The 144,179-nt window shown below is 41.4% G+C and overlaps 2 protein-coding genes across 10 annotated transcripts in view; both read left to right on the top strand.

The window, feature by feature from the left end:
- The window catches only part of LOC5569656 (semaphorin-5A), a 613,002-nt gene extending 549,284 nt beyond the window's left edge, over positions 1-63,718 (top strand). For all 4 annotated transcript variants that reach the window (XM_021852111.1, XM_021852110.1, XM_021852109.1 and 1 more), the window contains exons 6-11: positions 50,478-51,191; positions 51,250-52,850; positions 52,914-53,081; positions 53,143-53,298; positions 53,367-53,572; positions 62,229-63,718. In XM_021852111.1, coding sequence (XP_021707803.1) covers positions 50,478-51,191; positions 51,250-52,850; positions 52,914-53,081; positions 53,143-53,298; positions 53,367-53,572; positions 62,229-62,486 — 3,103 coding nt within the window. In that variant the 3' untranslated portion in view covers positions 62,487-63,718. The remainder of the gene's footprint in view (positions 1-50,477; positions 51,192-51,249; positions 52,851-52,913; positions 53,082-53,142; positions 53,299-53,366; positions 53,573-62,228) is intronic.
- Positions 63,719-78,828: 15,110 nt separating this feature from the next.
- On the top strand, positions 78,829-138,742 carry LOC5569655 (ataxin-2 homolog). Of its 6 annotated transcripts, none has more exons than XM_021854316.1 (7): positions 78,829-79,169; positions 81,537-82,239; positions 120,316-120,472; positions 122,321-123,287; positions 127,347-128,460; positions 128,840-129,057; positions 136,151-138,742. In XM_021854316.1, the coding sequence occupies exons 2-7, from the start codon at positions 82,202-82,204 to the stop codon at positions 136,612-136,614; spliced, it is 2,958 nt and encodes a 985-aa protein (XP_021710008.1). In that variant the 5' UTR covers positions 78,829-79,169; positions 81,537-82,201; the 3' UTR covers positions 136,615-138,742. The 6 variants fall into 6 exon arrangements, with proteins under 6 accessions (XP_021710008.1, XP_021710010.1, XP_021710009.1 ...); XM_021854318.1 differs by having other exon boundaries at positions 78,829-79,184; positions 128,855-129,057; XM_021854317.1 differs by having other exon boundaries at positions 78,829-79,184; positions 128,840-129,054.
- The last annotated feature ends 5,437 nt before the right edge of the window (positions 138,743-144,179 follow it).

The following is a 144,179-nucleotide window of genomic DNA, read 5'->3' as shown; positions in this document are numbered from 1 at the left end:
TTCCTCGTGTAGAGATTTTACTGGAGGGATTTTTTAGGAAATTTTCCTAATGCAATCCCTAGAGAAATTGTTGGGATAATTTCAGATGAAATTCCTGTAGGAATTTCTGGGAGAATCTCTGGAAGAGTTCTTGGAGGAATCCCTGGATGATTTTTTGGAGGCCCAGAATGAATCCCTCGAGAAATCCTTGGAGAATCACTGTCTGAAGAATCCATGGAGAATCCCTGTCTGGAGAATCCTGGAAAATCTGGAGAGATCCTTTTAGTAATTCATGTAGCGATTTTCCAGGTGGTAACTCAGGGCGAATTCTTGGATGAAATTCTTGAGAAATTCATTACTTGTAAAACCCTGGAGGAATTCCTGGTAAAATCACTGGAGCGAGTCAAGGAAGAACCCCGGAAAAAATCTTCAAAATAATTCCTAGAGAATCTCGAGATAACTACTTGAAGATATCTTTGTATGTATCCGTGGAGGAATCCTTGGATGAAATCCAGGAGAAATCACTAGAGAAATATCTTGAGTCATCCTTGAGGAGATTGATCTAGTGGAACTCCTGGAACAATTCCTGTAGAATGCCTTGGAGATATCTCTGCAAGAATCTTTGTAGAAATCATTGGAGAAATCTCTACAACATTCTCTATAGGAATATCTGAAGGAATACCAGGAGGAATTGCTTGGAAAATCCTTAGATAAATCTCCGTTAAAATTCCGGAGTGTTCCTAGAAAAAATCCCCGAAACAAATCCTGGAGGAATCTTTAAAGAAATTAGTGGAACAATCCTAGAAGAGATTTTACTGGAGGATTCTATGAAGGAATCACTGGAGACATTCCTGCAGGAACTCTATGCGAAATCTCTGAACAGAAGAATCCCTGCAGAAATATCCCTGTAAAAAATCCTGGAATAATCCTTGGAGGAATTGCACAAGTATTCCTGGAACCCTATCAGAACCGATCTAAATTGTCTCACGGCAAACAAAAGTTCTTTAGGGAGAAATCACTATAGAGATTACGGAAGAGAATATCTTGGAGAATTTTCTGGCAAATCCCTGGAGCAATCCCCGAATGAAGTTCTGGAGAAATCTCTGGAATATTCTCTGTAGATATATCGAGAGGAAGTTTTTAAAGATTGAACTTTTACGTTTAACAAATTTGATACGTTCCAACAAATCTGAAGGCTATTCTACTGGTTCTGCTCTTTTAGACATAGATAAAGCATTCGATAGTGTTTTACATGAAGGCTTGATTGTAAAGTTAAAAAAACTTTAATTTTCCAACATAAATTGTTTGAATAATCCAAAGTTATCTGTCCAATCGTACACGTTAGGTTAATTATCAGAACTCCAAGTCTGAAAAACTTCCTGTAAGAGCTGGTGTCCCTCAAGGCAGCATATTGAGACCAATGTTTTACAATATTTTCTCATCTGACTTACCTGGGTTACCTCTGTGATGTCAAAAATCTTTGTTTGTGGATGACATAGGCCTCTCCACCAAAGGACGAAGTCTGCATGCCATCTGTAGTAAATTGCAAAAAAGTTTGGATGTTTTTTCTTCATACTTGCAAAAAGAAAATATTTGTCCTAAATACAATAAGTGAATGTAATGTTTGAAATGAGTTCTAGAAACTTAGCTTCATCTGACCAATTTATTGGAACCCCTATCAACCTAAAATGATAAACTACTTCATGGAAGTGAGCAATTCTCGCTAAAACCAGGCCGCCATCGGCACCCATCGTTAGATTTTCAATTTTATGTCACTGATCGCTAGTTTTCGATAAAACTTAAGGGTGGTCCTTTCTGTTTTCTCAAATTGGTGGACCCCTCGTACGCCAGCTAGCTGAACAGTTTGCGAAAAAGCCCATTTTTTGATAAATCTTGGGTATTTCTTCACGGGATATGTCCCATATTTCGCTTGGAACATATAACAAACTTAGTGGCATCGTATAGAGAAAGGATATAGCTTTCATTTAAACTTGAAAAAAAATTGACGGCCATTTTGAATTTGGCCGCCATCTTGAATTTTGTTAGAAAAATCGATTTTTCACCATTAGCGCACCGCTAGTTTTGAATTCTGAGATCACCATCAGAAAGCTGAGGAAAAATTGCGTAAGATAGGCTACAAAAACTAGGTGAGCAAAGGTATTTACCCTATGATATGAAAGAATTTCTAAATCATGTTCTACTATTTTGACGTATATGGCGAGTGCAATCAATGCAAACATAATTTTTTGTACAACAAAGAAACAAGTTTTCAATCGTTGGTGTATTATTTGTGACAGATGAAGAATAGGAGTATTAATTTGAGTGAAAAAATCTGGCGGCCATCTTGGATTTTGACGCCATCTTGGTTTTAAGTAGTAGAATGAGTTTTCACCTTGTTAGCACTCAACATGTTGAATTTCAATGCTACCGTTTCACTTATTCTTCTTCTTGTTCTTCTTTTTCCTCACGTTACGTCACTACTGGAACAGAGCCAGCCCTTCAGCTTAACTAGTTTTAAAAACAAATTATCAAATAGGATTTTTTAACTCTTATTTGCTACCTGAATGATTCTTCTGCATATCTTCGAGTTGTAAAATGCATTATTTCTTTCATTTATTTGGTCTAAAACCATTGTTACAAATGAACAATCAGTTGAACAGCTGATATAGGATAAGAAAGATAGAATCTGAATGTTTTTTTTAACGGAGGTCTTATAATTCAACATGATGAGCACTGAGATGGTAAAAAATCATGCAACTGCTAAAAACCAAGATGGCGTCGAAAGCCAAGATGGCCGCCAGTTTTTCTTACCTCGAAATTATACACCTGCCTTTCGGCATTACGTTCACATTAGAACAAAACCTGCTTCTCATCATTCAATTTCGCTAATTTTTAACATGCATGTTGGGTGGTACTAAAAACGATACTTTATGACTTAGAAAATCAAGGATGTTGTTTGCTTCAAAATTTAAGACTTTCATTATAAATAAATACACTAATGTCAATGTTTTACGTTAGAACTACAGATATTACCACAAGGCTTACTAATGTCCCGACACGCAATCTATAAACTTCATGCAATGAACAACAATGCATAGGGTAAAAAAATGTTTGTTTATACAATCAATGTTTTTTGACGGTTTTCATTTATTGAATTTATTTATTCATTATTACTGAATTCAAAGATATGTCGAAAAATTATTCTGTTGTCAGAAATCGCATTAAAAAAGAAAACTCCTGTTTAATAACCTGGATTTATAACTAATAAAGCTGAGTATCAGGCTCGGTTCCAGTAGGGACGTAACGTCAGTAAAATGAAGAATAATAAGAAGAAGAGTATACGTAACCTTTTTTTTATTGGTAGCCTCTAAATTCGACATGCTGAGCGCTATCAAGGTGTAAAATTAATTCTACTACCTAAAATCAAGATGGCGTCAAAATCCAAGATGGCCGGCAGATTTTTTCACTAAAAATAATATTCTTATTCTTTACTCGACTCGAATAAAACACCAAAGGTTGAAAACTTGATTCTTTGTTGTACAAAAAATGATGTTTGTATTGATTGCACTCGCCATATACGTCAAAATCGTATAACATGATTTAGAAAATCGTTCATTTGATAGGGTAAATACCATAGGCCTATTCACATGACGTCTCAAATCAGCTGATCGGGATGCACTTTGACAGTTCTTCTGTGAAAATGACAGGCTCGTGTTAGCACCGGTCCTCCACCGATGTAAACAAATGCATAGACGGATCTGTCACATGAAAAGGCCTATTGCTCACCTAGTTTCTGTAGCCTATCTTACGCAATTTTTCCTCAGCTTACTGATGATGCTCTCAGAATTCAAAACTAGCGGTGCGCTAATGGTGAAAAATCGATTTTTCTCACAAAATTCAAAATGGCGGCCAAATTCAAAATGGCCACAAACATTTTTTCAAGTTTAAATGGAAGCAATATCCTTTCTCTATACGATGCCACTAAGTTTGCTATGTGTTCCAAGCGAAATATGAGACATATCCCGTGAAGAAATACCCAAGATTTATCTAAAAATGGGCTTTTTCGCAAACTGTTCAGCTAGCTGGCGTACGAGGGGTCCACCAATTTGAGAAAACAGAAAGGACCACCCTTAAGTTTTATCGAAAACTAGCGATCAGTGACATAAAATTGGAATTCTAACGATGGGTGCCGATGGCGGCCTGGTTTCAGCGAGAATTGCTCAGTGTAGAAAATTCCTTGATCGCCATAATTTTTCACACTTTTTCCTAATCAGCCCCCTAACATTGTCAAACACGTTCTCTTAATTAAAATCTTGAATAACTTTTAGTAATGACGACATATTTCAAGCCCACTTAAGCAAAACACACCCCTCATCAGCGGCTTCGAAACCTTGGTTCTCAGCAGAACGACCATAAAGATAGCCAAAGCTATGAAAACACATCGGAGATTTGCTTATCTGCACCCAATCAACCCACGGAGATGACGAGTAGGAAATCTGCCCCTAGCTCAGGTCAGCTAAAACCCACCACCCAACTATAACGAATCCTCTCGAATAAATCTTCCGTTTGTGACCCCGATGTTATGAAGTTGTACGGGAACACCACTCGCATTAAAAACTATTGGAGAGGGGGGGTCATGATCGAGGCACAAGAACACTTTATTAACGTCCATTGTCCAGCTGTTGAACCGTAAATAAGCGACTTTTTTATGTATCTCTTAATTCGAAAACAACTCGTTTGCTTACTCAAGAAGAATGGTGGTCTAGTTTGCTCGTAGGTGGGCTAATTGAACGAAGCACACACTTCTGGTGGACCATGTCGCCGTGGTCGTCGTCTTGGAGGCGCAGTGAATGCCGTTTTGTTTCAAATTCCGGAGAGACTCATATTCCGAACACTCGATTTTTTTTTTTTTTTTTTTTTTTTTTTAATTTCTTTATTAGTATCATTCCAAACATTACATTCATTTCTTATATCTAGGTGTTCTGTGTTATTTGACAACACTATCATCCTAATTTGGTAAAACAAATTTAAGATTTATTTAACATTTTGTTAACAACATATTACATTTCATTTGCCGTAGCAGTTCAGTTTTTTTTACAGGTGAGTTGATTTCACCTGCTTATAAGAGAAAAAAAAACGTTTTTAATATACTTAACCTAACTTAACCTAAACATATAACGCATTAATCGTGGCAATAGAAGATTGTAACGATTTTTGCCTGAAATTATTAATGATTGTATTTGACATTTGTTCCAATGTTTCAACATTGGATATTCTATGTAACTCATTGGTACTATGCCAGGGAGGAAGCCTCAGAATCATTTTCAAAATTTTATTTTGAATTCTCTGCAGAGCTTTCTTCCTGGTATTACAACAGCTAGTCCATATTGGTACAGCATACAACATGGCTGGCCTGAAAATTTGTTTGAAGCTTGTTCTTAAGACAAAGTTTTGATTTTCTATTAATAAGGGGATAGAGACATTTTACATATTTATTACATTTGGCTTGAATGCCCTCAATGTGATTTTTGAAAGTTAAATTCTTATCTAGCATGAGCCCTAGATACTTAACTTCATCTGACCAATTTATTGGAACCCCTCTCATCGTGACAACATGTCTACTTGAAGGTTTCAAATAAAGAGCTTTTGGTTTATGTGGGAATATTATTAGTTGAGTTTTGGAAGCATTAGGAGAAATCTTCCATTTTTGCAAGTATGAAGAAAAAATATCCCAACTTTTTTGCAATCGACTACAGATGACACGTAGGGTTCGTCCTTTGGCGGAGAGGCCTGTGTCATCCGCAAACAAAGATTTTTGACATCCCTGAGGTAGCTCAGGTAAGTCAGATGTGAAAATATTGTATAATATTGGTCCCAAAATGCTGCCTTGAGGCACACCAGCTCTTACAGGAAGTCTTTCAGATCTGGAGTTCTGATAATTAACCTGAAGTGTACGATTTGACAGATAACTTTGAATTATTCTAACAATGTATGTTGGAAAATTAAAGTTTTTTAATTTTACAATCAAACCTTCATGCCAAACACTGTCGAATGCTTTTTCTATGTCTAGAAGAGCAAGACCAGTAGAATAGCCTTCAGATTTGTTGGAACGGATCAAATTTGTTACACGTAAAAGTTGATGAGTGGTCGAATGTCCATGGCGGAATCCGAACTGTTCATTGGCAAAAATTGAATTTTCGTTTATGTGGGCCATCATTCTGTTCAAAATAACCTTTTCAAAAAGTTTACTGATGGAGGAAAGCAAACTGATTGGACGATAGCTAGAAGCTTCTGCAGGATTTTTGTCTGGTTTTAAAATTGGAACAACCTTAGCATTTTTCCATTTGTCAGGAAAATATGCTAATTGAAAACATTTGTTAAATATATCAACTAAAAATGATAAGCTACTTTCTGGAAGTTTCTTGATGAGGATGTAGAAAATTCCATCATCGCCAGGAGCTTTCACGTTTTTGAATTTTTTAATTATAGTTCTCACTTCTTCCAAATCAGTCTCCCAGGCATTTTCGAAAACGTTCTCTTGATTGAGAATATTTTCGAACTCCTGAGTAACTTCATTTTCAATTGGACTAGTAAGTCCTAAATTAAAATTGTGCGCACTTTCAAACTGCATAGCAAGTTTTTGAGCTTTTTCGCAATTAGTTAGTAATAATTTGTTTTCCTCTTTCAATGCCGGTATTGGCTTCTGAGGTTTTTTCAAGATTTTCGATAATTTCCAAAAGGGCTTAGAGCCAGGGTCCAATTGAGAAATTTTATTTTCAAAATGTTTGTTTCTTAATTGAGCAAAACGTTTCTTGATTTCTTTCTGCAAATCCTGCCATATAATGTTCATAGCAGGATCGCGAGTGCGTTGAAATTGCCTTCTCCTCACGTTTTTAAGACGGATCAAGAGTTTAAGATCATCGTCTATAATCACGGATTCACATTTTGGAATTGCAATGTTCCTGGCTTCAACAATGGAATTTGTTAAAGTTTCAAGAGCATTGTCAATATCAAGTTTAGTTTCTAAAGAAATGTTAACATCAAGATTGGAGTCAACATACGTTTTATATATATTCCAGTCGGCTCGTAAATAATTGAAAGTGTAGCTGATAGGATTGAGAATCGCTTCTTGGGATATTTGTAATGTAACAGGGACATGATCAGAATCAAAATCAGCATGAGTAACTAATTGGCTACAAAGATGACTAGAGTCGGTTAAGACCAAGTCAATCGTAGATGGATTTCTAGAAGAGGAAAAACACGTAGGGCTATCAGGGTATTGAATTGAGAAATATCCTGAAGAGCACTCATCAAATAAAATTCTGCCGTTGGAATTACTTTGAGAATTATTCCATGACCGATGTTTGGCATTAAAGTCACCAATGACAAAAAATTTTGACTTATTGCGAGTCAATTTACGCAAGTCAGTTTGGAGCAAATTAACTTGCTGCCCAGAGCATTGAAAAGGCAAATAGGCAGCTATGAAAGCATATTTACCAAACTGTGTTTCAACAGAAACACCTAAAGTTTCAAAAACTTTAGTTTCAAATGATGAAAACAGTCGATGTTTTATACGCCTATGAATGATGATTGCAACTCCCCCACATGCCCCATCAAGTCGATCATTACGATAAACAAAAAAGTTAGGATCTCTTTTGAGTTTAGATCCAGGTTTTAAATACGTTTCGGTAATAACTGCTATATGCACGTTATTAACCGTAAGAAAATTAAACAGCTCGTCCTCTTTACCATTCAGAGAACGAGCATTCCAATTTAAAATATTTAAATGATTATTTGGATCCATTAGAAAAACGTAATCCAATAACAATTTGATTTGTAAATTTTACACCTACTTGGACTGCTTCAGTCATAGTGGTGGCTTTGAACATTGCATCAATCATTAGATTCAATTGTTCAGTTAGAAAATTAAAATCAGAGGCAGACATGTCATGTGATTTCCCATTGGAATTTCCGGTAGACGAAGAAGCGGAGTTACCTGTGGCGGTAGGGTTTTTTCCATTTGATTTGAAACAAGTAGAATGGGTATCCATGGATCGAACAGGGGAGGAGTTCGAATTTCCTGCTACGATATCGGCAAAGGATTTACCGTGGGTAGATACATTCGAAATAGAAAGATTCGAACGGCTACCCGACGGATTAAAATTAGTTTGTGAATGAGCATGATTATGATCTTCCTGATGGGTATGATTCATGATCAAGCGATCGTTAACTGAAAAATGAGCATTGTTCGATACTCTACCAGGCAAATTCCGGAAACGACCGTTATCGTAACGGATATTATCTTTCATCTGCCTGGCACGAGCCTCAATGACCTTTTTGCGTGAAGGACAATTCCAAAAATTGGACTTATGATTAGCCCCGCAATTACAACATATGAATTTGGTGGTATCTTCCTTCACTGGACAGACGTCTTTGGCGTGAGAAGAACTTCCGCAAATCATGCATTTAGCATCCATGCGACAATTTTTTGTACCATGACCCCACTTTTGGCACCGACGGCACTGAGTGGGGTTCTGGTAATTTCCTCCAGGTTTCTGGAAATGTTCCCATGTCACACGGACATCAAACAAAAGTTTTGCTTTTTCTAAAGCTTTAATATTATTTAGTTCTTTTTTGTTAAAGTGAACTAAATAAAATTCTTGAGAAAGCCCTTTCCGAACAATGCCAGATTGGGTTCTCTTTTTCATAACGATTACTTGGACTGGGGAAAATCCAAGTAAATCATTTATTCCATTTTTGATCTCTTCAGGTGATTTATAGTCACTTGAGAGACCTTTCAAGACAACTTTGAACAAACGTTCAGTTTTGTCGTCATAAGTAAAAAATTTGTGCTTCTTCTCTTCAAGATGTTTGAGAAGAAGCTCACGATCTTTAAGAGTTTCCGGCAAAACGCAACAGTCTCCTTTCTTTGCGATTTGGAAGGAAACCTTGATTCCCCTAATGGAGTTCAAGATCTCCTGCCTAAATCCCCCAAATTCGGAACAACTGACCACGATAGGCGGCACTCTTTGCTTCCTCACTTGAATCAAAGAGCCTGGGCTAGAGGCTGCTTCGATTTGGTGTTCGGAAAATTTGTCTAGAGCATCGAACTGATTGCTCATTTCGATACAATTATTCATTTCATCCTTGGAAGAAAGTTCGCATTCCGGGGAAGCGTCCTTTCTTCCATTCTTGCCACGTGTAGTGACAGTTTTAAAACCCACTTTTTTGGAAGGAAGTAGTGAATTCAGAGATTCACCCTTCCTTTTGTTTGTTGTTGATACCATGTTTAATTAATAAACGAAAGAAGACGTGACCTTCGAAAGGTTTTTTCCCAAGACGGTGTCCAAGAAGGATTACCACCGCTAGCTTTTGCCAACGGGTCCAACGAAAAATCGAGGGCACGGGTCCAAACAAGGATCGTAAAGGGATCAATAGTAGAAAAAATAGTACTGAAAAGTACTGTTTTTGTAGCACTGAAAAGTACTGTTTTATTGCTTTAGGTAGTTTTTAAGAAAACTTCCAAGAGCAGAGAGAATTCGTGTACGCACAGCACGAAGGTACGATGCGCACTGTGGCACTCTATTTCGTATTTCACTGAAATGTACCATCATATCTGTAGAATTTGATGGTCAAATGCAACTAAATTTGAATGTCTTCAAAGCTATTTTATACACTGGAAGTTATAGTTATTCTTTAGATCAAGTCTTTGTCTAAAAATGATAGTCAAAATTGGTATATCGTTGTATTTATCAGCACACTCAACAGCTATCAGTTTAATTTGGACAAGAAACAGGGTCCTAAATCCTTATCCCAATTTAAGTAACAAACGCTTAAATTTAGGCCAGTTGGTTTGGGTCCAAAAACATTTTTTACGGTTTCTGATATTTTGTTCCACCCTTTGGTTTAAACTCAAATTTTGGGTGTATTTTGTTTTCCGTGTCCCTTCCGATATGTCAGATAAGAAGAACCCCATTGTTAAAAAGTAAAACCCCTGTGGCGTTTTTGTCGACTAAGTGAACGTCAAACATAATCAAAAGTGTCATGGTTCAAAATTGTACCCTTTTTAAATTAAAATTTCTAAAAATTTATAAGTATTTGGTGTTATTTAAAAAAAACAAGATTTAATCAAAAACTTTAGGGATCTATTTTTTCACTAAACTCTGCTCATCGTTAAAAGGAGCGTTCGAATTCAATTAGAATATGAATCTAAACGGTATTAGGCCGTGGCTGCTAAGGTTGGATGATGGAATTCTGCGAGGTGGATCCCGGAGGCGATTTCAGGCTTTAACGTCGTCGTCGTCGTCGTCGACTTATTGTACACCTATCGGATTATTGGCACTGTTTGGGCGTTTGAAGCTTGTTTGGTCATAGCAAGGCGGATTAGTTGCCACAGGTTGCTATAAATTTGATGACTGCAAATAATGCAGCCAGAGGAGGGTCGCACCTTGCGTATGTTGGGTGCCTGGCAGGTTGTGGAACATTAAAGACTTGTGACTATGCGTTTGTGTGTCCCATTTATCATTTTCAAGTAGTGTAATAATGATTTTTTTTTACCAAGAAAGTATTAAAATAGATGAATTAAAGAACGAGTCGAAATGAAATATTAACAAAAATGATCTAAGCAAATATCATGTTTTATGTCCATTATTATAATTATTTTAGGCATCACATTCCCATAGAAAAATGCCTGCTTCTCAGCATAGAGGTCTAGAGAGCATATGAGCTCTTCCACATATTTTCAACTACGTTTTATGTACCATGATACTCTATGCCCATTGAAGTCAAGGAATATCCATTACGAAGAGATCCTAGATCGACCAGGAATCAAACCCAAACTCTTTTCTTTTTCTCTTTTTCTTGTTTCCCTTTCGTGACTCATCATCTTCCACGAAAGCTGAATAACATACGTGTTGTGTGAATGCAGGCGTATAAAAGGGATAAAATTATGGTTCGTGTGTGTGTGTGTTTTTTTTTTTTTTTTTTTATTATAGTGGGGTATCAAAAAAGTTTCAAAAACCTGGCCTGTTAATTATTGGCACTGTGTGGGATTCACTTGCGTGCCTATCCACTAAAACCTAGTCCTCACTTTCGGCGGTAGCCTGGATCCCCCCGGATTCCACTAGATGCGACTTCGTCGGGGGGGGGCTGTGCATCTGCACTTCTCTTACGTTCTTGACGTTTTCCCGCTCTGTGCTCTTGCACTCTGCGCAGTCTGCCAGTGGTTTGCTCTTGCATGTTGAGCAGACTGCCGTTCCACCTTCTTCCGCTTTTCTTTCTCCTTCCATCGTTCATCCCTTCTCGCTTCCTTCTCCTCCTGACTTCCCCCGGCGTCGGAGGTTGTCACCAGTACCGGTTGGGGAGACGTCCGCACTGATGGTGCCCCGACTACCGGCGGCTATCGCAGGGGAGATCTTCGCCTTCTTTCTTCGTCAGGCTGACTCGAGTGCCGAGGTCGGTCAAACGATTCCGGTTGGGGGTTGACTTCCGGTTCGTTAGCGCCCCGACGACCCGATGCCAGGTACTGCTCTCTGCCTCTCGCTTCGCTGCTCTTCCCGCCAGTTTCTCTGCAAGATAGATGTTATCTCCACCACCATTTTTTCCACCAGATTCCAAAGGTTAGCATCGCCTATCATTTTGCTTACAATCATGTCTGCATTGAAATCCTGTCCAAAAGCAGCCACCGCCGCGCTTCGTTCCATGTTGAACCTCGGGCAGTCGAAAACAACATGTTCCGGCGTTTCCTCTCTTTCACTACACACAGGACAGAACGGTGACGGCGCGTTGCCGAACCGATGTAAATACTGCTTGAAGCAACCATGACCTGACAGGAACTGTGTCAGGTGGAAGTTTACTTCGCCATGCTTCCTGTTTACCCAGGTCGACACATTCGGGATGAGTCTGTGGGTCCATCTACCTTTCTCAGAGGCGTCCCATTCTTGCTGCCACTTGCCCAGCGAGCCGATCCTCGCCAATTTCCTCACCTGACTAGTGCCTCTCCGCTGATAACACTCGATGTCTTCTCCCAGGGTGATGCAAATCGGAGTCATCCCGGTGATCACAAATACCGCCTCCGACGATATTGTTCTGTATGCGCTTGCTACTCTCATAGCCATGATCCGGAACGTGCTGTTGAGCTTATCCCGATTGCGCTTGGTTTGCAATGCTGCACCCCAGGCCGGAACTCCGTATCGCAGTATCGACGATAGTACGCTAGCCAGAAGACGCCTCCTACTGCTTCTCGGACCATGAGCGTTCGGCATGATCCTTGTGAGTGCGTTGGTCGCCCTTGCCGCCTTCTCACATGCATAGTCGACGTGGCTGTTGAAATTTAGCCGATCGTCTATCATCACGCCCAGGTGTCTGAGTGACCGCTGTGACGCTATGACATGTCCCCCGACGGTAATCTCAGCGTGTTGAACCGCTTTGCGATTGCTGACTAATAGCACCTCCGTTTTGTGGTGGGCTATTTTCAGCTTGACTGCATTCATCCAGTTCTCAACCGTACCCATTGCCTCCGTTGTTAGCACTTCCACTTCTTCCAGCGTTTCGCCTATTACAGTTAGGACGACGTCATCAGCGAAGCCGACGATCTCGACGCCCATGGGTAACTCCAATGATAGGACCCCGTCGTACATCCCATTCCACAGCGTCGGACCCAGTATGGACCCTTGAGGAACTCCCGCCGTTACTCTTAACTCCTTTCGGCCGGCGTCGGTTGCATACACCAACATCCGATTCTCGAAGTAACTCTGTAGAATTCGGCACAGATAGTCAGGAACCCGCATTCTATGCAGCGCTGTGGCGATGGCCTCCCAACTGGCACTATTGAACGCGTTCTTAACGTCTATCGTAACTACGGCGCAGTAACGATTCCCTCTTCGCTTTTGCTTCGATGCCTTCTCGGCCCTCTCCAGGACCGTCCGAATAGCGTCTACCGTCGATTTTCCCTTCCGGAATCCGAACTGCCTTTCTGATAGTCCGTTCGCGCTCTCCGTACATTTAGCCACCCTGTTTAGGATGACCCGTTCCAAGAGTTTGCCCAGTGTATCCAGCAAGCATATAGGCCTGTATGATGAAGGATCACCGGGTGGTTTTCCTGGCTTCGGTAGCAGCACCAGCTTCTGGATCTTCCATATATCTGGGAAAAGACCTTCGTCCAGGCATTTCTGCATCACTTTCCGGAACATATCCGGATACGCTGGAATCGCCGCTTTTAGTGCCACATTCGGTATTCCATCCGGTCCGGGGGCCTTTTTTACCTTCAATGCTTTCGCCGCTGCTACAAGCTCGTTAATGGAAACCTGACGATCTTCAGTGATTGCTTCTTCCTCGTCGACATACGGCGTGGGTGGCCACGGTGTCGGATCATGCGTTGGGAAGAGACCCTCAACAATAACCCTCAGCTTTTCAGCACACGTTTCAACCGGAATTGATGGACCCTTAACTTTTGCCATGACCACTCGATAAGCGTCCCCCCAGGGGTTGGCGTCAGCTTCTCGGCACAGCTGCTTGTAGCACTCAGACTTGCTCAGTGTTATCTCGCGTTTGAAAGCAGCTCTGGCTGCTTGGAAAACGACCTTTCGCTCCTCTTTGATTTCTACGTTCGTTGCTCTCTGGTAACGCCTCCTGGCTTTAAGGCAAGCAGCTCGGAGTTCGTTGAGTGTCTCGTTCCACCAGTACGCGGGACGTCGATCGTTGCGGGGCTCCCGTTTCCGTGGCATCGTTGTATCACATGCCCTTGCCATCGCTGTTGTCAGCCCTACCGCATCCAAGTTCAGGGCATCGCTGTCGGCGCGAAGTGCCTCAACAAAGAGATCTTTGTCGAAAGCCTTAGTCTTCCACTGCCGGTCGCCAATTGGGTTCCTCTGCACTGCCGCAGTGTTCCGCCGGCCAATACTGTAGCGTATCGCCAGGTGATCGCTATGGGTGTACTCTTCGCTTACCCTCCAGTTCATATTGCCCGCCAGTGATGGGCTACAAAATGTTAGGTCAATGATCGACTCCCGTCCGTCTTTCCGAAATGTGCTAACGGTGCCTTCGTTGCACAATACTACGTCTTGGTTTGCTAGAGCCTCCAGTAGGTTGTAACCTCTGGCATTGGTTACCCTGCTACCCCACTCAACGGCCCATGCATTGAAGTCACCTCCAATTAGCACTGGTTTTCGACCAACTAGCTCGTCGGTCAACTCCTCCAACATATGACCAAATTCTTCGAGCGTCCATCTTGGAGGCGCGTAGCAGCTGCAAAAGTAGATTCCGTTGATTTTGGCGATCACGAACCCCGCGTTTGAGCTGGCAACCACTTCCTGGATAGGAAACCTACCCGTCACTTGTATCGCCGCTGCGCCTGTACTATCCGCCACCCAATTGGCGTTATTGAGTGGTACTCGATACGGTTCAGCTATTATCGCAACGTCGCACTTAGTTTCTGTTGTCGACTGCCCAAACAGTTGCTGTGCGGTGTCGCAGTGATTCATGTTGATCTGCGTTACCTCCGTTACTGTTGGGCTGCGATCGCCTTTTGGTACGCGCGGCAATTGAAGCTACCCGTCGAATGGGTGTTTCCTTCCTCCGATGAGCAGAGCAAGCACCTTGGTCTATTCTTGCAGTCTTTCCCAAAGTGACCTCTATCTCCACATTTCCTGCACAGTTCGGTTCTGTCTGGGCCTTTACAGCTCGCCGCCGGGTGTCCGAAGTCCATGCACTTGAAGCAACGCATCGGTGGCCTATCTGCTCGCGTGACAAGTCTCAGTGGGCATATCGACCAGCCAATTCTTATCTTGCCTTTCTCCACCAGTTTGTTCGCCGTGTCGACTGGTAGCCGAATTGTCGCTGACAGTGTGCCGTCGTACGACTTCCTCAGACGGATTGCCATGGCCTCCTCACCAAGGTTGCATTGCTTACGCAGCTCCTCACTCACTTCGTCCACAGTTGTAATCTCGTCCAGGTATCTGCACTCAACAACTGCTTCCTGAGTAAGTGCTCTAACGTCCGCCTCGTTCGCCAAAGATTTCGCGACTAGCTCCTGATAGGCCGAGCTCTTGATCGCTGGGTCACTCTTCAGCTCAAACAGCATTTCCCCTTTCTGGGTGCGCCGCGTCCTAATCACGTTTTCTCCGAGGTCCTTCAAGTTCGGATCGTCCTTAACTTTCCGAAGGATATCTGCGTACGTTATTTGGTCGTTTGCCTTAACAAGTATGGCATCCCCTTTCGACCACTGCGGACGTCGCTTCGCTTTCTTCTTCCCGTCCTTTTTCTTCTCCACCTTCTCATTCTGTTTCCTTTTTTTATCTTTGGCGTTTACGACGGTTTGCCATCCTTCACCATTCTTGTCTTTTTTCGGCACATTTTTTCCTTGATCGTTGCGCTGCTTTTTTGGGTCTTCCTCTTCTCCTGGTGACTCTCTATCTCGCTTCTTCGTAGGCTTGTCACTACGTACCTTTGGGGTCCTAAGCTTGTCAGCCGCTGCTTGCTCCGTAACCTTCTTCAGTGATTTTTCGGCAAACTCTGCCCTCATGATCAGCGCTTCCTGCTCCTTCATGGCAGCGTTGACAGCGGATTTGATGCTCGTCAGCTTGCTCTTAATCACAGTATGCACATTGTGCCGGTCCTTAACGAACTGGATGAGTTCATCGACCTTATTCTTCACCTCAGTCAACCTCAAGTTTTCAGGTAGTTGGCCTTCTTGAGTGTTATTGCTCGATTTCGGTGTGAACACTGGACTTTGAATCCCTAATCCTCCTTGTGGTCCCTGTGTTTCACATTGCTTCGAGCTACTGCTAGCCGTCGGTATATTCTCCGTGGTGTGCACCGGCGATCGTGGCACCTTACCGCTTTTCTGGAACGCGCTAGCGTTCTCAACTCCTGCTGCATTAAACTCCATTGTTTCGGCATTGTTTTGGAAATTCTCCATTTTAGTGGGTCCCCCCTCTAAGCCGCTATCCTCGCCCGTCGTAAGTAGTCGCCTTCGTGATCCCATGGTGATGTTTGCCAGCAGTGACGCCATGCTAGGGTTGACCCGGCCCCTTATGGGGTGCCAAGTTCAGAGCCAGATCGGCGCAAGTCAGGAAAGGTTCAACTGAGCCTACTTCCACCAGCTAAGGTGGCGGGTTTGGAACGTACTTGGAGGCCTGCCAAGGTTTTAACGGGACGGGGGCAACCGTACCATTAACCCACTCGCCGTTTCAGGGAGGTGTCATCCATCCTTACTAAGGGTGTAGAATAGTACGACTGTCAGCTCTGTAGCGTAGTTCCTATGCGTGGTCCATAGTCGTGTCCATGTTCTTGTGCTGCCAGTCTTCCATAATCAGGATCTTGCTGGCCTGGATCCTAATGCGCCGGGTGGCGCTCCTGGTGATGGGCTAGAGTACTTTGAAAGCGGTACGGGTCGCTTGTACGGAGGTGTGATTGCGGACCTGTGGGTTTTTGTAGGAGTTCAACAGAGCCCTGCATTGAACCCCCGCCACGCCCTAGACAACCTCCCCTTGGGCTGACTGGAAACCGGTAAACCGGAACCAGGGCCCGGTCAAGCCAACTGGTGGTTTTTCATTGGCGCTAGGGAACAAGTCCCTAGCTCCCACCGCGGGTGTGTGTGTGTGTGTGTGTGTGTGTGTGTTTTTTTTTTTTTTTTTTTTTTTTTTTTTTTTTTTTTTTTTTTTTTTTTTTTTTTTTTTATAGTAGGGTTCAAAAAAGCTTCAAAAGCCTGGCCTGTTGTGTGTTGGCACGGTGTGGGACTCACGTTAGGCGTGCTTAACCACTAAAAAACTTTCCCTACTGCTCCTGTGCCTCGATCCCCCCCGGAACTACATCAGGCAACTACATCGGGGGAGGGCTGTGCTCATGCACTTCTGTGCTCATGCACTTCTTCAATCTCAGCCTCTAACTGTTCTGCTAGTTCGCTGTTGGAGCGTTTTGCCCAATTGGCGGTTGAACATCTCGCCGGGACTTTGGACAGCTTTCTGTGCGACGACGCATACTTCCCTTGGGCTGGCCTCGCAGCAGAGCTCTGTTGATCTTCTACTGGACGCTCATGTGCACTTCGTTGCTCTACGACGACTTGTTCTCCGCTGCTGCTGTTCGAGCTCTCCTAGTTGACCAGTTGGATGCCGAGGTCGGTCCAGCGATTCCGGTTGGAGGATGACTTCCGGTTCACTGGCGCCCAGACGACCCAAAACTGGTTTGTGACGATCGATGCTACTCGGCTTAGTCCCCGACGGTGGAGCTAGCCTACTCCGGCTACGCGCTTCTTCATGATTCGATACAGGCCGGTGGAGTGCCGAAGTCGGTCCAGCGATTCCGGTTGGAGGATGGCTTCCGGTTCGCTGGCGCTCCGACGACTCAAGCCGGTGATACGCTACGTACTACTCAGAGTAGTCCCCGGCGGTGGATCTATCCTACTCCGACGAAGATTTCCCCGGCGGCGGAAGATCTCCCGAACCGATGCTATCCGGGCAGATGCCGAGGTCGGTCCTGCGATTCCGGTGGAGGGAAACTTCCGGTTCACAGGCGCCCCGACGACCATTTGCCGGTGCTATTTCGCGAATTACTCAGCTGGACCCCGGCGGTGGACTCAGCCTACTCCGACTCGACGTTGGTCGGCCAAGTGCCAGGGTCGGTTCTGCAATTCCGGTAGGAGGATGGCTTCCGGTTTGCAGGCGCCCCGACGACTATTAACCGATACTACGCTACGCCCGCTCTACTCGGTCTAGTCCCCGACGGAGGATCTAGTCTACTCCGATCGCGACCCGGAGCTCTCTGGTCTTCACGCCATCTCCTTTGCAGCAACGACATAATCGCCGTTATTCCCCTGTTCACCGCATTCCAGGTGCTTTCATGCTGGCACATGTTCTGCACGATGTTGTCCGGATTTAGAACGCTTGCGGTTTCTGACATCATCTCGCTTCGTATATCCCTGAATCGAGGGCAGTCGAATATAACGTGCTCCGGTGTCTCCTCGATATTTGGACAGGCCGGACAATGTGGAGATTCTGCGTGTCCAAATCTGTGCAGATATTTCCGGAAGCATCCATGGCCTGACAGAAACTGGGTCAGGAAGAAGTTAACTTCTCCATGTTTTCTGGTCGTCCACACCGACACGTTAGGAATGAGCCTGTGGGTCCACCTTCCTTTCTCCGAGTTATCCCACTCCTGCTGCCACCTGGCCATTGTGTCCAACCTAATGGTATTCCTCACATTCCGTGTGTCCCTTTGCTGGTAACATGCGATGTCTTCAGCCAGAGTGATGCAGATGGGGATCATTCCGGCGATAACGCACACTGCCTCCGATGATATAGTGCGGTAGGCACTCGCAACCCGTATAGCCATGAGCCGGAACGTACCTGCCAGCTTATCTCGGTTACGTTTGGTTCCCAACGCTGCAGCCCAAGCCGGGACTCCATACCTCAGTATAGACGATGATACGGTCGCTAGAAGACGCCTCGTGCTGCTTCTTGGTCCTCCAATGTTGGGCATGATCCTGGCTACGGTGTTAGCAGCTTTCGCTGCCTTTTCGCAGGCATAGTCTACGTGGCTGTTGAAGTTTAGCCTGTCGTCGACCATTACTCCGAGATGCTTTAGAGAGCGCTTCGATGGGATTGCGTGCCCTCCGACGTTGATTTCCAACTGCTGTACCGCCTTGCAGTTGCTGACCAGCACCACCTCCGTTTTATGATGAGCCAACTGTAGCTTGACTCCAGTCATCCACGATTCGATGGTGTCCAGCGATTCCGCCGTCAGCATCTCCACCTCCTCCGCAGTCTCACCAGTTATCGCAAGAACGACGTCGTCTGCGAACCCGACGATCTCGACTCCATTCGGCAGTGACAAGGTTAGCACTCCATCGTACATCATGTTCCACAATGTTGGACCAAGTATGGATCCTTGTGGAACTCCCGCCGTGACTTCAATTGACATCCGTCCCTGGTTCGTGTCGTAGACCAGTACCCGGTTCTGGAAGTAACTTTGCAGAACTTTACACAGATATCCGGGAACCCGCATTCTGTGTAGGGCTGCGGCAATAGCCTCCCAACTGGCACTGTTGAACGCGTTCTTGACGTCTATTGTTACCACTGCGCAGTATCGATTGCCTCTCCTCTTCTGCTTGGCCGCTTTCTCCGCGCACGCGATGACTGCCCGAACAGCATCCACCGTCGAAGTCTTTTTACGGAATCCGAACTGCCTTTTCGACAATCCGTTCTCGCCTTCCGTGTAGATCGTCAGCCTGCCGAGGATGACCTTCTCCAAAAGTTTGCCAAGAGTATCCAGCAAGCATATTGGTCTATATGAAGCAGGATCTCCTGGCGGTTTTCCCGGTTTTGGCAGTAACACCAGCTTCTGCACCTTCCATCTGTCTGGGAAGCAGCCTTCCGCTAGACACTTCTGCAACGCTGTCCTGAATATGTCTGGGAACGCCAAGATTGCTGCCCTTAGCGCAACATTAGGGATACCATCTGGTCCGGGAGCTTTGTTCAGCTTCAATCCTTTCGCAACCGTTATCAGCTCGGCGTTAGACACTTGTATACCGGCATTTTCCTCATCTACGTCAGCGTACGGTGTGGGCGGCCACGCTGTTGGAGCATGCGTAGGAAAGAGACCGTTCACTATCGCTTTCAGTTTGTCGGGACACATTTCAGCTGGGGTAACTGGGCCCTTGATCTTCGCCATCACTACTCGATAGGCGTTGCCCCAGGGATTTGCGTCAGCTTCCCGGCACAACTCCTTGTAGCAGTTCGTTTTACTCGTCGATATTTCCCGTTTGAACGCGGCTCTGGCCAGTCGGTAGGTCACTTTACGCTCTTCCATGCTGGCTTCGGATCTAGCTCTCTGCACGCGTCTTCTGGCTCTTAAGCTGGCTGCGCGAAGGGTGCTGAGTCTGTCGTTCCACCAGTATGCAGGACGCCGTTGATTCCTTGGCTCCAGTTTTCTCGGCATAGTTGCGTCACACGCTCTCGCCAACGCTTCTGTCAGCTCTCCTGCATCCATGTTTGGAGCGTCGCTTACTGCTCGGAGTGCTTCGACGAAAAGATCCTTATCGAAATGCTTCGTCTTCCACCTTCGTTCTCCATTCCTCCTCTGCCATACTGCACAACTTCTCTGGCCAACGCAGTAGTGGATCGCTTGATGGTCACTGTGGGTGTATTCTTCGCTAACTCTCCAGTTCATATTGGTGACCAGTGACGGGCTGCAGAAGGTCACGTCGATGATGGACTCCCTACCGTCTTTGCGAAATGTGCTAGCGAGACCGTCGTTGCACAGCCTTACGTCGAGCTTCGCTAGAGCTTCCAGCAAACTGTATCCTCTCGCGTTGGTCAGTCTGCTACCCCACTCCACGGCCCAAGCATTGAAGTCTCCTGCTATTATTACCGGCGTTCGACCGATCAGCTTGTCGGTTAGCACATCCAACATCTGGGTGTACTGCTCCAGTGTCCATCTCGGGGGGGCGTAACAGCTACACACGAAGATTCCGTTAATTTTAACGATCACGAAGCCCTCGTATGAGCGTTCGACAACTTCTTGGATAGGGAATCGGCCCATTACTTGAATCGCCGTCGTCTCTGCTCTGTCTGCTACCCAATTGCCGTTATCGGGAGGAACCCGATACGGTTCTGCAATGATCGCAATGTCGCACTTTGTTTCTGTTGTCGACTGCCACAACAGTTGTTGTGCGGCGTCGCAATGATTGAGGTTCACCTGCGTTATCTCCATCATCATTACTGCCCTGCCTTCGCCTTCTGATATTTGGGGCACTTGAAGCCACCCGTCGTATGGGCGTTACCTTCCTCCACCTTACACAGCATGCACCTAGGTGACTTCAGGCAGTCCCTGCCAACGTGACCTTTTTCACCACATTTCCTGCAGTGTTCGGACCTGTCCGGGCCTTTGCAGTTTATTGCCCGGTGGCCGAAATCCATGCATTTGAAGCATCTCTCCACCGGATTTGTCTCCCGAGGGATCAGTTTCAGCGGGCAAACCGACCATCCCACCTTGATCTTACCAGCCTCGACGAGTTTTTTGGCTGCTGCGACTGGTAATCGGATCGTCGCTATTTGCATACCTCCGTAAGCTCTCCTCAGCCGGATGGACTGTGGTGCTTCTTCCAGGTTGCATTGAGATAGCAGTGCACCCCTCACGTCGTCTTCTGTTGTGATCTCGTCCAGTTCTCTACATTCGATCACTGCCTCCTGGGATAAGGCTCTCACGCTTGCCTCGTTGCCCAGCGACTTCGCGACGAGTTCTCGGCAGGCCGAACTCTTGATCGACGGATGTTTCTTAAGCTCAAAGAGCATGTCACCTTTCTGGGTGCGCCTGGTTCTCACCACGTTTTCACCCAGCTCCTTAAGCTCTGGGTCCTCCCTCACTCTCCTGAGAATCGCCGCGTAGCTTGTCTTATCGCTTGCCTCAATGACAAGAGCATCGCCCCTGAACCTCTCGCGAGGTGACCGTTGCTTTTCTTTCTTCTTCGGTTCCTTTTTTTGCCGCTTCCTCTCCTTACGAGCTGTATTCTTCTCCTTTTGACCTTTCACGGTGCGCCATCCACTGCCGTTCTGCTCACTGACGCACTCATTGCCGCTTCTCTGCTTTTTGGGATCTTCCTCCTCTCCTGGTGTATCCCTCGTTCTTTTTTCCGTGCGGGTGGTCGGATTGCTCCTAGGCGTCTCCTGTGCAACGGCTGTTGCATTCACCGAAGTTAATGCTTTTTCGGCTTTTTCCGCTCTACTCCACAATTCCTTCTGTCCGCGTTCTGCGGCTGTAACGGCAGACTTGATGCTCGTGACCAGCTGCTTGATTCTGAGGTGGACGTTGTTTTTCGTCTTGACGAACTCATAGAGTTCATTGACCTTCCTCTTTACTTCCGACAGCTCCGACTTATCATGCTGCCGGTCGTCTTGAGCGGTGCTACTCCCCGACTTTGGTGTGAGCACTTGACTCAGGAAGCCTGCATCCCGCTGGTTTCCCGGTAGCTCACTCGGTGTGCTGCATCTGCTAGTGCTGGCTGCTACCGTCTGTGGTATCACTGGCGATCTCTGCATCTTTCCGCTCCTTGCGAATACTATCGCGTCTTCGTTCCCTCCACTAGATTCTCCATCCAAATCGATTATTTGCTCCATTCGATTGGGTCCCCCCTTCGAGCCGCTATCTCTACTCGTTGTAAATAGTCGCCTCTCGTGATCCCATGGTTGTCTATGCAAGCAGGGAGGCCATGCTAGGGTTGACACAATCCTTCATGGGGGTTGTGTTCAGAGCCGGATCGGCGTAAGTCAGGAATGTTACATCTGAGCCTACTACTCACCGAGGCTGGTGACGAGTTTCGAACGTACACGAAGGCCTGCCAAGGTTTTATCAGGACGGAGGCAGTTTCCTCATAGTCCTATTCGCCGTTTCAAGTTGGTGTCACCCTTCCTTACTCAGGGAACAGTAGAGTACGCTGCCAGCCCACGACTGTTAGTCGACGTATCCAATCCGTAATCCGTGTCCTGTCCGTTGTTCTGCGTTGTGACCAGTATACCATAATCAGGATTTTACTGGCATCCATCCTGATGTGCCGGTTGGCACTCCAGAGGGCTAAGGTACTTTGAAAGCGGTACCAGGTCGCTTGTTCAGGGTTACTTGCAGATATGTGGTTTTTTGTAGAGATTCACCAGAGCCCACTGATGAAACCCCGCCACATCCTAGGTAGACCATGCTTGAGCCCCTGGTCAGATGGACCAGACGCTCGGTCACCTCCCGAAGGAAGTACTAAAGGTGGTATTCCATACGGCTGTATGTACGAGTTTCGCTTGGAAAGGGTAAAAATCCCAAGCTCCCACCTGGCACCTCCTCACTCTAGCTGATGTCAGAAGGACAACAGTGCCCAGGTTGCACTACCAGCAAAGTACGCAACCCTTTGCTGGCGGTCTTTGTCATCGTTAGACCCGTGGAAGCGTGAGGTAGGGGCTTGTGAGGACCAGAGCTATGTTGGACGTTCCTTCCTGGTTGTCGACTCACCATTTCCTTCCTGGTTGTCGACTCACTCATTTTTGTGTGTGTGTGTGTGTGTGTGTGTGTGTGTGTGTGTGTGTGTGTGTGTTTTTTTTTTTTTTTTTTTTTTTTTTTTTTTTTTTTTTTTTTTCATGCATCTCTAGGAGTTAAAAAAATCTTCTCAAGACTGGCCTGTATTTGTTCATGCTCATGCCACAGTGTATGGTTTGGCACTGTGTGGGATTCGCAATGGGGCGCCTACCCACTAAAAAACAGTCTCCTAGGTACACCGTCACCGTAAAGAATTCTTCTCCGGCACCACCTTGCGGTGTGTGTGTGTGTGTGTGTGTGTGTGTGTGTGTGTGTGTGTGTGTGTGTGTGTGTGTGTGTGTGTGTGTGTTTTTTTTTTTTTTTTTTTTTTTTTTTTTTTTTTTTTTTTTTTTTTTTTTTTTTTTTTTTTAGAAGGTGGTAAATTACATTTACGAACTAACCCAGCGTTTCACGTTCGATATGGAGGCTAGTCATATCGAATTCGTCCATCGTGCGCCAGAGTGTCGGACTCTTTTATACCGACTAAAGTCCACCTTCGCCCACGAGCCATTCCCCCCGGAACTGCCTCTTGGCATTACTTCATGGGGGAGGCTATTGTGCTAACCACTGCACTGCTCCTTGCTTCTTACGCTCCTGTACTTCCCTTGCTCTCTTCGTACTGCTGGCATCACGCCAGGGCCATGTTTCTACTGCCGCTTCTGTCATTGCTACGCTTCGTTGCTCTACTGCGACGTGTTTGGGGCTGGCATCTCGCCAGAGCCCTGCGCAACTTTTGCGCCTGCTGCTAATCCGCCGATTCTCGAACATGAGAGAAAAAATCTTAAGCCTGCAAGTTTCGATTTTCTATTAAAAAGTGGATACAGACATTTTATATATTAGTTATCTTTGGCTTAAATGTCCTCAATATGATTTGAAAGTTAAATTTCAATCTACCATGAGCCCTCCATACATAACATCATCTAACCAATTTATTTGAACCTCTCTCATCGTGACAACATGTCTACTTGAAGGTTTCAAATAAAGAGCTTTTGGTTCATGTGGAAACATTGTATGTTGAGTTTTGGAAGCATTAGGAGAAAGCTTCCATTTTTGCAAGTATGTATGAGAAAAAAATCCAAACATTTTGGCGCAGAGGCCTGTGTCATCCGCAAACATTTTTTTAACTCCCTGAGGTAAGTCAGAAGTGACAATTTTGTACAATATTTGTGCCATAATTCTGGCTTGAGGAACACCAGCTCTTACAGAAAGTATTTCAGACTTGGAGTTCTGGTAATTCTTAAAAAGTGTACGATTTGACAGATAACTTTGGAGTATTCTTACAATGTATGTCATGTATCATTAACCGTTTTAATCATCTGTGCAATCCTTGAAAACTTCCTTGATGATTTCTTTGAGAAATCTATGATGTTCATCTGAGACCCGCTTAGATTTCTCCCTGTTCATAGTGGAACCGGGGAACCGTAGCTCATTTACGTGATACTTGATACCTTTCTACATATTGCACCCATCACTTAAACCGCTCGTAACCTGAGTACCGCTGCAGTGCATTTCTACGCCGGGTTGACGTGATTTAATTAGACATTTATTATCACCGACCGGAGGCGACGACGCCTGGGACTGGAAAACGAGGCATGGGCCGCTAATACGAACAAACTACATACGCGCGCGCCTTCGCTAATGGATGCTGGAGGTCACCCAAGGTAGTTTAGCCGTACGTACATATAATGGAGAGTGAAACCTTAGCAGATTTTGCAACGATTAGCATAGCACTAGCACACCTACCCGTCAGCCATTAGGGCCTATAGGTCTTAGAGAATACTTGCCGTATTGTTCAATAGATCACCCGATTAATTGGTGACAGTTTTACGGCCAGTTAATCGAAGTGAAGGGGCCGATCTAATGGCGAATTCAATAGAGTTTTATTATCTACTAAACTGGTGCCATAATGAGGAACGCATAATTTAAATTTTTATCGATGGCTGCTAATTTTTATAAACTAGACACCGGGATCGTTTGTGTACTTAGCATGATTTGAGTCACTTGACGCCCCACAATATTAAGTGTGGACGTGCGTACAAAATGTTGGTGGGCGCATTGCTGATCTAGAGTCACGATTGGAGCAAAAGGTCAATCCCTGGATGGTCGGTGTTATTTTCTGTGCATTTTATGAAAATAAGCTGCTTTAATCAAATTAGATATGATGGCAGTAACCTATCTTTGATTCTACATCTGAACTCATTGACTTTTATTCAGTGTTAGTTCACTGAAATCTACCATGTGTCCTATTCTGTAACTCGAACCAAACAAATCCTGCATCAGATTGCCCTGTTTTAACCCTAACCAAAGTTCAACCGTAAAGCCTTTATCGCCACCACACAAGCTTTTGATCTCCAGAACCTCCGCGTGCAATAATGGCTCGTAGAACCATACCGTATCTCCCCTCCCAGGTTCAATTGGTGTCGTACACCGGGCCGAGACAAGCAAAACAACAAAATAACAAATTGATCGGATCGTACATCAAGATCGTATCGAAAATCTCCGACATCTTTATTAATTGCAACCAATAAAATTTACGTTTACTTTGCTTGTTTCTTGTTCCCTGGCTGGCGCTCGTTGAATCATTTGCACCCCACGTACTTACAATCGGTACAAACCTTCCTACTTGAGTTGAGCCTTTGGTTCTTTGGTTGGGAGCCACCCGCAAGGTAACAGTATTTAACAGATTCCATGGTCACTTCCACACCAACTGCTTGCTTCATCGATGGCAAAGTCTACGGTTTTTGTTTTGCGATACTAAAAGCTTTTTATCGCATCCCAGTTGAATCAACAGCATGTGGGCTTTTCTATATTTCTGCTTCCGAGAGGGAACGACAAAGGTTAAAATAAATCGATACCAATCCCAGAATTTTAAAAAGCTTGGCTGTGGTTTCGTTTTATATCCACCTTAAAAATATTTTCTACGAGACACTATTGAAGGGTTGATAGTATCTAATCTAACCTAGGTCTGTCGCTATTTTTGCCTTCCTTAGCCGATTGGTTAGAGTCCGCGGCTACAAAGCATAGCCATGCTGAAGGTGTATGGTTTCGATTCCCGGTCGGTTCAAGATTTTTTCGTAATGGAAATGTCCTTGACTTTCCTGGGCATAGAATATCATCGTACCTGCCACACGCTTTACGAATGCAAAAATGGCAACTTTGGCAACAAAAAAAACTAACTCTCAGTTAATAACTGTGGAAGTGCTCATTAAACACTAAGCTGAGAATCAGTCTCTGTCCCAGTGAGGACGTTATGGCAAGAAGAAGATCTTTCGCTATTTTACATTTACTCCGCACCGTATGTTGTACACAGTGTACATTAGAGTGATGCAAATTTTGAAATGTTGGCTCCCCTATGCTCAAACGATTTATATTATGGTAAATAGCATCCTCCCAAAGTTTGAAATGATTCGGAAGAAATTTGATTGTGCACAAGCCATTTGAAGTTTATATGGAGCTTAGTATGGCAAACGCCAACTTTTTGTGTTCAGGTCTCTATCTCTTCGACATAATATTTTATGGAGAAGTGAACAACCTTTGCTCATGTGAAATCTTTTCAGCTACAACTTTGCTGAAAACCACATTTTGATAGGACTTAAGGATAAATTGCTATTCTTAATCATAAACTGGGTTTGCATTTTTCATGCCAACTGCTCGGCAGGCAACATTGGTGCTCCTGGCGGGTAGAATAGATCAAAGTAATACAGGCTACTATGTTCTACAGCAAAACAGCAGTGTTGCTCTGAAAATAATTGAATGATCATCTCAGCATGGTTTAGACTTTGTTATCACTAATAACAAATTATCCTTACGTCCAATCAAAATATGGTCTTCGGCAAAATTGTAGCTGGTAAGATTTCACATGAGAAGACTCTTATGGGCAGGCAATCGTCACCGTCAAATGGAAAAAGTCGTCGACGAAACTAAAAAAAGAATCGTCATCGTCACTCAACCAGCGTTGGATGACGATTTGCTGCAGTGGTCCGCCACAAAGGTTCGGCGTCACACAGTGCTTCGAACGTATGGCACTTGGGGACAAAAGTCATAACAGGTTGTTTTATGCGGTTTTGCAGTACGCTGTTGAGGAGGAAGGCCTTATACACAAAAAACATCATTATTGGCATGACTGACACATGTTGCATAAGTAATAGCATAAGTGGCTTATACGTCAAGTTTTACATTTGACACCATAGAACAGTGCTCGCTTTAAAATAAATGTTCAAAATAAAAAAGCATGAAAAGTACTTAAGTTGTTTGCATAAATGATGCATGTGGCATACGTAACCATAAAAGTGTCTCAATAACCAACTTTTTGTATAAATATTGAAGTACTGATTATTCAAACGAATAAAATGAAACCCAATAAAAAAGATTACATAAAATTTATTTTTATTGGCAACACAATTCATTTACGAGCTATTAATCAACCGAGAACAGATCAATCGAATCATTATCTTCTTTATCTACAAATAAAGTTGAAATGTCGTGGATTTCTGTTTGATGATTTTTAGAAACATCTTTTCGGATATTGATGGGTCTGTGCAGAGGAGCATATAATTCATCAACTCCTTGTTACTGTTTATTCTTGATGATTTTCTGGTATGTTTCAACCGATTTTCCCTTAACAACTTATGGGTTGCTTCCAACTTTAATTTTCAGAACAGCTCCAGTATCTTCTTTGATAAACATAAACCTGTCTGGTCTGCAGCAAAAAGTCGATCCGGGTAGAGAAGTTGACCAGAGGGTTTGATTTCTTTTTGTTTCGATCATAATCAACGGAACCATCGCGACTGCTGACCATTGGTCAGCAAACTTTCATCCGGTTTTCCCGCTTCCGAAAATGTTTGCTTTACATGCTGTGTCCTGAACTTCCATCGTAGCCCCACTTGTTTCTGATGCAGAAATCGGTTTCGGATTTTTTTTTGTTTCTCTTGCCTCAGCGCATAAAGGCTAGGAAGCAAGTTCGGATGTAATTCGTTCAAAGTGTTGCTAAGCAAAGTGTACTTTCACTCCGACAGATCTAAATCAATGTACTAAGCTAACGCCTGTACTGCAGTCATGACCTGTACTTGATCCCCACTCGAAGAGTTTGATACATACAGTCGGAGTTTTGCTTCACGAAAATTTTGTATGATCTTCCATATTTAGCCCACTTTTGGTTTATATTGCAGCAATAAAATTTTCAAAACGTCTTTAGCTCGTTTTCAAATATCTCGGAGAAAGAAAGAATCAGTGCCATAACAACTGTACATGACATTCAGAACATGATTTTTTTTGATTGGATGGAACGGCAGTAAACCACAGCTCGAAACAAACTTTATTAATGATTGTGGCAGCATAATCTAAAAATCATAAGATGACATACAATCGGCAAACATATGCAGCTGGAATCACTTCCAGAATTTAAAAAATACTTCAAATTTTATTTGAAAGTGGATTTCAGAAAGGTACTTTGAGGTACTTTTTTGTATGGGCAAAAAGAAGATTTAGTGTTTTAATTTTCTTCTGTATTAAATAGCTTATAGCTCAGAAGCATCTTTTTCTACAACTGTTAGAATATATCCCACAAAATTAAATGGAATGACTCCTACTTACTTGTTTCAACACGGTCCTTAACGGTTTTCACTTTGAAAAAACAATCAGAATGGGAATAAAGCGAATTGAAGAGGGATTAGATTGACACGAAAACAATGAATAATATATAATGATGAAACAACATGTCAACACGTGATGTTTTGGTTTGTTTTGAAAAGCGCACGAACTTTCTAGTATCTGTACTACACGCTCAAAACATGTGTTAACATCATGGCCTACTTGATTCGGTCGAATATGAAAGTTGATTTTTTGACTTTTGTCCAAGGCACGAAGCACTGTGCGTCATGACGAACAAAGAAGCCTCCTTCGTTATGGTCGAATCTTCGTGCGGGAGCTCTGAGCCGACTAAAAATATGAACCGTGGCGTCGATAGATTATGAGCCTTTTTTGAAAAAATAAAACAAAAACAAAACGTGTTCGGAATTGAACAAACGAGCTCTGAATCGTCAACGTTACGCGCTTCCCAACAGAGCTAATGTTGAAGCTCGAGGAATATGGGTTAAATTGCCAATACAAGCAATTCTGGGATGGCATTCGCCGTTTTGTGCATAACAAGCGAATATACAATAAACGCTTCCTTCGTTTGAGAAAGCGGAGCGAACGGAATGAAGACAAAGTGGTTGGTTGACGATTTTGGATTGACGTTCGTCGTGCATTCTTTCATCGATGACGAGACGACGGCCTGCCAGAGTTATTATACTGGATGACGATGTCATTTTTTATTTCGTCATCGCACTGTGACGAATCATCAAAAGTTTTCAGAAATTCAATTTAAGGCGAAGTAGGCCGTCATTGAAATTTGTATGCGTCGTTGATGATTGTTGCTAATTCTTCTCACGATTTCGAATCAAAGAAAATCAGTTGGTTTTGCACTGACACAGCTGAAAAAGTATCAGCATACTTTATGCATGTAAGCACGTACAGTGATACTTTTTCAAGTCAATATAAACTATCAATACTGAGTTTTATCACTTTGAAATACAAGCTGAAAAGTCATCATTGTTGCCAAAACGAATGACGGGCTACTTAGCCTTAAGCTGAAATTATTTAACAAAATTCATAAGGAGTTCTTCCATTTTTTTATATGTTTTCTAGAAATTTGATATAATTTAGGTATGGGTGAAGTAAAGTTATTTTTTTTTAATGTGAAGTAAATTTTTTGAGAAGTTTAAGAATGATTTGCATAATCATTCAGTAAATCTGTTGAAAATTTTCTTTAAAAAATCCTCAGAAGAATCACTAAAGCTGCTTAAAGAAAAATATCACTGGAAAATATTTAGATGAATCTCTGGCCTTTTTCGGAAGGATCCAAGGATAACGTTCCAGGGGAAACAATAACATGATTCTCCGAAGCAATTCGTGAACAAATTGTTCGAGAAATATAAGAACATTTTCCTGGAAGAGTTTTCGAAAGTTGAACGTATTCCACTAGAAAATTTATAGAAATGTTAGAATTTTCCAAAATATTCTTAGATAATTATTTTGAAGGAATTCCAAAATATTATTTTATAGGAAATAATAGAGTTTTGATGGAACATCATTGTTTTTAGAGAAATCTAAAGAAACACTTAGATAACTTTCTACAGAGAAATTCTCTGAGAAATTGCTAAGAAAATTTTCCCAATTTAATCCTGTTCAACTTACAAAAATCTTGTAGAATGTTAGGAGGAATCTTCAGAGTACTTTAGAGTTTCTTAAAGATTTGAAGAGAAAACTCAAAAGCAATGTTGGAAAAACTGTTAATGGGCTGAATTCTGAAGAATTTGTAGAAAGAATCCTTGCTTGGTGGTGTTGAACATAATTTTGGAAAGACTACTAGAATTTCTTGTACTTTCTTGTACTAGAATTGTCTTGTAATAATTACGTTGAGAACCTTTCTGAAGAAATTTTCGAAAGAATTTCTAAAACATTCTTTGGCGGAATTCTTCAGAAGATTTTTTTAAGCAGTTTGATATAAATTTTCCGAAAAAAAATCTGGTAGAATCAAGAAGCCTAATAAACTGTAGGAAACTGTGGAAGCTTGTAAGGGATTCTTGGAGAAAGCTCTGAAAAAAACAGATGGAATTCTCAGAGGAGGTATCTCTTTTCAAAGCACATGGCTGAATTCCTGAAAAGTTCGTGGAAGAATCACAAAGGATATTTCACGTGAGTTGTTTAGAAGAATGCTTGTAGGATTTTTTAATAAATTAAACAAAGAATGAATATTTTCCGTAGTAATTCAAATTCACAATTATCTCAGACGTGAAGTGATATGGGATAAAATCACTTACAGATAACATCAATACAAATGTATGTCAACTATGAAGCTTGTGAAAATCGTGATTTTTGCGACCGACATTACTTGTGTAATACAAGAATTTGGTACCCGACCAGATGGAAGAAACAAGATTATAACAGAATGTGTTCCCCTGATATGATTTTTTATATCACTAGTTGTTATAAAACATTTACCGTTAGTAGTTAAAATAACAAAAATTATAACAAAATTTGCACCAAACAAAACTTAAGTAATACTATTCTTATTATAATTATGACAAAACTATTACAGAATGTGTTGCGAGGGTGTTACAAAATAACAAAATTATAGCAAATTATGTTATTGTTCTTGACTTGTCTTGGATGTCATTTGCAACAAATCTTTGAATGCGATGCTAAAAATATAACAAATGTTGTTATAAATGTGTAACCAGAAATATAACAAGTTGAGAACAAAGCCATCTTAAAAACAAAATTATATCAAAATATGTTATTTTTAACTGCTGCTGATAGGAATGTGTTATGAGCTTGTTATATGGTTCTGGTCGGATAGGCTCCCCCTAGATCCCCTCCAGAAAATAAAATCCTAGCTACGCCAATATCTATAGGCTCTCTTTATACTCATGCGTTTTGCAGCACTCTTTTTCAGGTGCTGCTCGAATCCATTGTGATAAGAAGCTACATGCTCTCATTTCACTTAGGCGGCATCCACAAATTACGTAACGCTCTAGGGGGAGGGGAGAGTAGGCTCAAGCGTTACGGCTCATACAAAAATTAGAAATTTTTCATACAAAAAGCGTTACGGAGGGGTGGGAGGGGGTCAAAAATTTCCAATTTTAGCGTTACGTAATAAATGGACGCTGCCTTATACGATTTTCCCTGTTCAAGAGACCTCACCCCAATTACAACCAGACTTTTCATTTCCTACCCCATCGGGAAGTGAACGTGTCACTAGAGCCGGCCTCCTGAAACATACCTGGAGGAATCATCAAAGGAACCTCTTGAGGAATTCTTGGAAGGATTCCTGTTGGGCATTCAACATGAATTCCTGGAGAAATTTTCTGGTGCGATAGTTGTTGAACTGAGTCCGTGAACAACAATTCGAAGAAAAACCAAATAAAGATTCCCTCCAGTCTTTTAGAAACTAAACATTAGGGAAAACTCATTAGAAAATCGTTAGAAAACACCCTAGGAATGATCCCAGCAGATGTTCCTAAAGGAACATCTAGAGAGATTTCTTAAGAAATTCTTAGTAAAATATAGGTAAGAGCTTCGTGGAATGATCCCAAGAAAAACTTTGAACATTCTCATAGACATTCTTAGTGAAGTTTCATACTTGCGCTATCCACACAATTATTAAACCATTTAATACTTTTAATGCTGCTGCGCATCATGTTCATGATTTCAAGCGATACAATAGGTCCATCGTAAAATGGATATAACATCTAAAAGATACTTCGTACGTTAATGTAAATGATGTGAGGAAAGCTAAATTCAATTCACGGCCACCCCAAAACGTCCGTTAAAGATGAATACCAACAATTTTTCCTACAAATAAAAACCCTCAGCAGACCATTACACAGCGCAACAAAAATGACATTTTTGCTTGTCTCAAGGATCAAATTATGTGTCTCTAGTAGATTTGGGGTTGCTGAATCTGATGTCGTTCTCAGAAATTTCCCAGCACGTCACAATTTTTAGCTATAGGTCGCCAAAGTTGTATAAAACATTGGTTTTATTTTTTTTTTTTTTTGTGTATTAACGACACTTTACACCAGGGTGCATTCGTGTCGAACTGAAGTGGTTTTAAATTTACAATTCATAAAACAGTTCTTGTTTCATTACAATTTTTTGTAAAGCCCTGTTTCATGTAGAAACTTTAATAAATTTTTCGTTGCTTCTTCTTCATTCGCTAGGGCGTCTCTCAAGCTTGTCGTGCTCACATTGGTCTGCTCCCTCTCCCTTTCATATTTTCTGCATTGCAGAATTAAATGTCGCACGTCCACCGTTGTTCCACAACATTCGCAGGTTGGTGGGGGTTCTCTTTTAAGCAAAAATGTATGGGTAAGCCGGGTATGACCGATCCTTAGCCGTGTAAGCACACGCTGGTCGGCTGCGCTTCCGAGTTCCGTCCAACGAAGCGTATCTTGCTTCACTTCCCGAAGCTTCGAATCACGAGTGTTGAACCACTGGGCATCCCATTTGCACCGTATTAGCTGCTTGACAGCTCTCAATGCGTCCTCTCCTGGTAGGGGGGTATCGATGACCGGTTGCCTCCTAGCCTCATTGGCTAGTCGGTCGGCTTCGCTGTTGCCGCTGATACCTGCATGTCCAGGGATCCAGCACAATCTGATCGACTTGGTCCTTGCTGTTCGCTCAATTTCCTGAATCCAGGGGTGCTTTGATTTACCCGCCTCCAGCGCTTGGAGGCAACTTGCCGAATCCGTAAGGATCACCAACTCTCTAGGTACGTTCGGAATTGAGATTGCCATTTTTAAGGCGTAGGCTTCTGCGGAAAAGACACTACACTGCTCCGGTAAACTGTACAAACCAGCCAGACATGTAGTATGCCAAGCAGCACCTACCGTGTTTTGGGACTTGGAACCATCGGTGTACACCACGGTCGATTGCTGGAAGCGCGTCGAAAGCAGATGTTGCACAACCGGGCGGACTTTTTCCGTTGGGTCACCGGCTCTAATGCTCCTCTTAACATCCCAAACTATCGTCGGTTTTCGCGCATGCCACTCGCGGGCGCTCTGTCGTACAAGGTGGCTGACATTAGGAAGCGCTGTTCCCGTAAGTTCAACCAAACGGTCTGATATACGGCGGATAAGAGGAAGATTGTTGTTATCAGAACTTTTTGCTGCGATTCGAATGGCCGTCCGCGCTGTAGACTGTGCCGCCAGAAGGTCGAACGGTAAAGTACCCACTTCAGCCATGACTGAGTTGATTGGACTGGTCACGAACGCTCCGGAAGCATACCGGACCATTTTGTTGTACGCCGGGGCGAGTATCTGTAGAGATGCTGGTCCTCCTCGACTTACCAGTCCGATCCCGTAGATCAGCTTAGAGGTGACCAGTGCCGATCCAACCTGCAGCAGGGAAGAACGATTTCCACGGGGCAATTTGGCACCGATCATTTGCAGTATACGTAATCGCGACTCGCACGCTTTCTTTACCGTTGTGCAGTGGGGCTTAAATGTAAGTGTCCGATCCAGGGTAATGCCTAAGATTCTCAGACGATTGGTCCTCGGAACAGCTGTTCGATCGATAGTTATCTCTTTTGCCGGTTCTCGACGCGCATTCGGACTGCAATAAAAGCAGTTCGACTTTGTCGCAGATATACCGAAACCTACGCTCTTTGCCCACTTGTCAACCGCTTTCACAGCGGCCTGTAGTTTTCGGTGCAATCCTTCGGTTTTCGCTCCGCGTACAACGAGGAGAATGTCGTCAGCATACAAAAGAACTTCTATACCCGCCGGTATGATTCGGAAGATGGGTTGCATCGCGACGAGGAACAGTGTTACGGATAACACGGAACCCTGTGGTACCCCATTCTCAAGCTGGTGTTGGGGGCACAAATGTCCTCCTACAGACACCTGAAACGTCCGCTCAGAGAGAAAACTTTTAAGGATGTTTATCATTCGACCACGTATTCGCCATGACTTTAAAGTGCGAACAATCCCGTGCCGCCAGGTCGTATCATACGCCTTCGATAGATCTAAGGAGGCTATGAGGCAGTGTTCGTCGATATTTGGAAGCGATCTCTCCAGCTCGGCAAAGTAGGTGTCGGTGCCACGTCCTGTACGAAAGGCGTGCTGGCGCTTGTCAAGTCGACCGCTCGACTCTAATTCTGTAATTAAACGACGATTGATTATACGCTCGAAAAGCTTCGCCATGCAGCTGGTGAGCGATATTGGCCGGAAGGCAGCCGGTCCGGAATCCTGGCAGTTAGGTTTCGGGATGGGAACGACGATAGCATTCCGCCAGCTGGCAGGGAACTCGCCACTTCGCCAGATTCCATTGAAGACCTCAAGAAGCGTCATCTTCACAGACAGAGGGAGACGTTGAAGAAGAGGGTACCCTATAGAATCATCCCCTGTTGAGGAGCCTCGCCCTTTGTCGAGAGCCCACAGAAGTTCGGCTAGGGTGATGTCGATGTTATACACATCGCCGGTGTTGGGCGAAAAATCCATGGACTCCCGTTCAGCTGCCGATTTCGCCATCTGGAACGATGGAGGATAGCTTGAAGTCGCCGATCTCTCGCTGTAATACTTCGCCAGTTCTTCCGCTGCTTCTTCAGGATTGTCTGTAAATCCGTTCGACTTCTTAAGTACCACCGGTCGCTGTCGTCGGTTGCCACGCAATGTATTAACTGTATTCCACAGTTCGCTCGTCGTGCTGCTGGGTGATATTTTTGCCACGAAATCTTCCCACGATTGCTGCTTTGCTTGGGTGACCGCTTTTTTCGCCTCTGCTTTAGCTTCCTGGAATCTCGCCAATGCTTCGGGTTGATTTGGATCGCGCTGTTGAAGGCGTCGAAGGGATCGCAAACATTTTCTCCGCTGGCGAATTGCCGCTTTTACCTCAGGGCACCACCAAGGTATCGCTTTCGGTCCAACACGGCCACTGGAACGAGGGATAGACTTTTTCGCTGCTGCAATTATCTTCTCAGTGAAGCTTTCTACGTCCCACTCGACATCTGGGCGAATGGTTTCCGCTATGAGGCGTTCGTATAACGGCCAATCAGCTTGGTCGTACAGCCACTTCTGTCGTGTTGTTCGACGATTGGACCATCCGGGGATGCACACCGTTATCGGAAAGTGGTCGCTGTTGTGTGTGTCGGACAATGTCCGCCACGTGAACTTTCGCGCCAGACTCTCAGAACAGATGGACACGTCAATTGCTGAGGTTTTACCCGTTGCCGGGTCGATACGAGTGGAGGAGCCGTCATTCAGGATCACCAGTTGTTTGTCCAACGTTGTTTCGGCAACGAATCGGCCAAGCGCGTTTGACTGGTGAGAGCCCCACGCGAGATGGTGCGCGTTGAAATCCCCGAGAAGAACCGGACCCTCTAGATACTCCAACAGATCTCCCAATGCGGTCTGACAATGGACTGCACTCGGTGGGATGTACACCGAGACCACGGTCATTTGGATAGGTGCGAAGATGCGTGCAGCGACGAGGTGCAAGGTGGTGTCGATTTGTAAACGCTCGAAAGGTATGCCTTCCCGGATAGCAAGGCCTACACCATGTTGCCAGTAGTTAGCGTTCCTCGACTGTAGCAGCAACGTATAGTTGCTACCGACGAAGTCTGGCGGAACAACAGTCTGGTTCACCTTGGTCTCCTGCAAAGCTACAACACACGGTTCGAGGTCGGAGATGAGAAGCTTTAGCTCGCTGATGTTGGCGCGTAGACCACGGATATTCCACTGGAGGGCGAAGCAGTACCCGGAACGGCTATCCGTGGTTGATCGTGTGGTGGATGACGAGGTTGATGTTCTTCGGATCGGTGGGACTGTTGTGGGAGAAAGAGGGAGTGCGGTAACCTCTGACGACGAAAGAACCAAACTGTCACTTGCCTGTGGGACGCTTTGTCCCACAGTACCAGCTGCTGTCGAAACCATTACACTAGTTCTGCCAATACCGACAACAGCCGGCACTGGGGAAGCGCTTTGTGTAATGTTTCTGCGATGAACACTCGAAGGGCCTTCTCCGAGAGATGGTGGTGATGCGGTGTACCCTGAAAGATAGTCAGGCGCAGCAGCAACCGTTTGCGATGGGAATTTAGATAGACTGACCTGTGGGACGTCTTGTCCCACAGTGCCAGCCATTGCCGAAACTACTACACGATTGCTTCCAGAAACACCGGCAACAGCCGGCACTGGGGAAAGACTTTGTGTAGTATCGTCGGAGAGGTGGTTGTTGAAAACGAGGTGGTAGGTTGATGCTGGTTGGTATCGATTGGGATTTGCAGCGGTTGATGTGGTTTGGTGGGTGTCTGAAAAGATTGCAGGCGCGGCAGTACCTGTTTGTGGTTGAGAATTTATAAGACTGACCTGTGGGACGTCTTGCCCCACAGTGCCAGCCATTGCCGAAACTACTACACGACTGCTTCCAGAAACACCGGCAATAGCCGGCACTGGGGAAAGACTTTGTGTAGTATCGTCGGTGTTCTCGTTGTTGGTTTCGATGCTGTTGCTTGATGTTGGTACAGAGTGAATGGTACCTCGGTGGTTCTGCAATATCGTGGTGTCGTGTGGGATTCCATCGGCTACGGAGGTGAACTCATCATCAACGGGTTGGGGTAAGACGTCCCGGATGACTCCTTCAGCCTGCCGTACTTGCGTCGGAAGAGGTACTACACTTTCCCTACTTCCGAACCGAAAAGTCTCGTTGTCCGTTATTGTGCGAGGGTCGTCGTTGTATTCCGAGCGTTGTTCGAAAGTGGGGTTATCGAAGACGCTGGTTAGGGGGTGTCTCCGATACCTCAGATTCTTCGCCGGAATACTCCATCTGAGTTAGGTCATGAGTAGTGGGTGCGGTCTTCTTCGGAGGCGGGCTGGTGTCTGGCGAGGTGGCTGATTTGGGGTAGACGAATTTTGAAGGTCTTCCGCGCTTTGTCTCCTGAACGGCCGGGGAGTTGTTTCTTGACCGTGTCATTGGACCAGCCGTCGACTGGACCACTCGTTGCTCTCGGCTGTGGCGGGGCTTCTCAACGACGACGGTTTCACTCACGTGGTGGGTTCTCTCTTGGCTCGATTGTTGTTTGACTTGCTTGATGAAAGCCATCATCTGCTCGATCCTTTCATCCTTCCGTTTACCTTCCTCGTGCAGCTTCGCTATCTCCTTATCCTTCGCCAACATAGCCACTTCCAACTCCTTCAGCTTTTTTTCAAAGACGTTCTGTTGTGCAGCTACCTGGGCGTAACTACCTCCTTGCTGTTCCACGCGTTTTCTGGCCTCCGGGAAACTCAAGTTTTCGCTCACTTTTAGTTTGATCACTTCCACTTCTTTCTTATACACCGAACATTGACGACTTGTTGAACGATGGTCACCTTTGCAGTTTCGGCACGACGGAGCTTCACTGCATTCTTCCCCATGGAAGTTTTGCGAGCAATTTGCACAGCGTTGTAGGCCAGGACAACGAACGCGAGTGTGACCGTAGCTGAAGCAGCCGTAGCACAACATTGGGTTAGGAAAATAGGGACGGGTGGGAACGCGTAGTAAGCCGACTTTCAGATATTCCGGATACGTTGTCTTACAGAAAGTAAGGATCAACGCCGGAGTATTCACCCTTCTGCCTCCTTCGTTACGGGTGATCCGTTGCACACGGATGACCTTCTCGCTAATCATTTCCTGTAGGATGTCCTTTTCCTCCATTTGGATCAAATCGATGCAGGAGATGACACACCTACTGACATTTAAATTCGGATGAGGGATAACTTCCACCTCGGTTCCGTCAATTAGCTTTGTTAGCTTAAGCAGCTTGGCGACTTGAGCTGGGTCTCGAACTCGCAGAGTGTATTTCGAACCCTGCGCTTCGGACTTCGCGCTCTCAATTGAACCACCTGCGCATGCCTCTACCGATTTTCCGGTAATGAACGGGTTCGGAAGTGGAATTCCGTTCTTTCCGGACAGCTGGAGGAACGTCAACTCGCCAAATTGGTTCGTTGGGTCCATATATTCCGGAAGTCTGCGTTTAACGGACCCACCTGGGTCGCCGCTACTAGCGGCCGCCATGTTTCCTCACGTCGGAACTTACTCCCACTGGCAACGGTCACCCGTTACCTACCCCAAATGAGCAAAAAAGATAAAAAGAGGAGAGATCCTACCTTCTTTACTCCTTCAACGTGGGAAAATAATCGGGCGTTCAAATAATTATGTGCCGCACTGTAAGCACACTCACACGATACGCACTGTAATTCGCTCAAGCTACCAATTATCCACTTTCAATAATTTCAAAAAACCCCCAAAACTTTTCCGCACTTTTTTTTTATTTTTCGAAACGACTGCCTTCTGGCGCACCGTGTTCCACGTCCCACACTACTAAGACGTTGAATGAAATCAGCCGGGGAGCCGGCTGACGGCGATTTGTTTTGCCGTTCGAGGCACGTGGATTGCACTTGTTTTCGCCGTTTTCGGCCGTTTCACCACCGATTTCCACCAAACCTTCACTGCACAATTTGTCTTTATCACCGGAACAACCGATTCACACACGTTTTGTTCGCGGAAACCGCGGAAAACTTGGAAAATTCACCGAGTTAACTAGAGAGCGCACACGAAGAGATGCGGTCAACACGGTGTGTCCACGAACCTGATTGGTTTTATTGATTTTTACTTAAATTTTGAAGTATATTTTATCAAACTTTTTTGTGATCTTATCCACCAAGCATGCAAAGGAGGACTTAAACTTTTGTTTTAGACATATTTTGGTTGAATTTACACGATTAAATTTAGATTAAACCGATTTTTTCCACATGCTTGCAGTCTCCATACAAAATTCTACGTTTCTATTATATGGCAAAATACAATACTTTTCTAAACCATCAAAAAATAACTTTTTCGCATCAAAAGTATTATAAACTTTGATGATAAGTATTGTTATAGATGTAAAGTTTGAATTCTGTGGCAAATTGAGCAAATTAATTGCCTTACAAGCTGACAAACTTGCATGCAAGTTGGCTGAAATAGTCAATTTTTGCATTTTCAACAATCAATATCTCAAAAACTAGACGTGCTACGATATTTCTGTAAATGGCAATGGATTCAGCAACCCTTAATTGAGTAAATAGAGGTATTTTGATGCTAGAGACAAAACGTGTTCCGCAGTGTTATCAAACATACACTAAAGCTTTCTCTTAAAAGATTTTCCCACCAATCCAATGCCAATAACTCATTTATTGCCCATGGCGAAATTTCATCTACCTGGTAATGAGCGAATGGAGTTAGCTTTTAAAATCTAATAAAAAGGCGATTCACTTTTTTCACATCTGAACTGTCCGATCCGAACGGAGTCTAAAATGAAGTCGAACAGCAGTATCGTTTCCGATAAATGGCGCGCAAAATGTGAGCAGCAAAGTTCGATCTTCCCTGCAAGCTAATGATGTGGTGAAGCCGGGAAGACCGTCGCCCGCCGTCGCGACCAACCATGCCGAAAAGCTGGTGACCAGATTCTCATTAATGCACACATTAGATTCACTTTCCGGTCTATCACACGTCCTACGTGCTCTTTTCCGTGAAAAAAATATGTGCCGTCTAAGTCGCCAAAGTCGCACCGTTTCTGCCGTCGAAGAGATTCTGCGCCACTCTGCCTGCCACGAATTTTAAACGCTAGAGTTCGCCGTAGCAGCGCAGTTATGCTGGGAGGAAAGCACACATAAATCACCGTCAGCTGCTGGGGCCCCACACTTCGAAGCGGGATGGGATTTATAATGCAATATGGCTCGGTCGGCAGCATTAGACGGGTGGTAGGTCGGCGGTATATGTTTGTGTGTTTTGCGATCCTCCAAGCAGACAACCAACCTCCTTTGCCCAGCGGGGAGCTTTCAAAAGTTCTCACCATATGCGGAGTTTGGTTTTACTGGTCTGGTACCGAAATGGTAAGTGCTTTACCAGAAATGAAAACCAATTGAGACTCTCGAGATTACTCATCCAAGAATTTCATCAGCACTTCATCCAGAAGTGAATACTGTACGAATATTTGAGGAACTTTCGAACTTTTGTTAACGAGATTATTTTCTCCGGCAATGAGAAGCGTTATCTTCATAAAAATTCTGATAAGAAAAACCCAATAACACCAAAAGTGGTTTAATCTAAATTTTTCATGGCGACGTTGTAATTCTAATCGAATTGCTAGTCCCTCACCGCTAGCAATAGCTCAAAATCTCATAATTCCTGACAGATTATTGACATAACAAAATCGTTTAACTTATAGCTGATACTTAGCTGCAGCATTACGCCATACGGCTAGCCGAAGCAAATTGTCGGTTATTAAAACAACACTAATGATCGCGCGTCTCCATGTTGGCGGCTTACGGTGGTAATTACCACAAGAGCCGGTTATACTGAGCCACAGGTTAAAAGGATCGAAGTCGAACAGCAGCTAGAGGTTACTGCTTTGCGCCTACGTTGAAGTCACTACTTCGCACTATAGTACCTTCCTGGTATCGTTCTATAACCAAATCAAACGCATTTGTAACACAAATGCGGGGGTTCTCTTTCCATCGACTCATCGACCACTCGAATGAGGAGCATGCGCAAAAGCCATCAACGTATGCCAAAAAAATACAACTTTGCCACCCACGCGTTCGGAAGGGGCTTGTTGTCGGTTTTGCTTGATCGAAACGACATCAGACAGCATAAAATTTGCATCCCAAACGAACGTGATCAGGGTTTTTGGCGCCGGAATGTGTAATTTTGGCCCGCCCACTAGTCGTGGGTGTCTGTTGATTTTGCTTATCTTTGCAATCTTATACATCGCATCGTTGAGGGTTACCAACTATTCGTTAGCCACACAGTGTAAATAGAACTACAGTCATCAACACTTTTGTGTTCATTTATGAATTTTGATCCTCATTTTGAAGTCATATTATAATTGACAACATAAAAATCAATAGAATTAATGTTTTAGAAAAAAAAATCAATCAAGTATCATAATAATATGTTGTATTAAATATATTTAAAAATAATAAAAAAATGAAAATCCCAAAATCATTTTTGGTAGTTTTGGCTACTTTTGAGCATGGAGCCCAGCCATTGTGCATGGCGGGTCTGCTGTTTCCGTTTCCCCCTATATCGATGGACGTTCTTCCGGGTCTCTTGCTGCAACACGAGCACCAGAACACCACCATTCTTCTCCTTCAGAATCATATATTTTTGACATCCAGAAAGTTTCATTGAATTCTGAAGGGATGCTGCCAATCGCGTGTCGAGTTGGCATGAAATCCGTCTATTCTAGGTCTAGAATTTCTAAGTGGTCAGCATCCTGCGATATCGCGAAAACAAAAGTTTCATGCTTACTAGCGTCGCCTGGTGGCAATATCTCGAGTCTCTTGGCAAAAATAATGATAGTCCTTAAGCTACTGGACAAATTTGCCGAAGACGCCATCTTTGTAAGTAATCTGGACCTAAGATATTCACGAAACAAAAAAATCCTGCAAACTAGTACTGCCTAGCGGTGGAATTCCGTATCCGAATGAATACCACGTGTAAGCCCTTGAGCTATTGAAGCTTCACAAGATGCCAACCATCCAAACCAGCAGGACCTAGAGATATAATTTCTCGCGTTTAGTATCATATGGGCGTAACTGCAATGGTCGTTTTTTCTTCATCGATTTTCTCTTTAGCTGATAACTTGATCATGCGACTGCTTTTAACTTCTATTTTTCATTCAACAGAAACTACTCATCGTCCTTCGCCATGCTATTTCATCTATATCTATATATTCACCCCCAAATTGAACAAATCCTATAAGCCCTGGGTCTTCTATAACGCCTCCCAACCATGCGTCTTATAGAAGACCTAACTATATTTTTCTTATTCGTACCATTTAAACAGTGTTGCCAGCGCACAAAAAATGATTGTGTTTCGCTTTCCCGAACGCAATGTGTAACACAAAATGCATTATTGAGCTGTGATCAAGATTCGGCTTAAATAGCTTGCAGAAAATTTGATATATTGAGTTTTATCGATTTTACTTGAGCAGTAAAATCATAATTTGGACCCTGATTTTTTTACGGTCGATTACTTTTAAGACCCCTAAATAACAGTAGTATAAAGAGGTCGAAGTGTATGTGTAACTGAAATTCAAGATGAATTTCAGCTATTGTCACATTCCGCTATTGAACATTAGAGCAGATTCATGAGAAATTTTATCTGAAAGCTGGCGTAGAACGCTATCGTCTTGGAAGAAATTAAAAAAAAATCGCTGTTGAAATTTCTTGTTGAATGTTTGTTTAATCGCTGTGTGAATTTAGAAAAAAAAATCCTTGACAATTTCTTACAAATCTAAAGAAAAATCATCACAAAGCTTCTCCAATTCTCATGGAATGTCTGGACGGAATTACAATAAAATTCCTGTATAATTTATAGTGTAGCTCCTGATAAAACCCCTTCTTGCATTATGGAAGCCGAGGAGTCCTCAGCACTTCCACAAGAAAACACTGAGAGTTTGGATATGGGAAAGGGTTCGCTTAGGGAAACGATAAAAAATATTATTGGAAATGAATACATGAGCATGTATATTAGACCTATTCATATTTTCAAAAATGTCTGGAAACTTCCCAGTCAACCAATACTTTGATTTTTCATTGCGAAATGAACTTCTGGCCAAAATTTCACTCAATTTAGAGTAAATTTAGTTGTGCTTCAAATCAATTATGTGTTTTTGGGCTATTTTCAAGCTTTAAAAAATCATAACTACCGAACGAAACATCAAAATTTATCGGAAATACTTCTACATAGTAGTTTATCCAATTCTACGAACTTTTGCCGAACACAATTTTATGATTGGAGCAAGTTTTAATATAGTTTGGTTGAGGTTTGTATCTGGAGGTTCTTGAAAATCTCTTTTTTCGGGAATTGTTTTCACTGAACAGCATGCCTACATGAAAATTTCGGATTTTTAAATTCCAGACATGATGACAATGCATATCTAAAAGTCAATCCCGTTCAAAGTAACCATTTATCTTACGAAAATAAATTGTAAAAAATAGGTTATTATGAAGCACATTTGTAAATCCACTGTGGGTGAGCCAAGAGCACCACCGTGAGCTTCAATGAATACAAAAAATGAACACGTTAGCACTGCCTTTTCTCAGTAGATGATGATGATTGTTTTCAAATCGTTCTAAATGATCAGTGAAATGCGATCAAAACAATCATCACTCGGAAAGCAAAAGCAATGCTAACTTGTTCAATTCATTCGTTTCCGGTATATGTGTCATGCATGATTTAACTATCATCAGGTTGCGATGCGGTGCTCGATCTTTGGGCATTTATTGTAATTTATTGCCTTTAGCAACATGTAATCTGTTGATGGTCAATGAATTCATAAATGTATTATGTTTGATTCCCGTTGACTAGGGCCTGAAAAAATAATACCAATGCATGTTTTATATACCATGTATATTGAGAAAACTGTAATTTCTGGGTACAGCGGAGTACAAATTTGGATTAAACGATGTTAAAACTCAATTTAATCTTGTTAGCGTGTTCGACAAACTTTAACAGAATAGAATTAGCTTTCAAATAGTGGTAATAGCAAGTGGTTTTGATTTTCCACATGCTAGTTATGATTTTTCAAACCTTGAAATAAGCCCAAAAACACATTTTCAACTTGAAGCATACTGAAATCTTTATCAAATGAGCTGAAAATTTGACCAGCCATTGTTCTTAGCATGACAATTCCGAATACTGCTTGACCGGTAGATTTCCAGACATTTTTTTAAATATGAACAGGTCTAATGTATATGGATGACTGATATCGATAGTGAGATAGGGTCCTAAAATTGTTAATGAATTCTTGTTTTTATTTAATAATACGAAAGAGCATGTTCTTACAACTACTTTAGCAATTTTTCCAGCTCAAATGACGGCTATACCAAATTTAAACTTTAATTGAAAAAAGTTATTCAATGAAAACCTATTGGCAAGGCGACGTTGATTAACACGTAAAGGAATAACAATAATAACAAAATCGGGCAAAATTTCTGAATAGTCTATGCTCAATAACTTTTTTCACAAGCATCGGATTGCTTTGCGGTCTTCGGCAATGTTGTTCATCGTAGAAATACCTATCAAGATCTTTGTTCAAATTTTTTATAGAAGTCAATGGGCGACCTCCGGCGATTTTTCTTTACAAAAGTATGTTTTCCCATAGGAAATCCCGTACAAACTTTGAACGGCTGGCGCTAAAATATAGTTTCTCCGATCGAGCTGAAATTTTGCACAGTTGTTATGGGAGTAGATGGGGTAGAAGTTGTTTTCATTTGCAGCCATGCGAAAAAGTACCTACTGGCTAAGTTCTTTTCACTCAACCGATAGATCAAATAACTCAACTTCCAGTTACCCAAATTTGAGGTATCATACAAAGGTTCGGTTTTTGAGTTGTTTTGCTATTTGCTCTCTGACAGCAATAGATGGAGCGAATGAAATAGGGAGAGAAAAATAACTCAAAAATATGTTGAAAAATACTCAAATATGGGTTTTCTCCGTGTACACCTCCACCTCCCCCTGCTTTCCGCTTTCGAAGATCCACATACAGTCAGGTCTCCTATTAGACGCAGCCACCCACTTTAAGCTCACCGCAATTTTCATGTATTGTCCAATCGTTTCTGGTGAAACTCGATACGTAATTTAGGACAGGGCGTGACACCTGAACTAAGACTGCGCCGTTGTTTTACAGTCGATAACCTTGACGATATTAGGGGGGTCTGTAGCCTTGAGGTTACGCTTTCGCTTCATAAGCGGAAGGTCATGGGTTCGATTCCCAGCCCCTCCACAAAAAAACCCGTCCAGCCACCAGAAGACGCCTCACGGAGGACCGTGCTTTGGGGAGCACATCCATCCTCCGTCAGTATCAGATGGTGACTGAGACAAACTGACCCTCTTCGCAGGCAGCTAGCCTCACTAATAGCAGAGCTCTCTCCTACCTGCTCGGTGTGAGAGTAAAAGAGTAGGAGAGATTGAAACTAGATGTAAATATAGATAAGTTGAAAATAGATCTGTATCGATAAAGAAGCTACAGATCAACTGAGTCCGGCACAGTAGTGGCCACGAGCACGGAGTGCCTATAAAAAAAAAAAACAAAAAAAAAAACCTTGACGATACAAAAGCCAGTGTTACCAGTATCCTTTTTAAACACTAGTAAGCAAAAACAATTGTCGGGGCAAGTAAACGACCATGAGCATCCGAAATTGGATCCGGAAGACGGACGTCAGTGCATCAGCATCGCGACTAAATTGCGTCGTACGGCTGATCAAGGCCCCTTTTCCAATATTTATTGTTTTTTTTTTTGGAGAATAAACATTATGTTTTTAATTAAAACAAATACTGAATTCGTTGGAAAAAAAAAAATGTTTATTTTACTTTACAACTGACAAAATTCTCATTTTTTATTGAACACTCCTTAATAGATGCCACGAAGCAATAATAGGTCTAATTCTCCAAATCGTACCTCTATCCAGTGTGGAAGTCTCTTCTATACTACCGCCTCTTAGCTTCATCGTATACTTTCCGTGTTTTTCGCTGTGTTTCTTTCTTTTCTCCATTAGGCTCCTGGCGTTTCTTCATGCTTCGTCGTTTCCTTCTTTTCTTGAAACATTATTATCCTGTTCGTTAGACTTTTTTTTTCGAATCTTGTCTTCTCCTGGTCAGTGCCGTAGCGTGCGGTTGGCCAGGTTGGCACCCGCCAAGGGCGCCAGCCTTAAGGGGGCGCCAAAATGCATGACAAACATGAAAAAAATGGAAGAGACATATTCAATAAGATTACAGAATATGAATAGTCACAGTTACACTTTTTACGAAATCCTGGGAGAAATTTTCAATGAAAACTGATCAACTATTTTGAACAATCCAGAAAGAATTCTACAGAATGCCTAATAAGATTCGAATAAACAATTCCTTAGATTCTCGAAAATTTTGACCAAATTTTCACATAACTTAGAGCAAGATTTTTGCGAGATTAGATTCATTACGGTAATAAGCAAACGTGAGTTATAAGCTGTAAATTAAGCTATTGTTTCAAAAAAGAGAATTGTTGAGAATATTTCCAGTAACTGACAATTGTCTCTACGAAAATGTTTAAAATAGTTGAGATGTTTGTGTGCCAACAAGTTTTACTATATTCTTTCTGTGATTGAACCCGCACTTCAAAAGTTTTGGTGGTCCTGATGAAGATAATTCATAACAAGGTTCGAAAACATTCAAAGTGTGAGTCTTAAAACAAGTTTGAAAGCCTGCCAATATCCTTTGTCGACAATTTTACCTAAAAATGGAGTTTCAAAATGATTCTTGATGGACCTTCTCCCCTATCATTACAATGATCAATTGAGATGAGTCATTCCCAGACAACCAGAATGCACGTATGATGAAATAATATTTTGCGTTACGCGATGCTTATATGTGCAATGTTTCACGTATAAGATGTCGTGAAAAGGCCCTATACGTACAAAAGTGGAGGCGATATACGTGTATATTTTATATGATGAAACATAACATTCAATGCGAGTGTGTAGATTTTATTGCGAACTAATCTATACTCTTATGCGACTCAATTTATGATAACAAAATTTATTTGACAGCTGCTATGGATTGATCCGAATTACTTTGTACGAGTAGAGTAAAGTGGGGCAAAAGTTCGAATGGGGCAAGAGATAGTTTTGTGAAAAACTGCTATTTTTGAGTATATTACAATTAACCAGGTTTTGGGCACATTTTTGATGAAAATTTAGTGTGTATTTTTCATCAAACTTAAGTTTACGGCTGGTGTAAAGTATGCCTATCATAAAAGGATCGATATTTTGTGTTTTAGCCAGCGAACTTTTGCTCCACACTAGATATGAACTCTTGCCCCATCGGTGGGGCAAAAGTTCGAATAAGACAATTAATTTTGAAACTGTTATAAATAAAAATGGGTAAATATTTTGACACAAGTTTGTTCAGCCAAAATTATAGCCAATATGTTGACGGTTCACTGTATGGTATTTGTTTTGTTTTAACTGCTATTGTTTTCCTGGAAACATTGATTATACCACTAAGGTCGAACTTTTGCCCCACCTTACTCTACACTTCTCCTACAAACTTGTAGGTATTTTACCAAATAAACCACAATAAGACTTTGGCCAAGGGCGCCCATATGAAGGTTCGCCAAGGGTGCCATGAGGGCACGCTACGGCTCTGCTCCTGGTGAGTCTCTTTAACGTTTCTTCGACGGCTTATTATGGCACATTCCTTAAGGGTTGAGGACACGCCAGTCTCTTCTTGTTCATCCGCATTTTAGTGCCTTTTTGGCAACCTCGTTTTTACAACCTCAGCGTCTTCTTTTCACTTTCAGCAGAGTTAACTGCAGATTCGATACCCTCACCAGATTTCAAATCATCGTCCTGCACATTTGTCCCGTCCTTCATGGAAAGATTCATCTGCATCAAACTTGAATTTCTATTTTGTATATCTTAGTCCTGTTTTTCATCTTGCGACGTACTCCTGCTACTTGCTGGAATCTCCTATGCTGTGCTACTGACGTATATTGGGCGGTATAAATAAAATTTAGTAAAGTTGAGTCCTCTGTAGTACATGCTACATGTGGAACATGTTTGTGATATTTTACTTCACTACACCTTTCGAACATACTACAAACAACGCGATGAATAAAAGCACTACAGAGCTACTGGTAGTTAGCTTCAAGCTACTCATGCTTTGAGATTGTTGAACTGAATAGAATGATTAAAATTTGAGTAAAAATCATGGGAAAATTATGTCAGCTTTGATATTCCGAAAGATATATTGAGATATCCGTGAAAAATCTGAGTTTTCCAAAAGAATTCTGAGATTCAGTAAGGAGTTGTGTTTCATCCTTCGACCTTGACGCTTGCTCCTGCCGTGGCCGGCGATGAGGACAGGATCAAACATGTCGCGCGTCGATCGAGTAAAGTGAAAAAGTGCCGCTTTCGATTAGTGCTGTTTGATCTTCCGACATTGACGCTTGCTCCTGGGGAGTGCGTCAAGAAAGCCCCAGCAGTCGTCAGTTGTTTCCCCTCACGGGTTGCGCGCCTATTTTCTCTGAGTGCTTTTATATAGCTGAGCAAACGAGTGAAGCTGAAAGAGGATTGTTGCTGCTCAAGGATGACGGATCAATTGGTGAGCTCGTTTCATGCTATTGTTTCTAATCTATAAAATATGTATGACTGCACCTTTAATCGTTAAAACGGTGAGACGTAAATATGATTTTTCAAAAAAAATATGAATGGTTCGTCACTGTGAGTGTCGACACAAACTCTGATTCACAAATTATTTCTGCCTATTTTTTTTTTATTAAAAACACCTTCTATTTTTGTAATTAAAAAAAAACTTTGAATGGTTCGACACTTCAAGTGTAGACTTCCAAAAGGTTCATTTTATTCAACAAACTTTGAAAGGTTCGTCACCTCAAGTGTCGGCATATTTTTTCTCAACATAGATATTGTTCATATCAAATGAAAATATTATATTTACATATAAGCATGTTTATATCTCACAAATAATTATTTATCATGGTCTAATCGCTTATCAAAGTGAATCCTGTGACCCAACGATCCTTCCCATTAACAAACATCCCTCCCAGTAACCTTTGTGGAGATGGAGAGGCAAACACGGTCTCCAAATAGCAAAGATTACACACTAACAGTCCTTCCCCCAATCCCACCTGACTGTAAGGACGTGGCCGGCGCCGTTATTGACCATGTATAAATAGAGGCACTGAATTATGCACACTGAAGAAGATTATGGCCAATCCCAGCCGAACTTCTAGTTGATTCTTTGTGCATTTTCACTGACTTCGGTCAATCACGGAATAGCAACCATTGATATGTGCAGTCAGTCTAAGCTAAGCTAAGCTAAGCTAAGAATTCTGAGATTCCAGTAAGCATGTAAGCATGTTGTTTATTAGGAATCCTTGGATGTCTGTGAGAATTCAGGTATTTATAAGGTAATGCTGAACTTCACTTGAGAACTAAGCCATCCAAGATTCTCGGATTTCCTTTGGAATTCCGAAATTTATGAAGAAATTCTGGGACTCCGATAGACATTTTAGATTTGTTATAATAATTCTTGGATTATTTAAGCCATTATGGGATTATTTTGTAAATATTCAAAAACCGGTATTTGATTACGTTATTGATCTTTTGAAATAATTTTGGAATTTTTGAGTAGGTTTCTTTATCTCAAGATCTCTTCAAAGGATACAGATTTCTAGCTAAAATTCAAAAATTCTCAGAAAAATGTTCAATGTCAAATCATTATGAAATTCACATGCACATAAAGGGAATGCCAGATTTAGCTACGAAAAGTGGAAAATTACTTAACCTTCATGAATTTCATGCTCGATTATGTGATGTATAGCGGGAATGCAGTAATATTCATATTTTCACATGATTTTTCGTGCGAATAAGCGACAAATTTGGTATTGTAAGTAAGTTCAATCGTACCATGAAGGAATCCTTGAGAAATTTCTTTAAAAAACCTAATTATTTATTTAATGGAGTTTCTTGAAAAAATCCTCGACGAATTCAATAGTTGTCCCTATATGAGATACTTCAGGTTGTTTTAGGCATCATAATATTGATTTTCTGCCCTAGGTGAGTGCAACACTTAAGACTTCTGTAAGAGTTCACTCAGAAATCAATGGAGAAAACCCTCTGCGACGTATAGTTGATTTCTTGATGCCTGTAGAATTAATTTTAAATGATAAATTACAATTTGTGGTGTCAGAAAACAACTTTTAATTCTGGTGTCGTTCACTAGGAAGAATTCATGAGTTTTTAAATTATTAAACTGATTTTCTTTATAACTCCAATCATTCGAATAAAACTTACTAACTCGGTGATATTTCCACCCTCTTTCAGAGACAACCTGTACCGCCTATCCTTGCATCTGGACTTACGGGAAAAGATGCCCTGGGAGGTGACTCTGGCGATGCGAAATACCTGCTTGGACAAGGGCCAAAGCGAGGAAGCGTGCCGAAATCATATCATGGTGCTGGAGAATTTCGGCAACCGAGTGTACGTCTGCGGAACGTATGCCTTCAGTCCGTACTGCTCCTGGCGGCAAATGGAAAACCTAACGGTTACGCGGTATGACAAGGGCGTTGCCAAGTGCCCGTTCAGCCCGTTCGCGAACAATACGGCGCACATGTCTGACAATGGGAAACTGTACGTGGGAACGACGACGGATTTCTCCGGATCCGATCCGGCCATTTTAAGGGCGGATGTTACACAAGAGGGAAGCCGAATGCTACGTACCAATCAGTACAACTCCAAGTGGTTGAACGATCCGCAGTTTGTCGGAAGCTTTGAACATGGAGAGTTTGTGTACTTTGTGTTCAGGGAAGCTGCGGTGGAGTATATCAACTGTGGAAAAATCGTTTACTCTAGGATAGCTAGAATCTGTAAGAACGATCCGGGTGGTACCCAGATTCTGAAGGATAATTGGACGTCTTTCGTGAAGGCCAGACTGAACTGTTCGTTGCCGGGAGACTATCCGTTCTACTTCAACGAAGTACAAGGTATGGTCTACTCGCAGGAAGAAGGCATCTTGTACGCTACATTCACGACTCCAGAGTAAGTATTTGTCTGCCATTCAGATTGAATAGAAGACTAAACATATTTATCCCAATAGGAATAGCATCCATGGTTCGGCAATCTGCGCCTTCAACATGTCAGCCATCCACACGGCGTTCTCCGGAGCATTCAAATACCAGGAATCGCTAGGTTCGGCTTGGCATCGACAAGATGCTCAGCATCGTGATCACTTCGAATGCCATGCTGGACCAACTGCCCGCCATGTATCGCTGATTGATTCGTCCAAATATCAACTGATGGACCAAGCAGTTCAGCCAATCATCGGTCAGCCCCTTCACTACACCAAACTGGAACGGTTCAATCACATCGCGATCGATGTGATTCCAACCAAACTTCACGAACGAGTTCACGTTATCTACGTAGCAACGGATGCAGGTCTCATAAAGAAGATATCCGTTCTACCAAGGACGAAGTCAACGTGCGTTGTCGAAATTTGGCGTCCCGAGCCCAGCAGTGAATCTAAGATCCGAACCATTCAATACGTGAAAGAAACGGACTCTCTGTATGTGGGCACTGACACGGCTTTGAGCCGGATATCCTCGCATCACTGTAATCGGCACTTGTCCAGGTTGAGTTGTCTAAACTCCATGGATCCGTATTGTGGATGGAACGAACTACAAGAGGCTTGCACGATCGCACCTAACGGAGATACTCTTGCAAAGTACTGGATACAAAATGCTACGGAATGTCCTGTGCTAACTGCTCCCGTCGACGGAGGGTGGTCCGCTTGGTCCGACTGGAGTAAATGTGCGCAATCCAATGGACATGTTCATCCAATTAACACCAATGAAGACTTTTCCGCCAACGCAGATTCTTGCCTCTGTAGAACCCGAACGTGTGACAATCCCTCACCTAAAAATGGAGGACGATCGTGTACGGGAATGAGTATAGCCGTCACTAACTGTACCGTTCATGGCGGTTGGACCGACTGGTCGGCGTGGTCAGCATGCTCGCAAACCTGTGGAATGGCGGTCAAAACACGGCGAAGAACATGCGGCAATCCCAAGCCTGCTCATGGCGGCCGAGTTTGTGTTGGCCCAGATCGTGCGGAAATCTACTGTTCACATTTGCCTCCGTGCCCTGCTCCAAAACAACCTCCGATTGATGGAGGTTGGGGACCATGGGGAGTCTGGGGAGAATGTAGCACACCTTGCGGCGGAGGGTATCGCATCCGAAGAAGGAAATGCGACGATCCGACCCCACAGAACGGAGGTATGGAGTGCCCGGGATGCCACTTGGACTACGAAGTTTGCAACACGCATCAATGCCCGGATGTAAAGCGAACGGGAGCGTGGACACCTTGGCTAACTGTATCGAATGGCACTCTACCAAATGGGGGTTACGTGGAGAAACGATTTAGGTACACGTGCAAGGCACCGATCGCAGACTCGTCACTGTTGAAGATCAGTCCGAAGGAGGAAACGAGGGTATGCCACGCCGATGGGTCTTGTCAGCGATCCAGTGACGGCGGCTACGGTGCAAGCGAAAGCGAAGATGGTTGGAGCGAGTGGACCTCGTGGAGCAGCTGTAGCGCTTCCTGCGGTGGTGGACAACAGTTCCGGACGAGAACGTGCGAGAAGGCGGAGTGCGACGGAATCAACAGGATGGCGCGAGCTTGTAATGCTCAACCGTGTAAAGGTAAGGATTTCCATAATTTGAAGACTGTTCGGATTGGTATAACTATTATGATTGATTCCGCAGGTGAATGGGGCTGCTGGAGCGATTGGTCACCATGTTCGGTGACCTGTGGGCTTGGGACGCGAACTCGTTCGCGACAGTGTCTATCGATGTCGGGCAACGTGATCTTCGGAAATGACTGCGAAGGACAAAGCACTCAATACGATACATGTGAGATGCCTAGCTGCGATTGTAAGTGATTTTGACGATTGAAAACTGAACTTCATTAACGTTGGGTTTGAAACAATTTCAGCATTCCTCGGCTGGGGTGAGTGGAGTGAGTGGTCTGCTTGCAACACGGACGATGAGAAGGTTCGGACACGGAAGTGTCTCATACCGACGCCGGATCAGAAGATGTGTCAGGGCAGCGATCGCGAGATTCGCAAGTGCCAAGTGGAAATGAGTAACGGTAAGTTGTATATAAGGATTTGAATCACAACACATTCTGATAATCGTTGCTTCCCGATTTTTTTGTAGAAATTCCTCACGCCTTGACAGCGAAACCCTCCTCGATAATGGCAATCGTTATTGGAGTGACGTCGCTTATCATCGTTTGCTGTGCTGGAACTGCTTTCATCACCATGTACCTGATGAAGAAAAAGAATAAGGGCATCAAAGCGATTCAGGGTTCGCCATGCTACGGATCCTACCCGAATCAGTACTCTTCACTGCCGACTAAAGATGTAAGTATACAGTGTTGGTCACACAGCAGAAGCTATGTTTAAACCATATTTAGTGGATTCTTGAAAAACCAAACGCTGTGCGTTCTCTCCAAGTGCTCGCAAAAAGAATTCATCACAGCGAATAATGTACCATGCAATGTACTTAGAACGTCAACCCAGCATACGTTCCAAATTACCAAATTCGTCCATCGTGTTTCAAATTAAGGAGCTCTGTACCGATAAGATAACTTCGAACCATACTCTAACCTCCACTATGATCCTCAATTTTGCCTGTTTCCTAGTATCCTACTAGAAACTGCTACTGGGATGAGCGACCTTGCATTTCGCTGTGTTCTGGGTCTCCGCTTCTTCTGTAACTACTCTGCTAACAGCGTTCCCCACTCAGCCTTTTACTACTCGCCCGTCTAACGCTGCTTCTCATCTTCTTTTCTTCTTTTCTCTTTTACTATTCAACCTCGGAGGTGTTCCACCAGTTCCGGTTTGAGAGAAGTCTGTACTGCCGAGTCCTATGTACCCAAAGCACTGTTTTTTTTTTCATCGGGCTAACTCGAGTGACAAAGTCGATCCGACGATTCCGGTCGAAGGTCGGCGTCTGGTTCATCGGCGACCTGACATTATTTGCACCGTCATACTGATCATGGAATTCCGAAGGTCAAGATCGCTTATCATTTTGTGCACCAAGCTGAAATACTCACCGTCGATCGTGTGCCAAAGTGCGAGACTATGTACTGGAATATATCTTTGAAACTTACTCCTCTAACCTCCACCAAGATTCTCAATTTCGCTTGTTTCCTACAACTTCACTAGAAACTACTACTGAGTTATGACCGACCATTTTTTTTAAAATTTCTTTATTAGTATCATTCTAAACATTACATTCATTTCTTATATCTAGGTGTTCTGTGTTATTATACAACACTATCATCCTAATTTGGTAAAACAAATTTAAGAATTAATTAACATTTTGTTAACAACATATTACATTTCATTTGCCGTAGCAGTTCAGTTTTTTTTTACAGGTGAGTTGATTTCACCTGTTTATCAGAGAAAAAAAAACGTTTTTAATATATGACCGACCATGCTTTTCGGTTTGTTTCAGGCATAGCTTGTCATGCTGTTTTGCTGATTTCCTCCGCTTCTTTTGATCTTTTCTGCTCCCCATCATCAATATCGGACGACTCCTCCCACTTTCCTACCACCTTACCTATTACCTTACTTTTTCTTCAACTTTTCGGAGCCCTGCACACTACAGCACCTTCTCCACTACTCCTTCACTGACCGCTAAAACTTCTCCTTCTCTCCTAGCCAGGAGCGGACGATGCTTCCTTCACTACTCTTCTTCTTCGGCTGCAGCCTATCGTGCCTGTCCCGTGCACTCCTCGGGTATGATGACTGGACTCGAGGCTTAAGCGATTCATGGATTCACTGCAAAATCTGGGTTTCCACGCGCACTCGAATGTTCTGTGGGGTACAGACAAAGACAAATTAAAGACCTCCATGTCCTTTGCAGTCGCTCAAAATTTTATGGCTCATAAGGTAAACTAGGATGCCGTGAAAAGTGTACTGGGATCTGTCAAATTTGGGTACCTTTTGCACTAACGAGAGACCAAATGCAGTACTAGAACAGTATTGGCGAGTAGGGTCAACGCAGGTGGGCTACGGTGGTCACTAGCCAAACCGCGATGATGGGTTTGAACAAAAACCGTGAAGTCCTGTGGCCATGACGAGGATTTAAAATGGTGGAAATTAGGCGCTCTATGGTCGGGCAGCGCTGTGGTTATGATTTCCGGCAAGCGCTGTTAAACGTGTTCTCCACAACATCGCTCAAAATTGTTGTGTCACACGCTCCGCCCATCGTTTTTGACAACTTCATCATAACCATCTTTTAGATATCGCTGTCCAAACGAAGTGTTTCGACGAAAAGGTCCTTGTCAAAGGCCTTCGTCTTACACTATAGCTTGATCGTCGCGTTCCTTTGCGTTGTCGTCGTTTTGGCCAACCGGTTCTATAATTTGTTTCCTTTGTGGACTGCCATGGAAGATTGCGATGTCGCAATGTCGAACTTATCTGCCTAAACTCCACTACTGTCCAGTTGACAGCCGCTTTTCGTGCGCGATAGACGTGTTTTCACAGAGCTCTTTATAGCTCTCGTTGTTCTAGTACCCCACGATCACTGCTACGAAACATAAGATGTCTTCGCATCGAAAAAACACTCTTGTTGTTGATTTCAGTGTTCTGCCGCATCGTATTTTAACGGATCAGGTGGAGGAGTTCCTCAAGGATGTCGTTAAGCTCGACATGACCGATGTAAGGAACATCCAGCTGCACAACCTTGACAACTGCCTGTACATCGAAATGCGGGACGCAGGCGTACCCCCACGCCTGGCAAAAAAGCATCATTTGCGACACTACCTTGAGTATCAGGGAATACTCTACTACATCCCGATGTACGTGGATGGTCCCACTACCACTGTTAGAATCCACGATTTACCACCGCAGATGTCTAACAACACCATATCCGACTACATGCAGCAGTATGGCAAAGTCATCTCTATCCACAACGAGTTGTGGAGAAAGTATTTCGCGGGAATTCCGAACGGTGTGCGAGTTGTACGCATGAGGATGGAGAAGCCGGTGCCATCGCGAATAACAATAGACAAACAGCATACACTCGTCACCTATTCGAAAGACGACAAATCGAAACCAGTCCGTCACGAGAAAGGGGACAGTACAACAACACATCAAGAACAAACGTCCAGCTCTACTGTTGAAGATGGAACGAACCATACGAACAACGACGACGAACACTCGCCAACACCGCATGACGACGACGACGACAACGACGATAGTGAACGAGGCAGCGAACTGGAAACATCCACGAAACGGCGGCTGTCGGCTAGACCATCGAGCGAAGAGAAAGAAGAAATGCAAACACTCGGTGCGGTCGAAGATTCTGAACTGGACAGAAAACAGTCTCCTGATTTAGGCTGGAGAGTTAATAGATCGAGAAAGCTTAGGAAAATTAATAATTTAATTTGATTTGAACTCATGAATTAGGTGCTTAGAATAATTAATTAACGAATTTGTATAAATATCCGACACGAATGCACGGATTACGTGTAAAGTGTCGTTAATAAAAAAACAAACAAACAAATCCACTACTGTCATGCTGCAATAGGCTTTCTATACGCAGGACATTTGAAACAGCCTGTTGCTTCAAGTTGCGTAGACCCGTATCACTGACTATATATACCTTCGTACGAATTTGACATTCGGATTGATCTCGTTCAGAAGTATTTTTTTCTTACGAGGGAAAATCTGCAAATCTGCAGACGCCTGAGAAAGTAACTCAGGGAGTTTGGGGATGACCCACTAAAACCAACCCATGCACTGTACTTGAGCTACTGCTATTGAATTGCTCAAGTGGTGTACAGAGTGCTCAGACATTACCCTTGGCCTCAGTCCCTCATCTCTCCGGAACCACCTTACGGTATTTCTTCGGGGAGGGGCCAGTGCATATAACACTTAACATATGTAGCAGAAGAACCTAGAAAATCATGGGTAATACGGTACAAGTGAGAACCATGTACCCGGAGGCGGTCCTTGAATGCAAGAACTTGTATGCAATATTTACGGACGAAGATGTAAGGGTTGCCATGAAGGAGCAGTGCGAGCTAAGGGAAGTTCAGATGCTGATCCGCATAAGGAAGGGGCCATCTGGAATGCTAATATCATCAATTAAGCTTCCAAATGAAGTGGCCATTAAAGCACACTAAAAACGTGGAAAATTAAAGTAGGCTGGTCGGTATTTCCACTGAGTGTCTCTCAAAAACCGGAAGCATGCTATAGGTGCCACGAGTACGGTCATCTTGCTAGATTCTGCAAAGTGTAGTCTGCGCTAACGGAGAGAGTAACAACCACGTTACAGGAGGCCTGCGAAGCCCTGCTTTCATAAAGGTGACTGCTACTGAACCAAAGTGGAGGGAATGCAAATTAACCTCAACCACTGTGGCACAGCACAACACGTGCGATGTGACTACCCAGGTAACATTGACAGCTGAAAATAGTTTTTTCAGCTGAAAAGATGCTGTATAAACCTCATTTCAGCTGAATAATTTGTTATTCAGCTATCATTGTTACTGGGGTATCTTATCGGAGCCATAGCGTGTCCCAGCCGTCGAAGGGGAACTGGATAGCAGACAGCGTAAAATCAGTGGCGATATGGACAGTGGGACGATATTTTTTCCAAGAAATGGTGCATCATGCAGATGAAGGCTTTGTTATAGCCAAAATTAACGGATCCTTCGTCTGTAGCTGCTACGCACCTCCGCAATGGTCTAGTGACCAGTTCAAATCGTAGACCAGTCGTCATAGCCGGCGATTTCAACGCGTGGGTCATAGAATGGGGCAGTCGCTTCACCAACTCAAGAGGGAACAGTTTACTGGATGCCTTAGCAAGGCTAAATGTAGATGTTGCCAACGATGGTACCACCAGCACATACCGTCGATATGGACGAGAGTCAATTATTGACGTAACCTTCTGTAGCCCTGAGCTATCAGGAAGTTTGAACTGGCGTGTGAGTGACTTACCCACAGTGACCACCAAGCAATTCGGTACAATATTGGTAGCGGACGGCAGTTGGAAGCGCGTGTGACACAATCAAAGGAGCGGAGGTGGAAAATGTCGCAGTTTCACAAGGAGGTGTTCGTTGAGGCGTTGAGGTTAGAGCACAATGCTCAGCTTTTTACTGCGAATGAGTTGACAGCAACATTAGCACGAGCGTGCGGTGCAACCATGCTGTGGGAGGGTATGCCCGAGATATAGTCGCCACCCAGGCAACTGGTGCAAATCGACGATTGCCGATCTGCGTGCAAGCTGCTTTCGTGCTAGGACGCTGAAAGAGCAGATCGAAGACCAGCGTACAAGGCGGCAAAAGCCGCTCCCAACAGGAAAATCAGGCTCAGCAAGGAAGCCCGTGGGGTGATGGCTATAGAGTTGCAATGGTGATGTTAAGGGGCCCAGCTGTACCACCCGATAAGTATCCGGAGAACACAAAGACTATCTTTGAAGCGCTATTCCCGCAGCACGAACCGACGAGCTGGCCGTTCACACCGTACGGATCTCGGGATGGTGATTAAGAAGAAGCCCGGGTAACGAACGATGCGCTGATCGCGGGGGCGAAAGCCTTAAAAACCGGGAAGGCTCCAGGACCAGACGGTTTCCCCAAAGTAGCTCTGAAAGCAGTAATTCAAGAAAACCCCGATATGTTCAGGACAGTTCTGCAAAAATGTATCGATGAGGGTAACTTCCCCAATATTTGGAAGCGACAGAAGCTGGTGCTACTGCCGAAACCAGGCAAGCCTCCTGGATATCCTTTAGCATATAGACCGACATATCTGCTGGATACAGTTGGCAAAGGGCTGGAACGAGTAATCCTAAACAGGCTTACAAAATAGACGGAGGGAGAAAACGGTTTTGATGCCATCCAAATGGTCGTGGAAGCTATGGAGATAAAGTGAAGGCAAGAGAGGAGAGGTAATCGGTACTGCGAAGTGGTCACTCTGGACCTAAAAAATGCTTTTAACAGTGCCATTTGTGCTGCGATCTCCGAATCGGTGCACAGATTGGCGAGCGTTCCACGGGTTTCAATTATTGGCCCGACTCTCTGGAAAGCTATGTATGACGGAGTGTGAAGATCGTCGGCTTTGCGGATGACGTGGTGCTCGTCGTCATCGGCGAATCACTAGAAGAAGTAGAGATATTTGCTACTGCTACTGAGGCAGTAGACGCAGTGGAAGAATGGGTTGCGATGGAAGAAGCTTCTGTTAGCCCATCACAAAACCGAAATAATGACGATAAGCAACCGAAAGGCAGTGCAGCATGCGGGATTCTCGGTTGGACAGTGTACCATCGACTCAAAGCGGGAAGTCAGACACCTGGGAGTGATGATCGATGATCGACTGAGCTTCAACAGCCATGTCGATTATGCATGTTAGGGGGCCGCGTAAAAACAATATCAGCTCTATCCCGGATCATGCCCAGCAATTCAGCGATTAGCAGCAGCAAGAAGCGACTACTGGCGAGCGCGTCAAAATCGATACTTAGATACGCTGGCCCCGTACTGAATACGAAGAGAAACCGCTCCCGGCTGAACAGTGCGTTCAGACTGATGGCCATGCGTGTGTCGAGTGCGTATCATCGGAGGCAATCTAGGTAATTGCAGGATTGATCCATATAAGCCTTCAACTCGAAGAGGACAGCGAGTGCTACACGGACCGAGACACGCGGTAAATTCGGAAAAGAGTCATATGAAATGGCAACAGCAGTGGGATAGCGCTGAGAACGGTAGATTGAACCACCGGCTAATTCCGTGCCAGTCGATGTGGGTAAACAGAAAACACGGAAAAATGAATTTCCACTTGACGTAGTTTTTGTCTGATCATGGCTGCTTCAAAAAATACCTGACTAGGTTTGGATACGCAAGGTCGCCGTTTTGCACCAGTTGCGGCGTTGTTGAGAAAACCTATGAGCACGTAGTCTTCGAATGTGCGCGCTTCGAGTATGAGCGAGCTGACTTGAGATCCGTCGTCGGCAATGACGTCAATATGCACAATATCGTCAAAGAATGTGTGCTGACGAAGAAAAATGAGGCGTGGTAAACCGGACAATCGTCCAGGTGGTGTCTCTGTTACAACAAAGATGGCGAGAGAAGCAGCGACACTTACCGCAGCGGACAGCACATGGCTCTATGTCGTTGGGGCAGCTGGAATCGTTGGACCGATCTCGGCATTCGATAATTCAGTCTGTTGAAGCGAGCATATGAAGGAGACCAACGGGCGCGACTGGAGTAAGCTAGATCCGAGTAGGGTGGGCGTAGCGTAGCATCGGTAATAAGTCGTCGAGGCGCCTGCAAACCGGAATTCATCTTCCTACCGGAATTGCAGGACCGACACCGACACTTAACCGACCAACATCGCTTCAGAGTAGGCTATGTCCTTCCGCCGGGGACTAGCTTAGTACATTGCAAAACAGCACTGGCAAATGATCTTAGGGGCGCCTGTGAACTGGAAGTTTCCATCCACCGGAATCGCTGGACCGAACTCACATCTGTCCGGAAAGCATCGGTTTGGGAGTTCTTCTGCCGTCAGAGAAAAATAGATTCACTGTCAGGGACTATTCGGAGTGGTCCGTAGCGAGTCACCGGCTTAAGTCGTCGGGGCACCAGTAAACCGGAAGCCATCCTCCAACTGGAATCGCTGGACCGATCTCGACATCCAACTGGTCAAACTTGGAGAGCTCGAGAATCAGTGGATTAGCAGCAGGCGCAGAAGTTGCGCAGGGCTCTGGCAAGATGACAGCCCCAAACGCTTAGCAGCAGTGCAACGAAGCGTAAAAATCACAGAACCGGCAGTATATCCCTGGCGTGACGCCAGCTATAAATGCAGTATGAAAAGAACAAGGGAAGTACAGGAGCACAAGATGCACGTGAGTCACACGCAGAAAGTGAAGCAAGAAGCAGTGCTGGTAAGCACAATAGCCTCCCCCATGAAGTAATGCTAAGAGGCAGTTTCGGGAGGAATGGCTCGTGGGCGAAGGTGGGTTTAGTCGGTAGTGGAAATTCCGAGTCCGACACTCTGGCGCACGATGGACGAATTCGATATGACTAGCCTACATATCGAACGTGATCGCTGGATTAGTTCGTAAATAAAAAAAAACACAGCAAAAGTAGCCTAGGCAAACTGCTTCTCTTAGCCGACTTAAACAATGTTACAGGGGACCAGCCTCGGCCGGACTAATCCTCTGCAGCCGACTCTTGGCGCTGCGATTCTAGCATAATGTGAGTGATAGCCGTTGTTACTGCATTCCAGCATCGGCATCCGCACACATTCTCTGGATTGCATTATCTTCCACCTAGTAGCCACCACCGTTTTATCGGTCATCAAATTTCCTTCTCGATCGTTGCACATAGCGGGCACTGGTACGGTATTGTGCCGCGCGCCATTGACCGTTGCATAAAATCTCCGCATATCGTTCCGATTCATGCCATCTTGAGCTTCAGCTACCACACTTTCTTCGAGCTCCCTTTTTTTTATGCGATGGATTCGCTTTTCTTCGGTTCTCGCTGCTCTGTACCTCTCTCTGTTCTGTCGGGTACCGGCCACAAGTATACGGCTTCTGGCAACTCTCTGGCACTCTTTATCGAACCAGCCGTTTCGTCTTCGTTGTGGAGTCACAGCTTCGTGGATAGGGTCCCACAGGCACCTCCATTACCCTCAAATTCCTAGTTTTTATGTCTTCTTGGCTTCGGTGTGAACACTGGATATCGAAACCTTAGTCTTTCTTGGAGTCCATTTTTCTCACCTTGTAAAGTGCTCCGGCAACTTGCTGGGGTCTCCTGGTGGAACGTTGCAACCTTGACAACGCATATGGATTATAAGTGGAAAGTGCTTTACGGACCTCAGATCATGCTTGAGGAGGACACGGTCATGACCCAAGAGTCTGTCAAAATTGTGACAAAATTGCAATATCCCGAGACCTCTACTATGTTGATTGTTTGCAAGGATCCAAGATAGACAGACATTGAATCCCTTGTGTGGGAATTCCGCGGCCTCATATTGTCCAAATAGATTTTAATCGATTCTTCTCTTCTTCCAGTACACCGAGAGCCACAAACCGAAGCGCCAATCGTCGTTCAACGGCCGGAACGATGCCAGCGGCTCGAAGATCGCCAACGGCCACACCACGCTAACCAAGTCGAACAACGTCAACGGGGCGGTTCTCGGCAACAACACCCCCAAAGTGCTGGCCAAGTCGTTCAACGACCCGGACACGGCCACCATCAAGCGAAACTCGCACGGCTTGAACAACATCCGCCACGCCCGACAGCTGGAACTGGAGGAGGAAAAGTACTGACTAACCGACCGGCCAACTGAAGTCGCGACTGATACAGTGTGATTCAACCAGAAACAAGAAGCCTAACGGACAATCGTTCTTCATGGGAATGCCATTGGTGATTTTGAATGTTCAGTTTTATTTTTGCGGCAGAGAACGAACAAAGGTTCATTGTGATCTCATCAGCAGGCAGTGTCAGAGGAAAGAAATTAAAAATAGCAAATTTTTGTGTAGCTGGAAACGCTCTGAAGCAGACTTCCATTTTTTGCAAGTGCCACGCCAACTTGTATGCAAGAAATTTGAACAGTTGAATTGGAAACGAGCCCTATTCTCATGAAATCCCATTCACTTGAAGATATATATGATAGAAGAAACTCGGTAGCAATGATTCTAAATTCTAATGAAGTAGTGCCGGTTTATTAATGAAGCGCAGACAAGTAGACGTAACACTTTAAATTTGTCGTCCAATTTCTGGTGATTTTGGCTCTTCATTATCATCATAGATCGAACCTGTTAGAAGCAAGGCTGATGAGTTAAGATTTAATCGTCGTTTTAAAGTATTTGTTAGTACCTACTAGAGAACGGATTTTACGCAACGGATTGTGAATTCTAACCGAGCAAATCGAACAATCGCAAACAAACGCTTCAAATCGCTAAATAATGAACAAGGGGCTACAAATATTTAACCAAATGCTATACTTACGTAGTGTATAGAGTCGCGCAGAGAATGCGTTTTTCTACTTATACAAATTTCGTTTACATCAATCCCACGATAATCCTGTGCAGTCTAGCGCTTGCCTCAGCTAACAAATTGGATTTAGGCTATATAATAGGGAAAATAAACTGTTATACTGCACTCAAATTAACAGTTAGTTTGTGCCATTAGGGTAGGGATATTAATGCAGAACATGGTTAAACACAGGAGCAATTTAAGAGAATTTTAAAAGTTAGATTTACGTAAAACACAATTCAATCATTTTAAAGATTTTTAATGTTAGGAACTTAATAAAAAGAGGTAAAATTTAATTTTACTTGTGATAAAAGGTAGCTCAAATTGAGCAAATTTCAATTGTTTTAATCGATATACATCGGATACAGCAAATGCGAATAAAGTAGTTATAATCAAACTGAGTTCAAACAAAAGACTTGACCGAAAAAAGACATTGATAGCAATTTTGTAAAAAAAAAAACTAGGGACAGTTGAAACTTTTTAGCTATATAGTGATGTAGAAATAAACAGTTTTGTTAAGTTAGTTTGATGTTTTTATTTGATTATCACAACGTCAATATCATCCACTACACTCGCTTAAACCAGGCCACCATCGGCACACATCGTTAGAATTTCAATTTTATGTCACTGATCGCTACTATATGCTAAAACCGCTAAAACTAAAGCTGGGGGACCCCTCGTACGCCAGCTGGTTGAGCACCAACAGATGAACAATCATTCAGCGTAACATTCTCTATGAGAAACACGTTGAATGGTTTTTCACAGTTGACAAGGCGTCCATGCAACATTTAAAGGCATGCAACTTCCTCAACAATTAGGGGGGTCTGTAGCCTTGAGGTTACGCTTTCGCTTCATAAGCGGAAGGTCATGGGTTCGATTCCCAGCCCCTTCACAAAAAAACCGTCCAGCCACCAGAAGACGCCTCACGGAGGACCGTGCTTTGGGGAGCACATCCATCCTCCGTCAGTATCAGATGGTGACTGAGACAAAAACTGACCCTCAATTCAATTCAATTTCATTAAATATTTCAACTTTCCAACCATGACTTTTACTGAATCTGCACATTCTCTCTTGGATGGAGCTTATCAGGCTCCAGAAGAATCCACCGAACAATAAATTCAGAAAATATTCCTACAACTGCCAATTCAATTTCATTGAAAAATTTCTACTCTTCAACCATGACTATTACTGAGTCCGTGCATCTCTCTCTCGGATGGAGCTTATCAGGCTCCAGAAGAATCCATCGAACAATAAAATCTGAAAATACTACTACAACTGCCAAGTCAATTTCATTTACAAACTTTAACTTTCCAACCATGACTATTACTGAATCTGCACATTCTCTCTTGGATGGAGCATATCAGGCTCCAGAAGAATCCACCGAACAATAAATTCAGAAAATATTCCTACAACTGCCAATTCAATTTCATTGACAAATTTCTACTCTTCAACCATGACTATTACTGAGTCCGTACATCTCTCTCTCGGATGGAGCTTATCAGGCTCCAGAAGAATCTATCGAACAATAAAATCTGAAAATACTACTACAACTGCCAAGTCAATTTCATTTACAAACTTCAACTTTCCAACCATGACTTTTACTGAATCTGTACATTCTCTCTCGGATGGAGCTTATCAGGCTCCAGAAGAATCCACCGAACAATAAAATCAGAAAATATTCCTACAACTGCCAATTCAATTTCACTGACAAATTTCTACTCTTCAACCATGACTATTACTGAGTCCGTACATTCTCTCGGATAGAGCTTATCAGGCTCCAGAAGAATCCATCGAACAATAAAATCTGAAAATACTACTACAACTGCTAAGTCAATTTCATTTACAAACTTCAACTTTCCAACCATGACTTTTACTGAATCTGCACATTCTCTCTTGGATGGAGCTTATCAGGCTCCAGAAGAATCCACCGAACAATAAATTCAGAAAATATTCCTACAACTGCCAATTCAATTTCACTGACAAATTTCTACTCTTCAACCATGACTATTACTGAGTCCGTACATTCTCTCGGAAAGAGCTTATCAGGCTCCAGGAGAATCTATCGAACAATAAATCAGAAAATACTACTACAACTGCCAAGTCAATTTCATTTACAAACTTCAACTTTCCAACCATGACTTTTACTGAACCTGCACATTCTCTCTCGGATGGAGCTTATCAGGCTCCAAAAGAATCCATCGAACAATAGAATCTGAAAATACTACTACAACTGCCAAGTCAATTTCATTAATAAACTTCAACTTTCCAACAATGACTTTTACTGAATCTGCACATTCTCTCTTGGATGGAGCTTATCAGGCTCCAGAAGAATCCACCGAACAATAAATTCAGAAAATATTCCTACAACTGCCAATTCAATTTCACTGATAAATTTCTACTCTTCAACCATGACTATTACTGAGTCCGTACATTCTCTCGGAAAGAGCTTATCAGGCTCCAGGAGAATCTATCGAACAATAAATCAGAAAATACTACTACAACTGCCAAGTCAATTTCATTTACAAACTTCAACTTTCCAACCATGACTTTTACTGAACCTGCACATTCTCTCTCGGATGGAGCTTATCAGGCTCCAAAAGAATCCATCGAACAATAGAATCTGAAAATACTACTACAACTGCCAAGTCAATTTCATTTAAAATTTTAACTTTCCAACCATGACTTTTACTGAATCTGTACATTCTCTCTCGGATGGAGCTTATCAGGCTCCAGAAGAATCCATCGAACAATAGAATCTGAAAATACTACTACAACTGCCAAGTCAATTTCATTTAAAATTTTAACTTTCCAACCATGACTTTTACTGAATCTGCACATTCTCTCTTGGATGGAGCTTATCAGGCTCCAGAAGAATCCATCGAACAATAGAATCAGAAAATACTACTACAACTGCCAAGTCAATTTCATTAAAAATTTCAACTTTCCAACCATGACTTTTACTGAATCTGCACATTCTCTCTTGGATGGAGCTTATCAGGCTCCAGAAGAATCCACCGAACAATAAAATCAGAAAATATTCCTACAACTGCCAATTCAATTTCACTGACAAATTTCTACTCTTCAACCATGACTATTACTGAGTCCGTACATTCTCTCGGATAGAGCTTATCAGGCTCCAGAAGAATCTATCGAACAATAAAATCTGAAAATACTACTACAACTGCCAAGTCAATTTCATTTACAAACTTCAACTTTCCAACCATGACTTTTACTGAATCTGTACATTCTCTCTCGGATGGAGCTTATCAGGCTCCAGAAGAATCCACCGAACAATAAAATCAGAAAATATTCCTACAACTGCCAATTCAATTTCACTGACAAATTTCTACTCTTCAACCATGACTATTACTGAGTCCGTACATTCTCTCGGATAGAGCTTATCAGGCTCCAGAAGAATCCATCGAACAATAAAATCTGAAAATACTACTACAACTGCCAAGTCAATTTCATTTACAAACTTCAACTTTCCAACCATGACTTTTACTGAATCTGCACATTCTCTCTTGGATGGAGCATATCAGGCTCCAGAAGAATCCACCGAACAATAAATTCAGAAAATATTCCTACAACTGCCAATTCAATTTCATTGAAAAATTTCTACTCTTCAACCATGACTATTACTGAGTCCGTACATCTCTCTCTCGGATGGAGCTTATCAGGCTCCAGAAGAATCCATCGAACAATAAAATCTGAAAATACTACTACAACTGCCAAGTCAATTTCATTTACAAACTTCAACTTTCCAACCATGACTTTTACTGAATCTGCACATTCTCTCTTGGATGGAGCATATCAGGCTCCAGAAGAATCCACCGAACAATAAATTCAGAAAATATTCCTACAACTGCCAATTCAATTTCATTGAAAAATTTCTACTCTTCAACCATGACTATTGCTGAGTCCGTACATCTCTCTCTCGGATGGAGCTTATCAGGCTCCAGAAGAATCCACCGAACAATAAAATCAGAAAATATTCCTACAACTGCCAATTCAATTTCACTGACAAATTTCTACTCTTCAACCATGACTATTACTGAATCTGTACATTCTCTCTCGGATGGAGCTTATCAGGCTCCAGAAGAATCCACCGAACAATAAAATCAGAAAATATTCCTACAACTGCCAATTCAATTTCACTGACAAATTTCTACTCTTCAACCATGACTATTACTGAGTCCGTACATTCTCTCGGATAGAGCTTATCAGGCTCCAGAAGAATCCATCGAACAATAAAATCTGAAAATACTACTACAACTGCTAAGTCAATTTCATTTACAAACTTCAACTTTCCAACCATGACTTTTACTGAATCTGCACATTCTCTCTTGGATGGAGCTTATCAGGCTCCAGAAGAATCCACCGAACAATAAATTCAGAAAATATTCCTACAACTGCCAATTCAATTTCACTGACAAATTTCTACTCTTCAACCATGACTATTACTGAGTCCGTACATTCTCTCGGAAAGAGCTTATCAGGCTCCAGGAGAATCTATCGAACAATAAATCAGAAAATACTACTACAACTGCCAAGTCAATTTCATTTACAAACTTCAACTTTCCAACCATGACTTTTACTGAACCTGCACATTCTCTCTCGGATGGAGCTTATCAGGCTCCAAAAGAATCCATCGAACAATAGAATCTGAAAATACTACTACAACTGCCAAGTCAATTTCATTAATAAACTTCAACTTTCCAACAATGACTTTTACTGAATCTGCACATTCTCTCTTGGATGGAGCTTATCAGGCTCCAGAAGAATCCACCGAACAATAAATTCAGAAAATATTCCTACAACTGCCAATTCAATTTCACTGATAAATTTCTACTCTTCAACCATGACTATTACTGAGTCCGTACATTCTCTCGGAAAGAGCTTATCAGGCTCCAGGAGAATCTATCGAACAATAAATCAGAAAATACTACTACAACTGCCAAGTCAATTTCATTTACAAACTTCAACTTTCCAACCATGACTTTTACTGAACCTGCACATTCTCTCTCGGATGGAGCTTATCAGGCTCCAAAAGAATCCATCGAACAATAGAATCTGAAAATACTACTACAACTGCCAAGTCAATTTCATTTAAAATTTTAACTTTCCAACCATGACTTTTACTGAATCTGTACATTCTCTCTCGGATGGAGCTTATCAGGCTCCAGAAGAATCCATCGAACAATAGAATCTGAAAATACTACTACAACTGCCAAGTCAATTTCATTTAAAATTTTAACTTTCCAACCATGACTTTTACTGAATCTGCACATTCTCTCTTGGATGGAGCTTATCAGGCTCCAGAAGAATCCATCGAACAATAGAATCAGAAAATACTACTACAACTGCCAAGTCAATTTCATTAAAAATTTCAACTTTCCAACCATGACTTTTACTGAATCTGCACATTCTCTCTTGGATGGAGCTTATCAGGCTCCAGAAGAATCCACCGAACAATAAAATCAGAAAATATTCCTACAACTGCCAATTCAATTTCACTGACAAATTTCTACTCTTCAACCATGACTATTACTGAGTCCGTACATTCTCTCGGATAGAGCTTATCAGGCTCCAGAAGAATCTATCGAACAATAAAATCTGAAAATACTACTACAACTGCCAAGTCAATTTCATTTACAAACTTCAACTTTCCAACCATGACTTTTACTGAATCTGTACATTCTCTCTCGGATGGAGCTTATCAGGCTCCAGAAGAATCCACCGAACAATAAAATCAGAAAATATTCCTACAACTGCCAATTCAATTTCACTGACAAATTTCTACTCTTCAACCATGACTATTACTGAGTCCGTACATTCTCTCGGATAGAGCTTATCAGGCTCCAGAAGAATCCATCGAACAATAAAATCTGAAAATACTACTACAACTGCCAAGTCAATTTCATTTACAAACTTCAACTTTCCAACCATGACTTTTACTGAATCTGCACATTCTCTCTTGGATGGAGCATATCAGGCTCCAGAAGAATCCACCGAACAATAAATTCAGAAAATATTCCTACAACTGCCAATTCAATTTCATTGAAAAATTTCTACTCTTCAACCATGACTATTACTGAGTCCGTACATCTCTCTCTCGGATGGAGCTTATCAGGCTCCAGAAGAATCCATCGAACAATAAAATCTGAAAATACTACTACAACTGCCAAGTCAATTTCATTTACAAACTTCAACTTTCCAACCATGACTTTTACTGAATCTGCACATTCTCTCTTGGATGGAGCATATCAGGCTCCAGAAGAATCCACCGAACAATAAATTCAGAAAATATTCCTACAACTGCCAATTCAATTTCATTGAAAAATTTCTACTCTTCAACCATGACTATTGCTGAGTCCGTACATCTCTCTCTCGGATGGAGCTTATCAGGCTCCAGAAGAATCCACCGAACAATAAAATCAGAAAATATTCCTACAACTGCCAATTCAATTTCACTGACAAATTTCTACTCTTCAACCATGACTATTACTGAGTCCGTACATTCTCTCGGAAAGAGCTTATCAGGCTCCAGGAGAATCTATCGAACAATAAATCAGAAAATACTACTACAACTGCCAAGTCAATTTCATTTACAAACTTCAACTTTCCAACCATGACTTTTACTGAACCTGCACATTCTCTCTCGGATGGAGCTTATCAGGCTCCAAAAGAATCCATCGAACAATAGAATCTGAAAATACTACTACAACTGCCAAGTCAATTTCATTTAAAATTTTAACTTTCCAACCATGACTTTTACTGAATCTGTACATTCTCTCTCGGATGGAGCTTATCAGGCTCCAGAAGAATCCATCGAACAATAGAATCTGAAAATACTACTACAACTGCCAAGTCAATTTCATTTAAAATTTTAACTTTCCAACCATGACTTTTACTGAATCTGCACATTCTCTCTTGGATGGAGCTTATCAGGCTCCAGAAGAATCCATCGAACAATAGAATCAGAAAATACTACTACAACTGCCAAGTCAATTTCATTAAAAATTTCAACTTTCCAACCATGACTTTTACTGAATCTGCACATTCTCTCTTGGATGGAGCTTATCAGGCTCCAGAAGAATCCACCGAACAATAAAATCAGAAAATATTCCTACAACTGCCAATTCAATTTCACTGACAAATTTCTACTCTTCAACCATGACTATTACTGAGTCCGTACATTCTCTCGGATAGAGCTTATCAGGCTCCAGAAGAATCTATCGAACAATAAAATCTGAAAATACTACTACAACTGCCAAGTCAATTTCATTTACAAACTTCAACTTTCCAACCATGACTTTTACTGAATCTGTACATTCTCTCTTGGATGGAGCTTATCAGGCTCCAGAAGAATCCACCGAACAATAAAATCAGAAAATATTCCTACAACTGCCAATTCAATTTCACTGACAAATTTCTACTCTTCAACCATGACTATTACTGAGTCCGTACATTCTCTCGGATAGAGCTTATCAGGCTCCAGAAGAATCTATCGAACAATAAAATCTGAAAATACTACTACAACTGCCAAGTCAATTTCATTTACAAACTTCAACTTTCCAACCATGACTTTTACTGAATCTGCACATTCTCTCTTGGATGGAGCATATCAGGCTCCAGAAGAATCCACCGAACAATAAATTCAGAAAATATTCCTACAACTGCCAATTCAATTTCATTGAAAAATTTCTACTCTTCAACCATGACTATTACTGAGTCCGTACATCTCTCTCTCGGATGGAGCTTATCAGGCTCCAGAAGAATCCATCGAACAATAAAATCTGAAAATACTACTACAACTGCCAAGTCAATTTCATTTACAAACTTCAACTTTCCAACCATGACTTTTACTGAATCTGCACATTCTCTCTTGGATGGAGCATATCAGGCTCCAGAAGAATCCACCGAACAATAAATTCAGAAAATATTCCTACAACTGCCAATTCAATTTCATTGAAAAATTTCTACTCTTCAACCATGACTATTGCTGAGTCCGTACATCTCTCTCTCGGATGGAGCTTATCAGGCTCCAGAAGAATCCACCGAACAATAAAATCAGAAAATATTCCTACAACTGCCAATTCAATTTCACTGACAAATTTCTACTCTTCAACCATGACTATTACTGAGTCCGTACATTCTCTCGGATAGAGCTTATCAGGCTCCAGAAGAATCCATCGAACAATAAAATCTGAAAATACTACTACAACTGCCAAGTCAATTTCATTAATAAACTTCAACTTTCCAACAATGACTTTTACTGAATCTGCACATTCTCTCTCGGATGGAGCTTATCAGGCTCCAGAAGAATCTATCGAACAATAAAATCTGAAAATACTACTACAACTGCCAAGTCAATTTCATTTAAAAAAATTTAACTTTCCAACAATGACTTTAACTGAATCTGCACATTCTCTCTTGGATGGAGCTTATCAGGCTCCAGAAGAATCCACCGAACAATAAAATCAGAAAATATTCCTACAACTGCCAATTCAATTTCATTGACCAATTTCTACTCTTCAACCATGACTATTACTGAGTCCGTACATTCTCTCGGAAAGAGCTTATCAGGCTCCAGAAGAATCCATCGAACAATAAAATCTAAAAATACTACAACTGCCAAGTCAATTTCATTTACAAACTTCAACTTTCCAACAATGACTTTTACTGAATCTGCACATTCTCTCTCGGATGGAGCTTATCAGGCTCCAGAAGAATATATCGAACAATCAAATCAGAAAATACTACTACAACTGCCAAGTCAATTTCATTTATAAACTTCAACTTTCCAACCATGACTTTTACTGAATCTGCACATTCTCTCTTGGATGGAGCTTATCAGGCTCCAGAAGAATCCATCGAACAATAGAATCAGAAAATACTACTACAACTGCCAAGTCAATTTCATTAAAAATTTCAACTTTCCAACCATGACTTTAACTGAATCTGCACATTCTCTCTTGGATGGAGCTTATCAGGCTCCAGAAGAATCCACCGAACAATAAAATCAGAAAATATTCCTACAACTACCAATTCAATTTCATTGACAAATTTATACTCTTCAACCATGACTATTACTGAGTCCGTACATTCTCTCGGACAGAGCTTATCAGGCTCCAGGAGAATCTATCGAACAATCAAATCAGAAAATACTACTACAACTGCCAAGTCAATTTCATTTATAAACTTCAACTTTCCAACCATGACTTTTACTGAATCTGCACATTCTCTCTCGGATGGAGCTTATCAGGCTCCAGAAGAATCTATCGAACAATAGAATCAGAAAATACTACTACAACTGCCAAGTCAATTTCATTAAAAATTCAACTTTCCAACCATGACTTTAACTGAATCTGCACATTCTCTCTTGGATGGAGCTTATCAGGTTCCAGAAGAATCCACCGAACAATAAATTCAGAAAATATTCCTACAACTGCCAATTCAATTTCATTGACAAATTTCTACTCTTCAACCATGACTATTACTGAGTCCGTACATTCTCTCGGAAAGAGCTTATCAGGCTCCAGGAGAATCTATCGAACAATCAAATCAGAAAATACTACTACAACTGCCAAGTCAATTTCATTTATAAACTTCAACTTTCCAACCATGACTTTAACTGAATCTGCACATTCTCTCTTGGATGGAGCTTATCAGGTTCCAGAAGAATCCACCGAACAATAAATTCAGAAAATATTCCTACAACTGCCAATTCAATTTCACTGACAAATTTCTACTCTTCAACCATGACTATTACTGAGTCCGTACATTCTCTCGGAAAGAGCTTATCAGGCTCCAGGAGAATCTATCGAACAATCAAATCAGAAAATACTACTACAACTGCCAAGTCAATTTCATTTATAAACTTCAACTTTCCAACCATGACTTTTACTGAATCTGCACATTCTCTCTCCGATGGAGCTTATCAGGCCCCAGAAGAATTCACCGAACAATCAAATCATAAAATATTCCTACAACTGCCAATTCAATTTCACTGACAAATTTCTACTCTTCAACCATGACTATTACTGAGTCCGTACATTCTCTCGGAAAGAGCTTATCAGGCTCCAGGAGAATCTATCGAACAATCAAATCAGAAAATACTACTACAACTGCCAAGTCAATTTCATTTATAAACTTCAACTTTCCAACCATGACTTTAACTGAATCTGCACATTCTCTCTCGGATGGAGCTTATCAGGCTCTAGAAGAATCCACCGAACAATGAAATCAGAAAATATTCCTACAACTGCCAATTCAATTTCACTGACAAATTTCTACTCTTCAACCATGACTATTACTGAGTCCGTACATTCTCTCGGAAAGAGCTTATCAGGCTCCAGGAGAATCTATCGAACAATCAAATCAGAAAATACTACTACAACTGCCAAGTCAATTTCATTTATAAACTTCAACTTTCCAACCATGACTTTTACTGAATCTTCACATTCTCTCTCGGATGGAGCTTATCAGGCTCCAGAAGAATCTATCGAACAATAGAATCAGAAAATACTACTACAACTGCCAAGTCAATTTCATTAAAAATTCAACTTTCCAACCATGACTTTAACTGAATCTGCACATTCTCTCTTGGATGGAGCTTATCAGGTTCCAGAAGAATCCACCGAACAATAAATTCAGAAAATATTCCTACAACTGCCAATTCAATTTCATTGACAAATTTCTACTCTTCAACCATGACTTTTACTGAGTCCGTACATCTCTCTCTCTCGGATGGAGCTTATCAGGCTCCAGAAGAATCCATCGAACAATAAAATCTAAAAATACTACAACTGCCAAGTCAATTTCGTTTACAAACTTCAACTTTCCAACAATGACTTTTACTGAATCTGCACATTCTCTCTCGGATGGAGCTTATCAGGCTCCAGAAGAATCCACCGAACAATAAAATCAGACAATATTCCTACAACTGCCAATTCAATTTCACTGACAAATTTCTACTCTTTAACTATGACTATTACTAAGTCCGTACATTCTCTCGGAAAGAGCTTATCAGGCTCCAGAAGAATCCACCGAACAATAAAATCAGAAAATATTCTTACAACTGCCAAGTCAATTTCATTGACAAATTTCAACTTTCCAACCATGACTTTTACTGAATCTGCACAATGAAGTGACGACCAACTTTCTTGAAATAAGGCTTCAAAGTTGGATTTCTTGACCCAACCGGGTCCAGTGCTCAGCTTGGACACACTGACCAACTCTGTTCTAGAGTTGGATTTGCCTTCCTCTTGATCCAACCGGATCTACGTCCAATGAAGCGACGACCAACTTTCTTGAAATAAGGCTTCAAAGTTGGATTTCTTGACCCAACCGGGTCCAGTGCTCAGCTTGGACACACTGACCAACTCTGTTCTAGAGTTGGATTTGCCTTCCTCTTGACCCAACCGGATCTACGTCCAATGAAGCGACGACCAACTTTCTTGAAATAAGGCTTCAAAGTTGGATATCTTCACCCAACCGGGTCCAGTGCTCAGCTTGGACACACTGACCAACTCTGTTCTAGAGTTGGATTTGCCTTCCTCTTGATCCAACCGGATCTACGTCCAATGAAGCGACGACCAAGTTTCTTGAAATAAGGCTTCAAAGTTGGATTTCTTGACCCAACCGGGTCCAGTGCTCAGCTTGGACACACTGACCAACTCTGTTCTAGAGTTGGATTTGCCTTCCTCTTGATCCAACCGGATCTACGTCCAATGAAGCGACGACCAACTTTCTTGAAATAAGGCTTCAAAGTTGGATTTCTTGACCCAACCGGGTCCAGTGCTCAGCTTGGACACACTGACCAACTCTGTTCTAGAGTTGGATTTGCCTTCCTCTTGATCCAACCGGATCTACGTCCAATGAAGCGACGACCAAGTTTCTTGAAATAAGGCTTCAAAGTTGGATTTCTTGACCCAACCGGGTCCAGTGCTCAGCTTTGTCATGTCTACCTATCTCAAGTGATATTAATTATTCTGCCTTTTGGCTTGGTATCTTTTATCTGTTCGTACCTACGGTATTTCTGAGCTATAAGTACTGGCTGCAGTTGGCGCAGAAGGGAGACTTCCCGAACTGTGGACTGATTAACATATTATTTTATTCTTAATTTTCAGGATATAAAAGTGGCGACGAGGATCATGGAAACGTGTGTTGAAGATAATCGATTTTCTTTGGGGTGGCGAATTGCCAATTGTATCTGTTTTTGAAAGTGTGGTGAAATTGCCAATTTGTGTTGAACCAAATTGTTCTTCAGAGCTGACGAAATTGTCGTTTATTGTGAACATAGTTGTTCTTTTGTGAAGCGATTGCTGTATGGAGATGAACGAAATTGTTCTTTAGTGTTGACGAATTTGTCAAATGTAATGTTGAGCAGTAAAATCCAATGATTTGAATGTTTTGTTGTAGTCTTGGAATTAGCAAATTCGCGTATTTGAGTATAATGAGTTGTTGCTGGCTTTTAAAGAGTTATTAGAAAGTTTCTAAAGGGGAAAGGATTGTCATGTCTACCTATCTCAAGTGATATTAATTATTCTGCCTTTTGGCTTGGTATCTTTTATCTGTTCGTACCTACGGTATTTCTGAGCTATAAGTACTGGCTGCAGTTGGCGCAGAAGGGAGACTTCCCGAACTGTGGACTGATTAACATATTATTTTATTCTTAATTTTCAGGATATAAAAAGCTTGGACACACTGATCAACTCCGAGCTAGAGTTGGATTTGCCTTTCATTACATTCATTCGAATTCATTTCCTTTTAACAAAATGTTTGACATATTTTTCTTTTCAAAATTTTCGTACGTTTTTTTTTCTCATCAATCGTGGCCGATTTGTGCTTTTGTTTATTGTTTCTAAGACAAATATCCATGTGTGCTATAAATATTTCATAAAGGTTATTTCTTTAATGTTCAGGTATTGAGAGTTCAATTTAGTCGTATCAGATGCATCGGATTTGTGTTTTAATTGTGAACAATGATCGATTTCGCTTTTGTTAATTATAATTTGAATTAGAATTAGATAGCGCCACCGTAGCCATGTGTGTTTGACAAAACTGGAATGCTGTCACAATGTTAAATCCCATATACAGTGGCGCCTTTGTTTTGATGCGGTGAGCACTTGCAAAAACTATTTTCAATGATCCATTACAATTTTTTTGACTAACTACACAAAATGTAACTTGAATCCAATAATCTGTACCAAACTGTTCACCAAAAACTATAATTTTACCAGGAAAATAAATACATACACAACGTTTCGCATAAATTTAATTCATTTTCACAACATCTTCCAATGGTAGTCAACCTCCAAGCCAAGAAATAATACGAACAAATTTGATTTTGCAGCATGCCGCCATCCGTGAGACGCTAGTTGTAAATCGATGACTAAATAGATTACGAAATTACCATTCAGATCTGAATAAACAATTATATTTTCACAAACACTAGGTACCTTAATTTCAGACAGTTTTTCATTACTTAATCGAAAGATCACATAATTCTATGTATAACAAAATTTAATTACGCCTCAATCTCTTTATTGTGATTATAAATGATTGAAAAAAAAAATCAATAAAACTCACTTGCTCAGATATCTTTGCACATATTTCTTCAACTGAGAAAAGATATCTTTTTTTTTTTCAACGGCGTTACCAAATTTTATCTACCATTATATAATCAAATTTACCGCCTCCCTGTACGCCATCAATTACAATTCTGTAACTAACCACACACAATGTAACTTGAATCCAACCATTTGTAGCAAACTGTTAATCAAAAGCGTATATTTTCACCAGTAAAATAAATACTTCTTCTTCTTTCTTCTTTATGGCGTTACGTCCCCACTGGGACAGAGCCTGCTTCTCAGATTAGTGTTCTTATGAGCACTTCCACAGTTATTAACTGAGAGCTTTCTTTGCCGATTGACCATTTTTGCATGTGTATATCGTGTGGCAGGTACGAAGATACTCTATGCCCTGGGAATCGAGAAAATTTCCTTTACGAAAAGATCCTCGACCAGCGGGATTCGAACCCACGACCCTCAGCATGGTCTTGCTGAATAGCTGCGCGTTTACCGCTACGGCTATCTGGGCCCCCTCAAAAAAAAAATAAATACATACGCATCAATACAGCTAACGTTTCTCATAAATTTAATTCATAAATTCATATCCAAAATATCCAACTGATAGTCATTCACCAAGCCAAAGAATTAATACGAACAAATTTACCTTGTTGCATGCCGCCATCCGGAAGATGCTAGCTGTGAATCGATTTTAAACTAAATAGATCACGAATTTACCATTCGGATATGAATAAACCTTTCTATTTTCACAACACTACCTTCATTAACACTACCGACTGTGCCATTGTCGGATTTTCAAATCTTTAGCAACAAACACAATAACTTAATTAATCCATTATTTTTATTTTCTTTTTTTTTCGATCACGCACTTTTGAAGCACAACCGTCTTCAAACACATCATTCTTCAAACTGATTTTCCGTTCCCATTCATAGAGCTCAGGTATCCTTTTTCTCCCTCACTCATTCTTTCATTCTACCCGTTCTTCTCGTCTCTCGTCGGGAAGCGTCCGATCATCCTTTGCAAAAGCTCGCTTGGGTTTTCATCGATCCGTTATAAATGATGGAGTTGGATTTCCGTGCGTTTATTTTGCTCATTCTCTATTGCAATGTTTACACTGATGTAAATATTCATTCGAATTTCGATAATTTTATAAAACAACTTTCCTTACAATAAATCTTATTCCCTACACCGAACACATTACCGAACGTTCAGCTGTTGAGATTTCGGTAAACAGATTACCGACTTCGGCGATTTGGGCTGAGTGTGCAGAAAAAAACATGTACAGCTAGATTACCGTTCTTCGGTAAACGATTATCGAAGCGTCGGTGATTTTTGACAGCTGAGCAGCAATATCCGAATTACCGAACGATCTGTAATTTTTTCGTTTACCGAACACATTACCGAACGTTCAGTTGTTGAGATTTCGGTAAACAGATTACCGACTTCGGCGATTTGGGCTGAGTGTGTAGGGTTTTTAAGACCAATAAGTTTTAAAATTAGATCAAACGATATGGTGGTAACAACAGCTTGTAATGAATGAAAAAATTAAAATAAATTGGGTGGATGCAATACAATTTGTTCATAAGTTTATTCCATTTACTGAACGGTATTGACTGGTTCGCTGGAATGATACACCGCGCGGCTGTTGTAAAGGAACAACCGCGTTCGATGAAACACCGCAATATTATCCCCCATAAGAATGAGGTAAAAAGGGAGCAAAACCGCGGTTGTTTCTTTCATCTGGGGAACGCCGCGAGTCCTTTTGAACAAATGCGCCAATACGTTTTGATACGGGTAACGGGGCTCAACGAGCGAAGGCGAATCCCCTCTGTAGTAAACTTAAAATTTAGGTAAAAACTTCTCCGTGTAGTTAACTGATGCGCTCTGATATCTGGCGGCACTGTTCCGCCCTGAAAATCTAAGTTCTCTTTTGTGACAGCCATGCTCGCGCTCCCTCCTGCAGCACTGCAGCATAGAAAAGGGAAAAGATATCACCCGCCGAAACACACGCACACTACCAAACACCAAAATGCTCGTCGTCGTCATTCATTGTTGAAGTGAAACTGCGAGTGAAAGAAGCATTTTCAACTCGTGCTCGCGCGATTTAATTATCATCGAAGTTTTTATCGTTAATTTCCGTGGCCCCGCCAGGTGTAACAGTGATCAAATTGCTCGCGACATTGTGCGGAAGCGTGCAAAAGTGTGTTTCGTTTCGAAAAAGCGCCCTAGAAGGTGGAAAATTCGCGCTGGAAAAAAGTGTTGGCATTTGAGAGCGCGCTGCGAAAATTAGTTTCCTCCGTCGGAGCGAAGGGGGAAAAGAAAGAAAGAAGACTTCGCACACCACACGAAGACCAACATCAGCAGCAGCAGCCATCAAAGTTAGCCACGACGACGTAAGAAGAAGAGCGTGAAAAAAGGGGAACCCTCTCCACATACATGACAGGGCTGGTAGCGAGTCATTTCTAGGTGATGGCCACTTTAAAAATTTCTTTGTGAGAAAAATTATCACTAGTCACTTCTTTCAGGAAAAAGATAATCAAAGTGATTGTTTTTGTGAGTGATGAATTATAATGTGGGTTACCTTCTCAATTTTTGCAATTGGGGTCCCAAATGCAAACATATTGGACATTGGTTTGAGTTATGTATTTGAAAAAAATCTACTGTTTCTAAGCTTTCCAACAATATTTTTGGTAATTTTTCCTTTCAACAGAAAAAAAAATAATCTGCAAAAGGTTGGCTTGTGTTTTTGCTCGCACATAAAGTTTATGAAATGAAAAATTGCTTGAAAAACTTCCAAATCAATATTCCTAAAACTTTGTTATGACGCATATTTTCGCTTCTTATCCCCTCAATTTTAAAGGGGATTCTTAGCTAGCTTTTAATCATCTCCTTTATTATGCTTCTTCTTTCTGGCGTTACGTTCCAACTGGGACAGAGCCTTATTAGAAGTTGGTTTTCATGGCTAACTCGATGGCCTCTCAAATCGCATTTGCACTGGTTTTGTGTTTGATGAAACTCGATGGCCCCATCAATATCGAGTTATGAAGAGTTGACGGTAGAAGCAAAATTTGGCTCTAAGACTCATCCCATTTGGAACTGTTAAGAAATATATCAAATTTTTTCAGTTCACTACTTCTTGATATCTTTTTCTCGTTCCTAGGCATTCTAGCGTACTTGTGGCTTTAAAGGCACAGTTCGATAACTATTTTAATTATTTAAGTCACTATAAAGCATTGCAGGAACCCGTTAACCTTCATTTTTGACATTTCAGCGGGATTGTTCACAAGAAGTTAGAATTTTAAAACGAAGTGAAAAAAATTTCTCTCACAAATGCCAGTTCAAATTGATACTGGTTAGAAGAATTCGTTCTTAGATAGAATCCTCTAAAAACATGAAAGGAAGAAATATTACAACACTGTTATCGGCAAAAGATGATGAAAGGATAAGTCTCCCGTTTCACCCAAAGATTACAAACTCAATTCAAGCAATCCTCAAACACCACAGTTTTCATGTAGTTTACAAAAGCAACAATATACTGAATGATTTTGTTATGTAATCTGAAAGACAAAAACCCATGTAGTAATTGCCCTGCAGTGTGCATCGGCCAGTCTCGGCGCAAGTTCAAAATTCGTCTACAAAACCATAGGAACGCGGTCGCAAACGAATGCGCTAACGATTCAAGTGTAGTAGCACACACAACGACCCTAGAACACACCGTAGACTGGGAGAATGCAAAGTTGGTTAAAAACGTCAGAAGAACATCTCATTTGAATGCATGGGGTTCCATGAACATCGATACAACAAATCGCCCTCTGATGAATGAGGACGATGCTCGAATCGTGTATCCGCTCTTCCACCTGGCTAAGCTGAAAATACCAGTGAATAAATTGTCACCCAACACGCAGCAACAAAAACATTGTCATCTCCTATTCTTGTTGCAATAATTTTATTCCGCAACATCAGTTTATCATCACTTGAACAAAATATGACAAAGATCGATCACCACGTGCGCAGCGATTTTCTGGACTTCGCATTGCAATTCTCTAGAACTTTTCCAGTGTTGGAAAACATTGGCACATTATCGAACAGCATGCATACAACAAATTTGGTTTTATGTTTGAAATAACTGATTATTCGCAAGTTGAAAAGGTTGCAACAATGTTGTGCGCTGTGATTGTCATGACAATTTTGCTTTTGATTGTATCCCTATCCGCAAAAGTATGGATAAACGGGTTGTGAACAAGCTTGCTTTGTTGTTTGTTTTTCGTCTCCTTTGATGACAATTTGATTCACTGGAAAATACAGTAAACATTTCTCGACGTATGCTGACTACTAGAGTACGAAAACTAGTATTAGTAAATTATGTAATCAGTGGGACATCGTCACGTAGGTGGGCATCATCGAGGCCGAAACCGGTCGACTTTAAATGTAATTTTAACTCCTTTTAACCGTTGTAAGAACAATAAGTGTAGTGATATTTTGATATTCAACTTCTACTTCACTAAAGTTTGGTTGAATAACAGTTTTGACATTTCTTGTCCAAAAACTAAGTCCTTGTAAACAATGATTATCCTACTAAACTGTCAAACGTCACCTAGTAGTCTATTATTTTGCTGTCTGTCCGCTACCAGCCCTGTACACAGAAAAGAAAGGGAATACAAAGCGCACTTGGCTGTCTGTCACTTTTAGCAGCGCAAATCGGTCGTGGAACGAGAAAAGTGAACCTCGTCTGTTTTGATTTTCAGATAAAATTCGCTGTAATTTCCTACCCATCCGGAAGCAGAACGAAAAGCCAAACCAAAAAGGGGTTGGCCATCGAAGTTAAGCGCCCTTTACTTAGGTAGAATTCCGAAATCTGGCTGGATCCAATTTCGATTGTCCTCTACCTGGCCAACTGGACAAAAACAGTGCTCGCCTAATGAAGTGAAGCAAAACAAGGGGCAGAAATTTGTGAAGTAACAACCACTCTTGGCGCGGATACTTTTCCCAATGGTTGTCGTCGTCAGTGCTCGTCGAAATTGACACCAAGTAGTGAGGATTACATAAAGGCTGGCGCGCGGGTAAGCAACAGATCGTGGTCGCTTTCGGAACATTGCGGAGAGCAAACACCTCCTTTTAATTTGAATTGTCGTGAAGAACACCAAAAGTTTCCGTGTTTTTATCGTGATAATAATCGAGAAAAAAGTGCTGTAGAACGCTAAAACAAGTGAAAAAGTGCAATCCCAGAGCGGTTAATCGCGTCGTTGTTCAGTGTTGTTCGTCGGGTGGCAAAATAGTGCACTTCAAAATTCCGGTCCCGACGCGAAACCATAGGGAAGGCTCCTCTTTGGGCCACTCCTCTCACCACAACCACCACCACCAGCACCACTCTGCGTCCGGTTCCTCTGCGTCCGTCACGGAAGATCACGACATGAACAAGCGGAACAAGGCCCGTCCTGGTCCGGCAAGGTAAGAATATTTTAGGATATTATTTAAAGTACAAAGGAATAGACTCAGTTTGAGGTCCTAAGCACATGAAATGAATACGCAATTTGAATTCAAATCTGATGAAATCCGTCAAATCATTCGCTTAATTGTTAGCTCTAAACGAATACCAATTCGACGAGTCGTTGCGATTTCTTTTCGCAGCTCAGTGTTGCCATTCTCATAGGGTGTACAGTCGCCCCACGAATAGCACACAGATATGGATCAGAGTTGGATTAAACGGATAATATCTCATCAAATAGAGTTGCAATCATGCAGAACATATTTTACCTACGTGAACCATAAGTCTATACAGCATCACAATCAATTATAAATTAACCATATTTTTTCCGTCCGTTGGAAATACAATGTCAATAATATGCCTAGAAGCGTTGATTCATATCTGTGGGGCATTGAAAACCAAATTACAGTGATGAATCAAAGATAAGACGATTCCGAAGAAAACGCCAAAACGAATACTTTCACTAACAAACCATTCGTTTACCACGCAGATAAATTACTGTTATAGCGTTCTGATATTATGGCCCATTTCGATTTGGTCCATAATACGGGACCTCCTCTTCTAGTGATCCACATCAGTGGGGTGGACAACGTTTGAAATATCGATATAAATCGACACTTTTTGGTAAATAATTGTGAATTTTGAAGTGTGTTCTCGAAAACAACTATATTCTGCAGTGCCCGGGAGAAAATTTTGTTTTGTATAGCGTCACCATGATTTTTAATTATATTTTATTCTGAAAAATGACCCTTACTTGATCCATAACTGTGGGGTGACTGTACTTTAAGATATATCCAGGGCTTTTACAACTGTCGCGTATTTGTTACGCCTGTCGCGAAAATCGCGAGAAAATTGCGTAAAAGTCATGTTGATACTTTTACAACTGTCATTTATTGAAAAAAAAAAACATAGAGGGAGACATGTTTATTTTTATAACTTTAAATCATGTCAAGGAACAGGTGTTGAAAATTGATCTGTCGAGTTTTTATTTATTCGGTTGGTACAGTTTTTTAAAAAGTGTCTATAACGGAAACAAGTCGGTTTAATCTGCACGGTGGTGATGAAGATGCATCGAAGCCGTACCTTAAATTTTCAGGACCGCTGGTCAGCGGATCGGGCTGAAAGCTTGATCGATTGGTCACTCGCTAAGTTTTCAGCTTGAGCCACTGTCTGGTTCTATAGATTTGTGCTCTTGAAGGTTTGAGTTTTTGCCTCGTTTCATGTTTACCAAACAAATCAAGCATAACTTTTCAAATCGGCGTATCTACCACTTGGAGGGATTCGAGAAAAATGCGATGCAATATATTGTAAATCATTTTAAATCCTGTTTAAAATGTTTTGCGTTTTTTCTATTGCTGTGTCTTCTATAAGTTGAAAAAAGAACACATTTTCTAACCACTATTAAATAATTCCGATTTGTTTTGATTTAGATTGAAAAACTGGTAAAATTATCGAATAAACCCTTCTGCTTCATACACCGGTTGCAAATTGAAGTTGCAAATTCCCATAAAACTTAATAAAGTTAGTAAATTCGTCAGTTTCGTTCAACTACAACGAATATTGATTTCCTAATGTTTCCAATTTCAACACGACTAACAGGAGCACCGGAAAAAGCCGTGAGTAATAAAAGTAGATGGCGAACAGTTCTTGTGAGAAATTTGGAGAGAAATATTGTCTAAAACCAAATACTGATGATGCTCCACATCAGTTTACCGACCCGTCAGCTTGCTGCAGTTGAGAAAATCCGAATCTCTCGATTTCCAACATATTTAGTGATTCGGAAACAGTATGACGTATCTGCTGATTAAAATTTTATGTTTTGGTTCTGCGTATAGGTCGCTTTACTATGAGCATAAGTACGGTGTATGTGCTAGCATGAAAAATGTTGTCAGTTGAGTCGCTTTGCAATTGTAGGGTGTATGTTGCCAAATTAATAACACTGAGTAAAGTGCACATAGGGCAGAATTGAAAAAAATATTGATTTATAAATACTTCTTTAGACTCAATATGTAGATTATGCGTTTGTCAAGCCCATGCAGCGCAAATCTCGATTTGTTTATTTTTGCAGATACGTCGGATTGAAGAATTACGCTTGAAATCTTTTTTTTTTTGCGTCGTCGCCGAATTTGCACGCGTTCTGTACGCAAACGAGTGCAATTTTTCACGTCGCCGGAGTGATATTTTACTTTTGTGAAATGAGCATGGTGATGAAGGCAGCTTATAGCTGCTTAATGAAGGATAGATGCTTTTATTTTAAGTGTACCGTATATTATGAAACATAAATTTACCATGACAACGGTAGGAAAGTTATTTAAATGAATTGATTTAACAAAATATGAACAGTTCGTCACTGTAAGTGTCGACATAGACTCTTGTACACACTCTCCACATCTCAATATTTCATATCTCGATATCTCTCCCTATGTCGATGATTTCTTAGGTCCCTTCATTTTGCATACAATTTCTCTCTCCACATCTCGATATCCTCCTTAGCTCGATGTGTTTCTGTTGATTTTTTTGTTTTAAATTGTCTCTCTGTACATAGGGGGTCCGTCCGTGCAGGGAGTTTAGGGGCATAATGGGCTTTTTAAGATCATAAAATTACAATGTTTTTCAGTTATCTTCGACTGGTTTCCAAGTTCGTAATTAGTACGACATCTTTTTTTTTTGGTACAATTATACTTTTATGCCCAGAGAAGTCGAAAAATTTCTATTAAAAAAGATCCTGGACCGACCGGGAATCGAATCCAGACACTTCCAGTGTGGCTTTGCGTTGTAGCCACGGACTCTAACCACTCGGTTAAGGAAGGCCCCAGTTAGCACGACATACTGCATTTTTATAAATTTCAGAAAAACGAAATGGAAAATTGGGTCGAAGACAAGGTTGCTAAAAAGGTATCGAGGCAGAATGAACAATTTTATGAAATTTTGTTAGAACTTTATTATTTTAGGGAGTCAAACGCTCCGATAGGTTAAACGGGTCTCCCTCTATCATATCCGCAAGAAAAAAAATCTCTAGCTAAGTGTGCTCATTATGCCTTCAATCTCCCAACATCGCTTAAATTTATCAGCTCGCGTTAAAATACTAGGTACTTTCTATTGCCTACACAAAATTTGTATGACACAATGATAGGTCGTTCCATTTAGTTACTTAAGACGTTGTTCTACCAGTGTAAAATCGACTCAAGTGGCGTAAGGCCCACATCGTTAAAACATCGACACTAAGATCAGCATTGGAACGCACGCCGTAATTGGTCAAAGAGCTCACAACACTGTTCTAAGTGCAGCATCAGAAGCGGAAATCAACAACAACAACGGAAAGTGGAAAACAAAAAACAGCAACCTCTACCTCCCCCTTGCCAGGAGTAGCGAAGGCGCCGGCAGACCAGAGGTTGACAAAGAACTGGAACGGCTGAATCGTGCGTCGCACTCGGCGCCATTAAAATGAGTACTTCCGAAAGCAGGACTGGCTCTCTTTCTCAACATGTAACAATGACCACTATCACCAACGAAAACATGGAGAACCTTCCAGCGGAGGTCCTTTCCAATGCTAATATTTACGACCATTTGATGGCCTCAAGATTAGGATATAGCTGGATCAACAAGCTAGGCAGGTCCACAGATACCGCGTTAGCAAACAGTGCTCCCGGACAACCCGAGAAATTAATCTTGGGTGGTAAGTCCCTAGCGAGCTCATCGCACTTTGGTACGCCATTCTTCTTTCCAGATGGAAACCCCAACCCCAAGAACCTTGGCTCTTACTCAGCTCTCATCGGTTGGACATTCTTGCCCACAGAGCTCCCTGACCAGAAACCCATCTTTTGATTCCATAGACAACCTAAACGTCTCAGTGGTCTCATCCACTTCTCCTAATCTACTAAGAAAGGGAGTTCCCTTAGCCTTACAGTGGAACATCAACGGTTACGTCAACAATCTGACTAACCTAGAAAAAATAATCAGTCAACGTCAACCAACCGGTCGGTCTTCACTCTCCAAAAATTACATAAAGTCTCTCCACGGCCAAGAATAAGACACTGGGCCAAAACTAAGTTTGGGCAATCACGTTGGCCGAAACTTCTACCACTCCGTTGCTAAAGGTGTCTCATCCGAGATACCCTGAGAATAAAGGTCCTCAGGGCAGCTAGGTGTATCCCGGTCGAGCATCCAGATAGGGAACCGGCTATGAATGAGTATGAATTTGAGCACCTCAAATGTCGATTAACGATTCGAGAGGCCAAGGTAACTAACTGATACCCAGCAGGTTTCACTAGGAGACACTGATTCGATAATATGATTTTGGCCAAGGCGCCAAGGGGGGAGGGGGATGTGTAGGCTCAAGCGTTACGATTTATACAAAAAGCGAATCGTAAATTCGCAGGACCGGATGAAATCGATCAAGATGGGAAAAAGCATGTTTTTGGATCGCATCAAAGTAGAATGAACGGCTGGCTCGTTGCCAATCAATTGGAAAAAAAAGTCTGGTGGTTCCGATTCCGAAAGCCTCCTGAATAACGAATAATCAACAGAAGACCCCCGCTTATCGTATGCAGACGACCTGAAAATATTTTTACGGATATGCTCTATTGCCGACTATTGTCTACAACAGCGATTCGATTGTTTTGCCAGTTGGTGCTCGCTGAATGGAATGGAAGATAACCCTAGCAAGTGCTCCATCATCACGTTTTCCAGAAGGAAGCAACCAATCAAGTTCCATTATATGTAGTTTGCTTGGCACAAAAATTGAACGTGTGTATTACGTCAAGGATTTGGGTGTGTTCCTTGATTCATAGTTAACGTATAAACAGCATATAAGCTACCTTGGAGAGATCCGTTCTACTTGCCAAGCTATGAGAGCCGATGACAATTAATAGTCTTGGACCTCCTCCGGAACAGAAGGGATACAACCAGAGCTTTAACTATTGCAGATGTTTTACTAGGTCGTATCGATTGTGGGACAATCCTGGAGCGAAATCACCTAAATGCCCGTCCACGCTACCTTCGGAACAGCGTCATGCTAAGATTGCCTCTAACTCGAACAAACTACGGACTTCACATAGCACTTAGTGGATTGCAGTAACAGAGCTAGAATTCCATCTAGAACGATCTCTTTTCATCAGGAAAATCACTGGGAAAACCGTGACGATAGAAGAGAACAATGTTCTTTCCTCTGTTTTGAACAGGACGACAGGCAAGATCCCATGGTTGGGTTCGAAGGTAGGCCCCTTTGGCCTATTTTTTTTAATTCTTTGCAAGGTGTGTTCAAATTCAAATAAATAAATACAAAAAAACAGCTGATTTTACCGTTTATTTTTGAGTGGAAATAATATACACCGTATATGTAGAGAAATACACTGATCTGTCAAATTATAAGGCCTGTGTGAATATCAAACAAACTGGCAACACTGTCCACATGCTGATTTGCGCGAAATACGCACACACACAGCTCAAAAGAAGAGATTTTCCTCTTTCTGTTTCCCCTCCTACATGTTGCGGACTGTGATAAATTTCCATGTGTCATATGTTGTGCACCAACACGAATTTATGGACTTTATGCGCTGGCAAAACCTGCATGCTGAGGCAAAAGATTAACCCGATATTACTTTCTGCACTTGTGATCGGCAAGGCGACAACCACAAGCCTTTCTTTCTGTTTTGAATGCGATTTGCAACACGACTTTGAAGAGGTATGCTACCTTCATAGAAATCAAGCATAATTCTTCAATCCGACGTATCTAACATTTTGATGGATTCGAGAAAAATGCGATGCAATATATTGTAAAGCATTTTAAATCCTATTTAAAATGTTTTGCATTTTTTCTATTGTTGTGTCTTCTACAAGTTGAAAAAAAGAACACTGTTTCTAACCACTACTAAACAATTACGATTCGTTTTGAATTAGATTGAAAAACTGGTGAAATTATCGAATAAACCCTTTTGCTTTGTGCTGCTCACATACACCATGATGATTCGTCGATACCATACCTTGATTGATACATACACCTTGCTTGATGCGTCGGTTTGACAGTTCATTTTTCACATACGTCACGTCATATACACCAGTATTGTTTTGAAGTTGCACATACACCGATTTGCAAATTCCCTTAAAACCTAATAGAGTTCGTTAATTCGACAGTTTCTACGTTCAACTACAACGAATATTGGTTTGCGAATGTTTCCAATTTCAACTCGACTAACAGGAGCACCGGACGGAGCTGTGAGTAACAGAAGTTGATGAACAGTTTTTGTGAGAAATTTGGTAAGAAACATTGTCTAGAACCGAATACTGATGATGTTCCACATCAGTTTGCCGACGCGTCAGCTAGCTACAATTGTAAAAATCCGAATTTCTCGATTTCCAACATGTTTAGTGATTCGGAAACGGTATGACGTATCTGCTGATTCAAATTTTATGTTTTGATTCGGCATATAGGTCGCTTTACTATGAGCATATGTACGGTGTATGTGCTACCATGAAAATGTTGACAGTTGAGTCGCTTTACAAACACAGGGTGTATGTAGCCAAATTAAAAACACTGAGTAAAGTGCACATAGGGCAGAATTGAAATTTATTTCAAAAAATCGAAAAATGGTTTTAGGAATACTTTTGTTGGCTCAATATGTAGATTATGCGTTTGTCACGCCCATGCAAAGCAAATCTCGGTTTGTTTATTTTTGCAGATACGTCGGATTGAAGAATTATGCTTGAAATAGGTATTTTTTTTTATTGTTGGCTATTTTCGTTCGCGCTCGTCTGGTTCGCCATCTTTGTTTTGGTTTCCTTTGCGCCCAACATTATGCTTCTCGGGAGCCCAAACCTCTCCCCTTCGCTTACCTAACACTGTCGGAAATGCGACGGTGGCATGGCATGCTGCGTTAAAGGGACCGAAAAAGGGAATATCAAATGTAAACAAACGGCCTGCTTCTTTCCGGGGGGTGAAGTTGTGTTGGTCTTTCCTTTCTTGGGATTATGCGCATCGTCATAAAAATGTAAACAAAGCACCATCCTTCGGCACGAAGATAAAAGGATCATTCTTTATCTCGGGATGACTGTTGCCCTGATTCATTGGACATGTTGGAATCGATTTTGAGGATAGTTTGTGGCAAGAAAAAAGAGTGATTCATTTAATTGCGTAGGTAGATGGTTACGTATCTGCCGTTATGGAATAAATTTTTTTTGTTTATTTGTTTACACCAACAGACAATTAGTCCCAATGATGTGTAGTTACTTAAATTTACGACAAAATAGGTCAAGATATATAAAAACAAGCACACAATAAAAATCAAACAATTCTTCGAGTAAGTATTTCGGCAAAATTACGGCGGACTGTATGTCTTGGAAGATGAAAGTCGAACGCTGGTGCTACTCTGTTGAATACGCGTTGCAGCCCATTTATAGCTACATTTTGTCCAAAATTAGTTCGTCGTAGAGGTGGTCGTAGCATAGAATTAGCTCGCAAATTCCGGTGGCGAGCACTTATATCTACCTGTCCAAGAATAGCGGGACAGTCGATTCTCCCTTGCAACAGGTCAGCAACTATCATCGCTCTGTTTATGTCCCGGCGTGACTGTAACGTCTCAAGATGGATCAATTGACATCTACTATGATAGCTAGGTAATCGGTGTGGATCGCGCCAAGGAAGTCGGCGGAGTGCGAAACGAATAAAACGACGTTGCACCGATTCAATCCTTTGAACGCCGTTCTGATAGTGTGGGTGCCAAACCGTCGAACAATATTCCAAAGTCGCACGTACAAGCGAACAGTAGAGTGACTTGAGGCAGTATACGTCGGTGAATTCCTTAGCAATACGGAAGATAAATCCTAAAGTCCTGGAACCTTTCGCGATGACGTAGGACATATGGTGCTTGAACGTTAGTTGGGCATCCAGAATGACACCTAAATCCTTCACATGATCAACTCGTTGAAGTATTTTTCCGAATAACTGGTAGTTGAAATAGACAGGCTCTTTTCTCCGTGAGAACGATATAACATTACACTTTTCAGGATTCACCACCATGCGATTCAAACTACACCATCCTGCAAAAGCATCCAAATCGTTCTGTAGAGTTATAGCATCACAGATGGAACGGACACGGAGATACATTTTTAAATCGTCGGCATAGCTTAATCGTGGCCCTTTAATTACGTAGTTCACATCGTTAAAGTACAACAAAAAGATCACAGGACCCAAATGACTTCCTTGAGGTATTCCAGAAGTAGCCGTGAATGTTTCTGAAAAATGTCCTTCCAGTCCGACCGTCAGCTGTCTCTCTGTAAGGTAGGACTTAAACCAACGTAGCATTAGTCCGGAAATTCCGAGCCTTTCCAGTTTTGCGATCGTTATCAAATGGTTGATCTTGTCAAATGCAGCAGTCAGATCCGTATAAATAACATCTGTTTGAACACGTTCAGTGAAGCTATCAGAAACGTGGGATGTAAGACTCAAGAGATTGGTGGTAGTAGATCTCCCAGGAATGAAACCATGTTGCTCATTACTTATGAGCTGCTTACAGTGAGCTATTAGCGGTTCCATTACTACTAACTCAAAGAGTTTTGAAATAGCACAAAGTGACGAGATCCCACGATAATTACTAACATCCTTGCGGTCGCCTTTTTTGTGAACTGGAAAAATGATAGCATTCTTCCAAACCGATGGGAACGTTCCACTCGTTAGGGACAAAGCAAACACATGACGGATAGGTAAAAGCAACTGCTCGATATACGATTTCACGAAGGAAGAAGGAATTCCATCGGGGCCGGGATTGATCGAAGATTTCAATTGGGTGGCAGCTCTAGCAATCATACCATCATCGACACTAAATGCGTTCAATGTCTCCATGACCAACGGAACGTTACTAGCAGCAAGTGCTACATACTCCTCTGATAACATCTCGTCACAAAAAACGCTAGAAAATTTTTTGGCAAAAAGCCGACAAGCTTGATTTCTATCAGAGGCCACTTCATCGTCTAGTTTCACAGTAGAAGGCAATCCGGATTCCTTTCGTTGTTGGTTCACGTACCGCCAAAATGATTTAGGTTTGGTTTTGAGATTTTGCTGAATGTGCTGCTGATATCGTCTGAAACAACGCCGGCTAGTGCTTTTATATTTGTTGTTAACACTCACATAGTGATTACGGTGAGACTGCGTTCCATGCTTGGAGTATAGCCTGAGGGCTGCTCTCTTGGAAGTCTTGAGGCGACGGAGCTCTTGAGTTTGCCAAGGTGGACCAGCGGTCCCATGGACTTTTTTGGGTACATGTCTTTCAATTACATGCCCTAAGATATGCGTAAAAGTTAGGGCAGCATTTTCAACGTCATTCGTATCAAGAACCTCAAGCCAGTTTACAGAGGCTAAAAATTCAACTATTCCCTGTTGATTTGCTCTATTGAAATCGTATGAAACCGGAGATATGGTTAGCGGTTTACATGGTTCACTATCGGCGAGCAGGAGAACCAACGGCGGGTGATGTGAAACGTTCTTAACCAAAGCTGATGGGGCGATTGCTATTGAAGGTGCAACATCCTGTGTGCTAACAAAGCAGAGATCTAAACATCGTCCGTTTTCATTCACTACGTCATTGATTTTCTTTATGATGCGAGGGATCGATTGCTGATATATTTAGAAATTCATGTGTTTTGGCACTTTGGGTTTTGTTACTAATCAAACGTTTTTGGGATTTTGCGTCGTTGCGTAATACCTATTACTCTAGTTATTTTTTCGCTTTTTGATTGACGTTGGTTAAAAGACAATTCATTAAGCGGGTTTCATTAAAACACAGAATGCTGCAAGAATATGTTTTTGAGAAGTAATCCAAGTAGGGTATCGGTACCAATAGTACATAACCTAAAGAACATAATGTCATAACAAAATAACTAGTTATGTCCTATAGATGATATCTTTGCTTCAATTATAAGATTTCAACGTCTACAAGGAAAAAATCGAAAAAGGGATAAAATTAATTTAACTATGCACATAATATCACTATTCGTACACGTATTCCAGTAGTTTGGACAGTAATAGAAGGTCGGGAAGGATTCAAGGTATTTTTAACATAATATATAATTTTCCTCACAAGGTCCAACATTTTTCCCTCATAGTAGCAATCAAAATCTTTTGGAGAACGTTTAACAATTATCTTTAAGACTTCATTTCAAAACGTCTATTTAAAATATGTTTTTCATTAGTCGATCCCCTACTGGAAGATAATGGCGACAACTTGGGCAAGAAAGACAATATTTTGTGAAAAATTCATTGACGTTTTGGTCAAATAAAAAATGAAAATTAACAGATCGATTAAACTGGATGCGATCTTTTGGCTTAGTTCAGCTTAGACTGACTAAACATATGTCAAGCGTGTGCTAGAACAAGCGCGTAACTAACATGATCAATTTCTCTTCATCGATCCTCTCTTCAGTGAATAAAGATTACAAGATGCAAGTTTGTTAAAAAAAAATCACTTAAGGACGCTTCACAGCGATGCAATCTTGCGTCCTGAGGAAAAAAATGCTCATTAACTTGCACCTTGTCACATTTATTCACTGAAGAGAGAGGATCGATGAAGCGAAATCTATCATGTAACTTACGCTCTTATTCTAGCACATGCTTGATCTATTATTGCTATTCTGTGGTTGACCGAAGAAGAATCAACTAAAAGCTTGGCTAGGATTGACCATAATCTTCTTAGGTCGAAACAAAATTCGACTGCGCCGCTATTTGAGTTGTTCAGTAAAGGATTAACATATCTAGGACCGGTAGCAGGTTTCTTTTTAGAAAATTGATGTTTATTTTTGCTGAAAGATCTGACGTCTGAAGTCTCTATTCTAACCAAAATGGACTCTAGTCTCTTTTTAGATAATTAGATAGTAGATAATTATAATGCAATTTTCTCATATTTCTCTCGAACAGCTTCAGGAGTTGTGGTTAGTGGCTTCTCCAAAATTTCATCTAAAATACTATCAAGATCTAAAACAGGGTGCTCTCCAGAAATTCTTCTACCAATTCTTTCAGTAATTTTTCAAAAGATGCTTTCTCCAGGATGGAATTTCTCCAGAATTTGCTTCAGGACATCCTTGAGCACTTCAACGTTACTACCTTCTCAGGGATTACTTTGGACAATTATCCAAAGATTATCCTACGACTTACTCCAGATGTGTTTTTAGTAACTTTTAAACCGAATTCTCCAGTCTAAGAGATCCTCCAAAGGATTTCCAAGAAAACTCGCAAAGATGAACTTTAAATTAGAGTTTTTGGTAAAATTTTTTCGAGGAACCACACAAGAATTTCTATGCTACTTCATCTACGGTTATTCCAAAGAATTGCTCCATAAATTCCTCGACGGGTTATTCAAGTGAATCTATTGAGAACATTTTAAATAATTTCCTAAATTCGACCTGTGTTTCATTATTGAGTTTCCCTAGACTTTTTTCCAAGCTTTCTCCAGCATAGGAGTACTGGAGTTCTTCCAAACATTTTTCAATGAATTCCCATGGAATATTCAAAAGTTGATTTCAGGTTCCACACCAGTTAACAGAACAACATTTTTTTTTTTCAAGAAATCTTCCGATCCATCCTAGACATTTTTTTGGGGGTTTTCGTTCTATGTTTTTCCAGGAGTTCCTTCACACAGGGTGACCAGCGCACCGGGAAATCGGGAAAACCGGGAAAAAGCCGGGAATTTCGAATCACCGGGAGAAAACCGGGAAAATTTTGCATACCAAGTAATGTTTTAACCAGCACGATCTATACCAGTGCTTCCCAAACTTTTTCAACTTTCGCCCCCTTGAGGCCCCTTAATATGTGATTCACATATTTTAATTAAGCGCTGTACGCCAGAAAATTTCCTTGACTCGCATATCCATAGAATCATAATACAATAACTTTTATGTACATTTAAAAATATTTTCGATCGATAACCCACAGTTACTATGAATGATTTATTGGACTGTAATTTATAATATCGATTTTAACAATATCTTGCGTGCATTACAGGCTACTGAATCAGTCATTCCATCATCTGCCGTTTCTAAAATTACTGCAATAATTTTCAGAAATTGTGAATAATAAATGTTTGATGTTTCTGGGAACGCATTTTTATCCAATCCAAATACCCTGAAACATATATGAAAATCCAGAATGTTTTTCAACTCATTGTTCAATGCAATTTTTCTAACACCAAGAAAACTCGATTTTTTTCGGAAGTTCTGAAAGTTCAAATCTGACGCATCTCTGAAAATTCTTCAAATGTATTTTTAAAACACTTTTTAAAAATACATTTGAAGAAATTACGTCTTTAGAATCGTTGGAACCTGATTTTTGTTTGCTAAATTTTTCAAAATATATTTCTAAAATGATTTGTACCATAATAACTAATGAAGAGTGCAACCGGAACATGGGCACATTAGATTTTTTGTCCGTTCTAAAAACTCATGATATTAAAAAACCTGAATGCATCACACAATCATCAAGTGTTGTCTATCATAATTTGAAAATGATCATGATTAGAGATATAACGGTTTAAGGTAAAATAGTCCTGGAAATAGTTAAGTTTAGAATTGATTAACCATCAGATATGTGTTCTCCAAAGATTATGAGTAATTATTTTCAAATGCTCCCCTGTTAGCTTTTTAGCCCCCTTTTTAGATTTTTCGCCCCCAAATTCTGTTTTACAAATTTTCGCCCACTTGAGCCTGAAAATCGCCCCAGTGGGGTGAATTCGCCCACTTTGGGAATCACTGATCTATACTTTAGTGGATTTTTACTAAAGTTTTTAAATTCGAATCCCAAGTTAGTCAATAAAGCCAAGAACATATTCTTTATTTTTTATTAGAAATAATTGCCCTGAGAAAATGTTCTAGATTTGTGGGGATAAAACATAACAAAAATTATATGCTGATGACCATGGAACGAAATGTTGAACAATTGATATATTCATTTTTATGTCTACCAAACCTGTGACCGTTTAAAATTTAAACTATGATTCATTCAAAGATTGACTCGATCCCATAATATAAACAAGGGTCAATCTTTTTTTAGCACTGGACAAGTTCAACAACCACAACAACAACAACAACAACAACAAATTTTACGATTACCTAAAATGACCGTCGTAAAATATCGTTTCATAGATCAAACTGAAATTTAGCAGAATCAGTATAAGCCCAGAAAATCTGAATGCGCAGCAAAATATCTGATTTCCGTCTACCCCTAATAGAAATGCTTTGGTTTAAACAAAAAACTCGTACTTAAAAGTCGTTTGAAATAGTAAAAAAAATCGCAATAATGTTTCTTAGCATATCATTAAACCGGGAATATTTTTGAAATATCGGGAAAAAAACCGGGAGAAAACCGGGAATTTGAAATTGACTTTTCACTGGCCACCCTGTTCACAAAATCCTGCGGGATATCCAGAGATTCAATCGTTTTTTTTTCAATTATCTTAGCAATAATCTACAAAATCTTGTAAAATTTACTCAAGAGTGAGTTCTTCTAGAAATCCTTATTCATCAAGAGTGGCTTAAGACCTTGCTCAAGTTTTGACAGAAGTGACCCTAAGATTTGCCTTAGGAATACGTCATGTTTTTTTTTCAACAATTTCTCAGCTTTCTAGAAAATTTCATTCACATTTCCTCGGAGAAACACATAAAAAACTTCTGGAAGAATGCTTGTATTTTTTTTTTAATCCTGAGAAATCCTTGGAGATTGTTTGATTCGTGGTTAAGTCACTTTGTCTTTCCATACAACTGAGCGTTGAGGTAGCGAATCTTATTTACGCCGTTCTGTAAATCCTGAAATTAAACGTTCTAAAAGTGAAAAATCGAGTTGGTTTAGATCGAAACGTGTAGAATTTCGTCTGCGAAATACGTAGAATCGTAAAAGGAATTTAGTATATTTTTCTGACTTGAGTCCGTTTGAATAAGTTTTCGAGAATTCATCATTATCTTAATTACCACATATAAAAGTTGTACAGTTCAGACTCGATTTGGTTGGATGAATTACAGTCGACTCTCCATAACTCGTTATTCAAGGGACCATCGACTTATAGAATTATCGAGTTATAGAACATACCGATACCAAAAATTTTAAAATCAAAGAAGAGGAATTTCTATATTTCCAATACTTTTATGATCACTTCTGCAGGCAAACAATATCATTTTGTTGATAGCATTTTGAAAAGATATCTTTGGACACTTTTTTCAAAATGTTCGAAAAATCCCTTATATTTACTTATCGACTAGTGGAAACACCGAGTTATAGAAATATCGACTTATGGAGAGCATGATGTATGGGAATTGGTAGGGACCGCAAAATCAATCGAGTTATAGAATATATAGAGTTATAGAACATCGAGATTTTCACTTTTACATCGTTTAATTTTCGGAATAATAAAATTACGTAAAATTTTCAACTTTCGCAACCTAACCACTGTTTTCACCGCTCTGATATATGAAGAAACAAGGGGACTTAGTCACCAATCAAAACAAAACACTACTTTAGTTGATCTTACAATGGTACAAAAACGTCGTGAGTAATTGAAAAAAACGGTGTATCATTTTGTCATTATATTTTTATGGGAAAACATACAAAATCGAATTTTAAGACGCGTACTTTACGCGCAAAATTTTAAGTATAAGAAAAAGTGTCAAAATTTAAATTTATTTTACAATAGATTTAGAAGTAAGGTATTAATCATTCTTATTTATTTCTCCAAACCATGCGAAAGCTACTTACGTCAATTTGAAAAAGTGATCGAGATTTAGATTATGCGATTTTCGAGCACATGCAAAACAAATCTAGATTGGTTTGTTTCTGCGACCTACAGCCAGGTCTCCTATTAGATGCTGACAATCACTTTACGCCCACCGCTATTTCTCAGCTGTCTTCCATTCGAATCAGATAAAAATTTCTCAAATTTAATTTGTTAGGCAATAAGCTCAAATTACTTATCAGCCACGAACGAAAAGTCAGCTTCATCCCATTAGAAACAGCTTAAAAATTGCGGTGGAAAGAAAGTTGATGGCAACGGTCTTATATTAGACCTGACTGTACGTCGGATTGAAAATTATCCTCATCTCAAGCAATTGCAAACATACCTTCTGGTCACTACGATAATCTAATTAACATTCCTAACTTTCCTCGATGATCATCAGTAAAAAGCTTTTTGTGTGGCGTTCTACATCAAATTGCGTTAATTGCAAACAACCTTGCGTCCCCACTGCATCGCTGCTGTTCATTATGTTGCTCTGTGGTCGGCGGTGAATAAAACCGAAAGCGAGAGGATTTCCCGATTCACTTCTCACCATTCACAACCACACACCCAAAATGGTGGAAAACTCGACTGTTTTCTTCTCGCCCGTGTGCATCGGGTTAATGCAAACTAATCTCCCATGTAGACGACAAATGCATTCATCACGACAACGGCACGAGTCAGAAGACCACCGGACACCCATACACGTGGCCGCCGTACAAAGAGAGGTGGAATCATCTTCAAAGTAAGGTGGAAGGGAGGGGAGGCTAGTATGTGGCTGGCTCCCCAACGCTATCGATCTGTTTTTCGCGCTACGCTCTCTGCTCTGGTCGCTCTCCCGTGTTCCAATTTTCTGCTACTTCGGCCGTGTCTCGACCCCCCAACCACTTACCCGGGGTCGCCATCGTTTTGATCCTGCACCACGACGTCCACCATTGTGGCACTACTTCGGCTGTAGGGTGGCAGGAATAATATCATTTTACAAAAATAACCAATATGATCAAAAATATGAAAAATCACTACTATCGATTCAGATAAATTTAGCGACCTTCTGTCTGAGGGTTTAATACCATAATAGATTTCGTTCGAGTTCGTGACTGGTTGTCTAAGACATGATTCTTCTGGAGTCCAACTTGCTCATCTTATTTAAGTATTTGAAATAGTGTGCCTTTAGACACTAAACCATTGGTTCACAAACCTTTCCAGTGCGTGACTCATCGCGCATAAATCGTGAAGCAATAAAGTTTGTACAGCTTTGGTACAGTGCTGTTCTGAATAATAGCAGCGCATGTCGATTTTCATACAAAATGCTCAACATTGACATGCTGTAGTTTTGTTCCCTTTCAAGCAATCGAGCTGAAATTTTCTCCACAGAACTACAAATATGATCAATTTTGTAACTACAAAATTTCAGTTTTTTTGAGCCCCTGCCGAAAAGTAAGACACTAGGTGAAATTTTTCAAAAAAATAGCAGTTTTTCATTTTAAAATTTTTCTTCTACAAATATTTTAAACATTTTCGGTATAGGTGTAGGTTTGATAAGTAGGAGGAGATTGTTCCAATGGTAAGTGATATACAATTTAAAACTATAATGTCAAGCAGAAATTCAAATTTTTAAAACTGCTATTTTTTCGAACAATTTCACCTAGTATCTCACTTTCCGGCAAGGGCTTAGAAAATTTTGAAATTTTGTGTTTACAAAATTGGGCATATTTGTAGTTCTGTGGAGAAAATTCCAACTCGATTGCTTGAAAGGGAACAAAACTACAGCATGTCAAAGTTGAGCATTTTGTATGAAAATCGACATGCGCTGCTATTATTCAGAACAGCACTGTACCAAAGCTTTCGAGACCATTCGTTATAATCGTCAAGAATCTGTTTGTACTGTATCATTCCTAGGCAAATATTTGCCAACGTGTACTCGAAGTTTGAGTTATATTGGTTGCGAAAGTCTGGTAGCAGGTTATATTACGGTTGAAAATTCAATTTTGCTTGGTCTAATTTTCTATGAATCGTTCAGATGTTTCATCTTCAAGTCATTCTTAGCAAGTTTGAAATGATCAATTCAAGAGTTTTGATCATTGCTGCAAACTAACCTATTGTTGCTGTTTGAACTCAGAAATGCCGGTCTGACTGGCAACACCCAGATACGTTCCACATGCGTAAATTATTCATCCACTTTTTCTCACGCATTTATCTCCTATCTCTTATCGAATATAGTAGTTAGATGTAGATATCACCGATCGCAATCGATCGGTTATGATCATGCCTATATTCACCACTGGCCTTATCGTATCGCCTCTATACGAAAGGTAGTTTTTCAGTTTTACTCGATCCGCGAGCCGTCTCGCTTCGTACAGAATTTGCACAGTGAACAAATCCGTCGAGCAATAAAGTGCTGTGAATAAATCGGTCTTTTTTGAATTGCAATTCTGCGTCGCGAGTTTCAAGTGCACGTCCGAAAACATCTTTTGCCAACGGTCCCGGTAAAGTGCATAAACATTTGGTCCTTCGAACCGGATTACCGTTGGACGATCGATCGTGAACTATTGAACTGTGAACAATCAAACCGCCGTCTGCGATTGAAAAGTGATTGCGAGGACAATTGTGGCCATTGTTGGCAAAGCTTCAATCGCCTGTGTGAATTGTGGCTCAAAAGAGCGAAGAAACAGAAATTGGTGCTGTTCCTGTACCCGGTTGATGATATCTTCATCGAACGTAAAGTGCTCTGCTCAACCCCTGGGCGGTAACCGATCGACGCTGAGCTGCGGATTGAGAGTGCTGGCGATCAACGACTTCTGCTTGGATCCAGGATCAGCAGTGACAAGGGAAGTAGAATTGCTTAAGATTTGTGGTGCGCCATGCATGAGGCACATCAGATGAGATAATATTGATGGACATCCAAATAAAATGGTGGTTGAAAACTAGATTTCATTTGCATGCGAATTTGTATCCCTGAGTTCAGTTGACGGTTGGTCTTTGGTTCTGCTGGCTTTTCCGAGGCTCGTTATTTCACCTGGTTGGCTCCCCTCGTTGTTGTCAAGTTGGTCGGTCTGTTCTCAGTCAATTTGTGGGCCGTCGAGTCGAGTCGCGAATCGCGGTTGTCGAGTGATAGTGAGTGCAAGTGAACTTGAACATTGTGCGGTTTGCTTGACAGACTACAGTGCGGTGCAAATAATAGGGAACAGTTGAACTTTTTTGAATTTTTCAATAAGTGGTTCGAGAGTGAATTTTCAAAATGAGTGATCTGAAGGAGTTGAAGTCGCAACAGCGACAAATTCGGAGCACGTTTGAGGGAGTGAAGCAGTTTGTCGCGAAATTCAAGCGCGACAGGCATGAGGCTCAAATCGACACCCGAGTGGAAATCCTGGAGGAAGCAATGAAGAAGTTTTACGGTCTGCGTCGGAAGATCGAAGCGCTCACGGAGGAAGCTGATGAGAAGGAGTTGCTGGCTACCAAGGGTGATCCAGAAGAGATGAAGGCAAACCTGGAAGCACTCGTTGAAAAGCGGCAGTTAGAACATAGCATCATCATCCAGCAAGCAGAAGACAGTTATTGTGAGCTGAAGTCAACGCTACAGCTTCTACGTGGCAAACCGCCCTCAGAAGGTTCCTCTGGTCCATCTGTTAGTTCCCAAGGAGGTTCAGCGGCTCTGTCAACAGTCAAGCTACCGGAGATTCGGTTACCTAGCTTCAATGGAAACATCCGTGACTGGGTGACATTTCGGGATATGTTTAGGAGTCTGATCCACCGCAACACCCAGCTGACTGATATTGACAAGTTCACCTATCTCCGATCTTCACTAGCAGGAGAAGCTCTTCAAGAGGTTGAACGGATAGAGATAACAGCGGCGAATTATCTCATCGCCTGGCAGCAACTGCAGAAGCGGTATGAGAATAAAAAACTCATCGTCAAATCTCATATCGATGCACTTTTCGCAGTTGAGCCGTTGAAACGGGAGAGTTACGAGGCATTGTGTCATCTCATTAGCGAGTACGACCGTAATCTCCAAATGCTGGACAAAATCGGCGAAGACACCTCCGGATGGAGTACCATTCTCGTCTACATGGTGTGCTCTAGACTGGATTCAGCAACCCTCCGAATCTGGGAAACGCATCATGCCTCAACGGAGGTGCCAGTGTACGAAGAGCTGATGGAGTTCCTGCGCAAGCATTGTGCTATCCTGCAGTCGATAGCACCAGCGAAGTCCGCTCAAACCGAGTCGAAGAAGCCCAAGTTCACCGTGAGCCACGCTCAGACATCCATTCCAGCCAATCGGTGTCCCTTTTGCTCAGAAGAGATGCATTCAGCGTTTAAGTGTCAGAAGTTCATGAAGATGAAGATTCCTGAGCGGTACGAGAAAGTGAAACGGCACGGACTGTGCCTGAATTGTTTGTCTTCGTCACACATGGTTAGAGCGTGTACGGCCGGCGTCTGCCGACACTGCCAAAGGAAGCATCATTCTCTCCTCCACTCTGGAGGTGGTGCCGGTGGAAAACCTGCCATTCCCGCCGCTCAAAACGATTCCTCCGGCCCACAGATTCAGAACCGATCACAGACGAACACGCAGCAACCACAGACACAAGCCCAGAACCAACCAACACTGACTCAGACACCTAGCACGGGATCATTTCCCGTCGCAAACATAAGTTCGCACCCCCCACCACCAGCCACCACAAATCGCACACTTTCAAGCAATTCCCTACCCGCCACCATACACACTTCTTCTCGCCAAGTTTTGTTGTCGACAGCGCTAGTTCGCGTGTCAGACAGATACGGAAACACTCAACTAGCTCGAGTACTCCTCGATTCTTGCTCGGAATACTGTTTCGTCACAACAAGTCTTTCTCAAAAACTGAGACTAACTGAAACATCCAGCTACCTATCCGTGGCCGGAATAGGAGGCTCTGTTGTGAAATCCACCAAGAAGGTGGACGCCACTATAGCTGCGCGGTCGTTCCACATTTCATCATACTCTGCGAACATCCAGCTTCACGTCCTGCCGAAACTTACCTCTGAGTTGCCGATTCATTCCGTCAACATCGAGAAGCTAGCTATTCCTAGTGAAATCATCCTGGCAGATCCTAATTTCTGCGAACCAGGCCCAATCGACATTATCCTCGGCGCAGAATACTACTACGACTTTCTCCTGGAAGATAGGAAGAAACTGTTCGAAGATGGACCAACGCTGCAAAGCACAGTCTTCGGATGGGTTGTATCTGGTCGAGTTCCCGGGAACGCCATCAAGATTCCCTCTACGATTACCCACTCATATTCCACGGTTGAGCTGCGAGATCTCGTCGCTAAGTTCTGGGAGTTGGAGTCCTGCAACAGTTCCAGTACGATGTCGGTGGAAGAAACAGTGTGCGAGGAGTTGTTCGACAAGACGACAGTACGTGATGGAGATGGAAGATTTGTAGTCACCCTTCCCAAAAGGGAGCATATCATCAATCAATTGGGCGACTCCAAGCTCACGGCGCTGAAGAGACTTCACGGGATGGAGAGACGTTTCATCGGCAACGACATGTTGCGAACTCTTTACATCGACTTCGTCCAAGAATATTTGTCCATGAACCACATGCGCGAGGTTGACGTTAGTGAAGATGACAAGCTGTCCTACTATCTCCCACATCACGCCGTTCTCAAACCCGAAAGCACGACAACAAAGCTACGTGTTGTGTTCGACGCCTCCTGTCGAACGTCGACGGGAACATCCTTGAACGACGGATTAATGGTAGGACCTGTGGTGCAAGATGACTTGCTCGCCATCATTCTGCGTTTTCGCTGTTGGAAGTTCGTGTTAGTTGCGGATATCGCTAAAATGTACCGAATGGTCAAGGTAGCAGAAGCCGATCAGCCCCTCCAGCGGATTCTATGGCGAGATTCGCCTGACCAGCCTGTCAAGACGTACGAATTGACAACGGTCACGTACGGCACGGCCTCAGCACCATATCTTGCAACCAAGTGCCTCCAACGGCTAGCAACGGAAGGAGAAGCGTCGCACCCGGCAGCTGCGAAAGTCGTCCGCAAGGATTTTTACGTTGACGATTTGTTGACTGGTACCGACAGCCTCGACGATGGGAAAGCACTCGCCATAGATCTAATTTCGCTGACGAACTCAGCAGGCTTCATGTTGCGCAAGTGGAGCTCGAACAGTTCCGAGCTGTTGGCCACGATTCCAGCAGAGCTTCGAGACGAACGCTCCACCCTTGAACTCGATTCGTCAACGTCGATTGTTAAAACTCTTGGGCTCACTTGGGAACCTGCTAAGGACATTTTCAAGTTCGCCGTACCATGCTGGAATTCTGAGCCAACCATCACCAAGCGGGTTGTTCTCTCCGACACCGCCCGCATCTTCGATCCTCTGGGCCTCATCAGTCCGGTTACTGTCCAAGCGAAAATATTTCTTCAGCAGTTGTGGAAGCAGAAGTCAGATTGGGATGAGGCTTTACCTGAAAACTTCCAGGCCGTCTGGAACGAGTTTCGTCGGAATGCTGGTGCACTCGAGACTCTCTCGGTTCCAAGATGGACAGGCTTCAGTAGCAGCTTAGTATCGGTGGAGCTGCATGGATTCTGTGATGCATCGGAGGCAGCATATGGTGCTTGCCTGTATCTGCGGTGCGAATCATCGGATGGGTCAGTTACCGTCCGCCTCATCACGTCGAAATCGCGCGTGGCGCCGCTGGAGGACCTCTCCCGCAAAAAGAAGAAGCAGTCGATCCCGCGACTGGAGCTCTCATCGGCTTTACTTCTGAGTCATCTCTTCGAGAAATTCCGGAATAGCGTCCACATTTCCGCCAATGCCTACTTCTGGACGGACTCCATGATAGTCAAGTGTTGGCTGTCGTCACTTCCGTCACGTTGGCAAATGTTCGTAGCCAACAGAGTATCAGAAATCCAGCACATTACTAAGTCTGGAGTCTGGAATCACGTCGCTGGTGCTGACAATCCGGCGGACATCGTATCCCGCGGGATGACACCTGCACAGTTGACATATCAGTCGGTTTGGTTCGAAGGTCCATTGTGGCTACGCCAAGATCGAACCACTTGGCCCAAGTCAACTGCTGTTCAACCAGAGTTGAACAAGGCATTGCTGGAGGAAAAGCCAGCAACATCATTTCCCGCTCAAATCAAGCCACCTAGTTCGATATTTTTGCTCCGGTCATCGTTTCCGATACTAGTCCGACTCGTTGCATGGATTCGTCGGTTCGCACACAACGCCATCCCGAGAAACCGTGTCTGCAAGCGCAGTGGTAATCTGTCATCATCGGAACTCAAAGAAGCCGAACTACAGTTAGTCCGGTTGTCCCAGTCGGAAAGCTTTCCGGCGGAAATAGCTGCGTTGTCTAAAAATCAGCCTATCAGTCCATCGTCGAAGCTCCTTACAGCGAATCCTTTCTTGGCCGAAAGCGTACTTCGTGTCGGCGGCCGGCTGCATAATGCTCCCATAGCAGAAAGCCGCAAGCATCCGCTGATTCTTCATCATCAACATCCGCTGACGCAGCTGATAATGGACCACTACCACCGAAAACTGTTCCACGCCGGACAGCAACTCTTGATCAGTTCCATCAGAGAGAAGTTTTGGCCAACACGTGCCCGAGACGTCGCCCGTAGGACCATCCATCGTTGTGTTCCCTGCTTCAGGAGTAAACCAAAGGTCCACGAGCAGTTGATGGCCGATTTACCGTCCGTCCGGGTTACACCCGGAACTGTTTTCCAGAAAGTAGGAATCGACTTATGTGGACCGTTCTACATCCGATATCCAGGACGACGAAGTGCACCGATAAAAACTTTTGTGTGTATTTTCGTCTGTTTGGCAACCAAGGCCGTTCATATGGAGATCGTCGCCGACCTATCAACTCAAGCTTTCTTGGCGGCCTTCAAACGGTTCGTCGCAATCCGTGGTAAGCCACAACTGGTCATGTGTGACAACGCGACCAATTTCGTAGGAGCGAACAAGGAGCTTGAAGTACTTCGTCGGCAGCTGAATCATCAGCAAGACGTACTGGTCAATGCAGCAGTTGAAGATGGAATCGACTTCAAGTTCATCCCGCCTCGCTCTCCGAATTTCGGTGGACTGTGGGAGGCGGCAGTGAAATCCTTTAAAGGCCACTTCCGTAAGACTATCGGTGACAGAACATTGACGTACGACGAGCTACACACCGTTGTTCATCAAGTTGCAGCGATCCTAAACTCTAGGCCATTGACACCGCTCAGCAACGACCCCGCCGACTTCACGGCCCTCACACCAGGCCACTTTCTAGTTGGCAGACCTCTCACGGCCGTCCCAGAGCCGGACCTACAAGAGGTTCCGGAAAATCGTCTGTCCCAGTGGCAACGCACTCAGCATTTCGTCCAGCAGCTATGGAGAAAGTGGAAGTCGCAGTACCTCTCGGATCTCCACAATCGGACGAAGTGGACCCGAAAACGCGATAATCTCCACGTTGGAACTTTGGTCCTCGTGAAGGAGGACAATCTGCCACCACAAAAGTGGCGATTGGGCAGAGTTTCCGAAGTATTCAACGGTGACGACGGAAACGTCCGCGTCATAACCGTCCGCACGCAGGACGGCGTCTTTCGAAGGGGCATTTCGAAAATTTGCATCCTTCCCATCCGGGACAACGATCAAGAGTCCCAATCAGAAAAGCAGTAGTTTTTCGAGCGAGGTGCCTTCGCACCACGGAGGGTCCTCATAGTGGCCCTCCGGTTCCAGTTAAGTAGTTGTATAATAATGTAATTCAAAAAATTCAAGGAATGTTTATCCCCCATAGCTGCATCGACGTCCCGGTCACCGGGATAGTCATCATCATCGAGCCGTCTCCAACCATTGGCCTCCCAGTCCGCCAACCGTCCGGTCTGCATGAAGACTGTCCTGTGTCGTCGCTTGTCCGTCCGAGGTTTTGGTGCATGATTTTGCCTTCCTATTGTTCAAATTCTTCGCAATCACAGTAACGCCACACATCGTCCCCTGAGCGATGGGCCCGTCGCTCGAGTCGCTGGTTCCATCCGATCGGTCATCAGACGAATTGATCACTCGTCAGGAAGACCTCCGTCAACCGTGAACCGGCAACCTAGATGTTCAGCGTCAGCATGTGATCATCGATTTCGTCTGCCAAACTCGGCAGCATCGCGGTGCCATGGGCACCCGCGGAGGCCCGGACGCAAGGGCCTCCGCACCAGGCAAGTTATGTTAAAATTGTTCAATTCCTCGTAAAAAGCTTCGTATATTTTGTAGAATCGTGCTCTCTCACCAGGCCCGGAGGCCTCCATCAGCGATCTCCTGAGCGCATACGGCCAGGACAGACAACCATTGAAGTGTGTTCCACTACCATGGCCAATGGCAGACGACCGGAGATGGATCGTCATCCACCCAACTCCAGCTTTCCCAGCTAAAGCTGCTCATCATCTTGCATGCTTGGTGCATCCACTGTCGAGCAACCGATGCAGTCTATCATCACTACGGTCGGCAATCGAAAGTTGGCCAAGGTCACTAAGCAGCACAGCAGTATCAAAATATCAGTGTCTCCAATAGTTGAACCAGAAAATTTGTTTACATCAAGAGATATAATAAGAGTAGTAATCATTGAAAAGGACTTAGGTAGCGTTAGGTATACTACACCAGATTGCAAAATTTAGTTACATTTTTAGTTTGAAATCTATGCGATTTCAAGGCGGCCGGCATGTTTGAACTCAGAAATGCCGGTCTGACTGGCAACACCCAGATACGTTCCACATGCGTAAATTATTCATCCCACTTTTTCTCACGCATTTATCTCCTATCTCTTATCGAATATAGTAGTTAGATGTAGATATCACGGATCGCAATCGATCGGTTATGATCATGCCTATATTCACCACTGGCCTTATCGTATCGCCTCTATACGAAAGGTAGTTTTTCAGTTTTACTCGATCCGCGAGCCGTCTCGCTTCGTACAGAATTTGCACAGTGAACAAATCCGTCGAGCAATAAAGTGCTGTGAATAAATCGGTCTTTTTTGAATTGCAATTCTGCGTCGCGAGTTTCAAGTGCACGTCCGAAAACATCTTTTGCCAACGGTCCCGGTAAAGTGCATAAACAGTTGCGTTGAAGTGTTCGGCAAACCAAATAGCTGAAATTCGGTAGACAGTTGTTGAAATGGATCATTAAAATAACCAAAACGGCCGCTATGGGTAGCATAGATAGCGCCACCGTAGCCTTGTGTGTTTGACAGAACAGCATTGCTGTCACAATGTTAAATCCCATATACAGTGGCTCCTTTCTTTTGATGCGGTGAGCACTGACAAAACATATCTTCAATGATCCATTCTGCAAATCTATGCTGACGATCAGCAGAATGTTTCAGTTTGCACACATTCTTCGAGCTGCTATTTTCTGCGGTGGATTCGCTTTTCTGCAGGTTTCACTGTCCTGTACCGCTTTCTGTTAAGCTGTGTACCGACCACTATCATACGGCTTCTGGCGGTATTCTTCTCGGTTTACGAACAAAAGGTCGAATGACAATAAAAAGAAGAAACGGAAGGTCGAAAATCTTTTACCGAAGAATGGAGAATTTATATCGAAGCAAATCTTTTTAGACCTTTTGTTTCTTTCGATATTCTGTCTTTTGACCTTTGGACACTTAAACCTAGTTACACTCTCTGGCACTCTTCATCGAACCAAATGGATTTTATAATACGCGATTTATATGCCATACACCTGATTACCCATTGGCGACATATTTTTTTTAATATTTCAATCATTAATTTATTAATAATTTAATCATTATAAAAACGGAAAAAGACGAGAAAACCAGGAATTTGAGTAGATCACCGGAAAAATCGTTTTAAACGAACATCTTCAAGCTAAAAAACTGCAGAGTCCACAAAAAAAGCTTAAAATAAGTATGTCTTTAGGGTTTATTCACAAATTTCATTTCATAATTGTCGTTTTTGACACCCACCCACCTCCTCGTAATGCATATTGTATGAATATTTTTCAAATTTTGTATGAGCTGTAACATTTTAACGCCACCCACCCACCCCTTTCAGCGTTATGAAATTTGTGAATGGGCCCTTATGCAATCGACAAATCTTTGACTTTGGTCCATTTACGATTTCCATAACGCTGAAGGATGCGTGCTCAAGAAGTTACAATGAGCCCTAAGTAAGTGCTTCTACATGTGTGGCTTTATTTCATCTCTGCCCTGAATTTAATTGCTTTAGAGAACTTTTCATTTCTATGAAGAAAATTCAAAGGATTAGGAAATTGAATACCTTCAATTGGGGTAATGAACCTCTTGAGCATTTAGATGATTTAACTCGACATCTATTGTCGTCTGAATTGTCTTAGAGTGAATGAAACATGCCGAGAATAGGATCAGTCCTATTAGCACAATCAGAAAACGAGAAAAAATTAAAAAATATACGCGCACCTGTATTTAGTGGACCCTCGATTTTATGGGTATTCAGTTTCATGTTTAGCAATTGTAAACATGCGTTCTGTAAACATTTGTAAGAGATTTCGCATTAAGTGCGTTATGCTAATAGAGTGGTGAGGTCCGGTTTTAATACAAAAAAATAATAAAAATAGGGCAATTCGCCTGATGTTGAATGGCTTAAAACCTCGCCTATTGTTGAACAGTCCGGGTATTCGTTTTGGCGTGTTCAATAATTAGCGAGCATATTGACCGTTCAACACCGTGGCAAATAACCCTACAACAAAGTTTTTACAAAATCAGAGATGTGCTCAAATTTTCCATGACATTTATTTACAATCGAATAACTATTTTAAAAGGAGAAATAAACTAAAAGTTCTAACATTAAATTCGTTTGTGAAAAGATTGTTTTCTCTTTTTCTGATCCATGGAAAACTTCTGTATCTATCGCCACTAGCAGCAGTTATTTTTATGCACGTTGTTTATGTTAGCGTGCACGTATCACGGTTGTTTTTAGCAATGTCCTAGGTTCGAAACCCGTCGCCGGCACTAGTTTTTGTTTTTCCACATAGTAATAATTCTCGGAAGCAGTTGGTGAGCGATGGAGTAAAAAAGAAATTATCCCCAGAGTGGAATGATTTTCTGTTATCCTCTATCGTAACTCTAGGGAAAATTAGTGTAGGCGAAAAAAGATGTTCGTGTGAGGAAGCGAAAAAGCATTCTCCTTACGTGCGAAAATTCGTTGATTTCGCATCATTGAGACGAAAATTCAGAACCCTGATAATGATACATTTTTATTAACTTTGAGACGAAAATAAAACAGAAAATAAGATAATATATTTGTTTAGATTTTATGGAAAATTCGATTTTATAGACCATTTTGCAATCAAAATTTCCACTAAATCGAGGTATACCTGTATCGGGAAAACCTGAAAAAAGTGAGAATTTCAGATTGGAAATTTGGTGGCACCCTGTAGCAATCACGTATAAATTATTATCGATAAAAAAAAGAGTTGAAATATACAACAAAACGTGTTTCGACAAAGTTTGCAGTTTTTGACAGGATGTAAAGGTTTGCAAAAAAACTTTTCAAAGTGTTATAGACCAAAGTATCAAACATACAAAGCTAACATTGCCCTATGAAAGAAAAAAACAAAAAAAGGAAAGGAGTAGACTAACTTTTTAAGCCTAGAATTTGAATTTAGCTGTTTGCTGACCACCCTGGACTGAATTTATAGGCTTCTGCTTAGTAAACTGACATAATTAATTCTTTCCAAAGAATCGTATTACATTGTTCAAATGTCTTCACCCCTCATTCCAGCTTCCTGAATTGAACACAACTCCATGTTTCATTACTACAGGGTAAATTAGGTTTCCAGATTTCAACATATCGACGCAACAATAAACATAACGCAGAAATCCTACACCTAAAAAAAGGAGTACATGTAGTACAGTCAACAGTACTCAACACTCCATTATTGGTATTAGGTATTGGTATTAGGGTTGTTTGATACAAAATTGGTATTGGTATTGGTATTAGGGTTGTTTGATACAAAAGCCAGAGATTTGGGATTAAACCCTGGCTCTTGGACAAGATTGACTCAATGTTCAACAGTCGAAAGCTGTCCGGGCAAGTCCTTGAGAAAGCTGTGAGAATGGTGAAAAATGATTAGCTGGACTGGATGCCCACTTAAGTTGTATATTGTTAATGGGAAGATTATTACTGTCGGTTACGTTCGATCACAGTTTATGCCTTTTTATGTATGGGAGAGAGCTTGGATTATAGGCGCGACCGGATGTGTTCAAAATTGAACTGTCGCGTTTTTATCGTCTCCGCAAATTATGAGATTCGGCTGGTGAAACGGCTGGTGCAGTTTTTGAAAAAAGTGTCTATAGTTGAAATAAATCGGTTTATTCTGCACGCGTTCTACTGGGCAGTGCTTTCTTGAAGTTCAAGCACAAAAATCGTATTTTTTGTTGGCGTCGTCGCTGAAGTTCCTGTTGTGCACGCGTTCTAAGTGCAACCGAGTTCGAATTTTCGCGTCATTGGAGTGATATTTTGCTTTTGTTAAAGGAGAATGCTGACTAAAGTACAGGATAGATGATCAATTAGGTTAGCGCCAAAGATGGTTCGAAGGAAAAAGATAACCGACTCTCGTGTTTTCTAGGCGACATGAATAGTGCCGCTCTGGTGAGTCAAAAGCCAACTAATATGCAATGTTCTCCTAGTGACCACCAGATGTTGAGATGTTCCTTTATGACATTCACGCTTGAAAATAGATACACAGGTACACGAGAATGTACGACATTGCCAATCATTTCTAAATGGCTTAAAATGTGAGAAAAATAAGAAAATAACAACACATGAACAGTTTTTAGTATATATAAAAATTACTCAAATTTTGTGTTGTTTCAGAAAAGCCTGATGTTATGTGAGTCGAACTCACTTCTGTGTAATGATTTTTAAGCGTGGTTGTTTTGATTTCTTCCACTTTTCGTTTTTTGATTGCACGATGATTTTAATTTAGCTGACTATAACGTTTACGCGCTTTTGACTCAACAGATGGCAGTAGTGTTACTTGAATAACGTGTCGTCGACAAAATATATGACAAAATAAAGAGTCGATCATCTTTTTCCTTTTAACCATCTTTGTTAGCGCGTTTCTTGCTTTTGTTTCAAATGTACTATATATTATGAAACTTATTTTTATCATGACAACGGTGGGAACGTTACTTAAATGAATTGATTTAACAAAATACGAACAGTTCGTCACTGTAAGTGTCCATTATAAAGTATAATCTTTGAAACATTCGACGCTAAAACTATCGATTTACCGTATGTTCACATTGTCTTTAGAGTACTGATAGGTGATTTTTTAAACTGAGGTTGCATGAATCGCATCACTCATCAAGGTGAATCCCGATCATGCAGTTATGATCCCTCCCCACTAACAAAACTCCTTCCCATGACAACCATGGAGATGCAGAGGTGATCTCGGTCTCTAGTAACAATGAACACTAACATTCCTTCCCTTACCCGATGACTGTAAGGATATGACCGGCGCCGTTATTGACTTTTTAATGTTTGGAGTTCTTGAAAGTATACATTGAAGATGGAAAGCTACTTCCAAGCTATATGTCTTGGTTCCTTGAGCAACTTCGATTATTCTGGTTAATCACCGAGTAGCAACTACGAATTATACTGTCATAAATGCTTTTGCTTTTATGTATGAGACAGGGCTGGGATCATACTCATGGCCTTCTGCTTACCTAAATGAATATTGTAAAAATATCTGCTATTTTGAAGAATTCCACCATAGAACCACCCTGGTGCGGTCACCAGCAGTAGCACGGTTGGACACAGTTTTCCACTCACTCTCATTCGCACCGGATTGTGCAGTATGTAACGCTCTCGGATGGTCGGTCGTGTCGGTCGGTCAGTCCCTCGTTCCGTCGTCTGTCTGACACAGGATCGGATCCGGAATAAGAAAAAATATCGGCAATATTCCCACAGTCGTGTCCACCGTCGCCGCCGTGGATTACTCGAGGCGTGACAAAAACCGGAGTTCTTTTGGATACAATTCTCCAGCAGAAGAACTAAGAACCGCATTTTGTGTTTCGTCGAAGTTACTTCGAAGCTCTTCTTCATCGGTTGCTCTGGATACTGTGCTGCGCTGCTGTAACTTGATTGTGATATAAATTTAAGTGATTTACCAATTAGACGGGGCGATAAACGAGAAACAAACCGCGTAGCGAAAGGAAAAATTAGAAGATTTTTTTTCGTTTTGGCATTCTATTCGATTCCGACGAGGAGAAAGCTGTACTCCTCACGAACAAGACGTGTGTGCATTAGAGAAGGGACCGTCTCGCGGAAGCCTCAAGCGGAAAATCCTACCGCCCGAGAGGAAGAAAACGAAGAAAAACTGCGATATATTTAGAGTTTTAGTTTTTCGAACTTCTGCCTACTAGGATCGAGTGTGCCGTCGCTGCTGTCTGTGCCGTCTGAGGAGGAGAGAGTCTTCTGTCTTCGTACAAGCAGGCAGGAAGCAAAAATTCAAGAACGCTGCAAGAACAGGAGCATTTTTCCTGACCTCACCTTTTGAGTTCTACATGCAATTTTCCATATTTCGACACGCGAGGCCGAAATAAATCGTTGTTATTCTCTCGAATGGTGCTCTTAAATAAGTTTAGTGTTGTCCAATATACTAAAATCGTGTCCTAGGCAATTGACATTAAATTGTGTGATCTAGACGAATTTTCGCGAAAAAAGTGTGAAATCAATCGGTTGGTTAGAAGGAACAGTAGCGTAACAAAATGGGTGCCTCTTTGCGGGACTTTTTGTCCAACTTCATCGAAGACGGGCGGTGAGAGACGTCCGCAGTGTGTGGAAATCCCAAGTAGGCCACCATCACCATTCTTGTCAGTGGGTGCGTTAGTGTGAGAGAATTTTTCCGCGAGCCCCATTGTTGTCTCATGTGCTTGATCGAATCGGGAAAAACTCTGCCGAACACTCTCGGGAATGGAACATAGCCTGAGCTCATCCGTCGATGATGATTGATGAACCGGGAAAAAGCCGAGAATAGTCATTAATTACTGTTTTATCAATATCCCGCTGGGTGGAAAAACACATAAAATTTCCCGGCTGAAGGGCGTCGCGACGGAAGGCAGGTGGCCGGAAAAGCTGCAGTTTGGCGAATACATGGACGAAGACACTGTGTGAATAAGTGTGAGCAAGGAGCTATAGAGTGAGAGCAACGCAGTAGGCACTGTGAGAAGATACTCGCCGAAGAGTGAAACCTACCGCAGTAGGCTGGGTGTGGGGTGGTGGTGTGGTGGTATGGGTGTGTTGTGAATTTTCCGCTGACAATAGACGGAATGTTGTCCTATAGTGCGGAACGGCGACGACAGCGGCAGCGTGAATGCTTAGTAGCAGGTCCTCTGTCAAAATAGAAATAAACTGCGGCTTCATGCTGGCTTCTCAGACACAGTCGGCAGCTCGGAAAGCATATATAGAATCGCATAAAAACAGTGAACAACTCTGAAGTGTGGAAGTGGCGCACCGGATAGGGCGCGTGTTAAAGAATAGAACGAAGACACACGGATTACTTACGGACGGACGGATGGGTGAAGAATCTTACGGATTGGGATTTATTTCGGTGATGCTGTTATTCTGACTCGTTTAAGTCTGGCCTTCGACAAGTGGAATCTTAAAATGGTATGCATGGAATTTGGAATTTTAGACACAGTCTGATACAGTCGAACCTCATGTGTTGATATTTGATTTCAAACTAATAAAAGTCAGTCAGTCCTCAGAATTATTATTGGTTCGAAAGAGTATCACTAGGTATATGCGCTTACTTGCCGAAAGTATGTTGATACTTTTTTAAATTTATCAAATTATTGAACCAACTACTTTGAAATCGTTTATTGATTAACATAAATTATCCATAACGCGTACAAATTTCAATGACGGCTTACTTCGCCTTAAAATGCTTTGCAATCCTGTTCCAAGAGACCAACATTCATGAAATCTTGTTTTTTTACTACAGCCGACTCTTAACATCTCGATATCTCTACATATGTCGATGCTTTATAGGAATCCTTCCTTTATTAGTATCAATTCCAACATACCATTCATTTCTTATATTTAGGTGTTCTGTGTTAGACAAATTAAGCTTTTATTAACAACATTTCATTCTGCATACAATTTCTTTCTCAACTCAATATCTTGATATCCTCATTGTATCGAAGCGTTCTTGTTGATTTCATTCCCGTATTCTCCGTATATCGATTACCCATTATCAAAGGATAGGTACTAGACCAGATTTCCGTGATTCGATATTCAGGAACACGAAATGACGTCTCCTTGTTTATTATTTTTTCCTTCCCATGAAAGCATGAGTATTGATGAAGTACCCATGTCTACATTTTGTTTTGTTTTGTGAATTTTGATATTTTTCTAGGATTACGAATCAATTTAAATAAAACAAATGTTACGTACAAGTATTACTTGCACTTAGAGTATGATGTTGTACAGAAACACTCTGGGTAAACGACAAATTCTGCATATGATAGACTAGTCTACACCTGCACGATAAACGGGCTCTCATGATGTGTTGTGGATCATCATTGTTACAGAAAGCGATAAGTGAGAGATACTCTCAATTTTCTCAGAATCCAACCCCTGGTCTCTAGTTTGTCGGAAATCTAAGGAGCTCTGGGGCTATCATAGGAAGAAAAGATTAACTCTAAGATTACCACTTTGAATTGGAATTTAATAAAAATGTATATCAAACGAACGAGTGCCAAAACTATTTTTTTTTCAAATTTCGTGTAATTCTTACAATTATCTATATTTTTTTCGTAAGATGTAAATTAAAATACAAAAAAATCAAGTGTACCAATAGTCGAGCAACTAAGTAAAACAGTTGTAATGTGCAGATAATTTTATTGTTATTTAGTATAGAGGTTTTAAAAATAATGAAATAAATGTGCTCTGAAAGATGTATTGAACGAAAAATGTAACTTTACATGATGAAGGACATGAAAACGATGCCATTATGATTAACATTTCTCGAATCAGACACCATCGTATTTAAAATGTGACACAAATTCACGTCATTTGGCTCGCGTCTTTTATGTGCATCCAAAAGACGTAAAATCACATGATTTTTTCGGAGTGTGTAATGTCATTCGCCTCTGATGATAATTTAATGAAATATGTGATTTTTTCATATTACTGGATAGATTTCAACTCTTTTATCATTCAAATGTACGAAATTCACAATTAATTTAAACTTTTACCCAAAAAATCTTTACACTTATATTTGGAATGCTGTTTCCGTAGAAGAGGTAGTTTTTAGTATGGTTCATTAATTAACGCAATCCATTGACTTATAGAAACCTCCATCAAGGGTAATGCTGAACCATGTGCAAAGTGGCAAATATGTCAAACCTCCTTTAGAAATGATTTTATAGTCACTAGGATCCTTGTAACCTTAGTAGACAGTCCCCTATAGTCGCACAAGTGGCACAAGCTTTCGACGTTAACTACGTCTTACGGCAATATACTATACTGGGTGTCAATTGAAAATCTTAAATGTAGCGACCGTCACGAAATTATGTAAGATTTAAAATACTAATAACTCAGCCAATTATCGGTAGGTTTTCAATATTTTTCCACCAATCGGTCGGAAATTTATACAACATTTTACTCAAATGGAGAAAATTTTTGATTTTTGACGATAGACTGTCGAAAATTGGGAAAATGTCGACCCCTTTCTTACGCAACCAAACTCGTTCATATTGTCTTCCACGATTCCTTTGGGTTGGCTTGTGCACTATAAAAGCAGACCAATTTCTGCTTCTTCGCGCATTCTTCTTTTGACGTTAACTACGTCTTACGGCAATATACTGGGTGTCAATAGAAAATCTAAAATGTTGCGACCGTCACGAAATTATGTTAGAGTTTGAACTAAAGGAAGGCTGCAACTATGAAAATCGACTAAAATTCAAATGCAAAAAATCACTTAGCGTAGTTAACGTCATGCGGTCGTGTCTTGTACACAACCCCCTCTGATTTTTCGGCACTGCTACTAGTACTAGCACTACTAAGATAAACTTTTTTTTTTATTAAATAAAATGAAGGTAGAATCGAGAACTTTTTCACACCAATCGAAAGCTGACAGCTATATTCCGAACACTCGACTGTTTTTAGCGATTTTTCAAGAAACACTCAAATTTATTCGCAAAACGATCAATTTTTCTATGAGTTGTTGTGTCGAGTATCACTTATAAGTTGTGAAAATGTAAATGCTTACCTTGGAAATCGCCACTGTTCGGAATATAGAGTGTCCCAGAAAGTATGGGCACGACTTACATAAGTATACTGCCATTTCAAGACTAGCACAGATAAAAATCTGATTTTCACACATTTCAATCATGCGCTTATCAAGAGCATTTTTTGAATTTGTCGCTACCTGTTTGTTGATGGTTTATCATTTCTGGAAGCTCTGGAAGTTGGGAAGACTTTTCCACATGTTCTTGTCAGATTTTTCGAGAACATATTTCAGGATATTCTTCTAATTATTTATCCATGAAAGATTTGTTCTGATATACTTTTAGGGATTCCTTTGAACATGCCTCCTGAAATTACTTTAGAGATTCCACCAGAATTCTTTCAGGAATTTGTCCAGAAATTCTTCCAGTGATGGTTATAGGAATTTCTCGAGAATTTGCTTCACGAAAGCCAACGTTTTTTCATTATTTCCCAAGGATTTTAACCGAATTTTGTCCGTTAAACCCTGAAAATTCATTCTAGAGCTTAAGAATGTTTGCTGGAAACTAGAATTTTCCCAGGAGTTCCGTCGCCGATTTCTACCGTTATTATTTCAGTCATTTTCATGTGGATCCATTTAAGAATTTTTCCACGCTTTTCTATAGGTTTCGAAATTTCCTGCATATCTTAGGAATGCTATTGGAAGTTATTACAGTAATTTCTCAATAAATACAATCAGGGATTCTTCATGAAGTTCCTCCATAAATATTTCTAGGAATTCTTCAGTGGTAATTCCTGTAGTTCTTCAAAATATTTCTGGAATAATTACTCATGGAAAATCTTCATGATTTATTCAAAACTTAATTTAGGCTTTTATACTAGCAATTACTACAACAATTATTCCAGTAATTTTCTTCGGGGATTTTATCCGAAAATTATAAAGGAGTTAGTAATGAGAAACGTGGTATCAAAACAAACATCTTGGACGAAATGCTAGTGAAATCGATATAAGAAGGAAGCTTTGAGCAAATACCTGAATTAGTTCCAGATGTTATTGTTGGAAAAATACATACAGTACGAGCAGTAATACTTGTAATATCCTTATAAATAAAATATAAAGCAGAACAAGAGTGTTTAACGATGAAAAAATATGTGTGTTCGACAATCCAAATGAGACAGTTATACTTTTATGGGCAGTGTAGTCGGCGTTCTATTATTCGATTTCGACTTATAGAGGTTTGACTATCTAAATACATAGTTCTATCATCAAATTGATTGTAAATCTTTAAAGAAGATTATGTTTAAGAGGCAGATACATGTATTATCAATAACTTAAGATGAAGGGATATTATGTTAACGGTTTGTCGAATGAACAAGATTAAGACCTTAAGAGTGGGTGGTAATTAAAGTTACCCAAACACATATTAAGTGGATGCAGGGGCATTCCTTAAATTTTTAGTATTGACTGTGGTACATCAAAGTCATGTTACCGTAACATGAACATTGTTCGCATTTGGCTGCTCTTCAAATGATCAAATTAATTTGCAAGTTGTTCTGATATATACCTGAATGCAATAAAACAGTACATCTCGGTGTTATGAAATCAATAATTTTCAGTGTTACTTCTTACTTCTATTAATCTATTTTCGATCTTTCTTGGATACCAACTCGTGGAAAAAAAAATCAAAATCGTTGGTAGTCTTGTAGAATCCTTCGTAACATAAAGAACAACATTCGTTTTTCACGAGTTTTTGACGGAATTTATGTCTGAATCATTTTTGACGTTTTGAGTTTGATTGCGTTATTTTGCATGAAAATCACAGCAGATCTCTATTGAATTTGCTCTCGCGTGAGATCAATGAGGGATTAAGATTTGTGTGTGAGAATAAAACCACAAAGTATATTCAGCTCTGAATGTAATTGCTACCACAAACAAAAAGAAGAATGAATCTTTGAATTCACAACATTCTTTAAAACGATTGGTTTTACAACTGTCGCTAAACATAACAAAAAATAGTACTCTTTAGGATTTCAACACCATGATAGCCCTACTTGTTTTTCTTCTTCTAGAAACTCTTCTACGATAGATTTTACCTTACCCAACTCTAGTCAGCTTGGAAACTCAACTGTCTTCGATTCTGATCATGTGCATGTTACATTTCTATGAAGTGATTCTCAATCCTATCAGTCCACTTTCAACTGACTAGAATGTATTTAGAACAATGAAACACACATCCAGTGGTTCTACCAAGGGAGTTTTTTGTGGGTCAAAAGGGGGGTGGGGTCAGAAAAATGTATAAGAATTACTAAATATATTTTGATTTTTATATTTTTGATATATTTTGATTTTTATATGATACAAGTCGGAACACTTAAAGAAAAAAGTAGTAAAAGAATTGTGCAAATTGGCTGTCCCGTTCTGAAGCCATTTCGTGACATACAAACACCACTCTATTTTTATTTATATAGATAATAACTTTGCAATCCACGAACACTGATTTATGTAATTCTAAATATAGCTTGGATGAAATTTCGAACAAACTACGAAGGCTGTAGGTTTAATCGATATCACAATATTGTAGCCTCGTTTAACCATATATATTTAAAATGCAAAACCCGCATTCATTTTTGTAAATAACGAAATATTCTTTGGAACCCGTTATTCTATCCCTCACAAGCGTTTTTCTGAAAACTTATGGAAAAAATTAAAATTTCATCAGGTAAAATAGATACCTCTTGAATAGTTTATTTAAAAATGTATGCCTAGGATGGATGCGAGAAGCTTAAGTTTGCAGATGTTGTTTCGTTTTTTTAAGTTTATCTTCCATTTTTTTTCTATTCGAATTTCTTTACTTTCACTTTCCTAAAATGTAAACATTGTCTTGAAGTTCACAAGCTACCCTCAGTTTACTTTAAAAAGGTTTCAATTATTTATCATAAATGAAGAATGCTGAATTCGGACCCATGCCGGAGATATTCCGGGTTGTACTGGGGTCACAAGGGTGCCAAAATTGGGAAATGTGATTATTTTTATCATTTATTACTTGTAACTGAAATTTTTATGTAAAACGTGAGATGATGATCGATTGTCATCATATCAACATAATTTTCATAAGTGGATCGTTCCGGAACATCGTAGTCGGTTCCGCCAGGGCCACTTTGGGGACATTTCCGTTTCATGTCCAAAACATACCGTGCAACGTCTCAATCTTCATGAATTCGAGAGAACATGTCAATAAAAGAATAAAAACCTCGGTACAAACATATGTGGCCACTCGTGGATCCTGGCACAGGTTCCACCAGAGCTTCTTTGGGGACATTTCCGTTTTATGTCCAAAACATACCGTGCAACGTCTCAATCTTGTTGAATTCGAAAGAAACTTGTCAATAAAGGAAGAATAAACCAAATATCAATAGATTTGGCCGCTCCGGAGTACCTGACACAGGTTCCGCCAGGACCTCTTTGAGGACATTTCCGTTTTTGTCGGAAACATACCGTGCGACGCCTCAATTTTTATGAATTCGAGGGAACTTGTCAATAAACGGATAATCAATTAATTAAAAACTGATTTGGCCACTCCAGAGCAATACAATTTGAATTGAGGCGAATGAACTGGCTAATTAAGTTTTAAGCTTCAAAGATAAAAAATGCATGAAGAATTTGTAAGTAAAACTTTTACGGATAATGAGCATGAGCTCAAGCATAGATGACCGCTTCGTAGTTGCACTCCGTGACCAGAACAGTCGAAGTTGCACAGAGATTTAATGAATGGAGCTTGGGATTAGCGAACCATTCTCAAAGAGCACGAATCGAGAGTTCAAAGACCGAATATACCTCTGCATCTCCACAGTTGTCTTGGAAAGAACATTGGGTTAGTGGGAAATGTGGTGATAATGGTGATGCGGTCCAGAAATTTCAGATACAGAAGAATTTGACAAGGTCGCAAGCTGCGATAGATCACTTCGAAAGTTTTTTATATATTTTTATTTGTAACACAGTGTAAGCTACAGGTCAATATCTAAACTTTATGTTATCGCACACTCAACGGTTGAACTTCAATGATACCCAATTTAACACCGCTCCAACTTGTTCCTTTATTCTTGCAGGACGCAGCGACAGCACTCAGTAGTGGCAGATGGAATCTACAACAATGCACTGTTTATGCATGCGGCTACATCACATGTCGGCAATATTGTCCAGGTCCAGACAGCATCCGGTATCATATACGAGGGAGTGTTTCGGACGTTCTCGCCGCAGTTCCAGGTTTGTTATAATCATATTACCTATTCCCATAGTTTTTTCTTTTTCTTGTTTGAGAACGTACGCATTTCATGGACATGGCGTGACACAGAAAAGTGATTGCTTGACACTTGAAGCTCCGTGCTTTTTCTCATAGATGCTTATGGCTGACCCGTTGTACATCAGTCACATCCAGTAGTAACGAAGTGTGAAGAAAATCGGGAAGGCACAATAAAGAGTACATATGTCTTCAATCAGGATAGATGTCTGATACGTGAAAACGTGTTCGATAAAAGATTCAACTGTGCAATTCGTTTTGTACCCCGTTCAGTTAATTCCACAAACTTCCGTCGACACCCATCTTTTGGTGTTTCTTTTTCCATAGATGATTGTATTGATTTGAAAGCACTAGTTGAAAGCTGATACGAGCTCCTTTCAGTTACAAACAATGAGCAACCGCTCCGAAGTTGTGCAGTTTTGCTTCGCCAATATAGTGTTCCGTCTATATATAGGGATTTCATTCACCAGATACGATACGATTGCATTATATGCAGGGACGCGTTTGGAATGGATCCTTTGGCTGAGCGGTGCGGTGTGCTCATCATGCTGCAAAAGGTGACGTAGTGTTCTCTTTGTGTTCTTGTGTTGTAATACAGTAAGTTTGCATTGCAACTTCGATTCCCCTTTTTTTCGAAGACAGCATGGTTTGGGTCTGCAACCGTACATCGGGCGAAGATAGTTTTAATGTATTTTTGCAAAAGTAGCAAAACTAATTCTAATTTGCTGCTTGACATAAGCTAATGCTTCTGGGACTTTTAAGAATTCGTCGCTAATTAATTAGAATTGGCCAATTTCGTTTTCAATTTGGAGGAAATAGAAAAGTTAATAAACTGCATTCCATTTACGAAGCTATCATCCAAATAGATAGCATTGAATCAATTTCACGCCACAAATATTTCAACTGTTTAGTCGACAACGTCCATATTGTCTTGTGAGGTTCCTGGGAAAGATGTTCTTGTTCATGATTTTCCAAAACTCTACATGGTTGATAGTATCGTATGCCGCTTTGAAACCGATAAAAAGGCTGTGCATTAGAGCCTGGCATTCAAGGCATTTTACAAGGGTTTGTAGTACCGAGAATATCTTGTTGATCAGCCGGTCAAGAAGCCGGCTTGATAATTTCCTACGAAGCCGTTTACTACAGGTCACAGATGATGAAGGAAAAGCTGGGAAAACACTTAGTATTTATTAAGCCGCATTTAGAATGGCTATCGCTTGGAAGTTCTCACAATCCAACTGGTCGCCTTTTTTGTGGATGGAGTATATTACCGCTTGCTTCCATTCCTCCGAAAGCTGTTTCTCAGATAGTGCCTATAAGCCGATGCGGATAAATGATCGGCTTCTCCGAGCCCATCTTGATAAGTTCAGTTCCGATACCATCATTTCCAGCAGCTTTATTGTTCTTGGGCTGTTGAAAGGTTTGCTTAACCTCCCTAAAAGTGGAACCTGGTTGGTTTCCTTCGTCTGCAGAACTGACGTAGACATTTCTTTCTTTGCCTTTACCCTCATTTACTGCGCTGTCAGCGCCATTCAGGTGTTCATCGAAGTGCTGCTTCCACCTTTCGATCATCTCACAGTCGTCCGTCAAGATGCTCTCATCCTTATCTCTGCACATTTCGGCTCACGGCCCGAAGCTGTCGCGAGATGCTTTGAGCTTCTGGTAAAACTTTGACGTTTTTTAGACTGGAACATCTTCTCGCACTACTCCGCTTTTCCAGACGGCATCTTAAAAATTACTTTTAACCTTAAATTCGAACTATTAATCCAACAATAATTAACCTTTGCTCCTTTGCATCTTGTCTATTTTTGCAGATTGTGCTGGAAATGGCACATCGCATTGAAGTCGGCCCAGACAACGAAAGCAAAATCCTTGTAGATTCGGTCGTTGATCGGCTCATTTTTAAGCCCTGTGACATCGTCAGTGTTGCTGCCAAAGACGTCGACCTAGACTTCGCCACCAAGGATACATTTAAGACGGACACCGCCATCTCCCGCTTCAACGGTAACGGTCGTCCCGAAGAAGGAGAACTCGTTCCGTGGGTCGAAAGCGGAGCACTGAACGGCGATTGTGAGTTCAACCTAGAACTGGACGCCAACGCCAATGGATGGGATGCGAATGATATGTTCCACAAAAACGAGACGATCTACGGCGTACAGTCTACGTTTGATCAGTCACTAACCGGCTACACGTTACAAATTACGAAAAAAGATTCGGATGATTTCAAAGCCCAGGAAACGGAAGCAGAACGAATCGCCAATGAAATAGAAAATAATCCAATTTACAAGGACAGAATTGACCTGGAAAACGGTGACGAAGAGTCAGCCTTTGCAGCTGTTGTTCGGCCGGCTAATTCCAGCCCCCAACCGTCGTCGACGGCGGCAACAGCCGCTTCTGCACAAAGTTCTAATAGTATGAACGATAAGAGTAGCACTAGCAATAATAATACAGTAATGCCATCGAATGCAAAATATATAGTTCCGGCCAAACGCAAGCCCGGTCAGGTTGGTAAGTTGACTGTCCGCAGCACACCGCCACCGTTGACGAATAACGGTGGACCGCCATCGCAGCAGCAGCAACCTCCGCCACAACAACCGCAGAGCCCACAAGCGCCACACAAAAACAGTTATCCGAACATGTCAATGCCTTCGCAGCAGCAACAGCAACAGCAGCAGCAGCAGCAACAACAACAGGCACAATCTCAGCCGCAACAACCGCCGCCCAGTAATCAACACAGTGCTGGCGGAATGCAGCAACAACCCCCGCATGCATCACAGTATGGTAAGTATTGCATTGCAATGTGTAAGACAAAATTTAAAAAATTACGTACCTGAAAGTACACTTCCCTACTAACAAAACAACCGATTGATAGTTTAGTACGAAATTTTGTATAACGCGTTTTTCAATTTTTCAGTTTATGTTTTCCTCATCCAGAGTACTCTAATCCGGGCTAACATTGATCATTTTTGTGGATATTTCTTAAACATCTCATTTAAAAATGCATATGCTGCAAGTTTTATATTTTTACAACAAGTACTACCCACTGCTCGTCCCTCCCCTTGGTTATGCGACCTTGCCGCGATGGGAGGGCATAATCCATTAGCCCATATGATGGAAACCAAAGGCGTAATCTGTAGTGGTGGTATCACATTTTGGCATTTTTTTACTTAGAGCCGCGTCATAATTATATGGCATAGAGGCACCAATATCTCGGATGTGATCCAACGGACATTCTGCGTCATTGATAGAATTGATGCCCATTTCAAATAATTAATCTATTCGAAGTGGACATTAATACTATTGGTGACGATCAGTTTGCCTTTTGCTAACCAGAATGATCCGTAGCCACTCTTACTATTAGCTAGCTAGAAACATCGTTATCATATACGACGTAGGGAATATTACTCTGAGGAAAATGACTAGCACTATTTTAATATGGTTTTTACATTGCCATAATAAGAAATACCTCTTTTGTAACAACGATGTAAAAAATCTAATTCCAGCTTCATTTTCGCAAAATTTACAAGTAGAAAGTAGGCGTTGTGAAGCATTACATTTGCCACCGAAAAGTGAATCTTGTAGGAGACTGTTATAGAAGCCTAAGGTAACTTTACTCTTAAATATTCACTATAAAAATGACTGGAAAGTAAGACGCTGAGATCGATCCTTAGGGTTCACTTGCTAGGTTTGAGAAATTGATGAACTGACAAGGAAATTGACTTTTTTCTTTAAGGATATATGAACGTAATGACCAATAAATACTTTTAACAATAAAAAAATGAAATTAACTAGAACTACTACTAAACAGCCTAATTTTGTAAAGACTTCACGAAAATTGACATTTAAGCCTCTAATCTTATCTAAAAGACAGGAGTAATCAGAATAGCACTTGAATGACAAATGACAAAACCATTTTGACTAGACAGTATTAGTAATGACACTACTACACTACTATTTCAAACAAATTCTGATGGAACTGCTGATTTTCACAATGCTTCCTTTTCTCAGAAGCAAGGGAATATGGGTATTTTTCAAAAACTATCACGTCACAATACTAATAAAAAAGAGCAAGAAAGTGCTTCTTGTTTAAGATGTATGTGTAGTGACACAACGTCGATAAGAGCCTCGAACGCTGCCGTGAGAGTCGTAGAGAACGCACCAGACATCGCCATCAAGCACATCCTATGGAGATGGCCCAGTTAAGATAAGATTGTTCTCACTTTGCCCTTTCACCACTACACAAGAGACAAGACTCCTCCTTGGGGGCATCCGCAAACACTCAATTAATCGCTACTTGACGCAATGTCGAGAGGAGATGTCAGTTTTTGAGCATTTGATGAATCCAATTGGAAATCATCGTAGGTAGTTTATAGTTTCGTGCAGCTTCGAATATGGCATCAAAAGACTCGTTATCAAAGGCATCCTCAGTATTCAAGAAGACACCCAAGCAGGATTGCTTCTGAGCGAATGCTTTCGCGATGTATACAACTTTGTATAAAACAGTCACAGTGGACTTTCCAGATTGGTAAGCATGTTGATTGACATGAAGAGGCATGTTTGCCAAATAAACATCACGGATGTGATGATCGATAACGCGTTCTAGACATTTCAGAAGAAAAGAGGTCAGACTGATTGGTCTAAAACTTTTCGCTTCTTCATACGACGCTTTTTCAAAACATGTTTGATAAACTCATATCCCTTCTGGAGCAGAACAGGATAATTTTCATCTGCTCCTGGAGATTTGAAAGGAGCAAAACTATTTAGCGCCCATTGAATCTATTTAGTAGTTACGATCAGGCTTGGGAACTGTGATCACAATTTAGCACAGTTCACTGATTCTGCCAGTCAACCAAAACACAAAGCAGCAGCAGCATCAATACCATCAGGCGTTGCGCTGCCAACGGTTCACACGCTGCTTAAATGTTTTTGTCTCTCCACTATGATCGTTTTCGGGCAGCCATCCCAAGTTAAATAATTCAATCGCTAATATTTTGCTTGTGTTTTCAATTATTTGAAATCTATTAACGCTAATAGCAAGACCACTATCATTCCGTTGCCATACATATAAACAAGTTCAATTTAACGCCGCCTTTACCGAGCAAAAAGTCGAAACCCCGAAAACCTGAAAAATCGTGTTACCACTGTGCTCGAGTCATTTCGCATTCGGGTTTGAAAAAACGTTGGGAAGATGAACATTACAGTTTTGCAGAGCCATGACATTTTTTTGTTTTGAACTGTCATGGTCTGCTTTGGGTTTTGATGGTCGTGTAGAAACATGTGAATGTCGTGGTGGTAAATGTTTGCTACAGTACATTTCCCATCCCTGGTTACGATACTGCGAGCCGAAGCCACAGATTCATAACTACATAAAGACATTTGGTTTATCCGTAGATACTATGTCGTAACATCCGGGGAAGTGTGTATTGAATAAACATTCTAAAACTTCTTTATCAGAAGAAGTAGTCACCATTCCAGCCGGATCGTTCAGCAGATCGAAAGCTTTCTTGTAAGCCTTGCAAGCATCTACATTGTTTCCTGAGCCTCAGTCTGATTGGAATTCCTCCATGGGGTACCTCTTGTAGTCTTCACAGACCACAGTGGACATGCTTCTTCAAAAGCTTCCATAATGTAGGATGTTGTAGTATCAACGGCATCATCAAAATCATTTGGATTTTTAATGGACGGAGAGTATCCATGGAATTTGGTCGCAACCAATTCAATATAGAGTTCCCAATTTGTTGACCGGGAATTCCTAAAACGCAAAGTCTGCGCTGTTACATTAAAATGCTTAAAGAAGATGTATCGATGATCAGATATTGATTCCTTATCTGATACATGCCGATTCATCAACTCGTGACTGATTCTATTTGAGCAGAGCGTTTAAATAATCTCAGATCTGCACTATTAAAGTATTCCATTGGACTGGAGCCTCTCAAATTGATACCTGAGCTGCCCCAGATGATGTGATACCTAGACAGAATTTCCCCTTACGAAAGAAAGGTTCTTGAAGCGCCACTTGGGCTGTACCATTTTGCATGAGTCTGCAACGATCGATCTTTGTTGTTCGTTTATGCTGAAGATTGATCTGAGCTATCTTAACCGTAGCCACTTCCCAAACTAGGCAGGATTAAGCTTATTTCAATTTTTAGCAAAAAAAGGCCAGCAGCGACAAAACCAGATCGGTATCTATTGAGAGTCGCCAAAGGCGAGAAAGCACTGAATACACTGTGTAAAACGCATAATGCGAAACCATATAGGTGATAATTCAAATTAAATACCAACATATTCATAATTCCGCTCTTATTTAGCCCTTAGGCTAGCCTTAGCTAGAGACTGAAGACAGCCGATTATCTCGGCGAAACACAAAGTCGGCTCCGGGTAGCACAGGAAGGGCTCAATACTGTGTAGGAGCCCTGGTACCCCACAAGCTCCGTCAGAGATTAGATTTCATTTAGACACCCCCCCCCCCCCTAAACATTCATTCCTAGGCACGGTACCCATCACAATGCAGCTTATGTTTTTCTCATCCAGGGCTTGTAGCGTAGAGTCACTAATTGCCATAAAAAGTCCCCACAAAAGTTGTGCCTTTTCGTGTGATGAACATTTCGTCTTAGAATTGTGTTATGAAATGCCCAATAGTTTGAGATAAAACGGTCCTCATGCTCATGCTGAAAAACACTGTCAAGCAAACAGTGTTAAGCTAGCATGGGTGTGTACTTTTAAAAACTGCAGTCAGAATTTTGTTTACTTGTGATGACCTCGCAAATGTTGCATTATATGTTGTTTTCTCGATGGAGTCATACTAAAACTTTGAACACCTTCCCTTCGCTCTCATTTTAGTGTACAGTCACGTGCAACATCAACCACATCAACAACAGCAGCAACAGCCACCGCCACAGCATGGCCAGTCTTCGGTTGTAAATAGTAACAATAATATGAACAAAATGAATGGCGACGGTGGAAGGGACATGTCGAATAGTAGTACCATGAATGTAAATAGTAACACTAAGCCTTTGCCTCAGCGTACCATGCGGCAATATCCGAGTGCGGCCACGGTTAACTATAACGAACCACCGCCATCGCTAGGGCCGCAGCAAATGTCTGGCCAGATGCAAACGATGGGCAAACCCCCAATGCATGTTACCCATCCACATCATGCAACTCACATGCCTCCCCCGCCAGTCGATACTCAACAGATTCAGCAACAGGTGGTAATGCAGCCTCATCCAGTGGTACTCTCCGCGCCGATTATCAGCGTACCAGGTCCTGCTCCACCACAGCAGCAGCAAATGCAACAACCTCCACCACAACCACAGCGCCAGGTCATGGACAATTTGCGGAAATTCGGCCAAGACTTCAAATTGGCCGCTCCTCAACAGCAACCTCCCATGCAAAACGTTCATCAACAACCACCTCCCCAGCACAATGTCCAGCAAATGCAACAGCAGGATCACACCTCACCCAACCAACCGCCGATGGAATCTTCACCGCCAATCTCACAAAAGCATTCTGAACCATCGCCGCATCAACAGCAAAACCAATCTTCCCAGACTCCTTCAGGAATTGTACACCAACCTCAACACATGGTTCCAACGCAACAACAACAACCCCAACAACAGCCCCAATCTCAACCTCCCCAACCACAACAACAAATACCACAGCCACAATCAATGCAACAATCTGCAACAAGCTCGCCGCCACAAACCGCCTCGTCGGTTCACAGCAGCAGCAGCACCGGATCGATTAGTCAGATCAATACATCCACTAGCAGTAATAGTAGTGCCAACAGTTCTAGTGTTGGCAACCAAAGTCAAAACAGCTCTGCTGGGGATACCAGCACAGGAAGCTCCAACGTGGACGGTACGGCAAAGGTGCCCCCGAAAAAGACTTTCACTCTGAACCCCGCGGCCAAGCCGTTTACACCTCGCAGTCCTAGCACTCCTAACCCGTCGCGGTAAGTACTCTTACACTGGCATCGAAGGTTGTGGTTGCTTTTTCACAGCTTGTCTAGATCAGGGTTTCCCAACCGGTAACACAGGCATGTTTCCATAGCGTTCAATTTCAAGAACTCTAATTTACAGGGGTCCGCGTAATGCTTGTGGGAATTCAAAGGGAACCGTAGCTTCGTAAAGGTTGGGAACCACTGCTCTAGATAAATACATAGACATACTTTATGCTTGTCTCATTCAGAACAACGCATACTCATATTTGCTGGTGAGAGGTTCATTTCACAAGGTCGAATCTGCAACAACTAACCAATCCACACATCGCATTCCCGCTGGGAGCTCATCCAAGTACTAATCGGGTTTCTCATTACTTATTTTCTCTAAAAGTCACACGTCTTCTAGCCCACACACCCCGCAGACGCCCGGTCCGGTGATGCAGCAGCAACAGCAACCGCAACAGCAGCAACCGCAGGGCAACTATCCGGCCCAGCAGCACATGCCCACGCATCAGCAGATCTACGTGCCGTACGTGATGCAACCGCAGACCGCATTCCAGACGGCACAGCAGCACCCGCATCCTGGACAGGCGCGCATCCGGAAAGGTGGTAATGATTGTTTAAACATATTCTTAGCATTTGGATTTCACGCAATTCAATGTGGGGTGGTTTTGAATGGGCGTTATACGGTACCAGTTGGAGATCTCTGTGGTCTGAAAAACTCTTTGATTCACCTGTGCCTCAACTCTTGCAGTTAGTCATGTGATAATGGTCCTAGAATATGAACTTTTAACTTTGTTCCATTTTATTGTCCAGTTGGCTTGCAGCATGGGCGCTATTATCATCTATGTTTAGTATTTTGCCTCTCTGTAGGAATTTCACCACAGCAGCAACAAATGAGGTATTCTTGGAGCAATCCTCTATCCTTTTGGAGGCCCAGAAATTTCAAGGAGAATCTCTGGAGTATTATCAGGAAAAACACACGAAAAACAAAATATACCCAAAAATTTGAGTGTGACAAAATTTCAAAAACCATTAAAAATGTTTTTTTTGGGATTAAACCAATGAAAACCATTTTAAAATTGAGTAAACATGCATTTCTGGCCTAAACTTAAGCGTTTGGTACTAAAATTAGGACAGGGCTTTAGGACTCTATTGTCGAGGATCTTTTGGGATTGGAAATATTCTCGACTTACCAGAGCATAGAGTATCTTCGTACCTACCACAAGACAAACACATGCACAAATGGTCAACCAGCAAAGGAAGCACTCAGCACGTAATTGTAGAAGTTCTCATAAGCCTTCTAAGCTGCGAAAAAGGATCACGTAATTATTGAGCTGAAATCGAATTCAGGTTAACTTCTGCGTTCATGAGTCCTCTCATGGCGTAGGAGTAACGCGCCCTAACTAGAGATCAGGGAGTCGTGAGTTCGATTCTCACTGAGTAGACGTGTAACTTTTTCGCAAAACTTCACATCAATTTGTCCATTTAATCCAATTGCAAAGTATATGTAATGTTCAGCTTTTCGGTAGTTGTTAAACTTCCACTCGGGTGGGTAGCCGTAAACCACGATTCATAATTAAAAACAAGTATTTATCGAGCAACGGACTCATGTTCCGTAACCGGTTGAGAACGTCGCGACCCATTGGAAGCCCACACAATAGAAACCTCAGCCAGCACAGTTGCTGGCTAGTGTTGTGTGCTATTTCATTACCTAAAAAAATAATGCGCTCTCGGGCTAGGCTTACTTAGTTACTTGCTACTTGATGGACTACAATCCGCTACGTTGAATCTACGCCGAATGGATAATTCTAGATTACTTTTTCAAATCGACGTAAGTAACTTTCATATGGTTTTGAGAAAATTAATTCAGAAGAATCACAACCTGTCTTTTAAAACTGTTTTAAAATTAATCAACTTTTTATTTTTTTTCGCCGTGTACATCGCTTAAATTTTGCATACATTAAGCTCGCGTTTAAAAACTAGGGAGTTCCTGTTATTTCCCACAAAAAAAAATATTACAAAATGATAAGCCGATTTATTCAGTTACTTTCGACGTTTTTCTACCAGTGTAAAATCGGCTCAAGTAGTGTTTTGTTTTGATTCGTGGTTAAGTCACTTTGTCTCTCCATACAGCGGGGCGGCGAAAGTAGTGGTTAGGTTGCGAAAGTTGAGAATCTTACTTTCGTCGTTTTGTAAATCCGGAAATTAAACGTTTTAAAAGTGAAAAATCGAGTTGGTTCAGAGCGCAACGTGTAGAATTTCGTCTGCGAAACACGTAGAATCGATAAAGTAAGTTTGTATACTTTTTTGACTTGAGTCTGTTAGAATAAGTTTTCGAGAATTCTTCTCCACTGAGCTCGGTCCTGAGCCAATCGCTTCCAGTCGCCCTGAACGTTGAGTGCCCTTAAGTCCTCTTCAACTGCAAAAAGCCAACGTGTGCGCGGCCTACCACGAAGCCGACGGCCTCGTCCGGGTTCTCTACTGAATATTATTTTTGCTTGTCGTTTTTCCGGCATTCGTACCACGTGACCAGCCCAACGCAGCCTGCCGTGTTTTATGAGCTTGATAATATCCACTTCTTTATATATTTGGTACAACTCATGATACATGCGACGCCGCCAGATGCCATTTTCTTGTTTACCGCCGAGTATTGTTCGCAGCACTTTACGCTCAAAAATTCCAAACGCTTTCCGGTCGACTTCTTTTAACGTCCAGGATTCATGGCCGTATAGAGCAACCGGAAGGATAAGAGTTTTATATAGCGCGAATTTCGTTTTCGTCTGCAGGCTACGGGACTTAAGCTGGTTACGGAGCCCGTAAAAAGCCCTATTCGCAGCTGCAAGACGCCTTTTCACCTCGCGGGTAACATCATTATCGCACGTCACTAAAGTACCAAGATACACAAATTCTTCCACTACTTCAAATTTCTCACCACCCAGCACCACTTCACTACCAACGTCACGATTGGAACCACGCTGTCTACCAGCGATCATGTACTTAGTTTTGCTGGTGTTGACGGTAAGTCCAATCCTCGCTGTCTCCCTTTGAAAAGGCACGAATGCCTCTTCTACGGCTCGACGATCAATTCCGATTATATCGATATCGTCAGCAAAACCCAGGAGCATATGCGACCGGGTGACGATGGTACCGCTTCTTTGCACGCCCGCTCTCCTTATAGCTCCTTCGAGAGCAATGTTGAATAAAAGGTTCGAAAGCGCATCTCTTTGCTTCAATCCATCTAAGGTTACGAAGGAGGTTAAAGTCTCATCCGCAACCCGCAAACTTGATTTCCATCCATCCAACGTTGCACGAATCAGTCGAATCAGTTTCGCCGGAAAACCGTGTTCTACCGTTATCTGCCATAACTCATTTCTCTTTACTGAATCGTACGCCGCCTTAAAATCAATGAACAGATGGTGAGTCTGCAAGTTGTATTCCCGGAACTTATCAAGGATTTGTCGCTAGGTAAATATTTGATCCGTCGTTGATCGGTCTTCACGAAAACCAGCTTGGTATTCGCCGACGAAGGACTCCTCCAGCGGTCTCAATCTGTTGAACAGAACACGCGACATTATTTTGTACGCAGAATTGAGAAGCGTTATTCTTCGGTAATTGGCGCACTCCAATCTGTGGCCCTTCTTATACAGAGAGCAGATTAGGCTCTTCAGCCAGCTAGCAGGCAATTCTTCTTTCTCCCAATCCTTAACAGAGTACGGTGCAGTATTTCGTACAGCTGCCCACTACCGTGCTTGAAAAGTTCGGCCGGGAGCTCGTCTTTTCCAGCAGCCTTACACAGTGTTGTGAAAAACTCAATTTATCACAACTCATGCGTGAGTTTTTCATGCGTGAGTTGTCAATCATGCAACTCAGCAGTCAAAAAATCATGGATGAGTTGGCTCACCTTTTTAGCTCATTGTCTCGTATTTCCACAGTTTACTCACACACGACAATAATTTCTTGTTAGTCTGGTAAAATTATGTTAATCCTAAACGTAAACAACAACATTCGGGTTTCACGAGTTTTTGCCGGGTTTTGCGACTGAATCAGTTTTTACGGTTTGAGTTGATTGAGTTGATTTTGCGTCAAAATCTCAAGCGTGAGATTTGCGAAGCAGATCTCTAATGAGTTTGCTCTCACGGGAGAGGGTATTGATTGAGATTTTGAGTGTGAGTCTATCAACACTGGCCTTACAGTTCTTCAACACCTTAATCGCTCTTCAAAAATAAAATAATATACATGAAATACGAATAATTTAAAACAGAAAATTCCATCAGATTTATTTCATTAGAACGTGTCTGGGAATTTCCCGGGAAATTGCAACTTTATTTCCGTTTCCCAGAAAATCAAACCTCGAAAAAATTGGAAACTCTAGTCTTCAATAATCGAGAGCTCTCCTGGCCACGTCCTTGCGAAAGCTGGGGAATGGGAAAGGATATACACTCCCGTGCATAAATTTGGGTTCACTCCCTAAAAAACATGCAAAAGTGTTCTGGCCATATCTCTGTGATTACACGTCCAATTGAAATTCTCTAAGCCGCATTCGAAAGGCAAAGAGTTATTCTTACTTAGTATGTATTTTTCCAAAAACATTCTTTGAACTTTGTTTACTAAATTTGTGACATTTTTCAAAAAACACACTGAAAAATCATATCTAATTTCCTCAGCATTGGATCGACCAAAATTTTAAAACAAGGTGTCATTAGAATCGTAATTTTATATACTTTGAAGAGCACTCATGAAATTTTGGTGGAAAAATCTGAAAAGTATTCAAAATCAATAAAACAGTCAGTCAAGTCATCGTGCAAAAGTTTGGGTTCACCCCCCGTATGGTGTATCGTGCAAATTTTGGGTTCACCTGAACTTACTTAAATCTGTGAAATTTCAGACCAATCATGTACGCGCCATTATTTGCGCTCAAAAAAGCTTTAAACTATTAAAATCGGTTGAAAAATGGCCGAAATATTGACAAAAATTATGTGCGTGCGGATCAGGTGAACCCAAACTTTTGCACGATTTGCATCATACTGAGAGGTGAACCCAAACTTTTGCACGATGACTTGACTGACTGTTTCATTGATTTTGAATACTTTCCAGATTTGTCCGCCAAAACTTCGTGGGGTCTCTTCAAGGAATATAAGATTACGATTCTAATGACACTTTGATTTGAAATTTTGGTCGACTCAATGCTCAGGAAATTAGATATGATTTTTTAGGGTGTTTTTTGAAAAAAGTAACAATTTTAATTAAAAATTTAGTGTACAAAATTTTAAAAATGTTTTTGGAAAAATACATACTAAGTAAGAATAACTCTTTGCCTTTCGAATGCGGCTTAAAGAGTTTCAATTGGACGTGTAATCACAGAGATATGGACAGAACACTTTTGTATGTTTTTGAGGGGATGAACCCAAACTTTTGCACGGGAGTGTAGGAGTATCTTTGAATATGCGAATAATGTTACACTTCCTAAGTAACCAGCTAAAACTTAAATTCGCCCTCCGTGCTAATATAGGGCTTTTATAGTGCTAGCATGCCGTATATTAGCCGTATAGCAACTCTATAAGCCCAAACAGGCGAATTAGCGGGCTAGTGGTTACTTGGGTTTAGATGCAAACAATAGTTGCCTGTCGAACAAGTAAGTTATCCACTGAAATTTCTGAAAAATTGTTTTTAACATTGATTTTGAACCCAAAAATTAAGCATGATTTTATAAGGTTCGAAAATTCTAATATTCACACCTCATAAAATAAGGTTTCGGAGGCAAATGACTGTAAGCTTACCGATATGTAGCTTTTGATTGAATCTTTAAGGCTAAGTAGCCCGTCATTCGTTTTGGCAACAATGATGACCTTTCAGCTTGCATTTCAAAGTGATAAAACTCAGTCTTAATAGTTTATATTGACTTGAAAAAGTATCTCTGTACGCACTACGATGCATAAAGTATGCTGATACTTTTTCAGCTGTGTCAGTGCAAAACCAACTGGTTTTCTTTAATTCGAAATCGTGAGATGAGTTAGCAACAATCATCAACGACGCGTACAAATTTCAATGACGGCCTACTTCGCCTTAAGTATTTATGCTGCATAAGGACCGTCATTGAAATTTGTACACGTCGTTTATGATTGCTGCTACACATGTCACAACTCCGAATTGAAGAAAATCAGTTAATATTGTAGTGATGTAGCTGAGAAAGTATCAGCATACTTTCTGCACATAGGCACACTTTTCAGTATCAATATCAAATGAGAGGACTGCGTTTTATTACTTTGAAATTGCGAGCTGTTATGTCAACATGACTGCCAAAACGAATGACGAACTACTTGAACTAAATGACGAAGCCTCAAAAATATATTATGTTTTTCTGCTGCTTTAACGTTCAACGCTCCGTCATCGTAATCATCGTCATCATCAAAACTTCAAAAGCAGTTTTTCTGTTCAAAACTAAAAATTATTCGATGAAAATGTGTTCACTGTGTTTCGGTTGGAGAATCGAATACAGTGAACACATTTTCCTGTTAATTTTATTGATTTTGAAGTAAAAAACTGCTTTTGAAAATTCTGCAATCAATGACGGATCCTACCCCCTTAATACATTTAAAAACTTATATGAAACATTTTTTTCCTGTTGGGGCAAAATGGAGCCCCAAGTGTCCCCATTTTTCTATCTTTACGACAATGAAACTAATATTCTTGACTAGTCGTAGACAAAAAATTAGCTGCCGCCATCTGCCGCTTCATGAGTTATCCAGGATTTTCAAAAACATTGTTTTTTGGATTATTTTTACTAAAAGTATCATTATATCTGAAAATTTTGCTAATAAATAATGTAAATTTACTTTTTTATTGTTAAGTTTTAAAAACCTAATCACAAAATATTTTTTAACAATTTTACGAAACCATGGTCGAAATCGATTTTTTGTTTGCTGGTTTACTATAGAGTCATACAGCGCCATCCACGTCAGTGATAGAGTGTAAGTGTCTTCTCAAGAAATGTCAAAAATGCCTCAATGAACAACTTTGTAAAAGTTTTTTGCTAAGGATGCTCTTATCAAAAGATAAAACCAATCTAGAGCAGTTTTGACTTATCTAGATCAAATCCGAAAGAGTCAAAATGTAGTACAGATTATTCCTAAATACTTTGTCGAGTTTTTGGCCGTCGGAACAGCTATCTGCCCCAGTGTGCCCCGTGTCCCCCTATTTTATAGCTTTCAAAACTTCCGAGAGCAGCACGATGTGCACTGAATTTATGAACGGTGATTCTAATCTTTTTGAGTGTTGCAATATTGAAAGTAGGGAGCCGGATCCTATTTTTAGCTGTTTTGGTTAACTTCGGCAGTGAGATTTTTTAAAACTAATGAGCTCATGTTTGGTCATAATATGCGTTGTATTGAAATCCTTCTTATTAATCGATATTTTTTGCGCAATGTAATATCATTCGACCACAGCCAATTAGCTTAGCCGACTCAGAAGCAACTTCAGACGCTATAAGGAATGAGATGGGTTTGAAATTTACTATTACAGTGGAAGGACTGGCCCAGCATGGGCGACGAATTACAATTAATAACATGACATTCGCTTATGATGATTTTGATAATTTTGACGAATTTATTTGATATGCAAATCTTTTATCTTTTAGTGCGTGAAACAATGTACAATCAATCTTTTGACCTCCTAAATAACTGATCTGTTATCTCCATTTCAGTGCCGGTTCCAGCAGCCTCCCAGATTCAGGTCGCAGCAGCCACCGGTCAGCCGCTGATGACGGGTCCCATCCAAATGTTCCCGCCGTACCCGCCCATCCATCACCAGCACTTCCAGGCAGCGCCATCGTTCCCGCCTCGGTACGTGTACCACGAGACGGCCCAACCCACTCAGCTGCAATATCTGACGCCCACCCCACCTTCAACGACACCCTCTCCTGGTCAACCGCATCAGCAGTACCACCACGGAACGCAACCCTCGCCAGCAACGGCCGGACCACCTACGTACGTTCCGGCCCACCAACATCAGCCCCCGCAGTATCCGGTGGTGTGTCCCATGGTGGCCGGGCCACCACAAATCATTCCCACACTCTACCAGAACATGACCCAGGCGGCTCCTCCCCAAAACCATCACCAGCAAAACTTACACGTGATGCACGTGGCGCAGCATCCATCCGCTCAGTAGCATAAGTTCAATGCCGCCAGCAGCAACAACAACATCAGCAGCAGCAGCAGTAGCAACAGCCACCATCATCATCATCATCATCACCACCACCACCAAAACAACAACCACCATCACCATCATCCGGGCGCGACGATCAACAGCAGCAACAACTCCGGATCAACAATCGCTCACGGCAGCATGGCGTACGGCGGTGGGAAGCCGATGATCAAGAACTGATGAGGAACCGCGGCGTAGGTTTGTGTTTCTGGTAGTTCATTGTTGAATGTTTGTGTGTGTGTATCATTGCGTGTGTTAGGAACCGACGTACGTGTAGTACTACTATTGTAAATTGGTCAGAAGAAGAATCAGAGCATCGCGAGTCGAAGGCCACCCGCTCTTCTAGAATCAGAAGAGCATCACAATACCCTCAGTCAGCAGAGTAGCTTCTTTTCTCAGTCGTTTGATTGTTTTGCGCGGCGCAGCATAAGTTATAGTACTATTACTATTGTAAACTCTAGTAAGTAGCTATGTCAAAACTGTTAAGAAATGGACAGGCGTGCTGTCGACGCAGAGATGGATGGTGATGGAACGAGGGGTAGTGTTGCATTTTCTTATTTATTTTTAAGTGTTTTCGGAGCCGCGCAGGAGGTGGTAGACATTGTACGCGAGAGAAACACACAAAACACACGAGAAGGAGGTGAAGATACCTATTAGGAATTATCAATTTCATTGCCAAGTACTAGTAGAATGTGGCTAGGCCAACGGCAGTGCTAGGAATAAACAAAAGGCTAGAAAGTGAGTTGCGTAGCGAGTGAGGACAAAGTGAAATGGAAGGATGAGTTTTGCAAGGAGCGGAGGAAAAGCAAATAAAAAGAGCATTGTAAAATAGCAGAAGTTCTATGAATACATTGCACTAGGGTCCTGAAAGAAACATTGGGAAGATGGAATTAGAGCCTTGGAATGGAACTTTAGACGAAAACTGTCTGCTACAAATCAATAATATTAGTTAGGCCCTATTTCTGGTGTTATTCAAAATTAATGTGGTCCCCATTTTCGTAGAAACGGAATCGTTTATTTTCTTATTTGTAGATACATGCTTTAACAAAGTTTTAGACCATTACATTACAAGCAACTTTGCCAAAAAGTGTTTTTGTAGCTCTTAAATTGACCGCTTTAGAGCTTCTTTCCTATGTTGACATAGGCTAGTACATAGAAAACTGCTTTTCGAGCTCCAGCGTTTCTAATTTCAATATAATCGAAATAGTCTTTAGTCACCTTAGACCTTTAAAAACTCATTATGTTGAGAGAGATATCTCTTTCCTTTTAAGAGGTATTGTTATTTTTCTTGCAATATCATATTATTATATATTTTACGAAGTTTGATTGGTCCACAACTTTGCTAAAACATGTATACCATAACTTCTACAAATAATAAAATGGGTTATTTCTTTCCTATCAAAATTTGGACCACCATAATTTTGAAAAACACCAAACAACAAGCCTAACTAATACAAACTACATAGTACAAGCCAGTTTTTGTCTAAAGTTTCATTGTAAAGCTCTATTTACATCCGCGTAAATCTGCTTTCTTTACCATAGCGCATTGGGAGATGATATGGAACGTTTTAAAACGCTGATTTTGAGAGCAAACATAGAGGTTATAAGTTAAGTTCTGACAGGTGACATGTACGATGATGCTGGGAAGTCAAGGAAATTCCTATTACGAAAAGATCCTGAATCGACCTGGAATCGAACCCAGCTACTTTCAGCATGGCTTTGCTTTGTAGCCGCGGACTCTAACCTCTCGGCCCCTGTCGAGCTGACATTATTAGCAAATCTGATAAATGATATTTTAAGAAGATATTTTTCTTTATTATGAGATTTTCAGTCCTAGGCTGGTTCATGTCATTTTAAAATCATCATCGTTTTCGAAAAATATAAAAACTGATACTTTTGTTTTCTCAAAACCAAAGCATTTCTTATAACAATTTTTTGCTGGTCATCACTTCTGGACATTGGACAGTGATGAAACGCATAACGAAGTACCTCACGAGTGTAAACCAATGCAAAACAAACATAACAGACACGCGATCAGACTTGGTTTGAGAAAGAAATAAAGTTCGCGAACATTTACTCGCGAGTAACCGAACAAGGTGTGATTTATTATGGTTTTTGATAGACAAATCAATTGCATATCCATCAAACCGACAGTAAACTATCAGTTTATAATCAAAAACCCTAAAAAACAGAAATCTCGGAGAGGAAATAGCTTTTTTTTCCAAAAGCGCAATTGACTCTGAACAGCTTTGAGCACGTTCACGAATCACTTTAGCTTCGTTTACTCGCGAGCACGGCAGATGTGAATAAGTCAGCATTTTGATGCTCGCGAGTATGTTGTTTTGTTTTCGGTTCAGCAGATAATATCTGCTTATATTGTATTATTATGTTCACCACTTTGCATCATTGCTTCTGGATAACACTTACAAAATGTCTATGAACATGTGCTTTTGAACTAAGAAAACTTTTTTTTATGATTGCTGATGATTAAATGATGATTTTTTAAGTCTTAATGATTAGCTTTAAAAACACATTTATTGTGTCCACTTCCACCACGCATATTTCATAACTCATTTGTGAGAGTATTAAGATCGATTCGCGTTAAGTTGTAAGTCATCAACCGTAATCCTATGTTACGGTGAAGATGCGCGTGACCGGGAATAGAGACATTCATGTTTTTGAGTTTTGTTCAAGATTAGATCAAGTTCTACTCCCTGAGCTTTTTACTGAAAGCAATCCGAATGAAATTTTATAAAAAGAAAAATATGAACTGCTAGAGTATATCGTAACAACGCTAACGTTTATTTACACACCTAGTTCATTTTACAGATTCCGGTGATTTTGTCTAAAAATTTCAATAACTTTTGTCATAAAGTCGTTTAGGGCGCATAGGGCCATTTTCCATAACACTTTTATGCCAGGTCATGTGGCATAACTAGAAATATATCCCTTCATTCAAAATATGCCTGTTCTTAATAAAATTTGTTTATGCCAAATGATCATTATCAGGATGTCTACTACCTGAAAAAACTGGAATTCTCAGGAAAATTATTTTGAAGCAGTAATACATGGTATAATATAACCTTTTTGTAACAAAAAACCTTTCCAGACAAACAGACGTAACAGCTAAACAAATTATCAATTCAAAACAGCCACGCGAACATTAACGTCCAATGCTAGGTGGCGGTTGTGCGCAAACGTGAAACACGAACAAAAGCGATGCAAGCGCCACGAGTGAGCCGTCGGCCAACTACCAAAAATTTGAATTGATCGCCATTTTATTGCACGACGAAAATAATTCGTGTGTTACATCTGTTTTTGCAATTTCTCATCGTAATAGGCTGTTTTTCATCACGCCAATCTGTCATGAAACGGCCTACTTTCCTGCACTAAAGTATGCAGAGTGGTAATAGTCATTACCTTACTGAAACCAGTGCTGTAATGATTCATTACGCAACTGTTTTGAGTTGCGTAATGAATCATTACACAACAATTTTTCAGAAATTGTAGAATGATGGTGAATGCATTCCTATATGATTTCTGATACCCTCAAGTGGTCTTCCACGAAATTGCAAAAAATGTTGTACGTAACTCGTTGCAGAACTCGATTTTTACAGCACTCGTCGTAATTACCCTACTCGGCGAGCCTCGTAGGATAAACTTACAACTCGTGCTGTAAAAATCGTCATTCTGCAACTTGTTCCGTAAACTACTATTGTCTGTGTTCCAGGTTCTTATTGGGTGTCGCTCATTAGCATGTAAAACATAGTGGAGAAATTTTTTTCTTTTTTTTTTTTACAAAAATATTTTCTTCGATTATTCTACAAAAATAATTAATTCTGTAGGAAAAGAGCAAAACTTACAACAGGTACGAAAATAGTACATTTATCAAGAAAGCAGTTCTCTTTTTAGAGTCTTTGTCACTATTTTTGGTTAAAGACAATTTAATCAAAATGATCTCCAAAGTCACTTATTTTACTTAATCTGCTTGCAGTTAGCCCTAGTGCTACATTCTAAAAGCTCAAGTAAAACCTTCAGAGACTGTTGCACAAGTTCTTAATGATATTTTCTCAGATCCAGAGGAATGCTTAAGCAATGTTAGTAAATTCTACGGAGATTCTTGCTGGAATATTCAGGAACTCTTCCAGGAATGCAACCAGTGATTTTTTAATGTATACTTAGAGGAATTTCTTCAGAATTTGGCCTAGCAAACCCTAAAGCACTCCAAAGCTACTACCCACAGTAATTTTCATAGAGAAAAACAAATCCTCCAGATGTTTTTCCACTGATTTTTTCATCGTTTTCTCCAGTCATTCACAATAGTTTATACCAGATAAAAAAAAATGTTTCGAAATTTTTGCAAGAAACCCTACGACGATTTTTTCATTTATTCCAGGCAAAAAGTGCTCAAAAATCCTTCAGCCTTTTTTCGAGGAAATCTATTATAAACATTCCCAGGAATTCCTCGATAATTTCCACCTAGAATTCGACATTAGGTTCCTCCAGGAATTTTTCTCGGCTTTCTCCAGTATATTGTTGAAATATAATTGCTGCAGTTCAAACATTTATTTAAAGAAAATTCAAATCTCCATTGATTCTTCAAAACTTTGAAAGTTCCACACCAGGTAATACTAGAGGTAATATCACAGTTACAATCGGACTTTTACAAAATTTTCAAAAAAAAAACTAATAAAAACCTTGACATTTTCTTAAAGATTACTGTTACAATTCTTTGAAAACATCTTTAGGATTTTTTTCAAACAAATCTGGAGAAATCCTGAAGAAAATTCAAATTCTTGTAGAAAAGGACAAATTTCTGGAGAACTTCCTTGAAAAAGGCATGTAACGATCTTTGGAGGGATTCCTGATGGAATCTCCGAAGTAATTTCAGTGACTATCCTTGGAAAACTTGCAAACTGAATTCTCGAAGGTTTCTATAGAATTTAATCAATCTCCATTAGTAGTAATCCAACTTTTTACCAAACTGAAATTAACCAATTCTAGAATGCACTGTTCTACGTTTACACAAAAACTATACATCCATTTACAGTGGTCACACTACTTTAGGTCATTGCCATTTGAATTACATGCGGAACAAAGTGACTAATAATCGTGCCTAAGTGACCCATAATAGTGTGAGCAGTGTATAAGTGTATTATATGAAAATCAAACGGCATTAAATGGTTTAACTCGGTGACAATTGCACCAAACCATGTTTGAAAGCGTATTCAAGTAGTTCAGGAACAATGCAACCGCAATCAAGTCAACTTATATTAAATCTCTGGTCATAGAGAGTAGCAAGCCTTAAGTCGTCCTTTAAAATCAATATACCAGAAATTTTCTGCTGATTTTTTAATTCTTCTTTTCAAATGGAATTGAAAGCGAGGATATCTTCAAAAACATTTTGGATACACTTGCACAGCTAGAAAATTGAAGTGATTTCTATGACTCTCAAAACAGAAATATTGAAACTTCCTAGGAAAGATTTTAACATATATACTAACTGGCTTTAAAACAAGTCACTGTTCGAGCAACTGTGTTATTTAATTTAATTTCCAATTCTATTCAGCTATTTTCTGCATTTAACTTTGTTGACCATTTCAAATTAGTAGTGTGTTATATGGGCAGTGTTGGTAGACTCTCACTCAAATCTCAATCATCGAGTTCTCCTGTAAAAGCACTCATTTGAGATCTGCTTCAAAAAATTCACGCATGAAATTTTGATGCAATATCACTTGCTCGCGCTCATGTCTTCAAATATGATTCAATCATAAAATCCATTTGTTAAATCTGTCAAAACCCATTGTTATTGTATACTACAGAAAGGTTTGTTATTTTTCTTGCAGAATCACAAAGAATAAGTGATTTGCGGGCAATTCTAGTGAGGCTAGAAATCTCGATTTCGTACAACGAGTCGATAAACCTCGACTCGAATGAAGATACTCTCCATTTGATTTATACGGCGTGTCACTCCATATGAGTCGAATTTTGTCGCCGCGTTATACGAAATCGAGAATTCCAATCTCATTCCACTCCCAGAATAAGCCCAATAGTATTCAAGCGCTCTTATTCTCAAGTATTAGACTGTCGTTCTATGTATATTTGTCCCGCGGTCCATAAGGTTTTCATAGAACATGGGACAAGTAGGCGTTGAAGGGCAGTAGAATGTAATAAGATATCCCGGCTCACTTAACAAGTGGCAAAACTCGACTCAAATGAGAAGACCCCATTCGATTAATATGGCGAGTCACTCCATTCGATTCGAGTTTAGTCACTTCGCTTCACACGATTTCTCACGTAGGATAAGCCAAGAGTAATGTTATAAAGCAATTGGTATTAGAACATTATAACACTTCATGGTACAACAGATCACCATCTATGTTTGCTCCAAGGTCGATAAAGGTACACTTACAATCGAATGAAAATAAAACAGAAGGATATCGAATTGAAAAGTTAAACCCGTTGAAAAATCCAATTATTTGGGCCGACAAACAATACAAGGGTGGTAAACAGTAGAACAGAGAAACAGAAAGGCCCTTAGGTAAATAAATTTGAACAAAATCTTACCATACCGAAATGGAACAAAAAAAAAAGGACAACAAGAGTTGTCCCAAGTAGGTTCAACACGACTCTGAAAATATAGTTTTTAGTGAAGTAGGTAGTTGGATGCAAATGTTTGCGTGTGGATGCGAAATCTCAACCGGGAGCGATACCGCTTCCGAATAACGAAAGAGTATCCTTCTGAGATGTGAAAGTGAGTAATGGAAATGTTTATATTATACACAGAAAAAGTGAGAAATAGTTGCGCGAAAAACTGTGAATGATCGAGAAAGTAGAAAAAAATTGAACACATTGAAGAGAAGTATCGAATGTTGATGAAGAGACGAAGCAGCGATGTCGAATAAACCCTTAGCCAATAAAACAAATGTAACTTATTGAATTTGAAAGTCTAGCGAAAGGAAACGATGCATGCAAGTGTTGACATGAGAGCAGTGATACACAATTACATGTACAGAAAAAAAAGAGACGTGACACAGTAATCGGTGCTAAAAACTACTGTGACCGAAAACAAAAGTAATGCGAATAAGTTGTCAAAGTTCAGAAGAAGACAGAGGAAGAAACCAAAAGAAAGAGAGAAGGAAACAATATAACATGTCAAACATGTTGAATCAAAATAGGAAATCAAGAAACATGCAGAGACAAAGAAACACAAAAACGGAAATTCGCTAAGTTTGAAAACGTAAAGCGAGATAAAAACGACACTACAGAAACACATTAATGAAGGTGGACGAATGTGCAAAGAACAAACAGAACAGTCATGTTTGCTTTATAAAACTGATTTGAAGGATCGCCGTGAGATAAAAAGACACAACATTAGCGCGAATGCTCTGCATAGAAATGCAAACAAGAAATATGCTTTCAATTTACATCCAGTTCAGTTTAAAAAAAACGTGTCGCAATTTTAGTTTTGCGTGTTTATCTGGAAACAAAAGAAACTCAAATTCGCCTTAACATCATCGGCATCAATA

This window comes from Aedes aegypti, chromosome 3 (assembly GCF_002204515.2).
Source record: "Aedes aegypti strain LVP_AGWG chromosome 3, AaegL5.0 Primary Assembly, whole genome shotgun sequence".
In the NCBI taxonomy this organism is placed as follows: Eukaryota; Metazoa; Arthropoda; class Insecta; order Diptera; family Culicidae; genus Aedes; species Aedes aegypti.
This window is presented reverse-complemented; position numbering and strand designations above follow the sequence as displayed.

Bases quoted from the DNA above. Each gene is read 5' to 3' on its own strand.
- LOC5569655 (XM_021854316.1), top strand. From the start codon at position 82,202: ATGAACAAGCGGAACAAGGCCCGTCCTGGTCCGGCAAG. The intron at 120,473-122,320 runs GTTTGTTATAAT...CTATTTTTGCAG, and splicing joins CGTTCTCGCCGCAGTTCCAG to ATTGTGCTGGAAATGGCACA. The intron at 123,288-127,346 runs GTAAGTATTGCA...CTCTCATTTTAG, and splicing joins CCCGCATGCATCACAGTATG to TGTACAGTCACGTGCAACAT.